Below are 144179 nucleotides of genomic sequence, written 5' to 3'. Positions count from 1 at the left end.
GTACCTTACTTTTAAGATGCCTTCTTACCACATTGTGCTTGCAACGATGCAGAATCCTCAATGCCTTATCAAACAGGGTCTTCAATTCTAGCAACATCTTTGAGCAACAGAGGAAAAGAACTATTTTCCATCAAAAAATTTAAACAAAAAATTTTCAGCAGATTTTTCCTACTTCTGAGGAAAAGGCCTGGCTGAATCTTCCAGCTTTAGAGAAAGATCTGACTGAGTTTAAAGCCAACTAATAAATTAGTTAATTAATGAATTGGCAGCTCCTGAAATGGTTGCCACACTTTCAGTTACCCACATCCAAACCCTGCCTTCTACCTCAGTTTTTCCCCTTTCAGTGAAATTTCGCATCACCTGTTCCTACAATATCACAGCATCAATCTCTGAATTTATCTCAAACAGTTCTCTTTTCTCAAAAACATATCCAGTCTCCCATATTACACAGGCTCTTGAATCTACACCTTATGCAGTTTTATTCTTCACCAACTCATCTTCACCTCTCCATCTTTCCTCCATCCCCAGACATCAGCAGTCATCTTTTCCCTGGTTATGCAACCCTCATTTCCCAATACAAATCACAGTGCTAAAATCACTGTTCTGCTTTGTTCTGTACCCACTTATCTTCCTTTACTACTCCCTTCCCTCACTTTATCATATCTGTCAAACAGCACAAGTTTCCCAACCTCTCCTCGCTTCCTTCCAAGCTATCTCTAAAATGCCCCATGTGAATCCTCCTCCCATTCTCATCCTTCTGCCCCCCTCTTTTAGGCTTTGCTGTTTCTTTTGTTGTTCACCAAGTTACTTTCCTCCTCATTTCTCATTCACTTGCAGTGCATTTCTCCCACAAAGCCTCTTAATCATAATGCTATAGAGAGATTTTTAAATCTCTGTTAATAAGAAATGTGAATATTCAATCCATGTATTTCACACAGCTCAACACCTATTGTCTCACTAAGCCAAGTCTATTGTAGGCTCCATGGGGCAGTAGCATTTTCTCCTTATATATCTGTATAGTACCAAGTACTCTCCTGGAGCTCAGCAAATAATAAAGCAGTTGTGTATCTTAAAGGAACGAGATAACAGATAACACAGTAATAATGACCATATACTTATGCAGTAACTTTTCTCCAGATGGATCCCAAAGCACTCTATACCATTTGCCAATTAACGGTGCAAAATGAAGTATTTACATAGGAATAATTTCACCCACGAACAGTGGCATAATGCCAGCCATGCCTTAATTGCATGGAGTTACACAATACAAATTTAAGACAGGAAGTGAGGACTCACGTCATATTTCCAGGGAGAATTCAGGCTGGTGTATTATAATTACCAGAACTGGTTGTAAAATGCAAATAAACTCTCAATTTTAAAAATTACATTTTTTGCCAGAATTTTGGAAACAACTGAAACCATTTTTATCTGGTCAATGAAGAGAACAGTTAAACATATCCCAAACTCTGAACACTTTCAAACATTGCTGCAACTTTTTAAAAAAATGCAAAAACTGTTGTACTCCCTTAATAATACTCAAAACTGGAAACTAGCCAGGACCTGAGCCCTATTCAACAATTGTCATAGGATTTTACTCATCATAAACTGGGACTTCAGATGACAGGAAATATCATGTTGTGGAAATCTAAAAGAAGCAATTTAACTGTGCATTCACATATCCAGATTCAAATTATAACTTAAACGAATTAGCTTAATAAAAGCTGAAGTAATTCCTGCTCATTTTTTTCTACACATCGACAAATTCGCAGGCAAGTTTACCACTAATATTTAAACCAAAGTTCCATAAGTAAAAGCAACACTTAGTTCTCAAAAGACTTTTAATTGGGTGAAGTCCTGGCATTGGTCGAATCATTCAGAATGTTTTCACTAACTTTAATACAGGTGGAGTTTCACCCACAGTCCATGGGAGGGAGGACTGAATAATGAAAAAAATATTTTGAATAAAATATTCACTGATTGCTCGAAATTTATGAATAATTTATTTGGAGAAGAGTATCCAACCATACATAAAGCTCATCAAAGAGGGGCAAATGTGTTTCTGAGTCATTTATTCAACAATTAACGGAAAAAAACTATTCACAGATGTCATTCAAATAGCTCTAGACTATAGTAACTTGGTTTCCAGTTGACTCAGTATGTCTTTTAGAAAAGTGCCAGGTTTTCATGCACACTAAGCTTTCTTTCATTATTTGAGATCCTCTTGTTTCTATTTTTCCCTTTACCCTAGCAAAATAACCTCTTTTTCCAGTACCACCGCCACTGTTGCAGGCCTGACTTGCTTTGACTGCAAGCCCAGTATGCAACCGCGGTACTGGGCTTGCAACGATCTCTCCCTTCGCCAAGAAGCCTGAGGCAAAGAAAAATGAGCATATATACGTTTGAATTTCCGAATATATACTAGGTGGGGAGCAGAGAGGAAATCCACCACAAAACAACAGCGTGAGTCAGAGGAAACGCAGAAGAGGTGAGACAAGAGTAGGTAGCTGCATTCCTCCAAAGCCCCTCTTCCACCCACCTCTGTGCTTGGACCCCCGTGCCTGGCGGGACCCAGGAGCACCAGCACACAGCCGGAGCGAATTTCCATTCTCAAGCCACAACATGATTCATTGCAATCACTGGCCAACTAGGTTGCTGTTGAAAAGAAATCCTGGCATTTGATGTAATTATGCTTTCTTAACTATAGCGATGTTAAAGGCAGGAAATTCATTTTGTTATCATTGTTTTTCCAATATGCATTTAAAATGTAGCATTGTAAACACTGGCTGGTGTTACTGCCTCAGTGGGATTTTCTCAGTGCCTTGAGCACAGCATAATGGAGTGCACTCATGTTTCAACAACTTGACACTTTTTTTTTTCAAATGCAACTTAAACAATAAAGGTCAGATTTAAAGACACAGCAACACAAACTCTTTATTTTTTTTTTAAGTTACTCACTATCGTTTAATGAGGATTTCCAGGGTACTGTAAACTATCAAAGTTAAACAGAAATGAACTGCTAAGTAGAATTTACCTGAAAAGGAGGGAGAGGTGGAAGAAGGGCTGTATGGTGCTCTGATAAATGTGGAATCAGTCCTCTTCATATGCAAGGTGTGCAGAAATCGATGACTTATTTCTTGTGTTCTGAGTAAGAACAAAGGCAAAGTGAAGTGAAAAAAGCAGAAAAGATCAGAGCCCAAGGCTGTATAAGAGCTATTTTGAAGCAAAAAAAAGCCAGTATTTTTCATCCAGATCTACTTTAAAATAATGGCACATAGAATTAGGTACAATATTTTCTTAATTTAGAATTTTATAATACAATCTGATTTGGCATCTAGAATATACAATCATCACCAGAATGTAAATGCTATAATCCTCGTGACAACATCTATTCTACCTACTATTTTTGCTGCTATTTTGGCTTGCTTCTAAGAAATCATACCACACCAAGTACTGCTTTTATTAATAAAGGTTAAGCATAGCAGAGTACCGCTTAGCAAAATTTTATTTACCTGAATAAATAACTCCCTAGAAATGACGAATACACGCAGTAATGTGCATGCTTTCATTTCCACATAATATATATCCATTAACACTCACTGTGCAATCGAAGTTAGCAAAGAGCTATGTGCCCTGTATCAATTGAAAGAGATTTATTTATCAGAGAATGATTTTAAAGGTAAGTACTTTTTGAATCCTTGGACTGTTTGTTGGCCTGTACCAGAGAAGTGAGGTCTCAAACTGGAAAGAAGCTAAAAAGTGGGTGGTGTGCAAGTCACTCCTTCAGTGGCATTCTTCCACCTGAGTCACACCTGAAGCCACACAGTGCCAAGGACAAGATACCGCTGGAGTTGCTACCTTTCAGAGAAGATGTACAGCCTGACGTTAACCTGTGTGAAACCAGCTGAAGGATGAGGTCGCAGATGTGAACAAAAAGTGGAAATTTGGGGAACCTGATGATCCCCCACCAAACAGCCCTGGGGCTTAGCTCAGGCTTGGCGGGATCTCCAGTTGTCTGACCTCGCAGATTATCAAGATGGGAGAAGAGAGGAGGTGGAACGGGTTTGTAAGGAAGATGAAAGAGCAACTGAATCCTGACAAAAACAACTTTCCTGAGACACCTGTGTCTAATGTCAGGAGTTAGTCTGTATTTTCATACGTAATTTGGACATTGCCGGACCAAAGTCTCCCAGGCACAACTTGTCACCAACGCTGATTTCAACAGTGTTAAAGAGAGATACATTTGTTCCATTGATTACATTTTAAATTGCCATCATCTCTTCTTTATGCTTGTAGCATTAGACTGAGATTTCTTCTCAGCATTTATTTCAAGCAGCAGCCTGGCCACACATTAGAGCATTCACGCTACTGACCATTTAATCACCCAACCCCCTGAAAGAAAAGAAGCCTCTTTCTTTTTCCATCCCCTCCCTAGCAGATCAATGTTCAGGTCCCATCTATTCTTTATGGAAATGACCCCTCTGTAAATATCCCATTACCTAATATTTACCATACTGGTGCGGAGTCCAAAAGGTAAATTTGAGAAGAGGTGATTTCAGCCCTCATAAACTACTGACCAAGAAATGCTTTTGGAACAGCAGGCACATAAGATTCCTTAGCTGTAGCAGGGCTACAAAAGCCTTCACAACACCCTTGTTGACACTACTTTACTTCTTCAGGACTCCACTTGCTAATAAAACAGCAAAAGGATTAACCAAGGAGTTTCCCAGAAATCACCACAAAATGCCTTAGCATTTATAACCCTACTCTTGCTGCCCTGACGCAGTCAAATTCCTATTCAAATCAGCAGCTATTTGGAGCATACAAAGTTTCTTCCTAAAAAAGAAGAAAGGGGCAGAAGGCAGAACAAATTCATGGCAAGAAACAAACTGATAACAAGGAACTGAATTAAAAACGTTCATAGAAAAATTACAAAGGAATAATGAAAATTAATATCCACATAACACATAATACCCACATAATTAATATAGATAAACAAAATAAATCTTCCCTCCCAGATCACAAATTCCTGATGCTACCTTGCTAAGCAGGGAGCAGGATAGCATAGCTGCCAATTGGTAGGTAAGGTACCGAAATGCTTCTGGAATAGCAGTTTTGATATCATGACAGCTGCTGCAGCCTTCTACATTCAAGTTGCAGAGTAAAACCAGCTCTCCTAGAATATAGTTTGTATTTATCCTTCCATCATAATGTTTTTAAACTAGATTTCTTCCAAAGGGGTAACAGCTCTAACAAGGGTACCTTGCTAAAACTGAACAGAGAAGAACCTCCACAATAGGTGGACGTGCCCTATAAACTACAAGTGCCAGGGATGAGCCTTGGCCCCCAAGTTTCAGAGGGTTCCCCCTTTTCAGACTAGGGGTTATTCAGCACCTTGTTGTAGTAATGCTAAGGCATTTTGTAAAAGTTGTCTACACGTGAAGTGTGAGTGAGGAGGCCAGGATTGGGCTCCTCTTTATATACTCTGTTCCTGCTTCAAGCAAGCATTTTAGTGCATGATCCTACTACATTACACACCTCGTTAAAAAAAAAAAAAAAAAAACACAACAAAAAAACCAACAAACTCTGTTTCATTTTGCTTTCATGAGCAATTTACATTTCATTTGTGATTTTTAAGCAGAAAACCCTTGGCACCGATTTTACAGATGACATACTGAAAAGGTTGGGGGTTTTTGTTGCTTTTTTTTTCTCTTAAAGAAAATAGGATTAGAGGTAGAGGCTTTTATATTCTACCACTTCTGAGACATATGTTCTGCTCTCCCACCAGTTATGAAGTGATTACTGGAGTGGCACAAACAGATTTTTTTTAACAAAGTGAAGGTGTGATTTTCTCAGGTTCTCTGAGAACATGCACGCTTATTTTTACCAACCCAATCTGTTTTCCAGTAGTTTAATGTCCGCAGGGTTTATAAGGCTATCTTAGGTGTCGGATTCAACGCAGTTTGCAGGGTGCTACCTGACTATGGAAGTTTAAAGAAAAAGACACAGAGAAAGCAGAAATGATACAAGACCCAAAGTAATTTGAAGACTGATTTAAATACACAGAAAGACTGACCTTCTTTGCTGCTTGCCCATATACGGTTCCCTAAAGCCTGAAGGCCCTCATATCATAAATACTTGCTTCATTTTAGAAACCTCACTGAAGATCTATCCCTAAATAATTTACATATACAGCCTGGCTTTCAAAAGTATTATTTTTACTCCACAAAAAGGAATTTGATCTTATAAACACTTACTGCCAGGAACAGCAATTCCCATGTGGGAAATGGGACTTGATTTCTTGCACCTTGCCTATTTAAGCTGGCCATAAAATGTTACCAAAGGAACAAGTGAAGAGATCTCATTTTATATCAATTCACACCCATTTTTTCAGGTATACAAAAACCGAGATAAGGAGATTTCCCTACAAGGCAGTGTAGGGAAAAGGTTCATACCTGTACTGGACCGCTCACCTATTTGAGATACTGAGACAAAAATCTATAAACACAGTGACAGAAGACAGTACTCCTCCAAGAGACGCTTAAAGCTAAATTTTGGTCTGTTACACTGGGACAAATTTAGAATAACCACTTCAAATGCAGTGAAGTTACTCAGGACCAGAGGAAGTGAGAACAAAATTTGGCAAGGATTGTACAGGGAAGTAGTCAGTTAACATTTAATACTTGATGAAAATCTTCAGGTCGAGTGTCTGTACAAGAATTTACACTGGCTTAAAAAACAGTTTATCTGAAAATCCTTTCATAAATATATTTCAGACCGCCATATATCAGCTTAACTCATAATTTAGCAACACAAGCTAAAGCGTAGATTTCCAGCCTGGTTGAAAGCTATGCATTTGAGCTTCTGCAAAGTTTTGAAGCAATTTTAAGCATAGTACTCCTGAAAAAAACTCCTTTTGTTACATCACTGAAACTTTACAGGTAGACAAAAGTCTTACATAGGACAATATGCTTTAAACATGTTTCTGCTCAATGACTTTACTTTGTCAGTGCTATTAAGACAAGGGGTTTTGTAGGGTGTTTTGTTGACAGAGGATAGTTTAGACCTCCTAATCAAGATTTTCCCCAAGAACAGTCTTCATCCTTACCTCTACGCTGAGGGATCGGACAGTGAGGTCAAAGTCATTAGTCCCTGACAAAAGCCTTAGCAGGTCCCACTAAGCACTCTCGGTAGGATTTTTTGTTGTTGTTGCTTGTTATTTTGGATGAACAGTACCCCCTCCTTGCAAACTGGGTTTTTCAGTGCAGCCTCATACCAGTTAATCTGGCCACACTCACAGAAGCAGCGAGGTTTTGTGTTCAGCAGCAGAGGTGGTGGAGACCCTTTGGTACAGGGAGTAGAGGCACTTCGGACCCCTTTGAAATGCAGCTTTCATGAAATCAGAAGTTTAACTGTAAAGTTAAAAGGAAAATGGGACTGGGAAAAATTCTACACATCGAAACTTAGAGAACAGATAATCCTTTTGTAGGAAGCGTCTAGAGATAGCCTTGGTCATTTCCTCTATAGACCTCTTACAATACCAAAGGCACTTCTGACTTCAAAGTTGTTCTTATAGCTTTGTTTTTCCCTGCTTGCCTGTTACAGTATTTCCTACTACTGAAACAGCTCCCCAGTGATGGAATCAGTGATGTTCCACTCGTTTTTCACGTAAGATCCCCATTCCCTCTTATCCCACGTCTTTCTTTCCTGTTGGCTTTACCAAAGTTGTATCAGACAAAGCTATGAACAAATAAACATTCTCCTTTTAAAATTTAAAATTTACTAGTATTACCCTGTAACTATATGATGGTCTTCTCAAACACCTTGAATTAATTATAATAAGTTATTTTTATTGATTTTTACTATCTGCTTATTACCATCATTAAAAAAAAAACCACACCACAATGGAAATTAAAGTGCAATAATCTATGGCAATGCAAAATGTTAAGTATCTCCTTTAGATCCACAGAGGCAAGGAAATTAAAAGAGGCTTAAACTCTGAGCTAATGCTTCATCCTTAATTCATTCTCTTGTGCCCATATATTGAAGTCTCAGCACAATGAATCTGTGAAAGGACACATTAATGTGTTGTGGAACTGGTGTACAATAAATTGATAGGGAATTTAATGTAACTCTGATCAGAGACTGGGCCAGAGATTTCAGTGATGAGTAATACCAGGCAAAGAATTTACATTTTAATTCAGGCTTTCCTTGAATTTTTGGCTTTAATTCATACTCCAAATACTTTTGGAGGATGCTGAGGCATCCTATACAAGGCAATGAATGTCTGACAGCACTTAGTACTTTGTGATTTAATTGCATTGGTATTTCTTAAAAATAAGAGGTCATATGTCACAAAGCAACATCAGGGTCTGAACCTCTTCTCTTAAAGACTACCAAAAATTATTAAATCCTGTTTATAACAGGAGAAGCATACTAGTCCTAATATCATAGAGTATGTTTGCACTCACAAAGGGCTCACAAGATCTCATAATCCCATATTCTAATGAAGCAAAAATATCTTACATGGTATTAACACCAAATCAAACAGAAACTCATGCTCCACGATAGATTTTTTCAAGAAGAAAAGCTTGCTTTTCAAAGTTCATTCTGCCCCAAGCTTGCTTTTTAGATTTGCTGTGAAATGAAACATGATTTTAAAGAGCAGAGATTCGGAAAAAATACAGAAATGGTGTAATCTTTCCACTGTAAATACCCATGCTGAAATGACAAAGGGAAGTAGAAGTTGTATACAAAATCACTGCAAATAAATTGCTACATGTGCCGTATCTCGTAGAACTGCTGAACAGTTTTTATTACATTTTTGTTCATTGGAGATTGCTATAGAGATCTCTGCATTGCAAGTAGCCACACCATTTCAGTGCTTTGCTGTTTCAGAAGAGCAGATTTTCTTGATTAATAACAAAAGGTTTTGTTGGGATCAGAGCTGTTTCCCACCATCTCTATGCAAACCCGGCAACACAAACTGTGTACATTAGCATTTCAAGGAGCCTCCTATTAATGATGGCAAGAAAAGCTCCTCTCGGTGGGTAAAATCCATTTTGTCCTCTCTTGTGACATCTGTTCTAACTTTTAAAGCCAGAAAGGAAACTAGATAATGCCAGAGAGTCTTTTGATTTACTGTATTGGCACTTGTGATGATGCTTCAGACTATAAAAGCATGTAACCCTAGTGGACATACATGACTGTGTAAATGTGAACATCTGCATATTCCCACAACATAGGGTGAATTGAAGGAGTAATTCCAAAGTTCTTTGTTAAACTTTTAACTAGCTTTTTTTTTCAGGATTTCATAATTATGCTTTCAATTACTTCTATACCATACAAAACTCAACATTTTAAATTGTATTTTTATGTAAATGTTTACTGCTACATATGTTTTTTGAATTAATTTCATTTCCCAAAAGCTTTTCCTTTTTTCACATTTTTTTGTGAGTAAAGACATTTAAGCAAATAGAATTGGAGAAACTGAAATATGGTTAAAAAAATAAAACCCAAAACAGTGTAGGATAAGAAAAAGTAAACTAAACCCTGCAGATTTCTTACCTCTTTACACCATCTGTGCAGTATTGCTCTTAGGCCTTTTACATTGGTCATCCTGGGAACAAAGCTGAAGGCAGATTCCAGCAGTTTTTCCATTCACTATTCATTCAGAGGTTCATCAGCTCCATATGGATCCAGCCAACTGCTGTGTTAAATCAGAGCCTTTTCCCAGAATTGACATGGTAATGAAGTCATGGTATTGCTCACAGAAAAGGCCTCCATAGGTATTTTCCTCTCTAACAAATCCAGCCTTTTCACCCCATTCACTCCCTAAAATTATCTCATAACGTTACAACATCTGTGAACTGGGTTTTTGCCTTTTAATGTCTAGCATGTTTTATTACATGACTATGCATTACATACTGGTTAACAAGACTCCTACACAACCAAGGAAATAAAATAAACTTGCACTCTTCTCTTTCCAGCTCAGACTGTTTCATCCCTTTTTCTTTTAATTTATATCTGCTCTATTTATTTTTCTCCAGATAGAGCTGTCCAAAGTAGTGATGTATAAGATGAACTTCAATTTTTCTGATTTCTATCAGAAAGAGGTATTAGAAATATTCCAGGACAAAAAATTGTTCAACCACAAAATGGTAAATCCATCAGTACAAAAAAATGCTAAAGAGAGACTGTGTTAATGGCAACTATGTTCTAACAGTTTCCTTCAGTTCATCAGATATATGGATCTGAACTTTAACGGCAATGGTTCAATATTTGTTAAAGAATAAATATGAGAAGGTTTATTTCTGTAATATACCATCTGCAATGAATATGTAGATACTGACTTGATATGACAACATGAGGTAGTTTTATTGAAAAACTATGTCTTTCTCACAGTAATACTGTACTTGGAAAAATATGATCCATAAAAACAGGTATCATTATAGATGCGCATGTCCAAGGTTAGCCATATACTGACTGAAGAGAATAGTTCATTACTCACAGTTAGTGTAGGTTTTTGAGATGTTTTGTCAGTACGTATTCCACTTCTGGACTGCATGTATCCCAATACTTTTTTTTGGTATGAGTTAACACTGTGTCCTGGTAAACTGGCATTTTGGATGGAAAGCAGAAAGATACGGCACACACAATCCCTCCCCTGCACCCCAGCATAACATCCATCCAACTCAGTAACTCAGAGGGAAGCGGTATGGCTTACAAATGGATAGCGGCTCAGGATCAGAGTCACAGTGGGTTTATGAGGCAAGTGACTAAAGACTCTTCTTAGAGAAACTGTCTGTGGTATCCCTCTCAAATCTTAAGTGCTCTTCACAGTGCTGGTCCCAGCATCTCAAGATGGATGTAGTAGTTACTGCATGTACAGAAAAGGGCAACTAAAGCAATCAAAGGGATAAAGCAGTTGCTCTAAGAAGGAACAAGCGACTAAAAAAGATCAGGGCTTCAATTTGAAGAGGAAGTAGCTGAGAGAGGGAATATAAGTAAGGTTTATAGAATCATGAAGGTAGTAGAAAAGCTGAAAGTAGAACTCTTCAACAACTTTTGCAATACTAAAACTTGGACTCACAAGGAAACCAGTAAGAGATCAATTTAAAAGAGGTAAAAGTACTTTTTTACACAGCACCTAGTGAACTTCTGGAACTTGCTGATGCAGAAGGAGACTGCATCTGTAGGATCATAAAAAAAAAAATGAGATAACTTGATGGACCAAGAGTCCATAAGCAGATACTGAAAGGGCTAAGCAGAGCTACACTCTAACATCACCTAGTACAACTGCTCTAGGTGCTAGGAGGTCAAGGGGAATGAACTGCAGAAGCTGGTTAGGCTATATGGTCTCCCTAAATAACATCTCCTGTATCTGCTTTTGGAGATAGAACACCTGGGCAGCTGGACATGGGTCTGACCCAGTTAGTGCCATTTCCAAGTTCTTTTTTACATCCTGTGAATGTCACTCAGCCATCACTCAGATCCTAGAGCTCAGCATTCATTCTACTTAAACAATGACTGCAGGACTGCTTTGCCGAAACTGGCATCAAACACAGACCTGCTATTGAAAAGTAAAGCCATCTAAAGGTAGACTGAGCATAAGACCAAGTCACAGAGAATCGGGAACAGCTTTGGAGCAGAAACTGAGAGATTTCTTATTCTCATCAACACAACTATTTCACAGTGTCTCCAGTAATAGAAGACACACTTTATTAGTGACCGACAATTAATGGTTGTCTTAATGGGGGAGCCCCCACTGGGTATGAGACAACTCCCTGGGAGATGTGAGACCACATATAGTCACTGATACCTCAACTAGATGCTGCATTATAGCTAAGTGACAGCATCTGTGCTGGATTAGTTCCTGGGATAAAGTATTCTTGTCTGTCCTTAGTGTAGCAAGGTGCACCATCATGATTCTTGAGATGTATTTGTTACTCATTTGGAAAAGGAGCAACAAAAAATACTGGTAGGACATGTGCTTCTCACGGGTGAATTAACTCAGAAGTATCCATTATTAGTGAGACTAGCCAAACATGTATTTAATCCTGACAGCTTTAAATCTGTCATATTTAAGGATACAAAGGTCCAAGTCTGAGGATATCCCTTCTATACTTTTAATTCCAGAGGGCTAGACAGCTGTAAGGCACAGTGACAGCTCCACAAGCAGTTACTCAGAAACATTACCCTGGGTTCATCCAAACCTGTCCTAGTCCCATGAAGAATAAAGAATCACTTGATCAGCATGTACAACATCCTTAAAATATTTAGGGCAATTTGGGAAAAAAAAAAATCTGTTTATATAGGAACAGAAAGAAATGCAAGAAGAAATAACATCTGCAGAGCAACATTGCACAGAAAAAACATATGGAACTTCTATAGTAGATTATGCAAAAGAATACCCTTCCTGCAATGATTTCGTTTTACCTATCCATGAAAAACAGCTTGCTGAGTCAGAGTCAGCCCACTCCATTTGTCCATGCTTTAGTTTTCAAGTTCACTAAAGTTTCTACCACCTAACACAATGTTAACTGTTTGAGCAGGACATACAGAGCAAAGACAAATACCACACTACCTACGGGTCTCTCTGGTCCCTCTGAATTTGTACAGGACCCCATCCTGTGAAGTGATACTGGGCCCTGACACAAGAACTGCTGCAGCAAAAATGTGGAAATGAGAGCAAAGCCCAGGCAAGTTTCAAGTCCTGGTTAGAAAGCCCTGCTGCAGCAGGCCGCTGTGGCAGCCTTGCACACCAAGTGGATGGTTTTTACCAAGGTTTTCTGCATGCCCTTTGGCATCAGACAGTTGCGAAGAAGAAATGTGATCAGCATCCTCAAGAAATCGCACATGCCATCTCCGTGGCACAGTATGTCTCCTTCTCTCCAGGCAGCTGTTTCCAAGTTGGTTAAAACCAAGCTCTCCTGCATAGCAAAGAGCTGAGATGTTGACTCGCCCCTCTGAGAGCAGTGGAGGGCCCGGGGAAGGGGAGACAAATACTCAGTGCTGGTGAGGAAGACGCACTTGCTCCAAGTTTCTGAGGACAGATGCTAAAGAAGTTGGGCATTCTCTGTGTCTGGGACACCTACTGACAACTGATCTCATCCTTTCTTGGAAAGAGCTTTTTAACTATTCAATGCACTTTAGACTTCTTTATTCCCAACTCCGGCAGAATAGCTGTTTAAATGCAGCCTGGGGCATGGATGTATGGCATTGTGTTGCAATTGCTTCCCCAATATTTGCAAAGGGATTGCTTATCTATTATCTAGGTATTATGCATCTCCCCTGCTTGCTTCTTCCTATAGGCTACTATGAAGAACAATGCAATCGTGCTTGAAAGTCTTTTAACCCAGTATACAAACATTCACCTCCATGAACAGCTCACACAATGTATTTACTAAATCACTGCACCTAATATTCTGAGATTGCGATGTAGTATCTCCCTGTCTGCCACCTAGCTATAAACCCTTGGAGATGTGTGTCAAAGGTAATGCTGATGGAGGGAAAAGACTGCTGGTTTGAAATGGGATGCTGGCACCTTGTCAGCCTGGTGTCTATTCCTTGGTCAGAGCTGTTCAGCCCTGCTCTAATCACAAGAGGGTGAGGAGGAATTAAAGGGGTAAATCTGTCTCCTCAGCCAACCAGACCTATACTTGCAGGTGGAAACCTGTATTCCAGCTCCTTCTTGCATTCCTGTAAGTAACAGTGCTTTCACTGCCACTTCTGTACTTGCGGTATGGGCTGTTTGATTTAGTGACACTACACAAGACAGGAAAAAAATTCCCTTCCCCTTCTCCCAGGAGTTAGAGACACTTTGCTCCTCTATTACACTTACTAGAGTTGTAATGAATGAAAACAAATGAAAACATCATTTTGGTTGGAATCAAACTCCCAGGAGTTTGTAAAGGAAGGCAGAATCCTTCACAGCTTTGCTCAGTGCATCTCACCCTGGGTGAAACAGTGTCTACTTCACATCTACTCAGGGATTTGGTGCAGCAAGTTAATCAGTTAATTCCAGTTGTACTAATGAGCTGGGAAAAAATCTCCAACATGAAGAACAGCTTTGCTAGCCCCTCAGAAGAGGACACAAGCTAACAGACATAGAGGCTAGCACATTTTCCCAGCTAGAAGTAGTAGCTGGGGTTTGAGGCACAAAAGCACAAAGTATGGGGGAGACTATGCTCTGTTACCAGTGAAGGAACAAGGAAAGACATTGCAGGGTCTTCAGTCCTGAAAATTTTCTTAAGTATAAACACTCAATTTACAGAACGTAAAACATCATATGAATCACATGTGTAAATTTAGGACCACAACAAGATAAAGACATTGAGGTTTTTTCCTCCATAGCTCACAGAGAGACCAGCAGAAATCTTTACCTTTGTCTTTCAAAGGGCAGACACATTCTTTTACTCTCCACTCAAAGAGTCCTCTGACTCTTCACCTCCCTTGCTTTTAGTCCAGCTTTCAACAACAGTTACTCAGTGATTCTTGGAACTCAGCAGTAAGTGCACAGCATTTCTATTTTTTATCTCACTTCTTTTAATCCTTCCTGCCTACTGCTGGTGGGGTTTGGGTTTTTTGCATTTCTAGCCAAGTGTTTTCAGCTTCCCCTCATCTGTTCCATTATGGAGTTGCTGTCCTTGCCACTTCTTTACATTCTTGCTTTCCAGTTGACATTTGTGTTTAGGTACACTTCATCCACATTTTAAATCAAACTACTACCTGCACCTTTTGTTTGCATTGACCAACAGCTCCCTAATATTTACTGCCTCTACATTTAATCTATCACCAGCCACAAAAGACCTATTTTTCCCATGGTTGTCTAGCCCTTGAAATGAAGATTTCAAATAATTTGTAGAATTATAATCAACTGATACATAAATCAGTAAAGAAATTTAGCTCAATTAATGACCACCCACACTTTCCAGACTAAAAAAAAATCAACAAAGTAGTAAAATATTTCACTGGTTACTTCAGCATTTATTTCCTAGATGTATTTTTGGCCCTCTATAAGAGCACAAACAGTTCAGATAAGCATTAGTGCACAGAACAAGAACACATCCATAAAATAAGGTACTCATTAACAGTAAATTTCAGCTTCCAGATTCCTTACCAATATGCCAAGAAAATAGAGATGAAGGACTGGCAGGAATTTCAGTCCTGCTGTATATATTCTTTTGTAATTTCTTTAAAGATGAGGTGGGAGAAAATATGCTTAGCTGTTTGTAAGACTCTTTAGAAAGAAGCAAAGTTTGCTTTGAAGTTCACAAACTTGCAAATATTTTAGCTTGGGGCTGTTATATTGAACTGCTTGTTAAGTGCAGCAGGAACAATCTGTTGCACTATTAATTTAAGAGATCTATATACCTGCACTACTAATGATGCTGTCATTAAAAGGAGTGGTTCCTTCGTAAGACCTGATCCTGCAGTGATCCTCATGTTCGCAGGTTACGCATCAGACTGGAACTGCGGCAGGTACCAAGCCCTCACTTTCTCTTCTTGACAGTTTGTTTACATCTTTTGCAACTTGCTTAATTTCGTGTCACCTTAGAAACCTTAGTTAGTCTCCAACTGATCATCCAGCTAACAGTCAAAGGTGTGTCAACGAGGAGATACTTGAGTTCATTCGGGTTTAGCTAATTTAGCCACGCTAGCTGTAACTACAGCAGAGCCCAACTACCTGTGCCAGGGCTGCTTACTAATGGCAGCAACACCAGAAGCAGATAAACAGACAAGAACTTCCAAAGAAGGAAAACATCTGAGAACCAGCAGGGTGCCACACAGCACAGGAGCGGGTGCACAGTTGGATATGCATTGGCCTGTCTGTAGACCAACATAACAGATCTTTGCTTCAGTTCAGCAGTTTCTCCCTGTGCTGGGTGCACAGGCCATTCCAGAAAGGTGTGATATAGCAAACAAATGACATGTAGGGTGGAAATTAGCTCCTGGAATAAGAGAACAATTTTACTGTCTATCTGTAGGTGTCAATTTGTGAGTTAGTGGTCAAAAGCTACAGAGCCATTCAACTGACTGAAAAGTAGACATGTACATTTGGGCAGCTGGTTACACGCTTCCTGGAGACTACTCCCAGTGTACTGATTAGATGTCCACTGACTACAGTTGGTGTCATTTGAGGTGCAACTGGGTGTCCAAGGAATCCATGCAGGGCTGACAAGGAGGGCACACCACATATGGGACTTCTTTACCAATTTGGAGCAGCAGCTGCAGTCCAGATGGGAGACTTGAACACTTCAAATAGTGCTGGACTCCTACATGTGGGCAACTAAATCAAGCCTCTGAACGTTGGCGTCTTAATCTGTGAGGTGAATCCCACACTTATTTACAATAAAGCTGCACAAAAATATGTAAGAAGATTTTAGGGTGCATCTCTGAATAAGTTTTATGGAACACAGTAGACCTCCGAGAGACAGCAGTTTTGGTGGGTTTGAGGGGGATGAATGTCCAATGCACAATTAACCCCTAGAATTGTTTTATATTTTCAAGGGTTACTTTATTAGAAAAATAAGTGGAAATACCTTTTTAAAAAAATCTGGAAAGCATAAACACTTTGAGAAGCACGCGCACACACACAAGGAGTCGACACACCTGTGTGAAGTGTCTCATCTGAACTCCAAAAACATCGCTTCTGAATAAGTAACTCTGGAAGACTCATAGTAATTTGGAGTTTGTTAGAGACTGAAACACAAAAACATACTTCCTACCAGTGACAATCACACACCCTGTGTGACTGCATTGCAAAGGATGTTGCTGCAGAAGGTCTTACAGATGTTTATGGAGAATGGGAAGGTGCATTCTGGAAAATCAGACGGAAGCTAAAACCAAATTTGCTGGGCTGTAGAGCCTACAACCCTGACAGAGATATTCAGAAGTAAAGGCAGCCTTTGAACTGTATGTTATATGCAGCAGGTTGTTGCTGATGAGCCTCAAATGGGAAAGCAATGACAGATGAGGCGGCTTCTCTTCTAGCTAGAAAGGTACCTCAGACTGCTTTTGGGCAAAAGAGATCCCCAGTTCTGTTTCTCATTGGAATTGATTCCTCACAATTAAGGCTAATCCTTCATTTGATGTTTACTCGGTTTATTGCCTTTCTGCATTCTGCACTGTCCACATCTGGCATTACACTTTGTATTTACTCTAGCCAACATACATTTATTCATCAGCTGTTTGTTCTAGCTATGGTTGAGATGGCAATTTAATTCTGTCTCCACATGCATAGATGGATACATTACCTTTCAGATGAACTTTCTCATGCTTGTTCTAAGGACATAACTTACATTTTTTTCTGGAAGTTAGAAGAAAATATTTAGTCCTTTTCAAACCTCTCAAATTTAGATGTGAGAACACGGCATTTTAACAAAAATACTTTTTGATATGAAGTGCTTTTTTATTTCTGTTTTTGAGTCCTTCATTTGAAAGCAACTCTGAAATACAGGCACAAGTATTTCTTCAAATGTTATCATAAATGTGAAAAAGGCACAAGACTGTGTTTAGGAAAGGTATGGTTTGTAAGGAGAAGGAACACCACCACCCCTGATTGTGCATGAACTCCAACAGGAGGGTAAAGTGTGTGACTGTAAGAATGTTTAATGAGTCACATTTGCATACAAATAGTTACAGAGCACTCAAATGAGTCATGAAAATTCACATAGTTTCTAAAAATGAGTGGATATGTTAATGCAATGGTAAGGTCGAGATTTTAATTGACGATAAGCAAAAATATTTACTGTTCTGATTTCAAAACAGACTTACTTCTGCCCATTATTCCTACCTACTACAACAGCCTATGTAACATGCATTCAATTCAAATCTTGCCAGTACTTATAGAGAGAGCTTTGAATATTTTTTTTGAAGGGAGGGTGATTTTTTTGGTGCAATCCAACATTATTTTTCTTGCATTAATGGTGAAGTGCACTATATCACTTTCTATTTTGTGGCCACAATATCTGCTGACTTTCTTAGCTTCCCTTCCAGAGACAACGCTTAAAAACAGCACTATACAACATCTTGAAAGTTATCAGAAGTAGGACACAGAGCAGTGCTAACCCACTGACTACAGAAGGCACTGCAGAGACAAGGCCCTTCTCCTGAAGCTTTACCTGCTACCTGCAGGAACCACTAAGGTGATAAACCTCTCCATTACAATCACATACAATCACAGAAACATAGAATGGTTTGGGTTGGAAGGGACCATAAAGATCATCTAGTTCCAGCCCCCCTGCCATGGGCAGGGACACCTTCCACTAGCCCAGGTTGCTCAAAGCCCCGTCCAGCCTGGCCTTGAACACTTCCAGGGAGGGGGCATCCACCACCTCTCTGGGCAACCTGTTCCAGTTCCTCACCACCCTCACAGTAAAGAATTTCTTCCTTATATCTAACCTAAATCTACCCTCTTTCAGTTTAAAACCATTACCCCTTGTTCTATCACTATACTGATACAGAGTCTCTCCCCATCTTTCCTATAGCCCCCTTTAAGTACTGGAAGGCTGCTATAAGGTCTCCCTGGAGCCTTCTCTTCTCCAGGCTGAACAACCCCAACTCTCTCAGCCTGTCCTCACAGGGGAGGTGTTCCAGCCCCCTGATCATCTTCATAAGCAGCCTGAAACTAGCATTCAGAGTGGGTAGTGTCAGCTGAAGGAGTAACTGGACAGGATTTCTCTAAGTAAAAAATCAGATGAGCAAAGAGAAAGCTGGAGCAGTCTGAGGCCCAGAGTAGACAAGATATATATTTATGACAGATATCCGGCAAAGGGGTAACAGCGATACCTTATCAACGAGTCATAAATAAACTTAAATTCTGTGTCCTGGTAAAAACAGGCACTTGGGTCTAATGTGGTGTTCAGGAAAGTAAGGAAGGTGTCAGAGAGCTGGGCTTTGTGAAAAGAGAAAGATGGTTAAGGGGAAAGAGCTATCAGTTTTTGGAAGAAAGCTTGGGTGCTTACTTGCAGAGCGGTGTCAGGCAGTATTAGAGGATGACTGAAAATTAGTTTGGATGAGTACAGTCTTCTGTTGCTATAAGGACAAAAATAAAAACAAACTTAAAAAAACGTAAGTGCTGTCCATGTCCAGGACCCAAGAGACAAAGCAGCAGGCTCACCACAGCTTGAAGAGGTCACTCTCCATTACAACAGTATATAACAGCTAAGGTAATGTAACAAACAGCAGAGAGAACAAAGGATTTTTCTCTCTTCAGTACTAAGTGCACAAGCTAAACAACTCTGAAAGATGACTCTCATTGATAACTCTGCTCCCATACCAGCTATCATAAGCATCTATCCATGCCACGGGTAACACTTTTATTGCTCTAGGAGAAGACATCACGTGAGGACTACAGGAACTAAGTACTGTCTGACTTTTGCATCTGTCATCCTCACAAGCTGCCTGATTTAAAAACATTAGCAAAAATGGCAAGGTAACAGCTTGTGTTTGTTCTGTCATCCCCCCACTTCAAGACCCCTGACGCACTGAGAGACAGACTGTGGGTCAGGTTCTGCTCTGCTCCGTTCTTTCTGTAGTTATTTACACCTGTACAAACTGAGTGGAAAACATGCAAAATGGTACCATTTTGTTTTGATAGTGTTTTACCCTCACTTCACAGGGGTGAGAATGAATAGACAGGGTGCAAGGCAGTGGAGAATCAGGGATTCTGTATATTAAAAAACAGTGCAGACAGCCGCAGAAAGTGTCAAACACCATACAAAAGGACTGTTCATGCATTCATGCTCAGCATCTGTGATCCGGACAGTATAAACAGAAGTCAGTATCTCTGTGCTATGTGGAGCTTATAGGGTTTTGTTTATATAATTTAAAAATCAGCAGACCTGCAAGGCTGAATGTTGCAGGGTGCTTTGCAAACAGCAATCTTACCCGTTCACAGCATTTCAGAAGCCTCCAGAGTATACGCTGAGGAATTCCCTTATTGTTGGTAGATGGTGAAGGCTATTGTCAGATGACTGATACTGGCTCTCTGCCATATGATGCTGGAGCCTACAGTTTTAATTAAAAACCCTAAAACAATTTGAAGAATTGCCTGTCTGAAGCTCTGATTAGCTAGGATGCCTGCCCCTTCCACACACAGGCAAGTAATAGCAACTAGGAAGGAAGCCTTTCTGCCACTCCAAAGGGTTAAGATCAGTGGCTCCATATTGCAAGAAAGACACCCCTCCAAAACTGACCTTTGATGCTTGAAGCCAAAATGTGTTAACATATTCTGAAAGGGTGGACTCTGTATCAATCTCTCAGTGAGACAAGGCAGCTAAATTCACAGATGTGCAAGAGTCATAAAGAATGAAAGAGGCATGGTGGCTAAAAGCAAACTGGTAGAGTTGTGACTGAAGGAGAGGGAAAGTAATAACCAGCGGAGCTGAGAGCTGCTCTTATCTGTGTCAGCTTCCAATGACAGCTGGTGGTTACTAAAATGGCATTATGGCCTCGTCCTCCCCAGCAGGAAAGGCGTTGGTAGTAAAACCATGATAGAAGTAACATGAGCATGTTTTCCCATAGGCTGCCTAGAAAACAATTTAACTTCCACTCTGCCTAGCTATTATCAGCAATGCCCCATAGGCATCAGGGTCGAAGTGCATCTTAAGGAGTGATTTGAAGGAAAACGGCTGGAGAGAATTTTCCAGACCTTTGTTCCATGCACGGAGGACAGGATGCAGGAAAGCATGAAGATATCTGGGTGGGAAAAGGACTAAGGTATGGTAAAGGCCAGCATCACTAGCAGAGCAAAGGTCATGTTCAGCAAAGCACTAAGTTAATAGAGCTGGAAAGAATGGATAAAGAGAGTCCAAAAAAAGGAGAAGGCTCTTTTTTGCCTGGAGCACAGAGGATATAATGTGAGGTTAGTGGCAGTAGGTGCAGGTTTTCCTCTTTAACAATCTGGTTTGTGAACTGATGGCATTTTTTGTTGTCTGGAAGAAAATCTCATGCATCCTGGGATTTTGTTTTGGTCTCCCTCATACTGTAAGCATGCTTTAGAGCTATTAAGTCGAACAGCCACTAGTTAAGCAGTTAAAGCTGGGCTCTGACAGGTTCCCCAAGCTGCTTCTGAATGTATCTGGCAAATAAATTCCTCCTCATCTGCTAATTTCAGACTTTTAAAATAATTTAGCTCTCAAGTACATAACATAAAGTGATTATCTTGTTCTTTACAGTCTGAGGGCAGAATCTATTTAGAACCTAAGCAGGCTGGCTACGTGCAAGTGGAAAGCTTCAGATAAAATTCACTTGCCAACTCAGAGCAGTGAAACCAATTCCCTCCCCGCTGTCACGGGCAACTGCTATACTAGCCAAATACCAGCTACATCCCTCATACACATTCACAAACACACCTGAAGCTGGATCCAAAGCTGTGAACTGACAGGGAGAGTCTTCCTGGGTTTCACTGGATTTGCATCAGGCCCCATGTGCGTAAAGCATCAAGACTACTGAGTCTCCACCAAAGGAGTTTCCACAGCCTGTTTCATATCTTACCCACAGCCACCCCCATAACAGCTGATCCACGCAGACAGCCTGCTTATTCTATGAAGGAATGTACATTTGCAGCTTATACACATGCGCTTAACTCCACAAAACACTACCAAAATAGCAGAAAAGAGAGCAACTGGCACATTGCAGATTGCTCCCTAAAACAATTCTGCAAGGTGTGTTGCAGCTGTCAGATACAGAGGAGTATCATCTCCCCAAATGGTAATGCCTTTATCAGGTTTAAAAAGGAACATCTGCATTACAGCAAAAAACACCCAGACAACAAAAAAAATTACCTAAAACTTTCCCATGACATTTGTTTTCCTTGACAGGATCTATACAAACACTATTGAAAACAAAGCAGAAGCTCACATAAAAAAAGACAAAACCATTGAAGAAGAATGTGGCCACTCTGTACTAAACAATTTCTGCAAACAGAGTTAAATACCCCCAAACATTCATCCAGATTTTAACATTAGATATGTCTTTAAACTGATGCTGGATCCTACAGAAAGACCCTTTACCCCAAATGATACTAAATGGATACAGGAAGAATGATTTTCCCCACCTTGTGAAACCGCAGGATTTCAGCAGTCTTACTATGATGTTTCAGAAGAAAACCAAGAATATTCTCCTGAGTATTTTCTCAGGAGATTTTCAAAGAAGTGGTCTGATGTTTAAAAGGCCTGTTGAAAATGAAGGCTTCATATCCCGTTCTTCCCAGTTCAAACTGCAACTCAGAATTTCCATTGCACCAGGTGAATGTCCCAGGTGACCACTTCTGGAGTGTCTCTTACGTGAGGGTTATAAGGACCTCACTGGATCAGTCTTGAAACTGTATCTCCCATAAGCTAGGAAATGTTTCTAGCTAGGGCTAAAATCACCACAGTTTGAAGCAGTTTACTTCACAAGCTGTCCTAACAGGAGACAGAAATACAGGAAACTTCTTCAGAAGCATTCACTTTCTGGATAGTGTTGCTTATTTCAGCTTGTCATTTCAAATGACAGAAACCTAAAGCAATGAATATAGATCTGAAACTTGAATTCTCCCTCTCCCCTGTTCCCCTTTAATCCTTAGACTTCCTTGTTCTAGCTCCAAGTCCTCATCCAGCTGTGACTGGTACTTTCTCTGGTCCTCCAGCCTATCATGCTCAAGCCAACCAACCCATCATCGTCTTTCTTCTCCCCCTCTCCATCAGTGTCACCTGGTCGCTGATGGTCACATTACTGGCTTTGCACCAGCTGGAGAGCAGGAGCTAGAAGCAATCTATGGGCCCTGAAAAGCTTACTGGAAAGGAGATTGGAATGTCCCTTATTAGAATGAACTTCTGCCGCCCCAGAATCATTTCCCATACTTACTATAATATAATATCCCCTCAAAAGGGATATTCCCTTTTCAAGGAAAAAAAAAAAAAAATTATAAGCTGTTAACTTTAAACCTAATGGTCATTTGTGAAGCAGCTGACCAGAAAATGTACTGGTTAATAACTCTAGTTCTGGCTGCCAAGCTTGTGATAGATGGGACCTGTTACTTCAGAGTGCTTGGCATTTTCATTACACTTTAGATACTTAAGAACAACTCCCATTGACTTATCATGTGGTAAACAGTCTCCTGACAAAAGTCTGCTTTAAATGACTTGTCCATCATCTCACAAAAAACTTTGTGGCAGAGGCATGGATTGAATTAAGTCCTCCACAGCAGAATTCAGCTGTTTCATGGGAGCGTCTTGCCTCTTGCACAACGCCTTGCATACCTTCTACAAAAACTGAGGCAAGGCTCCCACAGAAAGCAACCTCCCTCACTGTGTAAGTCACATCTACACTGCAAACGAATAAGCTGTCCTGCAATCAAAGATTACCACAGCTAACAACAGGCTGAACTATGGTGCAGAAATGCACAAATCTTACAACTATGAGCATCTAGCTTAGAGGTTACACACTGTAGCTTGTAAATCCCCAGTACTCCACAAGACCACAGCCAGAACAACTTCTTGGTGAAAGTATATTAGTCACTGTTCATTTTCAAGCTGCTGTCAAGTGTTTTAATTAAAACGTATCAAGTCACACAAACAAAAAATTTGGAGAATTGTCGAGAAAGTCTGAGAGCCAGTCAGTCTAGTTAAACTGTATGCTGGCTGGGCTAAGGACAGCTGGACTCAGAAGTCGAGGGGGTATCAGGGTAGTGACAGAGTCTTTTAGACTTCTGTATTAGGAAGAAATAAGTCACCAGAGAAGCAACGATTTTCTCAATTGTTTGTAAACTGAGTCTTGAAAGACAGGCTTAGACGTAGACATCAACCAGACACATGCCTTAAGTCAAGTGAGGTGAATCCCATCTCCAGAGCCCTTAAGAGACCTGTAGAGCTGTGAAATAGAATAAGGAACACAAAACTATTGCTACCAAAGTGAAAACAAAGCAGAGTGAGAAGGTAGGAAATTAAGGAACTGCAAAAAGTCCAAATTCTGACTGTTCAACGGAGGACAACTGAACTGAGATCCTCAGCTAGGTATAAACTAGCTGTTTCATTCTGGCCCAAAATATTCTAAGTCTGCACATCCTTTTAATGTTTTCAGACCTCTTGTCTCTGCTGAAAACAATAGCTTGAGGACTTAAGTAATTTAATTTTGAGTCCATTCCCAATTACTTTTACATTGCCAAATTTAAACATCTTGGGTGCACATACAGTTTAAGTATTTTGATAAAAGAAGTAGAAGGGTTTCTCAAGCATGTGTTTTGTAATAGTTGAAGGCATTCAGCCTTATGGAGCGATTGACATGAACAATGTGGTGGAATCATCTCCAACTGTATTTGTAGCTAAAAATCCATCAGGAGAACATATGACTTTAATTTCACCAATCTGGACATTTACTGTCCACCACCGCCTCTACACTCTAAATTTTGCAAAAATGACTGGATATAAACCTTTGATGACCTTTGACATCATTAAATTATAAAAACACATAGCTTGTCTTTTCCTGCAATCATCCATTTTCTAAGAATATATGTGGATCAGACTTAGACTAGCACAAAAACTCACTTGCACTCCTGTAATCTGGTAAGAAGGCTGGGTGACCTTTTTCTGATCTCTGATGAAACAATGAGGTACATATTTGGAATTTATCTTGTAGTACACCTCAGCATTACTCCACACTATCAAAAATGAAAAACTATAGCTTTTTGAAACTGAAAATTACATGCTCATCTCTTCAGGGCTAGGATTAAAGGTGACATTTTTAAAGGCATCCAACCTCCAGTTTTAGAAGTTAGAGACAGATTTTTCTGGGTATGCAAGTGCATAAAATGCAATATACGCTTAGCGATATTTTCCATAGTACTTAACTTCCTTTGATTTAAATAAGGAGCCTTTCATCTTTCTGAAAATCCCAGTTGTAGCCTCTTTATATCTTCAGACATTTTTTATGCATATTTTTATGCAACTGGCTCCTCTCTTAAAAATAGTAGGTAGTGCCTCTAGTCACTTAGACCGTCCAGAAAAGAAGTTTGCACGATGACATTAATAGCTCCATACTTAACTTTCAGACACCTAGTGTCAGGATTCACAAGTGCAAACTAGGGGCACACAGGCTCAGAGAAAGATGCACATCATCCCAGGACATTTCACTCCAGCCTCCCAATGGAAGGAATGACCATTGTACAGAGACAGAACTCAAATGACTAACTTTGATTACATACCCGATTTTTAAAGGCTAAAATAGGGTATGATGAATGAGAGAAATTAGTCATCTACAGTGGAATTCACCTCACTTGGCATCTGTAAGTCAGGCTTCTGGTCAAAACTGATTGTCTAACTTCTGCTGAGAACTGACAGGGAGTGACGGCCCCAAGTGAGGAGATTCGTTCCATCCGGACAGAGGTGTCGAACAGGCACAGAATGAATCACTCTCTGCAGGTGTCTCTTGTTCTCTCTTCCCACTGACTATAGACACCAAACCTCTAAATAGCTAAGATAAGGTGAGATCAACCTCACCCTCAAGAACGGGTGAGTCTGCCAGGCCAGGCTCAGCGTTCAGGCTTCTTGCCATCCAGGAGATGCCTTTACCCCTGAGCTACAGTGTCAGGCTCCCTCTTGTTTATAATCCCTCTGGCCCTTTGAAATTTGCATGTTTCTTTACCGTGGCAAGCTCGAACAGGATGGGTGGGTGTCCTCCACCTTAAGCCTTATCTCTACTCTGGTCGTTAGGGGTGCTTTGCAAGCAGGAGGGAGTTTATATCACCTCTGATGAGGAGAACATTGAATCTGAGCCTCTCGCTTCCAGGGCAAATGCTCTCACGAGAAAAATTGCTTATAAAAAAGCAGCAGTTCTTTTTCTTCTCTCTCCCTGAACTTTCCAGCAGCTACAGCTGCTGCTCTTTGTGCTAAGCTCCATGCTGTCAATGTGCATCTAAGCATGATCTGAGCACACCTCCTGGACCAGGCCTCTCAAGAGATTTAGACACATACCTATTTTGTGATTCCCGGGTGGGTTTACGCAGGCGACAGTCACTAAGAAAGCCAGCTTAACCTAGATAACGCTCATCCTGGGCCTATAAAGAAGCAAAGTTTTAACAGCCTAGGAAACTTCACTAGAACTCACGTGGTTCAGCAGGACTCGTGAGGGTGCGCTTGCATTTGGGGTGTGGTGCACACATTTTGCTAAACTGCACTTCCAGTATCCAAATCCTGAGTGGAATTAGGCTCTCCCAACCAAAATTTTGCTCTATACGTTAGTTAAAAAGGACTGAGAATGCTGTGGGTCCTGTCCTAACATAACCAACAATAGCTTTGGTAAGGTACTAAATTAGTACTTCCTGCTTAATACTGCAAGGCTTTCTATCACATAACTGAGGCATTCTGTCTGAAGTGAACAGGAAGGCAGGATTATAGATTCACCAACACCGAGATGACCGTTGCCATACAGACTCCACTTCTCCTCTGTGTCCATGAAACATTATTTCTGAGCAAGAACAAACACACAGAGCATACTATACAAACACATCTATATTTGAAATGATCATAATTTCACAATTTGAAGGGGGTGTGTTTAAAACCATACCTGGAACAGATTTTAAAAATCTACTCCCACCAATCCAATACCCAATCCCTTCTTTTTCCAGTGAAATTAAGCCAAGCATTTTGTGATCTTATTCCCACAGGCCTGTACCTAAAAATCAAAGTTAGGCCAAAGTGGGAGGCCAAGGGGAGCTGGACCAGCCAGCCAGATAATTAACAAAAGAAAGAATAAGCCCATTTGTTACTCCTTGGTTTATTCCTTACCGCATGCGAGGTACTGTCAGTAACCTCCTGCCTGGCCCCTCTCCCTTTTCTGTTCTAAATGAATTTTCCAGAGAATTGTTGGGAGTGCAAAATTTGCAACATTTTAGACCTATACTAATTTAAAGGCATCACTAGAAAAGCTACGGTACATGAAAACCATCTGCTATGGAAGCCACGCGCTAAGAAGTGAACTTGTTTGATCCCAGATTTTAGCACAACCACGTTAAGTTAGAGAGCCACCTAACTGGTTCGCTACAAGCACCTCTAGAAGACATGCTACGTAACTTAATTAAAACATAGACACTGCATTCATAAAATAGGTTCTAAAATTAAAATTTAGATATTTAGATATAAAAAATTTAAAGATTTTAGAAAATAAATATATTTGTTTTTGAGTAAAACCTTAAGAGTTAATACATGGATTTAATACACCTCACACCGGTGACACTTACTATGCCAGAGGGATGCTGCTTTCAGGAAGATTTCATGGCAGCATTCTTCAAGTAAGCATCAGGTAAGCAACAGCCCTTTGCAGGTGGCAGTTTATGTAGAAATGTCTTCAGGGCTCTGGTCCTACTTACAGAAATTAGAAATCCTACAAAACAGAAGACAATAGAACTGAAGTGTCTGAATTTGGACTTATATAAATGTCCCAGCAAAACCACACAATTCACGTAGAAACACCCCTCTTTGCAGGGAGGTGCTAGAAAATACACTTTGAGTAAAAGACATTCCCACGGAACAGTTTGGGAGTGTGATCACAAAATGATATGCATGTCAAAACTGAATCAGAACAAAGGCCTGTCCATCATATAGTTCAACCCTTCTGGCCAAAAAGCAGAAGTCTAGGAAAAATGAGAAAACACGTATGTTTCGTCACAATACTTCTCAAGGCTCCAACAACACGCAGCTTTCGGAATATAACAGCAGCAGCAGAGGGATGTTTAAAAGTGGGGATGAAGGGAATGGTACTGTACAAAAGCAACATTATTTAAAAGCATAGTGGGGGGAGAGGAAAAGAGATCTTACAGTTGGCAGATCAGTGACATTTGCAAATAAGGCCCAGAAACGAATGGAGTTTGGAAATGCAACTCAGAGAAGGTGCATCCATACATTGCTTGGAGAAGAACACAGAGGGGTTTGGAGTGGGGTGGGTGGAAGCGATGCGCTGCGCACCCCCAGGGCCAAGTGAGGTACCGGGAAGCGAGGGGGAGCGGTGATGCCAGCCCTCCTGCCCCGAGAGGTGCTGCCGGCGGGGCGTGAGGAGCCCTGCCTCGGATAGCACCGGGGTGCCGGGAAGCAGGACTCGTGCTCCCAGCAGCACGGTTGTTCACCGGCACCCCTGGGAGCTGGGGGACGTCGCCCCGCTGCTGCTCCAGGGCTGCCCATGCCGGTGGGGCGCACCAGGGCCCCGCTTCCCAGCCGGTGGTGCACGGCAGCGGTGTCCCACGGGCAGCTCCGCTACACCGGGACCGGGAGCGGGACCGGGGCAGGCACCGGCAGCGTTCACACACGGCAGCACGTGACGGGCGCATGGCAGAGGGCCTGTGGCCACAGCCGCGTCTCTGCGAGCCACCACTGCTGCGCTGGGGACGGGGGGGCGACATGGAGGATCTGAGGCTTGCATGGCTCGGAGCTGAGCACTGAAGCAGGGAAAAGTCGAAATAAAATTAAAAAAAAAAAAAAAAAATCCCTTCCCCCAGGGCAGCTGCAGAGTCCCCTGTAGGCACAATCTGCCCTGAGCATCTGGGCAAGGATGAGGTGGGTGCAAAGTGCACCGGGAGGAAATGTGTCAGCTGCAGCATCTGAGAGCAGCAGAGCAAACTCAGACGGGAAATGAGCTTGCAAAGTGCACCCAACAAGATGATCGCGGGGATAAGTTGCTTCTATGGAAACTGCAGCCCGATGAACCAAAAAACAGTTTGATGGCAAAGTTTTAGCAGGAGCCGGCTCATGCCTGGTTTCAGCTACATTCCCCACCCCCGAAAAAAAAAAAAAAAAAAAAAAAAAAGGAAAAAGCTGCACAATGTGTTTCTTGTTATGGACACACACAAAAAAAATAAAGAAATGGGGACACAGGTTTTTTCCTGTATGGGCTACATCATATTAAGCTGTAAGTTTAGTTCTGGACAAACAATCTCTTGTTGCATCTCTGGGATGGAGGTTAATGAATTCCCACAGATGATGTTGGCCAAACAGTGGTCGGCTTGTGACTTGATTTCCAGCATCATGATGTGAGGGGATCAGTATAGAAAAGCACTTTGAAGGGAAGAGGCTGCCTACAGCAGGATTGTTTCTACAAGCTAATTGTACTGAGTGCAGCTGCACAAAGCTGGATCAACAGTAATAGAAGGCGGCGCAGACTTCCTGACGCCAGCCCCGCAGAGCTCCCACCAACAGCCTGGCAATTCCAGATTGTTTTCCAGACCTTATCTCTCCCCCAAGTTTTTTTTTTTTTTTTCTTTCGCCTTTTTTTTTTTTTAATTTTGTGACCGGAACAAAAGTAACAGGAAAATCCTTTGTGAAAGTAGAAAATGCTGTTACAGATCGGTGCCTTTCGCAGAAGTTGTAACTAAATATTTTGCATGCATTACTCTCTCCCTCCCGCTCAAAAGAAAGAAAAAAAAAAAAAAGCCAACCCCTAAACTTCTAAAACTTCTTTGAATGAATTGGAAACGTGAGGCAAACAAAAGGGACCGGGTAGTTAAAAGCAGCCGGGTTTAGCGAGATATTTCACCTGGGACATTGAAAAGTCCTGTACCAAAACCTATTTGGACACCCCGCTTGGATAGGTTGGATGGTGTCAGTGACTTGGAAACGGGCCAATTTTAACAATTTTTTTTTTTTTGTCTGGTTTGATGGCTTAAATACACGGCAATTAAAACCATTTACATTATTACTAGATGTTTTAGCTAAATTTCATCAGAGGGCTGGGCCAGGGCGGGCGCGGGACCCCAGCGGTCCCTGAGGGGGGGCGGCGGCGCAGCCCCCCTCGTCTGCGGCGCTCAGCGGGAGCCCCGGCCCGCGGGGCCACTGCGTGACCGGGAGCTGCTCTTACAAGACCTTAAAACGCGGGAGGACAGGCAACCTTTACAAACAGCATGATTTTTCCTCACAGAAGATTTTTTTTTTTTTTAAAGGGACGGGGACAGGACAGAAATTCCCCCCTCTCCCCCCGCGCCGCAGCCGGGGCAGCCCGGCGCGCTCCCTCCCGCCCGGGTCGCGGCGGCCCGGCCCCGCGGGGCAGCCCGGCGGGGGGCCAGCGGCGCCGGGATCATTCCCGCGGACGCGGCCCCCACCCCCCCCGTGCGCGATTTTGCCCGTTTTACTCTTTTCTCTACCCTTTCTGCGGGCGCCCCCCCCCCCGTCACATTCCGCTCCCCCCCGCCCCCCCGGCATGGCGGGGCGTCCGGCGGCGGCCCCCGCTGCAGGTGCGCCCGGGAGGGGGAAGCGGGGCCGGGCCGCCGCCTGCCGCCGCCGCGGGCGCAGCCCCGGTCGCCATGGCAGCCGCCTGAGCGGCGCCGCCGGGCCCGGGCGGCGCGGGCGGGGGGGGCGGCGGCGAGGGGCTGATGTCACGGGGCTGGCGCCGCGCAGTCCGGGCCGGCCCCGGGCGCGGGGCGGCGGGGCGGGGCGGAGCGCGGCGCCCGGGGCGCGGGAGGGGGGGTGGGGGGGCGCCCCCGGGGGCGGCCGCGCACCCGCCGCCGCCGCCACCGCGCACCCCATCGCCAGCGCGGGCTGGCGCCGGGCGGCGGGGGCCCCCCACGGCGGGGCGGCCTGCATACCCCCGGAGCGGAGCGGAGCCCCGGGTTTGTGTCTCCCGGCGGCGGGGGGGGTGGGGGGCGGAGGAGAAAGCGGCGCTTTGTGCGTGGCGAGCGGCGGCGGTTTCCTACCAGATGTTTGCAGCGGCGATTCGGGGTTGGGAACCGGCCGTAAAAATCCCGGCTGAAAACAAGAGGCGGGCGCGGGTCCCCGAGGCACCCGCCGCCACACGGGGGGCCCGTCCCCTCCTGGGGCGAGCCCTGAGGTCCTGGGGAGAAGCCACCGAGGGGCGGCTGGCAGCCCCGGTGGTTTCGGCGAGTCCCGCCGGAGCCCCCCCGGCTCCCCGCGCGTCCCCCCGCCGGGGCACGGGCATCGGCGCTGCCGCAGCTGCCGGGATGGTCCGTGCGACATGTGTTGGAGGGCAGGGAGCTTTGGGAGGGGGCGAGCCGGTGCCGAGGCTGCCGGGGTTAAACGAGCGGGGCTGAGGGAATGAAACGTTACGAAAAGACACTCCAGGCGCTTGCCGGGGGGGCGCGGGGCTCGCCTGCTCCCGGGCTGTACTTTCCATGCAGAAAGCGCACAGGACAGGCTTTTGGTGACAGAGAAAATAACCAGGTCAGCCTCTCCTCGCACAACTTTGCTCAGTGTTCTAAAAAGCGAGCTAAGCCCTCAGTATGAAAAACCGAAAGCATTCGCAGAGGGCTCCTCTGCAGAGCCCAGACGGACGCTACTGCTGCGCTGTCCAAGAATGCAAATAACGATGGGAGAAGCATGAACATACTTGTTTACGTTGGCTATTATTACACCAAAAACAGTGTCAAAATTTCTTCCACCGGTGCATCCCTGAGACGGAAACACAAGCACGTCGAAGGACTAAAACCTCTGGCTGCAGATCAAGTACCAGATGCGCTTGAAATTGAGGTTTTAGTGTTGTAAAGGACTGAAGTCGCTCTAAGTGGTGGGTTGAATCGAGTCGTTAATTGACAGGGTGGTTTTTATTATTATTTACTCTCTTCAACTGCACTTGAACAATGTATTTGTCTTGCTATCAGACTGTCGAGATTCACTTTCACCCTTCGCGTTTCACAACGCGTTGAATTGTGTTCCTGTCAGCCTCAGCACCGCCTACAGTCCACCCCCAGAGAAAAGCCCCGGGGCCAACACCCCGGTGTGACAGTCACCAAAATGTCCTGCTAGAGGGGGGCCAACCACCACCGCAGGAATGCCACGTTAATTGGAAAAAACATTGATCCAGCTCTCTGCAGCTTCGTCTCCAAGTGTCCGTAATGTTCCTCCCCCACAGCCCCAACTCCTTTCGCGTAGCTATGCAACAACAGCGCAGATAAATCCAATATTTGTCTGCTTTTAATAGTTATGATTGACAGCACAATCCTCACGGATTTTAGGGATGTATGCCGTTACTACGTTTCTGTTTGCAATGAACACTAACGTATTTGAAACATCCGGGTGGTTATTACAGAATAGCTGCGTTTTGTGTAGAATTTCATTTATATTAATTGTATATACATGTCCACGCTTTCCTAAGTTTAACTTTTCTCAGGTAGTATGTGAAAAGACGGGTGGAAGCTATGTCGATATGTTTACACAGCCGTTAGTATAAGCAAAATACAGAAAAATACAATGGAGCTAAACTTGAAGAAAAAAAAAAAATCAAAGTCACTTCTCCAGCTAAACAAAAAACCCCCAACTTTTTCCTCTGGAATGTTTCTGGAAGATGTTTCATTGGCTGCAACCAAAAGCTGCAAAAAGTACAGCGTGTAGTAAGTATTTGCATTTGTCACCAGAAACAATCTATGCATAATTAATGACAGTTCTGTGTCACAAGCACAGAGAGGGTGCAGATGAGCAGCCTTTCAAGGGCAGTACATGTAAATGCACTTCCAATATGCACGTTGGCTTAATGATGGCCAATTAATAGCATCATCTAAAATAGCCCCGTCCTCTGAAGCAGGGAGCTGACGGTGACACCCGACTCTGTCAGGGCTCTGATGTCCTGTTCTCATCAGGGCAGAAAGTTGTAGTCGGTTTTACAGGTTTATCTTTATTCTTGATGCTTACACCTCTGCTTACAGCCGCAGCGCTCTGCTGCTGACCCGGCCGTTGATTTACGCCGCCGCGTTGTAAAGAGGGACGCGCACAAACCGCCTGCTGTACTGCATAGCCACTCTGAGGAAGGCCCAGCCTCCGCCAGCCCCTCGCTACAGCCACAGCTGGTTGTCCCACGCTCTGCGCCCCTGGCTCTGGCACCGCCAGCCCCCACAGCCGCGGCCCGCTCACCCCGGTCTTCTAACCCGCTGCGCTCCCGCGCCCTTACGGAGAGGGGACCAGCGGGCGGTGGGAGGGGTGCGAGGGGACACGCCGCCCGCCGCCCCAGCGGAGCGGTGGCGGGGCGAGCCCGGGAGCGCCGCCATGGCGCTCCGCTCTCCTCACGGCGCTGCCCGCCCCGGCGGGCCGCGGGCCCCACGCCTTTGTGGCGGGCCGGGCGCCAGCGGGCCGGCCGCCGGCCGCGCACTATTTACTCCCTCAGCTGTGCGGCGCGGCCACGCCCCCTCGCGCGATTGGCTCTCCGGGCGGAAGGCCCGCGCGGCCCCCGCGCTGCCCGCCCCACCAGTGAGGGCGCCCCGGGGTGATGGACGTGCCGGCGGCCGCCAATGGCAGCGAGCGCGGGCTGGGCTCGGCGGCGGCGGTATAAGAGGAGGCCGCGCAGCCCCGCGCCTCAGTGCGAGCTCCGGCAGCGCCCAGAGGGGAGCGCAGCGCCAGCGCCCCGCAGGCTTCCCGTCCCTCTGTCCGTCCGCTCCTTCCTCCGTCCGCTGGAACCGCGCTCTCCGCCCGCCTTCCAGCATGAAAGCCTTCAGCCCGGTGCGGTCCGTCAGGAAAAGCGGCCTCTCGGAGCACAACCTGGGCATCTCCCGGAGCAAAACCCCCGTGGATGACCCCATGAGCCTGCTGTACAACATGAACGACTGCTACTCCAAGCTGAAGGAGCTGGTGCCCAGCATCCCGCAGAACAAGAAAGTGAGCAAGATGGAAATCCTGCAGCACGTTATCGACTACATCCTGGACCTGCAGATCGCCTTGGACTCGCACCCCAGCATCGTCAGCCTCCACCACCAGAGACCCGGGCAAAACCCTTCCTCCAGAACTCCTCTGACCACCCTCAACACAGACATCAGCATCCTCTCGCTACAGGTAAATGCTTTCCCCGAGCCCCCCGGCTCTCCGCTGACCCAGAGAGGGGAGTTTCAGTCGGTGTTAGACAGGTGTCTTTCACGCAGGGCGCGGTGGTCGCCGAGGGGACCGCGGTAGCTGAACCGGCCACCCCTGCCCGCGGGCGGGTCTGCAGCCAGGCGTGCCACGCGTGAGCGCTTCGTGACCTAGGACAGGTTTTCCCCTGCTTCCCCGGGGGCTCGGGCACCTCACCCTTACCCTTGTGTTGTTTTCTCCTCGCAGGCGTCCGAGTTCCCCTCAGAGCTCATGTCAAGCGACAGCAAAGCACTTTGTGGCTGAATGAAACGGTGAGTGCAGTGCATCTTATTTCTAAACTTTTAAAAAAGTGCCTCCCCGGGGAAACAGGAGGCGTGATGGCTATTTCTAAAAATCGGTTCTAAAAGTTGATTAGGAGATGCCTTTATAATCAGTAAGAAATTAGATTAATAACTGACTCTTAAAGTCCAAAGTGTATTTTGTTGCTAAGGTTCATTAAGCAGCACAGGCTGCTCTGATACTACTCGCTGCTTAATGCAAATTCTCTCGCTATCTGTTCTTGGAGTCTTAACTTCCTGGGCCAAAGTGACTGATAAAGTTGGGAATCTTGGCACAATTCCTTAAATTCTGTGATGTGGGATTGTCTGCGCTATCAGTTAAATAAGTGACTGCTTTTAATCAAATAATTGCTGTAAGAAGCAGACTGGCGCCTCTGAGCATTGCACTTACAGAGATCTAAATAGCGATTGGACTGACAATCCTCTTTCTACCCTTTCCCTTGAGTGTATGTTATTTTAATGTTCAATTTGTGCTCTTGAGAGCTAGTGTGTGAGCGTGTATGTGTTGCATCTGGACGCCAGGGTTTGCCCAATCTCTGAGTGTTTGGTTAAATGTTCAAACTGTGGCTTCCTCTCTGGCGCCAGTCTGTCCGGATCTCTGCCCTGTTAGCATTCTCCTAAATATGCCTCTTTTCAATCTCTTGCAGGTGTTCCACTGATGAGATTTTTTTTTTGCACAAGAAAATGTCTACAAGGATTTTTTTTTTTGAGGTGCTGAATTTATTTTTCAGCTGTATCTGGAGGGGGAAAATCCACATTAACTAAAAGGACCTTTTAAAATTAATAAAGAAGAAAAAAAGTCAAGATTGATCTTTATCCCCACCCCATTCTTCAACTTGGACTGAACCTAGTTATTTATGAAGAGACTCTTAAATAACCCTTTCCCTAGTCGGAAGGCTTCCTTTATATACTATTCCCAACGTGGGGAGCGAAACAAAAATCTCACAAGGAGTTGCCCATTTTAAAGCAGACTTTGCCTTTTTTTTCCAAAGGTGGAGCGTGAGTACCAGAAGGATCCAGTGTTCAGTTTTTTAGGAAAGTCTGTGGTCAGAAATTACCTTTTTGACACAAACCTAGGACTGAATGCTGTGTATATATTTATATATAAATATATATATATGAGTGAAACCTTGTGAACTCTTTAATTAGAGTTTTCTTGTATAGTGGCAGAAATTTACATTTCTGCAAAAAGTGTAATGATGTACTTAATCATGCTAAACTTTTTATAAAAGTTTAGTTGTAAACTTAACCCTTTTTATACAAAATAAATCAAGTGTGTTTATTGAACTGATTGCTTGCTTTGTTCTTTGGGGACCAACTGTTTGCTGGCTTTGATTTGTGTTGTGGTTTTGTTTTTTTTTTAAATACTTATACATTCTGTTATGACTTTACCAAGTAAAAATTCAAATATGTAGAGAATATAAAGAATAAAATTACCTGAAGTGAATAATAATTCTTGTAACTTGGAAAATCTTATTTGAGTGTATATGATAAACTTCGAGTGATCTGCCTGTAAACAGTGTGAAAGGAACTAGAAAAGGAATTTATTACAGAGGGGATGCTATTGACAAAGTGTTTGGAAACATACAAAAGCAGTTAATCCTGAGACATTCCCATGGAGTATTGCCTTTTTTTTTCTCCCATCCCTATGGATGATTCAGTTCTCAGTAGTAATGGCCCAGATCTGTTAATTTGTGTTTAGAATAATCACTCAGAATTCAGGGTTGTGGGTGGGTGTTAGTCCCCCAACTATAACATTTCTCCAAAAAGGCTTTGAATGTGAGAGTTGGTGATGCGTTAACATGGGATCTAGAATGATGAAGTGACTGTTGCCTTTCCACACTGGAATTTTCATGCTTCCATGCAATATTTCAATGAAATGGGGTTTCTAATCAGTTGCAGCAGCTTCTCTGTATGACTAAGATACTGAGAATTGAGCTAAATCGCTCTTGTGTTACTGATTAAACTTTGGCTGCTCCTAAAGGGACTCTTTCTCCATAAGAATTAAATTAAGTTTGAAATGGGAGTCTAAATTCCTGAAAGCCAGTAACAGTTTGTCTTTTGCCCTCAGAAGCTATGCGCTATCCCCTACTTATCCAAGGGACACTCACTGTACCCTCTGAGTCCACTAGCTACCACTGTTCATTAGTTCTGGTTAGTTGTCGGAAGACAGTGGATGTGGGAACTGTGCCTTAGCAGATGACGTTCTAATTTAAGCTCACTTATAAACTTGCCTGAAATGGGAAATGAAGTTTTTGAGTCCTACATACGAATGGAAGAGAATCACTTGCACTGGGAATGAAGGAAACTTCCCCGATGCTTGGGGTAAGTCCAGCGCCCCGGCTTTGGGCCTGTGGGAGCGCGTTTAGGGGTTCTGTGCTCTGGGGGCTCCCGGAGTGAAAGGCAGGAACCTCACCTGGGGCCAGGAACACTTCACCAGCAACGGGGTGGTGCTCGGGGGCAGCGGCAGCTGCCTCGCCTTGCCCTTGACACCAAATCCCCTCCCGTAGGCTGGGAAAGAGCCAGTTCTGCTCTCTTAATGCAGAAGCAGCCCCTCCCTGAGGATCAGAGCCATCAGAAGGCGAGAAGCGTTAGCAGAAGCCGGGACGGGGAGGGGGGACACGCGGGACAGAGCTGATCTACCGTTTCTCACCATGCCCCCCCCCCCCAAGCCTGCGGAGATTAAGGAAATCTCTCCAAGCAGCACACGCTGGCTGTGCCTCCTGTGGCCAAACCTCGCTACTGTCTCAGCACCCAGAGCGCACGGATTGTTCCAACTTCGTGCAATGAACGTTTAACCCTGACAGCGAGCAGTAAAATATTTCATCACCGCAAATCAGCACGCCTCAGTCCCTAAAATACCCCTTCTCGTGTATATTTTACCTAACTCTGAACAGTAGCAGATCTGAGGTTTTAATCACAGTATTGAGCTCTTCGTCCTTCCAAACCAGTAACGATCGAGCATAATCACCACCCGCTTTCTCCCTCAAAACTAATTTTTCACCCTATTGTTCATTTTAGGGTGAGACCACAGTAACTTTAACCCCACAGCTCAGTTCATGAAATTAAAGAGCTGCAACAGTCAGATCATTGCAATTATTTTAAGATCGACCCCTTCAGAAACTAAGGCACTTGCACTTTGATATTTTTAAGCTACAGGATGATTAACACACTTGTAGAATGAAACGAATTTCCTTATCATGCATAGCCAAAAGAGAAATTCACAATTTACAAGGCGTGGGGAGCTGAGTAGAAAAACAAACAAACACGCTTTTAAAAATGTAAATTAAGAAAGGAAAATTTTTCTCCTCTTTCAGGATTAACTAATTCGTCTCAACAATGCATTCCTACGATCAGAACTAGGGGCTTAAGGTAGGTGCTCTATTTAGGGATTCACTCTTTGGTCTGGTTCTTAAGATTTTGTCATTCAAAGAGAAACAGCCAAGGTCAAAGCTGAGTGCCCAAAGCTTTAACACTCATTCTTGAAATTTCCTTGAAGATGTGGGATTTCTTTGTTCTATAGCATTGTCACTGTCTCTCCAGAATACAGCAGAAAAATCTGTGAAATTTTCACCACTTTCCCTGGCCCATTTACTCTGTCTCTGAACACAATTGTTACCAACAGTCCTGTTAACTGACTGGCTGAACACAGTAGATCGAGAGGACCCGTACTCAGCTGCATGATAGCAGAAGAGTTTTGGCAACAATCATACTTAAACACTGTAAAATCTTTTCGCGTAGGCCATGCATAAAAGTTGCAAATGCAAATGGACACTTCCCCACAAGGAAGAAAAAAAAAAAAAGGATCCAACAAGAGATTGAAGAGGATTCTCCCCTCTAGAAGAGAGGTTTCCAAACCTGGCTTTGCTTGTGTATTGCCCTTAACAACACGTGGACCAGCCCAAGCCATGAATGTGCCCTGAAACGTCTCATCGGGAATTTCAGGCAACATCTTGGTATTATAAAGGATGTAGCGGGCTGCTGGTGACAGGAGTCCAGAAATGATGCGTGTCACACACATGGCTGGTGGGAGCGCGTCCCTCCAGCCTCCCCGCAGGTAAGGGAAGCGCCGAGCGCAGACGGCTGGCTGTTCCTCGCCCTCCCCTGGGAGGACGGCGCCGTGTCTGCTCACCCCAAATATTCACGAGCCACTTACAGAACCAGTGCCAATATTCTGACAAAAGCGGGACCGGGAACGCTGACGCCCAGCGGAGGCCGGCGGTGTCCCGGGCGGGGCCGGCGGTGCGTGGAGGGCCACTGCCACCCGCCGGCCCCGGCGGAGATGGCAGCAGCCGCCGCTCCGCTGCCCGGCGCGCCCCGGCCGCGGGTAACGGCGCCCAGCGCTGCGCCTCCGCCCGTCCCGCAGCACGAGCGGAGCGCCGGGCTTCCGCGGATTGTCTAAAGTCACATTTTATAGGTGCACCTGGGAAATGATGTCTTAGCTAATTCAGCTCTGCTGGCTGGGAACTGCACTCCTAAGACGTAAAGTGGTTTGCAAAAATCTGAAGAAGAAGTTGCATTACAATAATAAAAATGTTGCTCCTACTGTTACAGGAAAAACACCACTTGATTAGCACTAGTCTGTAGTTGACTCTGGAAAGTAAAACACGTTCTCTAAACAATCTTGTATGTGTTAAGGATTCTCCTACACAACAGTTTGCAGTCTGGATCAATTCATGCAATGTGGGAAAGATAAAATAATTCACTAATGAGAATTAGTGTTTTTGTGAGTAAGCATCTCTTCCTGTTTACCACTGTCCTTGCTTACTTACACACAACAAGAAATTATTTACCCAGCTTTTACTGGAAGTTGTAAGAAAGAGGGATAACAGAACACAACGGTCGTGTGACAAAAGACTGAGTAAACTACATAAACGCTGGTATTGAATTTTGATCAGAATAAGGTTTTCACAAATGTACTCTTTAAAATGACTGGTTTGCAAAAGGATAGGTATTTTCTGATTCTACAGATAAATGGAAACGTTTGATCTTTGGGTTTATCCACATTACCATTTTCCTCTCTAGAACAGCCATCTAAGTTATCATAATTCTAAAGTGCAAGAGCCAAATGCAAACACTATTTCAATAAAACAAAGCTGACATTGCACAGCAGTAGTCACTGATGGTGTGAGCCCCTTGCTAAAGTACATCGAAGGAGGAAACAAAAGAGGAAACAAATTACTTTTGGAGTCAATCATAGTAACAGAGAGGAATTCATATTTCAGTTGGTTGCCTGCCTTGAAAAACATTAAAAATAAGGGGACACGGGGCAAAGACTGTATACAGGGCCAAACTGAGAAAAATGATTTGCACAAAGTGCTGCAGTGGACTCACTGCTGCTAGCCACCCTACAAGACAGCCCTTTACTTGCTATCTATCCTCACAAGGTTGTGATGAATGAATAGATAACATGATGTTATATGAAGTTACGGGACCTGTCCAGATTTGAAACAATTTAACTACATTACTTGCCAAAAAGAGTACGTCGTTATAATTTCCAGTAAATATCCCCACAAATTACACCATGTCTGTGGCGAACAGTTTTATGAATAGATCAGGTATTTCTACTTAAAACTAAGAGCTTGAGCCAGCTCTTAAGTTTTACTACTGATGGCAGAACTTCAAAAGTTCACACAAAGCTCTTTAATTTTTTTTTTTTTTCAAACAGAACTGGACTGTAAATCTGCTGAATTTCTCTTTCATTTGGAAGAGAACAAATTATTTTGATACTTACCATCTTGCATTTGAGCAGACACCGGCGCAGCAGTACTGCCTCACTGAAGCCCACCTTGTGCAGCTCTCTTGCTGACAGCTGCAGTAGCCAATGCCTAGGGAAGAGCGCAAGACCAGCGTTAGGTGGTACTTACTCCATGTACTCTCAGCATCTTGTGTTCCCTGAGAACAGCCTTCCTGATATTTTTGGCATGTAGATTCACTTTGTTGTACTGTTTGTCAACACAGAACTTGAATATCCTACCTGAGCTATACCTGTCATTTTATTTGTTTCTCATCCTGAGGTGTAGTGCTCTGAAGGGGAGAAAGAGGGCAGGAAGAAATGGGTGGGACAGAGATAATGTAAGACCAAGTATCTCCAGCGTATTAAACTGAACAAGGTGAAAGAAGAATATCTTGCCTTAAAAAAGCAATGAGGTTGAAGTTTGAGTTGTGTTGTCGGTCTTGTGCAAGTTTCTTTCACCTGGAGCAGAGAGCCCAGCCTCCTGCCCAGACCGACCATCTCACTCAAGCAGAAAGTTTCTTAGGCTCCATAGAGCTGACTTGGTTTAGCTGCGTCCAATACCAACACCTTAGGGAAATGCACTGTACCGGACAACCTCTGGAAGTATCCTTCAGCCATATTTTCCATAAACCTCATGCTCATTCACAAGTTCTGTGCGATCTTTTAGAAATTTGTGCAGTACTTGAAGAGAAGGAATGTGATCAGAGTCTATTGGAAACCACTGCAGACAGCAGAGAATACAGGAGAGCTTGTGCTCACAACAGATGCTGGTGCTGAGGTTTCTGCCATGTTCAGACCAGGAGCTTCATACCCACCTGTAACAATCTAGAAAAGACATAAACTTGTACAGCATCAGAACGGCACAGAGACTTACTGCATTGGAAATGGGAGAAAATTTTTCTCATGGACGTTGTTATGCAGGAGGTTAACTACAAAAGATGTGGAAGATGACAGAAGATACCTATCTTACATTTGTTAAGGGTAGGAGGGAGCTGCTCCCAGAGCAAGAGTATGCAAAACAAGACAAAGAATATGAACATTTAAATACCTTTTTTAAGTTCAGATTCAGTGTCAACATGAGTTAATACACAGGAATAAAGTGATGGGAAGATGATTTCAGAAAAACTGGTTAAGCTACATTTCACAACTTCTTGGAAAAGTATCTCACTTGTGCTTTTGTATTTCTGCTAATAAGTATATGAAAAACCCTTGCCACTGATAGGGGTTTGCTTTTTTTAATTAAAAGTTTGTGTAAAACACATTAAGTAAACCTACCATTAGTACTTTTCAAAAGATGTAACAGCTAGAAGGCTAAGTTACATGCCAAATCTATAAACTCAGTCTAGCTCTTGTTACAAAGCTGTTTTACTGCACATAGATGTTTCCACCCAACAGATAGGAAGTAAGGTGCTACACATGTGGACACATGCTGTTTACTAATCCTTACTGATTCCCATTTTGCTCAGACTATCCCACCGTTGCTCTTACCGCTCTTATAGAAAAAGCTGGAAGTGTTGGTTGGACCTCATCCTGTAAGTATTAAAACTTCACAGTACCTATAAAATGAAATTTCTAAATTCCACTGTAAATCTGCTGCTTCAGTCATTCAAAAATTTTAAGAGTTCCTTGGAGATTGAACTTCTTGACTGAATTCATTTGATTCATGCACCTACCTAAGGATCGTTATTCTTCCAATCTAAGTCCAATTTAGAAAAAAAGTCATGCCTAGAGGAAAAAAAAAGTTTAATTGTTCAGAAGTTTAGACCTTTGTAACAAATACATACATAAAAACTGTGTGTGTTATGTACATACCACATCCAATATGCAATTAGCAGTTTATTGACAGCATGATGAAAATGCTCGTAGTCTGAAAATCTGAAACAGATTGTCACTAATATTGAATGGTATGTTATAATTTGGCAGCTTTGGGGTCTCTCAGGTCAGCAATATTGTCCAAAAAGATAAAAGAAAGGTGGATGAACAGGACTTGCCAGGGGGAAGGAAGCACTTGTGGAGAGATATCCAAAGGCAGAAACATATGCCTGGACTATGACAGACCTGGAGGAAAGCAGATTTGTGAGTTATGAGCCTAAAAATAACTGAAATTTTTCAAATGGAAAAAGAAACTCAGAAGCCAGGCATCAGAGTGAGAAAATGAAGAAGGTACTTCAGGATTTATTGGAGTTCCACTGGAAAATGTGAAGTGGCAACAATTTGTCACAAAACAATGGAAATATGACTAAAAGTGGGAGGATGAGACAAGAAGGATACATGGGACAGAAAGAATGAGTGATATTGTATTCCCCCCCTCGAAGAAAATCACCATGATTCTGCCAGGGGAAGGGAAGAAAAGCAGGTTGTATGCAAAGAATCACAGGTAATGAAAAAGTGGAAATACAATGAATGAGAACTGTCCAGGTCAGAAAGAGGCAGAACAGAAGAAAGTATTTTTACAATGTCAAAAGCAAGTGCAGCTGCAAATTCTACAAGAAAAAAAAATAATCAGAGGTATTAGAACAAAGGTATGGAAAACTTGCTTGTCCTGTAAACTAAGGAAGGGGATGGACAAATTAATCCTCCAGCTTCACTGAAGAGTTCTAACAAAGAGCTAAAACACCTATTGTAATTCCACAGTATTTTACAAATATAAAACACTAGTTCCAGTTGGCCTTGAACCTCAATCAGAATGTAAATTTTTTTTTTTTTTTTTCCCCCAGTTTGTAGATGATTCACACTGCATAACCTATGGAAGATAAACTAGGATTTTAGCCCTTGATTCTTATGCCTGCCATAATTGATCAAATTTAACTTTTTTCCCCCCCCCCCCCCCCCAGGAAAAATAAGATAATAACCAATAAAAGTATTTCTTTAAAACTTTCTTTTGCAAGTTCAATTGCTAGGAAAATTATGAATGAATCATATTTGGTAACTCAATTCCTGCCAAGCATGCTGTAACAACAAAATATTATCATAGGAAGTATGTAATTCACTTAAAACAGGGAGAGGAAAAAAATAGGTCAACCCTGAGAACTTTTTTTAGATTCCATACTCAAATTCATTGAATAGTGTTACTGATGAAATCCTATGTATTTATAACATCCATGACCTCACATATGATTTCAGGGGTTTACCAATAAATGTGTAAATAAATAAGTAATCAGGAGGGTTTTTTATATTGTTTACATAAGAAATAAAAAGTGGATTTTTTTTCCTTCAGATCTATATGCAGCAAAGGATAAAAAGGACTATTATTATATCAAAAGCAATAGACATGATGAGCGGAGTTCAGTAAATGGCAGAGAGGAAAGGAGGGCTGACACTAAAACCAGGAGTTCTGTGATCTAAATTTCTCTATCGAGTTGCCAATGAAAGTCATTCACTAAGAAACAATAACAGCAGGTTCTTTTGATATACAATTTTCAGGTTTACAAAGGTGTGAGAGACCAAAATGTTAAATGATTGTCTCAGAGCTTGCTTGTGTGTGTGCTTTGAGTCACAGGGTGGTGTCAGTAACGCCTTGAACATTCATCAAGGACCAGCTGTGGCCTTTGTAATTAGTCTAAGGAATGTAGCCCAAGGAAGCGGGAGTGTATCGAAGGATGCACCCTCCTACTCCCTTGCAGTTGTATTGACAAACTCCTTAGATAAGCCTCAAAGAGAGGAAAACGTGGACTGAGTGAAACCAGGTGTTTCTCATCAAGCCCAAGGACCGCTGATCACTGGCTTCATTGTGTAAGCCCGATACTTTGTGGCTCTGTTGTGTACGCCAGATGCCATGTGTGCCTTGCAAATGACTTTGCCACTTCACCAGTGAGGAGGTGATAAGAACTGATAAGAGGTGATCATTTTTGTCCCAGAAGCCGGATGATTGCTCAAGAAGCATGAAGTCAGCAGATCTGTGGGAACTAAGGCAAAACCAAAGGTGGGCAGGGCGAGCATGACCACCGACTCAACTGGACAATGGGTGGTGCACCCCATTCCCCCTTAATGTATGCGCAGAACCCATGCTTCGTCTCTCATGGAAATGACTTTGTGCAACACCTGCCTCTCTTTGTCTAGTATGTAAATCAGCCGATGAGCTTAAAAGGCAACAGAGAACTTTGCTGTATGTGCACCCACTACCGACGAACTGAAGACTGAGGACCAATGGGACGCTGCTGGATCCATGGTGGTGACTATTCTTGCGACTGTATTCCAGATGATTGCTTGATTTCTGCCTTTTCATTCTGTCCTATTGCTACTACTCTTCACTTTTAATAATAAAAACTGTTCTGGGTGTACAGCATTTGACCTCGTTTGTGTCTTAATCTTGCTCTTGGGATCATATCGAAACCTCCCCTGACATTAGATCGGGACAAAAGGAAAGCCAACTCTGTAAATGCTACTTTTGCGGGCATTAATTCATGCAGCAACCCAAAGGTTAGGGAAGGAGTGGATGGGAAGATACAGTGTTTTTCCAAACCTGAAAAAGGATATATCTGTAGTACAATTGTGACTGCAGTATGTGAAGACGAGCCTAAGGAAGCTTTCATCCTTTTAGGTTGGGTACCAACACAAGAGAAGATTGTCTAGTACAGTCTTTAGTGTAGAAGACAGCCATGGAAAGTATACAAGGCTGTACTGACGTCTCAATCTTCGCAACCTGACTGCTTTTGATGCTTCGGATAGCTGGTTCAGTCACACTCATCGGCATGAGCTGACCTAACACCATCAAACTATGGTATTGACATACCCAAAAGCAAATGCTGGAGAACTTCAGTGGAGGTATACTTGGAACTATTACTTCACATAATCAAATTACTGGATATCTGTCCTTATCTCTGAGACACAGTCACATTGCAATGTAGGATCTACAGGTAAATGTAAGGTAAATGTGTGGCAATTTGGTGTGAGTTATAGCAGGAAAAGGTCTCAAAAAAGAACACTTGCAAAGAGACCTTCAGATAGAGACACCTCTTCAAGTAATTGAGTATTTCACCAAGCAGGCATTTATGGACATTTTTCAGTTTCCTGGAGAGAAAAAAAAGCTCTGTAAGTATAATCAATTTCAGTACTTTAAAAAGTACTATTTACTATCTCTTAGTCTCTGAACTATTGCTGAAATGTATTTTGAAGTTTTTTGATCAACTGATGGCTTCCACACATTTCTTAAGCACTTAATTACAAGTCAGGAAAGAAAGTCCATTTCATTTGATGCCTATAAAGTTGGTGAATGATTTAAGGTACCCATGAAAACACTTAAAAGCTACAAACACTTCTTACCTTTCCCTTCAAAGTTCTGTTTTTTAAGCAGCTCAAACAAGTAATTTATCAGCTGTTGAAGGTGATGAAACAGGGCTTCACTGATGTGGGGGAAAATAACGATCTCATGGTTAAGACTTTGAACTGGGAGTTATGAGACATAGTTCTTAGCCCCAGTTTCCCATAGACTTTGTATGTGACCTCTGCAAGTCATTTCACTCCATGCTTGGAAAAAATCTGTATTTTAAATTTATTTTATTTGCATCTGTAAAAATGAGAAATGTATTCTCTCTCTTGGGAATTCTTATGAACCAGCATGTCCAAAATGGTATGATGCTGGGCTACCTTTGTAATACTAAGCAATGGTAGTGACATTCTCGGGCATTAAAATTGGTCATCACGTCAAATTGTACCTGCCACATGCTCAAACAATTGCTAGTCATGACTTGGGAGTTACACAGCCTAGACGCCCTCTCAGAGTAGCCACTGCTTTTAGTACTATAAGAGAGAGTGTCAGTATCAATAGGAGATATTCCATCACAATAGGCCAAAGAAAGGTCCTTATCCTGTTGGAAATGTTAATGTAGAATCAAGTCCCAGTTTTGCTTATATTACTAAGTAAAAAAGAGACAGGGAGAAAGCATAAGCACTGGGCACCCACACACCTCTGTGTGAGCAAAAGGACGTTCTTTGGGCCTGAATGTAGATCAGGTAACATGATCGTATTGCATATATAGATTTTATTTTGCTTAAACAAGAACATTAGATACACATTCTCTCTCCTTTCTTATCATTGTATAATAGTATAAAGATGATTTAAATTTAGCAGACCCTTGAGGAATTGAACAACATAATGTAAACAGTGAAGAGAGAATTAAAAGAAGAGCCTGAATGATACTGTGACAAAGGAGAAACAGGGCACTGAGGTGCAAAATTCCTTAGAAAGTTAAAAAGTAAACAGCAAACCCTTTTACTTGGATTCTTCCAAGATGCATGCATTTATATATTAATAATGTTGTAACATGGGAGTAAAAACCCAACATGAAGATAGGCTGGGTGTAAGGTTACTGTGCAAAATAGAGGAAGCACACTTGTGACTGGAAGCCTGGCCATCAAGGGCATGAATAAGAAGCTATAAATCTGACATGCAAAATATACTGGTTTGCTCCTCTGAGCTGGCAACCACTGTATCCTGTAAAACTGGAATGGGGTTTCCCCTGTTACTGATGCTACTGCCTCTTTGCCTCCAACCAGCTTTGTGCCCCCTGACACTTTCTATTTCACAGTATAAAGTGTGACCTTTTGCATTTGAACTTCTATTTCTGATCCCCCGAAGAGGAATTTTGCAACTCTTGCTCTTTCACGGGTATTTACACCCAGGCCTACTCCATCAGTGAATTTCCCAGGAAAACACACTGTTTGGCACATGCTGTTTTTCCTTTGGGAGTCCCATCGGTGGTGAATGCAGCAACAGCTGCTGCTTGAAACAAACTTCTGTGCATTTTGCTACGTAAAACCAAAAAGTGCAAACCAGAGTGGCAGATCATCTTACGATTCTTCTCGTTCACTTACATTACTCTCAAGCACTCCCAGTGAATGGAATTTCACAACTTCCCTAGGTAACACTGCTTTACTTTATTAAAAAGCTTTTATTTTCAGAATATTGTTGTTTTCCACCACAAATTCAAAGCTGATTACTTTGTGCTCGACTTATAATAGCTTCTTATAATCCCTTTGTAACAATATTTTACGTATCAAGTAATTATGTCCATTCAGCCTTCCTTCTTTTCAACTCAACAAATCCAACTCTTTCAATATTACGTAACATTAGGTCACGTTTTCTAAGTGTTTTTTCTGTTCTCCTCCAGTTGCTTAATAAAGGTGCCCAGGTCTGGACACAGTACACCTTCAGCAGCAGGGCATACCTCTCCTGGATTGTATGATACTCCTGTTTATACACCCCTCAGAGATCTCTCTTTCTTCTCTCTACCTTCAACAGTATCACTTGTCTTGCTAGCTTAGTACTGGTTTACTAGCCACACTAAAACCCCATTGTCTTCTGCAGTATTTCAGTGAGTTATACTCCATTTTATATGTTTGCATTTGATTTCACTTTTGTAACTACAATACTTTATACTTGCTTTTACTAAATGACATCATATTAATTTAGAGTCCTCTATGTATCAAGTAATTCTGTCCTTTGGGATAAGGCAGGTTCGACAAGAGTAAACTTTGAAATTCCACCAATAAGGTTGCTAATAAAAATACTGAATCAAAATGGAGCAAACAGACCCCCATGTGACCCTACTTTGACATGAGATAATTGATAACCACTCCAAGTCTACCTTTTCAAGCAGTCTGATTTCACTTCATTGCATGATTTGCTCAAGCTTCGATGATGAAAGTCTTACTGAAGTCAAACATATCACATCTGCTGTATCCATCTTCTGCAGAAGTTACTCAGCCAAAGGAGGAAATTAGAGCAATTTGATAAGGGTCATTCCTGAAAACTCTATATTGACTTTCATACTTGAAGTTTAAACATCTGATGAATAATAAAAGCTTGATGAATAAAGTTCTTGCAGATATCAAAGTAAAGATGACTTGTAATTCACCAAGCACTCCCTTTTTCCCTTAAATATTGTTCCAGGTAGTCCTCTCCTATCTTCTAATAGCTGTATCTCCATACAGCTATCCTTTTCTCCAAGAAAACTGATGATGTTTATAGATTGTTTTGACTGGACCCTTAGCTTCAACAGGAAGCAGAGCTAGGTCATACTGACTTAAGCCAGTCATTGAAGGAAAAACAAGTATGTTTACATTACTATCTGAACGAAAAAGTGTTGGTATGCTGGACAGTTCTGAGTGTTCAGAACCTCCTGTTTCTGATCTTAAAAGTTTTATTTTTTTAAATAATTATTCATTTCTTCAGATTACATAATTCCCCTGCCTAATTTAGCTTTGTAAGATAATTGGAGAGAAGAAAAATACATTCAAAGGTAATCCCCCTGATGCTGTCCTTAAACAACGCAAAGAGTTATGTGGAGTCAACTTATCTTGAATTATTTTCTGTTTCTGCCTGGTTTTCTTCAGAGAGCATTAAACAGAAAACCTTACAATAGCTAAAAGTGAATGCATTTTTGATGGTGTTTTCTTAAGAGTATTTTCAAATCCAAATAATTCTAAGATAACTGAATTGAATAAATTTCCGTGCTACATAGTATGTTTGAAAGACTTTAATGACTACCTTCAGTAATTTTTTTTCTGAGATCTCTTCCTTTAGCAGTGATTTAATTTCTTAGAACTGTTGTTCATTTACATATTTATATTGTAATTGCACACGTTCCCAGGCAGTTAAGAATTTTCAACCTTTGCACTATCCATGGCATGTGTTCACACCACATCCTCAGCTCATACTTGAGATACAGGTGCTGTGTTATCTCAGTCCTGGCTCCACTACAGAATTCCAGAGTTCTCAGAAAGACATATTCTTCAGGGTAACTTATGAATAACTTTTTCTCCATTTCAGAATGTGTATTTAAATATCTCCATGCCTTACTCTCAGTGACCTGGAAAGAGTGTCCAAGTCCTCATACTAAGACTGACAGATCAATCTTACAAGCTTAGTGTTAACTCCTAGATACCTGTGTGATGGCATAACTTGTTGAATGTCAGCTCGAAGTCTACTGGCTCTGTTCTAAGCAGAGAAGAGCTTTACAACTATCTACAGTGGAGACACCCTCAAGAGTTGCCAGAGTTCTGATGAAGTGTGCCACTATGAGTAGGTTCCACCATAGACATGTCATATACCACTATCCTGTTTAGCAGCATTTTCAGATAGCTTTACTTGGCTATTAACATGATCCTGACTTGATCCTGTGAAGATAAAACCACTCCCTCTTAATCCTGTTCCTGGAAGAATGGCCTAGGTACGGGAGACTACATGAAAATTACACTCCCTAGTTAAAACAGAATCACTTGGGAAGAGGGAAAGCTATAGGACTTCACAGACACTTTATCCAAAAAAGTGGAAGTGGCAGAGAGAGTCCTGAGTGTGGATTTCACCTGCTTTCTTGACCAATGTTACAACCTGAAAAGAAATGTGATTGTGAATGGCAATGATGTAAATTCCACCAAGGTCCTGTCCTGCGGTCCTAGTCCTGATCATTACCCGTTTTGTTCCCACTGGTCTTCCACACTGCAAACAATTTAATTAAACCTAGAGAACCTTTGAGAATACTGAAAGAACACGTGTAGCTAGTGCACCAATGTAACTTTGCCAAGTGAACATGGAGCAAACTATGGGATGGCTGAGCTTCTTTAGCTCCAACAGAATGTCCAAAGACTGGACCTTCAGCCAAGAGAGAAAACAGACAGAAGGCTTTGTAGATAACTCTCTCACAGAGCCCTTTATGGTCTTGATAAGGATCTCTTCCATAGCACAGGAACATCAGTACTCCAACACTGATAGACATCCAGTATTCACACTGAAACAGGAAGGTTAAGTGGACTAGGATAGGTAAAGAATTTTTAATCACGTCAGAAAGACATGTTATTTCTAGAATTGTTACTGACAGAGCAAAAAAATTCTGACGATATGATGCAAGAAATGCCAGACTTGTGCATACTGATTTTCTGATAATAGACCCGGCAACATATTGAATAGGGATTAAGGTTAAGGACACCTTAGGAACAGAAAGCTCTGCTTCTACACTAATAGGGCCAGTAAAGCAGATCTTGCTGTGGGAGTCTACTATATACCTCCCAACCTAAGCAGTGAGGTGGATGAAACTTTCTATAAACAGCTGGGAGAAATCTCGCTGTCACTTGCTGTTGTTCTTGTGGGGGACTTTAACCTCCCGGGTATCTGCTGGGATCACAGCACAGCGGAGAGGGAACAATCCAGAACGTTCCTGGAATGTGTGGAGGATAACTTCCTCATACAGCTGGTGAGTGAGCCGACCAGGGAAGGTGCCCTCCTGGACCTGCTTCTGTGAACAGGGAAGAGCTTGTGGGGGAAGTAAAGGTTGGAGGCCGTCTAGGGTGCAGTGATCATGAGATGATTGAGTTTTCAATCCTTGGAGAAACAAAGAGAGGGGTTAGTGAAACTGCCACCTTAGACTTCCGCAGGGCAAACTCTGACCTGTTCAAAAGACTGATTAACAAAATCCCTTGGGAGGCTGCCCTGAAGGATATGGGAGTCCAGGAAGGCTGGACATACTTCAGGAGAGAAGTCTTAAAGGCACAGGAGCAGGCTGTTCCCGTGTGCCAAAAAACAAACAGGCGGGGAAGGAGACCAGCCTGACTAAACAGGGACCTTTGGATGAATCTCAAGAACAAAAGGAGAATCTATTGCCTTTGGAAGAGGGGGCAGGTCTCTCATGAAGACTATAAAGATGTAGTGAAGTTATGCAGGGAGAGCATTAGGAGAGTCAAAGCACAACTAGAGCTCAACTTGGCTACAGCTGTTAAGGATAATAAAAAATGTTTCTATAAATTCATTAACAGCAAAAGGAGGATTAGGGAAAATCTCCCTCCTTTACTGGATGCAGAGGGAAACATGGTAACTAAGGATGAGGAAGAGGCTGAGGTGCTCAACGCCTACTTTGCCTCAGTCTTTAGCAGTGGAACTGGCTGTTCCCTGCACACCCAGCCTCATGAGCTGGGAGATGGGGAGCGGAAGCAGAATGAGGTCAGCACAATTGAAGAGGAGGTGGACAGAGACCTGCTACACCACTTGGATGCACACAAGTCTGTGGGACTGGATGGGTTACACCCAAGGGTGCTGAAAGAGTTGGCAGATGTGCTCGCCAAGCCGCTTTCCATGATTTACCTGAAGTCATGGGTAACTGGGGAGGTCCCACTGGACTGGAGGGTGGCAAATGTAACACCCATCTACAAGAGAGGCAGAAAGGAGGATCCAGGAAACTACAGACCTGTCAGTCTGACCTCGGTGCCAGGGAAGGTCATGGAGCAGGTCATCTCGAGTGCCATTAGAAGTCATATAATGGACAACCAGGGGATCAAGCCTAGTCAGCATGGGTTTATGAAAGGCAGGTCCTGCCTGACAAACCAGATCTCCTTCTATGACAAGATGACCCAACTACTGAACGAGGGAAAAGCTGTGGATATTGTCTACCTGTATTTTCGAAAACATTTGACACAGTTGCCCACAGAATTCTCATAGAAAAACTGGCTGCCCATGGCCTGGATGAGCGAACGGTCTGCTGGGTCAAGCACTGGCTGGATGGACAGTCCCAGAGAGTGGTGGTCAATGGAGCTAAATCCAGCTGGCAGCCGGTCACAAGTGGTGTTCCTCAGGGCTCGGTGTTGGGACCATTTCTGTTTAACATCTTTATTGATGATCTTGGTAAGGACATAGAGTGTATTATCAGTAAATTTGCAGACGACACCAAGTTAAGCGGGAATGTCAATCTGCATGAAGATAGGGAGGCACTACAGTGAGACTTGGATAGATTGGATCGGTGGGACAATGTTAACAGGATGAGCTTCCACAAGGCCAAGTGCCAGGTGCTGCACTTGAGCCACAACAACCCCATGCATCGCTACAGGCTTGGGGAGGTGTGGCTGGAGAGCTGTGTGGAAGAGAAGGATCTGGGGGTTCTAATTGACAAGCAGCTGAACATGAGCCAGCAGTGTGCCCAGGTGGCCAAGAAAGCCAACAGCATCCTGGCTTGTATTAGAAATAGTGTGACCAGCAGAAGTAGGGAGGTGATAGTCCCCCTGTACTCTGCACTGGTGAGGCCACACCTGGAGTATTGTGTCCAGTTTTGGGCAGCTCAATACGAGAGGGATATCGAGGTGCTGGAATGAAACTGGTGAAGGGCCTGAAGAACAAATCCTATGAGGAGCGATTGAAGGAGCTGGGACTGTTTATTCTGAGGAAGAGAAGGCTGAGGGGAGACCTCGTCACTCTCTACATCTACCTGAAAGGACATTGTTCAGAGGTTGGTGCTGGTCTCTTCTCACAGGTGATTAATGACAGAACAAGAGGGAATGGCTTTAAACTGCAACAGGGGAAGTTTAGACTGGACATTAGGAAAAAATTTTTCACAGAAAGAGTGGTCAGACAGTGGAATAGGCTGCCCAGGGAGGGGGTGGAGTCATCATCCCTGGATGTGTTTAAGGGTCATTTAGACGAGATGTTGGGGGATATGGTGTAGTGGAGAACTTTGTAGAGTAGGGCTGATGGTTGGACTCAATGATCCCAAGGGTCTTTTCCAACCTGAATGATTCTGTAATTCTGTGATTCTGTAAAGATGAAAAACATGTATTGAAATACATCAGGATATCTATACACACGCACTTAATCAGAACATAGAAATTCGGATTCTGTTCCCAATCATGACCCAAGTCATCCACCAAGTATTTAAAGCATTCAGGAGAGGAATGGGCAGATGAATATGGTGCTTAACTTATCAAAACCAAGGACACACTCTACACTGATATAATACATCACTTTGGTGTTGTCAGTTGTCACTTGAACATGCCATCTCTGAATGAGAAAGATAAATGCCCAGCACATGTTTCAGACAGAAGTTCTGAGACAGTGATGAACGGAATTTCTTCCTCTTCAGTCTGAGCATGTCTCTGAGAAGTGGTATGTTATGGTCTTGTAATGAAAATATGTAGAAAGAGACATCTTCTTCCAAGAAGTGGCTGAGTTTCACTATCATAGTCAGGGATTTCTCAACTTCTAGAAGTATGACATGGGATTACACAGTTCAGAGCTAGACGTCCAAATAGGTGCTGATAGATATTAAAAAAAACCCCAAAACCAAAATAAAACCAAAAAAGCCCTAAGGTTGCTTTTCCAGGTATTACAGAAAGACTAGAAAAGAGCTCATCATAATAGGAGGATGAGTGTCCAACTACTTTATCCAACTTCTCACTGCCTAAAATAATCCTGAGGAGAAAAAAGCCAGTGGCTATTTAAATACAGGTGATTACTTTTTTGTCTACTGGCCCTTAAATTAAAAAAAAAAGAAATTGAAGAACCATGAAGTATTTTATAGAACCTGAGGAAACTGGTCTTATGTTTTTAGAAACTAGTCATTCAGGCAAAGGAGTCCTGGTCCATCTCAGATATCATCACTGTCAAAGTCTTTGCTAAAAGACAATTAATCCAAACAAAAGTAATTTGTACTTTTTTCTGAAAGTTCAAAGATTTTTGAGAAAAAAAACCCCAGTCCCCTTCCTATACTGGAAAATAACAGAAGTGTGACTACTTTCCTGAATTTGAATTTTAAGCATAAATGCCTTCTCTTGCAAATCTAGGATGAATCACCATTGTACTTTCTGCTTGGGAATAAAGTGTGTGCACTGTAAATGCAGAAAAATTATTTCTATGGCTTCCAGTATTGCAAAGAACTTACCAGGTGCTTAAAGAAATTACTGTACTGAGAGGCCTGAAAGTTGATGTGAAGACTGTAGGACATAAAAGAAAAATAATTATTGAACACTGTAGCCATGGACTACAAAATTAAAGAGTCCAGTCATATTAGCATATAAAAAGATCTGATAAAGCTGAGCTAGTCTGTCATCAGATGGAAGAGAGGCAGAAGGTAGCACAGATGGTGAAAACAGAGGAAATTATTCATGGTTCCTCATCGCACCTTGAAAGGAGCTACTGAAAAGACGATGTTGAAAATTAAGACCAGAAGGCATCTAGGAACAACAAAACCTCTAAGCCCCCTTTATATTCCAAAGGTGGAAATATGTCCTTAGGTTAAACAGGCTTATGGTTTGAGGATTTGTCTTTTATAGAAAATGAGAAAAAAAATCAAGATTTCTTTTTATCTTTCCGAGTAAAAATACCTGAACACCAAAGGTTGGCTCTTGAGTCTTTAAAGAAATATAGAACCTCATAAATCCTGGAATACTAGATCAACACTCATGAACATAAGTCTTCAAAGTTTGTCTTTCTTCAGATTACTTCAAAGCAAGAGCTAAAATGTCTTTACATTATTTGCAGTGCCACTCAGACCTGCAGCATCATGCATAACTTACAGAGGTCCATGAGGAAAATTAACCCTTCCTGAATGCAGCCCTGAATTCTAGAATCTTAACAGACTACTTACAAAGCAGATGAGCTGACAGCTGTGCTTATCTTATGAGCAAACACTGCCTCATTATTTATCAGGAATAGTTGTAAGGAAATCAAGAAACAGATTTTTCCCCCACTAAATAGTTTGAAGGCTTTTTCCATTGGCAGATAGAAACTAGTGTACTTTTTTTAGATGTGTCCATTACTGTCCACAACAAAGATATCAGATAAAATGTATTTTCAAACAGTTTTGTGAACTGTGGATACATATATCCTGTGAATTTCCCAAGACATGAGGAAGAGGATGAAGAGATGCAAGGAAAAAAATGATTGTAGAACTGTATCGGGTCTGGCTGAGCCAGAATTGGTTTTCCCCTGTAGCAGCCCTCATGGTGCTGTGTTTTATGCTGGGAGCTGGCAGGGTGTTGATAGCACCCTGATGTTGTGGCTACTGCTGAGTAGTGCTTACACAGCACCAAGGCTCTTTCTGACATTTCCCCCCCCACAGTGGGACGGGGTGGGCAAGATCTTGGGAGGGGACACAACCAGGACAGCTGACCCGAACTGACCAAAGGGATATTCCATACCATATGACGTCTGCTCAGTATAAAGCTGGGAGAAAGGAGGAAGGGGGTGGGGTCACCCTTGGTCCTCCGAGGCAACCACTACGCGTATTGGAGCCCTGCTTCCTGAGAAGGCCCGACATCGCCTGTTAATGGGAAGTAGAGAATAAATCTGATTTCTTTTTTTGCTTCCGCGCGCGGACCTTTGCTTCGCTTTGCTTATATTAAAACTGCTGTTGTTTTACCCACAAGGGTTGTTTTGTTTTCCTATCTTATTTTCTTTCCCTTCTTTGCCCTATTGAGAAAAAAAGGGGAGGGGGAAGTGATAGAGCGACTTGGTGGGTACCTGGCATTTAGCCAAGGTCAAACCACCACAAGAACCTAGACACTACATAGGTTGTAAAACCTTCCTAGGGTAAAAAAAAAAAAAAAAACACCAAACAAAAATCCCCATCCAAGCATGACAGACATCTTTAGTGAAAAAGTTATCTAGATGTAACATAGCTAAAATAATCTTAACACTGTTTGACAGGTCTCCATGTGCCAATTAGTCTTTAGAAAATTCTAGTTCTGTTAGAAACTTGGTTTGGTATTATTTATCCATTATTACAATTTTTGAGGACCCACTTTCCCTATTTTTTTTCTTCTTTTTGTTGAAATTCAGAAACCTGTGAGAACATGTCAAACTCATGAAACTGTTCTGTATTCCCATGGAGAAAGATTCTAAGTAAAATTATCCCCACCCTGCCCTTATACTGATGAAATAGGCCTTAATAAAGATAACTCAAATCTAGAAAATATAATGCACATGGCTAACAGAAAAGAGGGCGTAACGGTAGCACAGTCTTTCCGTTCTCTGCTTAACTGGAATTTGAATTTTGCTGCAAGCTCTCCCTACAGCTATTATTTGGTACAGAAAAGACCAACATCCTAACAGCAGGCTTTATCTTACACTGTATGTTGTACTTCTCTCACGTGTCTGAAAATTCACTACTAGGTGTATTAACACTTCTATTTTATCACAACTGTGGGTTTCAGTTAAGAGACTTCAAATATCCAGGTATTATTTTCTTTGGCAATTTCTTAGTAATGTATTTAGATGATAAAGCTATCTAGTATTAAGGCCACAGAGAGCAACATGCCGGACTATGGGTAACAGATGCTATTAGGATCCTCTGCCTGTGTGTCTTGTGGCCGTACAAAGAACTTCCCATATTCTTACTGTGAGGTCCAGAAAGCTTCCCACAAGAGTTGCAAAGGTAAGAAACAGACTTTGAGGATTCTGTGGACAAAACTGAACAGCTGAACCCCAGACCACAAGTGAAACCTCCCATTTGCAGCATACTGTATAAACTCATGCTAAGTGTACCTCTGGAAAGTTTCCCACAGATCATATGAAGAAAAAAGAAGAGAAAAAAACAAAAAAACCCTCCAGTATTTGAAAAGAAAACTTCAGAAAGCTAAGGACTGAAAACTTACTAATACCACAAATGTATTCTGATGCATGCGCAAAGTCATACAGCATTATCAGATATCCCAGACTGACCAGGACAGGCACAAAAGGGAAACCTTTTTCCAGAATCTCCAAGAATTTTACTAGATCATTACTTTGTTGCAAGTTTTACAAGTGGGATGTAAGAATTTCCCTCTTCCCCTTCCTCATAAACTGTAGCCCTGGAAAAAGCTGGCAAATAGCCATAAGAGTCTCACATAAATCCTGGAATGTTACTTGCATCCCATTTTTCCTTTCAAAAATTATTTATTTTCACCCTACCATGCAAACATATCCAGGCAGCAGAACACAAGGACAAGCCAAACCATGCTCTTCAGATTCTTTAACCAAGTAATGAGCGATAAGACAAGAAATAATGGCCTCAATTTGTGCCAGGGAAGGTTTAGACTAGATATTAGGAAGTATATCTTTACAGAACGGGTTGTTAGACGTTGGAATGGGCTGCCCAGGGAGGTGGTGGAGTCCCCATCCATGGAGGTGTTCAAGAGTAGGGTCAACATAGCGCTGAGGGATATGGTGTAGTTGGGAACTGTCAGTGCTAGGTTAATGGTTGGACTGGATGATCTTCAAGGTCCTTTCCAACCTAGACGATTCTGTGATTCTGTGATTCAGTGAGGCAAAGAAGTTATGATTTCAAGTTCCTGTAGTGTTCAGTCATCCAAAATTAGAGTGGATACATAAACTATCATTACAAGAGTTCTGGAAAGTGGTGAATACCAGAAATAAGTTTGCAGTTGTCTAACTGTTTTATATTCTTCATTCATTTCCATTTTCCGTGGAACTCTTGGGTTCCATGATTCCCACAAGTCACAGAGCTAACATTTAATATTTCAACACTGGAAATTGTTTATGGTTTCTTAACTCCAAGAATTGTGCAACAAACTAAGCAAGCTAGTAACCATAGCAACTGCGGTAGAGAAAAAACAAGTTTCAGCTATGAAACTGCAATGTATTTTTAATTCTTGCAAATGCTATTCTTTCACATTCTACATGTGAAAAAATTCATCAAACATGTACAGTAACTAACGTATCTATTTATTATGTACTAAAAGACACTTCTTACTGCTGTGCTGTATTAAGTACTCCATTTCTCTCTTTTCCTCTCTCCCTTTATCAGAGTACACTTTCTTCTGTTTGCTTATGAACACCTGTATAAAAAAATTAGAGATGCTTCAATGAAGAAGAAAAATGCATGCTGTCTAGCTATTTTTATGCAAGTAGATTCTAAGTGTCAGTTATATTTACTGTCCTGTTAAAAAACAGCTTTTGTAGCATACTATCCTTGAATTGGCTCTGAAGCACTCATATTTTGCTGATTCTAGGAACTTCGCTAGGAAGGCATTAAATCACAAGCCCATGAACACATCTGATTATATCAACTACAGAATGTATTACTATATAATGCAGTTAAAAGCAGTTAAAGGAAGCAGGGCTGAACCACCGTTTTCACCTATTCCATCCCAATTTTGGTATTTTATGAAGACCTGAGGGATAAAATTTTCAGGAAGAAAAAGATCTCAAAACTGTATGAAAATTTAAAATTCATCTATTTGGGTTATTTGAGGACTTTAGTAGACAAAATAATTTAAAATTGGTATCTTTCATCAATACTGTGAATATGTCTAAATGAAGAAGGTTACACTTTTTGTTGTCTCTTACAAATAATGCTTATAAGTATCTTTCTATAAAGCTTTTACATTCCAAAAATCTCAGAAAGATGAGTGATGTACCTTTTTACCTTTTTTTTTTTTTTTTTTTTTAAAACCAGGAAGAACCTAAACCCAAAACCTGTTCCCAAAGATTCAGCAAAGTATCATGAAGTTACACAGGCTTTGGGGGCTTATTTTGTTTTGGGAGGCTTTTTGGTTAAACTAATAATCTTTCTAATAGATAAAGATATGGGCACACAAGTTTCCAGTACTTCTGTAACACTCTGATGAGTAAATTTTAATTCAATCAAATAATGCACCAATTTAACAGAATCCAAAACCATACAGATCATGTCTGTAGTCCTGTAAGTACAAGACAACAATGGAATGAAAAAATAAAGAGCCTAGTAAAAGCCAGTTTTTCTCTGTTGACTCTGTCATAGAAAAGCATCCTCTTGATTTGGGTAACAAAGGCCACAACCACATGCTCCCACTGGAGGCATCTGGTTGGAGATGCACTAGGACAGAAACAAAGCTGTGCAGAACTACCAGCACATGTTAACTGCCACACACAGCAGGATTACTGCTTTGGACTAAGCAGGAGGTGGCCACATCTCTGCAGCTCACAGCACTTCCTTTAGAAACGTCTGCCTTGACAATTCCATTTATCAAATGTATTTTTATACATGATGCTTATTTAGTATTGTATTAATAAAAATATTGTTTTAGTGCATTCTTTTTAATAAAATCTGTGAAGTACTTTAACCAAAACAACATGGATGTAACATTTTTACCAGTGAAGAAACAAAATACTGCAATAAATAGAAATGTGGACACAAACCCAACATGCCAATTTATTTTTTATTCTCTTTGTACTACCAGAGTCTAGTTTGAACAATTTGTCCTCAAAAACATGCAGATTTCACTGGGCAGTACAAGTATTTGCTACAATTAACATTCAGGTGCATTACTTAGATGACATAAAAATCTTCAAACACTATACTTCAGAAATAAAGAAGTTGGCATACGGTTCTGACAAGATTCCAAAAAGTATGCATTATTTTTTAAATGGCAAACACTGCTTATTCTTCTTTCCATAACCAAATGATAAACACTGTACCAAGGAAAGATCACACACAGCAACAGATACTCCCTAAGTTCAGACATCACATTCATACCTTACCCTTACAATATTTTAATGTAGCTCAGGTGGTTGCATCTATTTAGACCACTGATTGTAAAATTATGTACCTATAATAAATAACGGATCCACTAAATCAGTGATAAGGTATTACCTTATAAATAACTGCCAATCCCAATGACACATCAAGACAATGTCCCTTACAAACCTTATCACCACTCTACTCAAAGTTCACAAAGTCAACACCAATTACCGAACGTACAGAGAATAAAAGTGTACATATAGCCAAACAGGTATCTTAACACTCAAATTTCAACATATGTAATATATGTTGCACACATTAATCCACTAATTAACACAAAGTTTAATAAGGGTGTTACAGGTTGTGATAATCTTCTGGCACCTCTTAGGTCAAATGGCGAAGATGCACAGTCTTTACCTGCAAGTACTCAGATTTAACTGGAATGTTCAGAAGGGATAAGTGATACATATCCCAACAGAAAAGTAAAATCATATCATAATTTTAATAATTAAACCATACTTACTTCTGCAACATCTGCCCCTGACCAAACCTTTGCACAGTGTCTTAACAAAGTTTTCCATGCTGACAAGTACCGCTTTTATTTGTGAGGAAGGTCTGAAGTAATCTTCTTGTAAAAATTACTTCTTCTCTCCAAGTAAATGACTGAAAATAATCTAGACCTTCTATTACAATATTGAAGGCTTAAACTACAGAGCTTAATGTAACCACACACTGACAATGAATTCCAAGCGAGCTACAATTCATGAGCATATTCTGTTTTAACCTGGCTGCTTTTTAGAGGATACTCTCTCTTTCTTCTCCAAAACCAGCCCCTTCTGAGGCTGTAACAGTGTGGAGCTCGGATGAATCTTTTGAAAGCCTGGTATAACTTGAACGCTGGCTCCGCTTGTGAGCAACACTCTTCAGGTTCTCATTCTGAACAGCAGTTGAATTGGAACCTGAGCCAGGGTGCAGGATAATTTGAGGTGAATCTCTGATACCTTGTATTTCTTCAAAATTTTGATTAGCTCGATTGTTTGGAGCACTGTTATTATTTAAGGTTACTGTACTAGGGGTTCTATTTAAATTATAGACTTTTGGGCAAGCTGGCCAGTTCTCTTCTGGGCTACTTGCTATCAAGCTGCTTTCAGAAGGGCTTTTTTTATCTTCTGAGCAAATAGACATGCGAACCACGGCTGGATCTTGAAGGCCACTAAGGCTGTGTGGAATTCCTCTCTTTCCACTGTGACTGTCATCTTCAAGCTCTATGAGATTTGCCTTTTCCAGCTGTGAATCATCTGCTCCTTCATTATGGAGAGAATGATTTGGAGAACTTTCGTTGGATCTTACACCAGAGTCAGATGAATCTTTTTTATCCAACAGGGCATCTGTCAAATATTCCTTTGCTTTGATAAAGGTTCTAATAGGTTCAGATCCATGTTCTGGAGATTTGGGCTGTTTGTCTATTTTGCCATCTGTTTTCTTATCTTTACCTTCCTTAAGAAGTGGCGTATTATCTGATTCCTCAGTTCCTGACTCATCTTCATCACTTGGAAGCTTCTGATACCGGAGAGTAACTCCCTTAAGCTTTAAATCCGCAGCCTGGAAAATACTTGTTCTTTCCGAAGACTTCTTTCCTGGGAGAAGCTTAGAACCAGACTGATCAGATTTTTCATCTTCTTCAGTAATGGGATCCAAAGGAGATGCATCATTAGTAGAAACACCTGAAGTACTGTAGTCAACAACATCATTCCTCTTCAGCAAGAAGGATTTTCTTCCATCATCCTGTTTCTGTTCACCATCTTTTCCTTTTTCCTGTTCTGCACTGGAATGCAAGGAACCCCCTGATGTACTCTGCCCCATATAGAAAGCACTTGAGCTATGAGGGGAGGACCTACCACTTACTGTAGTAGAACTGGCACCTCCTTCTAACTGTGACATTTGAGCAATATACTCTCTATATGCATCTCTGTATTCTGCCTGTACCTTGTCAGTAAGCTTTGATATTTCAATACTAGAATCTTGAGAGTTAAGACTTGAAAGACTTGGAGTTCTGCGAGTTTGTGACTGGAGGGGAAAAAAAAAAAAAAAAAAAGAGAACAGTTAAATGAATTTATTTTGACTTTTACTAATCTTTTTAAATTAAATAACTCAGAGCATCAAGTATGGGCTTAAATGCATTTTTTTGTTGCAAATAGATTATGCAAGTGAAATTGTCAACGCTATAACTAAAATATGCTTACTATAATCATATATATGCAATCACACACATTCACTAAACTTACAAAGTATTCCTATTGTTGGTCCCCATAGCATAAGTTTTCTACAAAACAAGGATTTTATCCAGTGCATTTGAGGCTAACTCTTTTTGAGTATACAATTGTGACAAATTTGTATGTCAAGACAGGCTTTTCTAATACATTTTTATACAAAATTAGCATATACAATTTTTACAATTTTATACAATTTTTATACAAAATTAGCATTTTATAGTAAAAAGACAGCAAGAGTTCACCTAAAGGCTGAACACCTCTCAAAAACATTTTTAAAAGACCCCCATCCTACATACTTCAGTGTACCCTGACAAAATCCCATTGCATACAGCCAATTTCAGAAAAAACAGTTCTCAGACAAACATATTCATCTTTGCCCCTACCTCTGCTTTCTTTTAGTGTTCACACAGAGAACTCCATAGGCATAGAATACTAGGCCATCTATGAAATGCTGGAACCAAGGTTTAGCACAGAGCGAACAAGGCAAGGAATGGATTGTGGCTGAACATACGGCCACGTGTCGTGCATGTAATGGGCCGCTCACTACCACCAAGCAAACAATGTATGGTGCCCAATGCATTGGAGCTGAGGCACTGACTTAAGCAGTACATACTTTAGGAAATGTATTCAACTTTGCAGTGCATGAGATCAGATTTTTAATGACTGTTGAGGTATTATGTCTTATTTGGCGCAACACTGAAAATGAACCACATGTCAAAAACCTATCTTCTACTAGAAAACACTATTAAATAAACAAACCTAAAAGGGCTTGTGTGATTTTAACAAGCTAAACGTAAGTAGGAAAATCAATGTATGGATTCAAACACTGTGAATGAATTTAAGATTTAGAACAGAATTGCTTAATCATATAGATATACCTTCTTGGTCCATCTTTCTCTTTCTCACCCTCTATCTCTTCTCACTTCCCTGCATATTTTTCCTGCTCTTATATGCATCCTTCTTATCTTTCTTGTTTCTGTTCATCATCTTTACTTTTTTCTTGTACTGCACTGGAATGCAATGCAAACCAACATGCTGCTTTTCTTTTCAGACGATGCTCATAATACCCCCCCAGCAAGCAACATACACAAGATCTGCAGGGTACCATTCCATTATTCCCTCTATATTACTAGGCAAGTATTACTGACAGATTTTTGTAAGATCAATAATGTTGTATATACACTAGAATATTGGGGAACAGCTAAACATGATTAATTAAAAGAAAATGGTGTTTAAGTGACTTCTATCTGCCATGACACCTAAGCAATTCAATGCCCAAAGCAAAATCTCAGAAATATTAAGACTTGATTATTTATGCATATTCACTATTTATCCACAGCAGTTATCACAGAATCACAGAATCGTCTAGGTTGGAAAAGACCTTGAAGATCATCCAGTCCAACCATTAACCTAACACTGACAGTTCCCAACTACACCATATCCCTCAGCGCTATGTTGACCCGACTCTTAAACACCTCCATGGATGGGGACTCAACCACTTCCCTGGGCAGCCCATTCCAACACCCAACAACCCGTTCTGTAAAGAAATACTTCCTAATACCCACTCTAAACCTTCCCTGGTGCAACTTGAGGCCATTCCCTCTTGTCCTGTCGCTTGTTACTTCGTTAAAGAGACTCATCCCCAGCTCTCTGCAACCTCCTTTCAGGTAGCTGTAGAGGGCGATGAGGTCTCCCCTCAGCCTCCTCTTCTCCAGACTAAACAACCCCAGTTCCCTCAGCCGCTCCTCGTACGACATGTGCTCCAGACCCTTCACCAGCTTCGTTGCCCTTCTCTGGACACGCTCGAGTCATTCAATGTCCTTTTTGTAGTGAGGGGCCCAAAACTGAACACAGTAATTGAGGTGCTGCCTCACCAGTGCCCAGTACAGGGGTAAGATCCCTTCCCTGTCCCTGCTGGCCACGCGATTTCTGATACAAGCCAGGATGCCATTGGCCTTCTTGGCCACCTGGGCACACTGCTGGCTCATGTTCAGCCGGCTGTCAATCAACACCCCCAGGTCCCTCTCTGACTGGCAGCTCTCCAGCCACTCCTCCCCAACCTTGTAGCACTGCTGGGGGTTGTTGTGGCCGAAGTGCAGCACCCGGCATTTGGCCTTATTGAAACTCCTACAGTTGGCCTTAGCCCATCGTTCCAGCCTGTCCAGATCTCTCTGCAGAGCCTCCCTACCCTCGAGCAGATCAACACTCCCACCCAACTTGGTGCCATCTGCAAACTTACTGAGGGTGCACTCGATCCCCTCATCTAGATCATCAATAAAGATGTTAAACAGGAGTGGCCCCAAAACCCTGAGGAACACCACTTGTGACCGGCTGCCAGCTGGATTTAGCTCCATTGACCACCACTCTCTGGGACCGTCCATCCAGCCAGTTTTTTACCCAGCGAAGCGTGTGCCCATCCAAGCTGCGAGCAGTCAGTTTCGCCAGGAGAATGTTGTGGGAAATGGTGTCAAAGGCCTTACTAAAGTCAAGGTAAACAACATCCACAGCCTTTCCCTCATCCAATAAGCAGGTCACCCTGTCGTAGAAGGAGACTGGGTTTGTCAGGCAGGACCTGCCTTTCATAAACCCATGCTGACTGGGCCTGATCATCTGGTTGTCCATTATATGACTTCTAATGGCACTCGAGATGACCTGCTCCATGACGTTCCCTGGCACCAAGGTCAGACTGACAGGTCTGTAGTTTCCTGGATCCTCCTTTCTGCCTCTCTTGTAGATGGGTGTTACATTTGCCACCCTCCAGTCCAGTGGGACCTCCCCAGTTACCCATGACTTCAGGTAAATCATAGAAAGCAGCTTGGCGAGCACATCTGCCAACTCTTTCAGCACCCTTGGGTGTAACCCATCCAGTCCCACAGACTTGTGTGCATCCAAGCGGTGTAGCAGGTCTCTGACCACTTCCTCTTTAATTGTGCTGACCTCGTTCTGCTTCCGCTCCCCATCTCCCAGCTCATGAGGCTGGGTGTGCAGGGAACAGCCAGTTCCACTGCTAAAGACTGAGGCAAAGTAGGCGTTGAGCACCTCAGCCTCTTCCTCATCCTTAGTTACCATGTTTCCCTCTGCATCCAGTAAAGGAGGGAGATTTTCCCTAATCCTCCTTTTGCTGTTAATGAATTTATAGAAACATTTTTTATTATCCTTAACAGCTGTAGCCAAGTTGAGCTCTAGTTGTGCTTTGACTCTCCTAATGCTCTCCCTGCATAACTTCACTACATCTTTATAGTCTTCATGAGAGACCTGCCCCCTCTTCCAGAGGTCATAGATTCTCCTTTTGTTCTTGAGATCCAGCCAAAGGTCCCTGTTTAGCCAGGCTGGTCTCCTTCCCCGCCTGTTTGTTTTTTGGTACACGGGAACAGCCTGCTCCTGTGCCTTTAAGACTTCTCTCCTGAAGTATGTCCAGCCTTCCTGGACTCCCATATCCTTCAGGGCAGCCTCCCAAGGGGTTTTGTTAATCAGTCTTTTGAACAGGTCAGAGTTTGCCCTGCGGAAGTCTAAGGTGGCAGTTTCACTAACCCCTCTCTTTGTTTCTCCAAGGATTGAAAACTCAATCATCTCATGATCACTGCACCCTAGACGGCCTCCAACCTTTACTTCCCCCACAAGCTCTTCCCTGTTCACAGAAGCAGGTCCAGGAGGGCACCTTCCCTGGTCGGCTCACTCACCAGCTGTGTGAGGAAGGTTCCTCAAAAAGAGAACTATTTGATTTTATTGTGCATTTCCAGGAGTACTCCTCCTTTTTACAGAGAAGTAGCAATACTCTCTTAAAATCAGTATCGACTTTAAAAATTCCAACAGGTAAATTCTAATTTTTTTTAAGGACAAACTTTCTCATTCTTTTGATTTAAGTTCAGATATCTATGTGGGCATCAGAAGCAATGTTTATTTAAACTTGTAGAGAGTGTTTTAAAAGATCTTGTACATCTTTCTGTGCTTCTGACAGAAAAACAACATAACAAATGTAAGTCATGCCACTTCCATTTTAAAAAACATACATTGATACTCCACTGCTTGAAACAGGCAATAAGAGTAATCAGGATCCTACACACACAAAGTGTACACCACCCCCCCCAGAGGTATCTGGGATAGAAATCAATCTCTGGGATACATATCGCAAACCTCTTTTCAGCAACAATTTTGATTATTAAAAATATCACCTATAGCTAGTAATTTGGGGTGTCTTCCTATTTTCATGCACTTCCAAGATTTCCTAATTTAGACTTCTAAAATCAGATGAAAGAGCTACTAAACATTTGGGTTTGTTTTGGGATTTTTGTTTTTTAATTCTAATCACTATTTAGGTATCAACCGATTTGTCTTACTTCTTAAAAAGGACAAAAGAAAAATCACACACTTTGGGTGGTTTCATAAGATACAAAAGAAAACTGACCATAACTTATCGCAGAAACCATAGAGAAGGATGTTGGCTCTGGAGTCTACAAATAGATTATGCATTGTCAGGACAAGGGTCTGATGACATGGAGCACTCTAGTTGTCTGTTTAAAAAAACCTAATAGATGTATCTGTATTCCTTTGAACAGCGTAACATCTGGCTAGCCACACAGCTAAAGTATTTCATACACAAAGTCTGAATACTACAATAAACAGAAAACTTGCAGGACGCCACCCAAAGCAGGACGAGAAAAGCATGATAGCTTTGATTTTTTTCTCTTGAAGAGTGATTACTCAAACAAAAGAATAGTTTTCAGATGGCAAAGACAAAGACTTTGACTCAGAGAGTGTGGCTAGGTTACATCTCTGCAGAACTGGTCTTTGCCAAGACTGAGAACTGAAAGTACTTGAACTGTCACAGCAGACTTATTGCTTGACCTCTCTGTATCCAGAAATGGAAAAAACCCTTTACCATACAGGTAAGCAAGCAGAATACATTTCTTTATTAAATACCTGCCAACTTAAGTTACTATGGCGTGGAGGAGCTTCATCAAGACCAATTGTGTTGAGTTCTTCAAAACTGAAGTTAAGTGTGTAGGGAGCTTGACCAGTAAGTCCTGTAAGCTCAGTGTGAGGCAACTCAGTGCTATGCCCAGGACGACGAGTAAGTTCACTGTGAGGAATCGCAGTGGTAACATGCTCAGTTGTTCCACGAGGATCTTCCTGAACAGCCTGATTTTCTGAATTTCTCATTTCAAGTATCTTAATACACAAAAAGAGACAATGGAAATGTAATTACATAAATAAAAAAGTTCTCAAAATTGTTGAAGAACTCTCTTAAAAATAGGAACAAGGAGTTCACAACTGTAGAAGTGTGCTTGCATATGTGGTTGTGATCATGTAAAAACATGAAGAAAAATCTGTTTACAGATCTAGTGCATGCATTGTCTTTACTGTAAATCACATTTTAATATTTCAGATTTTTTTGTATTTACAAATTGTTCTATTAGTGCTCAGACACTTAAATCATATGCCACAAAACACTTAAATTCTTGTAAAACTAGGTAACTGATGAATTACCAATTTAAAAGCAAAACCAAACACTTCCATTTTATAGTTTAATCAACCTGAATCTAACAATAAATCTCATCTTGTAATTCTCAGTGTTTTCAAGACTGATTTAGCAGTTCAGAGACATACTGTAATTTTCAGAAAGAAAACTGGCAATATACTAAAAATACTTAAGAGAAAACACAGTTCTCTGTGATGCATAACCCTCACTGTAAAACTGTCATTTACTCTCAAATCAAGAGGAGGGAAATGAGGGAAATATTGCTTCAATAATAGTATTAAATGCAGCATTCCTGCATTATACAAGTATGTGTCAATGAATATTGTACATCTATCTCACTGGCTTCATTTTTAGCTTAAGTATCTTTAAAAAATTATGCTTATGCAACTGTGTGCCATGCATCTCTAACAGCCTGGCTGTTCGCTTCCCCACACTAACATACTTTGAACTCCCTGACTAACTTTTAACAGAAGGACAGAGACTTCAAAGAGAATTAAGTTCTGACAATTTCATTAAAATAGGCAAATTTTAAAAGGGAAAAGGGAACCCATACAGGAAAAACAGATCTTACAAAAAGAGGAGGCAAAACTTCAGAGTTCACAATCAATTAAGATGCAAATCCATAGGCAACCATTCTTCATAAAGTGCTCAAGACAAAAAGACAAAGCAACAAAATAATAAATGCATGCATGTTTTAAGACAATACTTATCATCTTGAAGATGATGATAACAAGAAAGCAAGAGGAAAGAAAAAAAGATAAGGTTCATAATGAAAAAGACTAATTTATGATGACCTGACTACTGATGATAAAGCCTTACCATGCTCCTGAACAGGTGCCAGTCACCAAAATTCATATTCATTTCTTTTTTCAGTTCATCAATGTTGCACTGAGCCAAGACACGCCCATTTATATTTGCCTAAAACGGTAAAACTAAATAATGTAAATCACTGATACAAGACTTATGGCATGGCAGTAACAGATGAAAAAAAGGTAATTAAAATTGGATATAATGATGGGGACTAATGGTGAAATTCTCCAACATCACTCCTAAGTCCAAGCCTATACAACGAAAACATTTTTATAAAAGAATATTTATTTATGACTGCTGATGGACAGAACCACCTATGTGTTGTGAAAAAAATGAAAATATTAAACCCATCAAAAATGTGTATATGAAAGGTAATACAATTGTGTTTTATAAACAGACATAAGGAAATAACACATCAGTGGTAGAAAATTTCACAGACAATAAACCACACTCAGCTGCCTAGATTTCTCAGACTCAGAACACAGACTGCAGACAGACAAGTATCTGAAGATAATCAGACAATTAAGTCCCAGGCATCATCTGACCACTGGCTTGAGGCACTTAAGATGAAGTATTACCTCCATCGAGTTCCCTCCTTACATAAATACAGGCTTACCTTCCTCCCATAACCAGAAATATCCTGGGATAGAGGACTAGACTTCTAATTTTCATCATCATTCAGAGATCAACACAGAAGTGCCTAAATACCATTTATACCCCAGAAAGGGCGATTTCTTGTTAGGCATGTTTATATATTACTTAACTTCCAACAACACCAAATTCAATACAGAACCATTTTCATTACATAACAATGAGAAGTATTTCTCTTTGTACCATGTGTCAGTGGATGGACAGAGTGTAAAAGAGGAACCATGCCTTAGGAGAGCAGCTACAAAACAGAAGATCCAAGTTGAAAGCTCTACTCAGTCTGAGGGATCTCTGTGGTTTTGTTCCTATATCCCAGCGGATGGTCTTAATCAAACCAAAAAAAAGACCACGCTGAGCCATTTTCATTCTTCCTTTTCACATGGTATCATTTGTAGTAAGAAATGCAAGAATATAAATAAGAAGAATCTCAGTAGAGATAACTGATTAGCACACTCTTTTAGCACTTTAGAAACACTGAAGGAACTGGAATTCTTTGCAGCTACACTTAACAAGTTGCAATCTGACATCCTACTTCTTGCTTTAAGCAACACTGCTGAAGCTTCCTATGATAAACCTGTCTCTTAATCCCTGAATCAACAGTCTCCCTGTATCGTTTAAGATATAGTAGGTACTGGGACAAAGCGAGCTCAGCAAAAACATTCACTAATGACAACCTTCATATTTTTCCCTTCTTTCTTTATAGAAGGAGCACACAGAACAGTGAAGAAAAGTAATAAGGACAAAAATGATTCTGTGCTAATGTCTGAGAGAAAAGAGTAGTAACAGAAGAATGCACAGTCCCATTTTTCTGAAGCAAATAGATGTGGAATGTGATAAGAGAGAAATGGAACCGTCTTCACCAGTCATTTACAACAGAGGAGATGTGTCAATTTCTCAGGTGGGGGGAAAAAAAGATGTTGCTACCTGGATACAGAACACATTTGCAACCCTACTACCCACACATGGCAATTCTGAAAACTTTTTTTTTGCTTCTTTTCTCAAAATAACCAGTCTCATCAGCATTTATATTTCTGAGTCTGTTTTTCCTTTTTGAGAGACAGCATTTTCTCTGAAAAATATACACTTGTATTAAAGTGTCCTTCAAACTTAGCACACAGAGAAGTTAGGATGTTGTTTTGAATTTCATGTGCTTCAATAAACACTTTCAAAAATAAAGACAAATATTTTCTTCTCCTTGTGTATCTCCATGTTTAGGTACTAAATATATTAATGAAATTCAGCTGATACCTTTCTTATAGTTGCAGAGTACTGAGGTAGCATGCTCTGGTCCAGACCATCTATCTGCTTTAGCTTCTCACACACAGCTTCTACACTCATTGTGCTCAGAGACACATGTGATACTCCTGCAGTCGATCCTGTGCCTGCTCCTGCTCCCTGTAAGAAGCGAGAAAATGTGCACGTAAGATTTGTTCAAATACTCAGTACACCCAAATTTCACGATATACACTAACACAGATCAAGCTGTGCTCAACTACATTTTAAAATTAAGAGATGAGAATAAGAATGCACAGGCATTTTTAATTACTATCAGAATATCTATATATTGGGAAACATTTATTACAGGTATTTGTATGAGAAAAAACACAGCACCTTGAGTCCTGCCTATGTGAGAAAATAACTCTCTTAAATAATGTTATTTAAGAAAAGCAAAATAAAAATCAGAAATATTAAGTAAGGGTTAATCTATTTCAAATGCACCTTTACTCAGTTTCCCCCTGATTTTAGTAGTTAGTTTGTTTTTGGGTTTGTTTGGTTTGTGGGTTTTTTTTATAATGCAAACACAACTTAGATTTTCCTGTCTTAAAAACTCCTGATTTAGTATCAGACCTAAAATAGAACTCCTCAATTACTTGGAATCATTGGGTAATTTTAGCAATATCTGTCCATTTTCAGAGGTCCCTTCAGCTCCATTTACACAAGATCAGTCAAGGGGCCGTCTATCACAGTACAGAAACACAGAGCAGCACTGGCACTGCCCTTCAAGATACTATGAGGATGCTTCACATATCTTGAACTTTGGCAAGATTTAGGTAGAAAGTGTTCACAACTCAGATCTGTAACATAGAAGGTGTCCTGTTAATGTTGCCAGCTTCTGGGAATTTCAAAGAAAGCGTGGAAACACAAAACAAATGCACCTGCACGTAGTTAGTATACTAAGACAGTATGTTCTCAGAAAAACCTACATTCTCCCTGGATGGGGACCTGTGCATTAAGTAGGAGCAAAGTGCAAAGCTCTGAACAGTTATGTTAGTGATTCCAAATTCCTAAAAGTAAAATCAGAACTAGTTCTATCAGCTATGAAATACTTGCACGCCCTCCTGCTGGGAGGGAGGTTGCACCGTCCCCTTTTTCTGAATGTGAAGCATAGTGTAGACCATGCACCAAACGAAGCTCATTTTGGGAGAATGCAAAAGAGCTTCTAAAGCCTCAGAGCTCATCATCACATGCGTAAACCCTGGTATATAAAAGTGCATTTTGACTGTCCAGAGTTCAGCTAATCAAGTTTGACTATATTCCTCAAATCACCAATGAAGACTGGTTTTATAGTCACAGTATTTTTTCAATTTTTATTTAATTACTTCAAAGTTATTTACCTTTCAGAATTAATATAAATTAACAGATCCAAACATATTACTTATGAAAACCAAGGATTATCACACAGAATGGCATTAACCATATCTGAATTATCTAAACCAGGATATTTAAGAATTTATTCAACTATTAATTCCAAGGCAGCAAGCCAAAACCCCATTATCTACTACCATTTAACCTGAGAGTTATTTCTAACTTACTGTTATCGGAGATATCCTCATCTGGGGAGATAAGCACACTCCCCACCTAAGCTACTCTGAGTTTCAAAGTTTAGATGCTATTACATGTAATTCCCCTGAAATTCTCTGCCAGATGTACTTGAAATGGACTTAAAACTGGCAAACTATCAACTTCACTCAAGAACACTACAGGAGGTTGTGGGGGATCTAAGCCTAGCAGTTCACACACTTGCCTAAAAACAGAGCTGGGGCACTAATCTTTGTTCCTCTGATCATTTAGATTTTTTTAATGTGATGTCAACTGGACGCTAAACAAACAAAAGATATACCCCATTTTCTAGGTAGGTAGTCTACCAAAATTATTGCATGAAAATTAAGCATTATAATTCCACTACAGTTTAGGCACCTACTTAGGGGTGCCTACTTACCACACCTTAAGGGCTTGGTATGCCGTCTGAGGACAACAGTTACTTTTCAGATTCTGCAATGTCTCCCTAATTAGGTGCCTACAATACCTAATTAGTCATCATATTATGCATCTAAAGGAGGAAATTTAGGTCTTAATCTCATCTGATTTTTAGCACAGCTAAAATCTTTATCACGTTAAGGATATAAACCAACATTCAAACTGCTGATGATAACAGGAAGAATCTTCATCCATAAACTATTAATCATATACTTCTTTTATATATATCTCTACTTTTCCTCTTTAAAAAAATAACTTTTGAGTTTTTCTTCAGAATACCAGTTTTGTCTATTATTTCCCCATGAACACACTATGTACTATTGGTAAGAGTCCAATAATACATCAATAAAGAAAAGGTATTAAGTTAATTCAAATCTTAATCATTTTTTGAAAGAAAGATTATGAATTAAAATAAAAGAAACTGTTACAGCCAAAATTACATTGTGGAACTACTAAAATAAATGATCCCTAAGCAATGTGTGTAAGCAATCGCCTTTGTTCTCCGAATCTATTAAATACGTTGTCTATCATACATCTACAAGTAAATGAAGAAAAGTTTTAAACACTTCTAATTTAACAGTTCTCCTTCAGATCAAAATATTTTTTTAACAATCAAGAACAAGTCATTCCTTCTGCATGCATTAAGAGTTAGTTTAGAAACTCTTCTTTCTGTGTGTAAAAAAATATGGGAAAGCGCTAAAATATTTAGACTATTTTTGTTAAAGTGTGAACTGTTTGAAATAGATGCACATTAATCCAAATCGTTCTTTATAAAAAGCACTCTCCAAAGAATAAGTAATGTAATAGCTTTAGGGATACTGTCATCATGTAAGTGAATTAAAACTGTACTTAAACTGACACATTTTTCAGCCTTAGTGGTTTTGTTAGAGATGCTTAGAGAACATTAGTCTGAAAAGTATTTGCCATGCAAAAGCTAAAAGCAGCTTGTCAAAACAAACCTCAAGGCTAGTAATGAGCATTAGTTTACAGACAGCCCAGCATGAAGCACCAGTATGATAGCTTCTGAAATGACTCTGCAATAAGTGAATGATAATTCACAGAAAGTGGCTGTACCTGTCTGTTTTTGTTTAACCCAGACTTACACTGCTTCGAGAAAAGGACAAAACAGAATGAAAAGAAACAACAGCTTAAAGTGACATCAGAAAGGTTGAATATACAGATGACATGCTTTGAAGTAAACAGAGGAAATCAGTGTTAGGACAGAAATAGGATATTTCCGTAATGTGATGAAACTTAAGACAGACCTTCAGAATACACATTGAGTATATGCTATACAAATACTATTTTCCTATGAGCAGACTACTCTGTTTTGCACTTGTAAAAAACCAATACTTTCTGTATTTTGTCTGCATAAAACTTTTACATTATGTTTCTGATGGAAAATCCTGCTTTTAAACAAATAGCTTCCTGCCATTTCAAGATCACATTATACCACCAATATATCACTTTGAAAACTTCTATCTAAGCACAAATCCCCCCCCCTCCAAAACGAAAACCACTGCCGCCGCCCACAGAACTGAAAAGGTAGTTCTTTTAAGAACAAATATGCAAAGCACAAAAATGCTACATAAAAGCACCTGAAAAATCCATATAAGAACACTCCCATACCACACATTTTCATTCATGCTCAAACTTTTGAAAAGCACTTCCAGTTTCTTAAAGAGTACTGTATGTTTATCTATATGACATGCTCTGGGCCATGTTAGTTCTCATTTAAAGCCCACATACTACATCTTAAGGTATAATATATTCAATGCAATGTAAAAAATGTATTTAAACAAAGTAATTATATTGGAACAAGCTGCATCCTAACAAGTCATAATTAACAATGCAAAGTAAAAGCACATAATTAAATTTATAACAGATAACCATGCTAAAGCTAGTTTGATTTCTAACATAATACAGGATAGATACTATGAACAGATTTTGGTAACACTGCAATCCAGTGATAAACTCTTCAGAAGAGCACTTGAAGTTTTTGCAGTTCTGTCAGAACTGACCACTTGTATAGTAAAGCCAGCAGAAATGCATGTTTGCCTCCACCACAGATGTGCAAAGGCTGACATCTCAAGTCAAGTCTATCTTCATTAGTGATTTAAGCTGATACCCTAAAATTTGCATGCATTTTCATACTGATACAGGCAGATAAATGGTATTGCTAAACTTCCTGGTTTGACACCTATGTTTTGAACCATTTGGTAAAGAACAATAAACTACAGTCTGAGATAGGCAAGCTTTATGATCAGCAAGAGAATCCAAATACAGAAGGTGTCAGAAGTCAAATTCTTGATACAGGATGACTACTCTCAAAATCTTTCTGATTTCCACTAAGCTAACCTAGACTTACACTGATTTTACAAGACTAATGATCAGGATCTGAAGTTTCAGAACTCGGTCAAATCCAACGACAGACTGACAACAGCAGGGCCTTAACTATATCACATAACATCCTCAACACAGCTCTGTCAACTCACGTGATGAGTAGCAGTGATGATCTGTGTAAAAAATACTGATAGCCCTAACAAAACTGTTTTTTTCTGCCCCGTAAGACTTAAAACATTTAAAATAATGATTATTCTCTATTTTACACAGAATTAAAATTGCAACATTTCTGGCTCCTCGCCAGTTTTGCATGAATGACAATTTTGATTCTACATGCTCCTCTTTTTTTCCATCACCAATTACACATCTCAGCATTCAGTAACTACTTTGTGTAGTTTTTCAGTTTATTTCATCACTTTGCATGCACCAAATCCATTTAATAAGTAAAAGCTGTATCATTTATTCAGTAGCAATGACCCATCAATTAAGAGCTACCTAAACAGCTGGATGAAATTATTGTACACATCACCTATGGGTAACTGCAGTACCTAAAACAAGTATAATGCTTCCTTTCACAGAAATTTCAATGAAGTCTACAAAAGAAGTGTTTTTAGAATAGACAAAACCCCAATGAGGCATCCTGTCAGGCACACAAAATACCATACCCTGACTAAAAACATTCTTGTCAACTACCCAAGAGACTTTGAAAAATTCAAAATTTTAGATTTACACTGCAGGTTAAATATTGTTAAGTCTTAGAAAAGTGTACGATCTGATGTGCTGTACTACACAGATTCACAGTAGTATAAATTAAACTCAAAAATAGGTCTAATAAAATCCTCCATTATTATTTCAAATAAAGTTCCTTTTTAATGTTCTAGCTCCTGTATCTTCTTACCTATACCCAAGACTATATAACTTCCATGTCTTTTAAATTGCTGTTTGAAACTGCAGCCCACGTGTGCTTAAGATACACACTCAGAGCAGTAAGCAAAAGAGCAACCAAGGTCCAGGTCTGCTGCTGGAGCTCATTCACTACTTCGTCCTGAGACTAAATCCCACTTTTCCAGGCCTGTGGCCCTTCTCACACTCAGATACACATGTACTTCAGTCATCACTCTACTACTTTCTCAAAAGCCCTTACTTTTTCTCCTTGCACTGACAAGCTGCAAGGACTGGGAAGAAAACAGAATACTGAGATAGGGAATCAAACACAGGGAAGGCATCAGCATCTCCAAAAATACACTACAAGAGAAACTTAATTCAAAGTCATCCCTTCACACAAGGTAGCCAATGACCTGGGAGAGAGAACTTTAGGGTACATTTTCCATTGTATCACCTATACACGGGTGCTCAGTGAAGGTTATGTGCAGTTAAATACAGTTCTGGGATTTGTGTGTTTTGGTTTTTTTTTTTTTTTTTTTTTCCATTGCCCAACAATGGAAAGACATTTTTGTAATTATTTACTAGAAGAAAAAATAACTCAGATCAAACTATAACTGTTGCCAACAGCTATCAGCAGCAAGTATTAAGAGAATGATGACAACCATATTGACCTCTCTGTTTTGGTAATAAATTATGATTTTCCACAGATTCCCAAAATCAGAGTTAAAACAGACACCCATAAAGACTACATTACATCTTTGTGTGAATATTCAGGATAAAACAAAAACAAGTCAGGACAAAGGCAGATGTTAGCGTTCTGACTCAAGAATAAGCTTATGACTAGCATTTTTTTTTCTTAATTTATATCGAAAGTTGCTTTATACTGTATTAACTGCAATAGCTTTATGTCACCAACTAAGAAGTAGGGATCAGATGAGAGAGTTGACTAAAGCAGAAAACACACAGTTACTTCATCCTAAAATCTAAGCACTGAATGACCAGCTGTCATTCTTCACTCTGTTTAGCTACCACAACACTCTCTTTACTGAAAACTCACCACACCTACTGAGAAAGGTAAGGGAAAGCTACGAGGAAAAATATAATCCATCTTATAAGTGAAATATTAGCTCTTAAATTCATTCACGAACTACATTAGTTTTCAACTACTCTATTTGCCCACCAAAGCCACTGATGCAGTGTTAGTGAACTGCAGTTATGATTAATGCAGACTCATTACTGCTGAAAAAGCAAAAAGATGCTAAAATTTCCACACCACATGACTACTCATTTACCATTGAGGGGTCTGTGGGTGAAGGAAGCCCCTCATCAGCATCCTCCTTGATAACATCCTAACAACAACAAAATATTATGGTTTGGGTAAAACAATCAAGGGCTCAACAAAAAATATGAAGTAAACAGTGAATGAGAATGATCTCGTAATAATACATAATTCAACAGAAACATTAAGGGAGTAAAGATTTTACCACCTTTTAATAGCTTTGCTCATTGTATCAATAACCTAGAATTAAAGCGATTGACAAGTGAGGCTTTTACTTTTTTAGCTTTCCTTAGTTCTTAATTCCATTTGAACAGCCATCTGTCAGTAAATACTGTTAAACAGGAATTTTATTATTCTATAGGAAGCTTGAAAACTCTGCTCATTTTTCCTTTTCAATGGGTAAATAAAGTTGAATTATATGTACTTGCAAAACCAAGCTATAACTGATGCATATTTAAAATGTATTTTGTTTTACTTAAATATTTAAAACATTCCTTTTAACTTGTTACTTTGGCCTTCCAATTTCTAGTATTCTTTACAACATTAAAGGATGTCATTCTATCTTCTCCACTTATGTCACAGAATTTGTATTATTAAAAAAAATTGAACATAAATTTACAAGTAACAGTCTTTTTCTTACAGTATTACACTATATCAATTTCTTGATTACAGTACAGTTGGCATTTTCATTAAAATATTTTCCTGCCAGTATTAAAGGTCATACTCCTCTAATCTTGATACTTGAATGTTAGAATTGGTTTTCCTCTATAAGGAATTTCTAAAGGTAAAACAAAATACATTTTACATTACATGTTAATAACACCATTGCTTATAATATTTATAATATAGAGCTTGTACTTGTCTAATAGTGAATCATCATTAATAACCTTCATTTTCATTACTATATTGTCAAGGTTAGTATTTGAATTATCCTTCAAAATACTTACTAGGCCATTGTTCTGATCTCTGGACAAACTCGTTTTTAGTGGTGGACGTGAGATGAGATGAGAACTGCCAGGGTAATACCTTGGCATGTAAAGATATGGGGCAAAGAATGGCTATGGGAAAAAAAAAATGTAACAAAAAAGGGACAAACAATTACACAAATCAAAATGTAATAAGAAAATAAAAATTATTTCAACAAAACACATCCTTTAGTTGAGTTTAATAAAGTGAAAATAGCAATTACTAATAGCTTGCTTTACTTTTTGCATTGAACAGAATTCAATCAAAAGCTCTGGAGTTCTTCAAAATACCTCAGCAACTGACCCCCTTCTAGTCTCCTCAGAGCCAATGGATGCTCTGGTATGGTTTTCTGGAGGAACAGAGTTAGAGTGGTTTTGGTAGCTACACTCTAACATCTGTTTTGAATATGGCAAAAGGGTAATTCTGATAATTTCACTCTCTCTGGCCTGCTAAACTCAAAATCAGATGCTCAGTAAAACATATGATTCATAATACCCAAGACAATCGTACAAAAAAAAAAAGCGTGATACTTAATAGCATCACTAGAACTTCCCATATTTGTGGTAACCCATCTGAAGGCTTCCACAAATACTAGATTTTATAAATCTTTAAGTAGATTTTTATAGCAGACAGTATTTCAGCTTTGTTTTGCTGGAAATATGGTAATGCATGTTGTTCAATACAAATACCATTTTAAAGGACATTAATCATTATAAGACAAACATCAAAAACATTTTTAAAAACAGAAATACATTTTTTCCACAAATATAAGTTAACTCTAATCACGATTTTTATAACCAGGTTCATTTTTATCCCTTTTTACTAATAAATTTCAACAAACACTATTCAAGTTTCCAAAATTCTTATCAGCACATCAGTGTAAAGGGTCCAAATGAGAACTCAGGCTTTTAATAAAGTCACTTCTAGAAGATACAGAGATCTCAAAATCACAAATACACTTCTATTTGAACAGATGACTGCACATGCTCCAATCTTTCAAGTGCTAGAATAAAATGTATAAACACATTCCCTAAAATTCACGCTACCCACTGACACGCAACAAAACGTGTATGTGTGTGTGCGCATGAGCATGCATTTGAGAGTCATGAATCTTACAAGTGGTAATGCACTTAAGAAGTACAAACTGCTTTTCCAACGTTGTGAAGTTTTACTCTGACCTATCTGTGAATTTGAGTTGGGTTTTGAAGCAAAGATTTTCACTTCCTTATCAATTATCTTTTAAGGCAATGTATTGGAAAGCAATAGTCTTCAGACTTCAGGAAAAGCAGAATTATGGTGCTCATTGCTTTCAACTCATTAACCAGTTCTTAAAAAAACAAAACTACTAATCTCCAAACAATGGCTGTATTACAGATTTCTGATGTTTCTATACGTAGCATTTTCAAAATTGTATTATCCAGCTATTTAACAAAACAGAACATATTATTTGGTTTGTGTTTCTGCACATGACAAGATTCTGATTAGTCTACTGCACCAAATTCAGCACAGAGTAAATAATTTATGACTCAAGGGCCAATCTATGAGGGAGGAGTACAATTTGTTGAAATACTGCACTTTGGATTTGTCAATAGGACTAAAAATCCTCTGCATTCAGAAGCAGCTGTAAATGAACTGAGAAATTCAAGTTTAATTCCTGTGTACATCAATTACTTAGATGACATATGCTACAACTTTGAGTCATTTGTGGAAAATACAAGTGGTTCCACATTCTTAGCTGCTAGAGGTAGCCTCTGCGCACTCTTTCACACACCATAAAAATTTCATATGCTCTTCCAACGTATGAAGTTACAGGATATGCTTTGTAACCATTAGCCTAAATGGGGAAGTTTGGTTTGATTTGTTTTAAATAGGTAGGACAACCAATACCTAGCCTTTGCCTTACATTTATCAGTTAGTATAGGATGATTCAGAAAATTCACTGATTTTAAATTATTTCACACTGTCATAAAACACATATTCTATGGTATTTTCTGAAAATTAAACTCTCTTCAAAAAAAGTTCATGATATTTCTAGAATAACTAGATGCCTCAGTTTTCCACTAACAGCTTAAACCACGTGGAAAACCCCCAAGCACGGAATGTTTAATGATCATACCGCATTCAAGTGTCTACCTCTCACCACAAAGACTATCCTCTGAAACACATAGTGAGCACCTCTTTGTTGGTTGCGAGTCATCAAACTACAAAGCAATGAAAAAAATTTGTCCAATAAGGCAATTATCCCACAAATCTTTCATAATTCCTCATTACGCCTTGAGCCCACTTCAGTTACTCCACTGCTTCCCAACTGTGGGATTAATTCTCGATTATAGGCTTGAATGCTACAGACTCAATCTTCATTTGAAGTATGTAATACAGATATTGTGAAAACATGAGATCAATATAAATACATGTTGGGCATAAACAAGTATAGAACTGCTCTCCAAGCCTCCAGATATAAAGTGTGTGGTGTTCACTATTTTTCAAAGATATCAAAGAATTTGTTCCTTTTTTGCAAAAAAAGCCTTCACATACCCTAATTTCTAGTTCCCACCCAGGAAATCCTAATTAGACTTGCCTACTGCTCTAACCTTCCCCATGAGGAACATGATCTCCACAATGATCCATGATAGCAGCGATTTTGAGAAGCTGATCTTGAATCCAACTTGTAGCCAGGCCATCAGACAGTGGTAAAATGTACACGTCCAGCACAGTCCTATAGTGAGAGCCAAAGCACCAAGTTGCAGAGCTGCTAAATGGGACTATAATCTTTCTTTTGCAGCTATACAGAGGGATAACGGGGTTTTAAATCTAAAATGAATAGATCATGTCACTGGAAGTTCAAGGTCCATAACACAGGAGGATGTAAAGAACAAAGCAGAAACATAGATAATAAAAAAAATTGTATCTCCTAAAAATAAACAGATAAGAGTTTTTTACCCAATGGCTCAAAGAGGCTTTTTTCTTAAGCACAAATGAATGCTTAAAGAGAACAGGACAGGAACTATTTATTGGTCAGAATAAGGCATCTATCCCCAGAACTCAGGACATTTTTGCGTGAAATTCAGGCGTTTCCACAGAAGCGTTTGAATCCACTGTGTTGTGTCACACTCTCAGAAACTTCTACTGGGGAAAGCCTATTCTTCAGTTGCTGTTCTTTTTTTAAACACCATTCTTACAAGAATCTAAGTAGTGAAACATGATTGAAAATGCTGAAGGAAACAGCCTTTCAGTCTAAATGTTCTACTATTATAAGGTTCTCATCACTTATCTCAGTATGTGGTGTTCATGACAGCACCTTGATGACTCCAAAGGAATGAATGTAGCATTTTGTCAATATTTGAAAGTGTGAAACACTAAAACCAATTATACGTTAGAAGGGCAGTATAAAATTCCAGAGAGAAGTCTTCAGCAGGCAAAAAAGTAAGCATGCCTGTAAGTCTGTGTATGCACTTAATACAAATGAACAAATAAACTGATTGTAAGAACAGCTTATGGTTCACCAATAATTGCTTTTGTAATGCGTATTAGAGACAAAAAGCCATACAAGTTTCAACTGTATATCACCCCATACTTTAAACCTTGTCATGTACAGTAACACAGACACAAAAACAGGGTTTCCAATTAAACACCTCCTTTAACAAAGCTGAGCTGGTGTCAGCACAAAGATTCATGTGACAAGTGTTTATCAGTGTTGGACTACTTCAAAGTATATGTCATTTTAAGTTATTTTCAACAAAACAGTATATTGTCACAGTATTGAGGATATATAAGAATAATTTTAGACAGATAACTTTAAAAGTTCTGTGCTACATGTACCCTTTTCTGCCTTGGTTAGCAAACACTGACTTAGGAATAACTCAATTTTTTTTCCAGCTTATTGGCTTAAACATTAACCTATGGACAAAATCTACTTAAAGTTGAAGCCACTTCCGGTATACAGAAGTAAGCTATGACTTCTACCAGCTTTCTACTTTTTTATACAAGATAGTACTGCAGAGAAGGAAAAAAAAAAAAAGGTAAAAAATGAAGTTTAGGAATACTGAATACATCCCACAAAACCAGAAAGTTTAGACTTGATCCAACTATAGTATTTCATTCAATTTTCAAGTGAGCCATACCCAGGACTTTGTTTTCTGAGGCCCACAAATAGCTCAAAAAAATGTATGTTTTATGCAATTTATGTTAATTCCTTTAAAACAGTGCAACACCGGTTCAGGGAAAAGATCCCAGAATAACTTCTACAAGAGACAAAAGGGAAGACAGACATACATTCTTGTGATGTAGCTCCCCACTTGAGTTTCTGTATGTTTTAACCAAAGTCACCAAGAAAAAGCTGGGATCCCTTCCAATGTCTGTGATCAAGTATATGAACGACTGAGCACAGTTTACCCCACAAAAATAAAAAAAATCCCTGCAATATCCTACAACTGAGCAGTGTCTCAAAATTATTTGACCTTTTTTCCCCTTGTGTAATTCGTTTTTTTGATGTAATTTACCACATTTCTCCCCCAGACTACAGTGACTGAACATTATTGTGAAATCTACCAACTTTTGGACTTCTCTCCATTGCTAAATAAAACTTGTTTTTTCGTATTTCATAGATGACATCTGCAATATTGCCAGATTAAATCAGAAGAATGTTAATTGGATCTCGATTATTTACCCGATTGTAAAATGGATGCTGAGGTCCTGTCATACCACTATAGTAACTGCTATGAGGCTGCGGTGATAAAACTCCACTATTGAAAGGTCCATTGAAAGAGGTTGTAGAAGAGCAAGCTGATGAAGGCTGACTGAAGAGAGACGTTCCTCTAGCAGGTGCCTCATGTAAAGGCAACGTGGGATAAGGAAGACCTCCAATATTCATTTGATCTCTTGCAGCACGAACGTCTGAAAAATAAAAAGGTAAGAAAGAATGAGATGTTGCTTGAAATATTTGAAAAAGTTTTGATTTGACAATTCATTATAGTATATTTTGGTGTATTATGTTCTCCAATCAGAACTCATCAAGTAGAACATCAAATGTCACTTTCAACTGCATTCAGTTGATTTCTTTTGAGGATCACCTATACACAGGAGTCTTTAGGAGAGTTAGTACAACTTCTTGCATAAATTTATGTAGCATATTAAATGCCTCTAAACATTCTCTCAGAGAGAACCAAGTTACAAATCCCAACAATTCCCAAATGGGATGAAATGCAGGAATACATCACACCAAGTATGTCTCTGATGGTAAGTATGTCTGATGTGATAGACCTGTACTGTTTCTGAAGAGATTAATGAGACAGAGCTTGTGAACAAAGTTAGGCCATCTTACTGCAGCTATCTAGTGCAGAGAAGGAAGTTGGAAAAAAGTAAGAATGAAAAGGATTCCAGCTGAGGACTGAAGAAAAGCATCACAACAGAAAAGACAGGCAAGAAGAACTATTAATACCTGAATTCAGTTCCCACCTAGAATACCAACTGTCATACCAAAGACTCATAAGGATGCTATTTTAAATTTAAAGTTCTGCTTTTTTCAAAGCTTTAGCATCTCTTATCAGATGGAAATGTTAGGATGCCTTAGCCTTACTCCAGAGCCAACAGCAAACTCTGAGACTGGACAAGAAGTGCCATACCATGTGTTACAACAATCCACAGCAACAGTGAGCAATCAGAACACATAATGCTGAGCAGAGTGTTTTTGCAGAACAGAACATATCTGAACCTAACTGCGGTTTTTGAGACTAAAAGCAAGATAACTGCCTAACAACCACTGCACAATAAACAACACTTGCCCTAGGATGATTTCAAATATCATACTATAGCAGGCTAAAAAGTAATTCACTGATACCAACCGCACAGGTATCTAGTGGGGTGTACATCAAGTGCAGACATTCCACTTTGTTTCACTGACTTCAGTTCTACAGGATCTTACTGATGCTATTCAAAATTGTTAACAAAGAACTAGAATTCAACTTGCATCTCTACTACTAAAATATCATTGCGTGTATTGGTTTCCTCCATTCGCTAAAGCAGTCTTCAGATCAAGACCAGTGCATTCCTCCCCTCCAAAAGAAAAGCCACAGTCTAGTATGATCTGGCCTTTACAGCAAAGCTACTAAGATAAACTGAAGTCAAATCAGACAATCCGAAGGTCTGATTTGATGAACAAATCACAATTCTGCATAACATGCAAAGTGGCTCCACCTAAAATGAAAAGAAAGAATACAATGGTCATTTTCCATTTATTTGAAAGTATACTCACCTGCAATGATTTCTCGTAGCTTGGGATCTAAGTTTACTGTACATGGCAAAAAGGTTCTTACATCACGTGCAACAAGAACAGGGGTTCGCGAAGATAAAAATACTTCAAAGTTCCGTATGTCTCCATCAATTTCAAGCAGAGGTTCAACATCTTTAGTTGTAGGAATATTCTTTGAAATTCTGTGGGGGGGAATAATTAGATAAATCATAAACCATGTTTATTACAGTATGACTTACACTTGCATAGTGATATTCTAGGAAGAAACACTAGTACACTTGCATCGATCCTCCCTGTTCTCCAGAAAATGAAGAGAGCCCATAAGAGCTGCACTGTCTGCAGAAAGAACAAGTTAACATTTTCTAATACGCAAAAAATCTGAAACTGTTAAGTAACCTCATCTAGTTGTACACTTCAGAGCAATCTCAAAGAAGCCATACAGAAGACTAAAATCAGATCAGGAATTTACAGATCAGTAACATCAAAACCAAAGTAAGGGGAAGTTAACATTTGTCAACTTTAACCTCAAACATCCACTGAAATTATGATAGCCCAATCAGAAATTCCATGGTTAAAAAACTCATTTTTAAATGAACATTTCTTGTTACAGGAACACTGGGGCATTTTAGACATTGATCAAAACCCAACTGTACATGACTTCATGGTAAAAAGTGGAAGAACAACTGCCTGCTTTCAAGTAATTCACCTTCCAAGACAAGAAGCCACAAACAGACGTGAACAACAAAACAATGAGACATGATCAGTGTAAGGGACTGTTGATGCATTGTGACTATTGTCAAGCAACAGTGGGGTTTTTTTGTAAGCACTAGTATAAAGGACAATTTTAGGAAGGAACAAGGAGAAGGATTAAATTGTAGCCTTGCGGAAGTTTATGAAAAGCTCCTACCAAATGCAAGCAAGTGATGGAGGCTGACATGATGCATCAGATGGACCTATCTTATTTGACATCTCATCTCATAGTATCATGACTGATACCTCATTTGATACCAAATGAGAAAGTATAATCTAAATTAAAGATTACTAAAATTAAAAAATGTTTCTCACACCCAGTAAAATAAAAATGGAAACAGTGAAAGAATGCACTGAGAATGGTTGATATGGTTATAGTAATGACTGTAAAGTGACTGTGACAGCACTCTGTATGGATACAAGTGAAGTTACCATCCTGTATTTAAAAGTAAAAAATATAAAAAAGTTATGGAAAAAAATGCATATGAAAATAAAAATCTTTATGTAAATATAAAATGAATGATGCACCTCACTAGTTAATGGCTTTTCCCAAAGGCAATTAGGATCGCAGTTCCATGAAAAGGGATGACTGAGCATAGACATGTTGACTGCTCTATAAGCTTCTGTAACTTGCTAAAAAGAAAAACTTAGCATAGCACAAAGAAAGCATAAGAGTCTCCTCTGATTACTGGACAATTAAAGCAGCTAAAGCAACTGCCAGTACTGTCATCGGGGAAAGGAGTGCACCGATGCATGGGTGGAAAGGGAGGAAGGAGCCCTCATGTACACTCAGTAATCTATCGAAGCGCAACCAAGAATCTCTTACATTAAATAAATACACACTCGTGTCTATGAAAAGAACACTTCAAAAAAAATCTGTTTGTAATTGAATTGTATTTTTAATACAATGAATAAACTAAATCTATCATTAGCTGAATGATCTTACCTTATTTCACAATGTTAGCTTTTTCAAAGCAATGATCTTTTATCTTTATTTTTAGATTCTTCATAAAAAGTAGAGTTTTATGTACCATGGGATTATTCCAGAGACAGCAGTGGCAGATTTATGCAGAATATTTAGCGTTCAACGTTAAGATAAATAAAAGAATCAAGGATCAATGCTAGATACCTGAAGTGCAACTGACATCAAAAACGTATATTAACCATGTGTTAATCTTTCAATCTCATCTTTTAGGACATTCTTGCCCTATACTAAAAGTAGAATTAACAAATTCCTATAAATTTTACCAGAAAACATCTGAATGGACCGTGTACCTAACAGATGGAGGATACTGCCACACCATGCTGTCATAAGCAGTATCTACAAATAACTTTATTCACAGTGGGCTGTTACTTCTACAGCATAGGAAAATGTAACAAATATAAAGCATAAAAGCAAGTGTAGCTTATTGTCACAAAGGTTCTGATCTTGTAAATCATTATGAGCAGTCATCCAGACGGCAGTGGGATTATCCACTTAGGGAAGTTCAATGTATGTAAGGCTTCACAGGCTCCAGCCTTAAGAGAATAAAAGGTGGTGCTTCTGTAAGAAGACGAACTTCACACCCAGAGTAGCTTACAGTTTCAAAGAATGGATTGGTTCTCCAACAGTGTTTAAAGAAATCTAATAGGAGCTAAAAGTGGTCCCTCACCTCAACGAGTCAATGGGTCAAAGAAAAAAAAAGAAATTAACATCAGCAGTATCAAAGTATAACTTGTATACCCAACAGAATCTGAGAAGTATTTTACGTTAATATTTAGCTACTACCTTAGGTTCTTCTATTTTGACTTATATAAAACTATGACTAAATTGACTGTAAATGTATATGTTTTTATTCAAACATCAGAAATGTAAAAAAAACCCAAACCACTAATGCACAGTTTTATATATATATTTACTGTAGTATTCTAGACAAGAGTTCAACACTGGCAAAATGAAAATTAAGTCACTTTTTAAGTCAGGGACTGAAGAGTTAAAGAGTGGCCTACTTCAACACTTAAATCTACAAAATAAAAAGCCAAAAGAGAATGTGACATAGATTTAAATAAAACACACAGCTGATGAATCACATGAAAGAAATTAGCTGAATTTTAATGCCAGCTCTACTTAAGTCTGAATGTGAACAGTGTTCTGAATACGATGAACAAAGCTACTGTTCAGAAGCCAATAGCCCACTGCTGGTGTGCAGATTGAAGTCTCTATTCTAACCTCCTGAGCTCAATGTCTTAAACTACGCCTCTGAAAGAAATATTTATGTAAATGATAATCTTTTGGCAAAGAGCCACAAAAATCGCATGTGCCTGTACTTCTCAGATAAAAAAAAAAAAAGGTTAGCATGTAAAGCACTTTAGGAGTTACTTTTCTAAAACACAAGCACACAGATCTAAAAATAAAGCACTGTGAACACCCTATTCTCCTTTTGGGGGTAGATTTTCCTGAGGCAGAAGAATTATTCTTTAAATCAAAAACATCAAAAACTGTCAGTTATAGAGTGTCTGTTTCCACAAGAAACTACTTGAATTTAAAAGGAATGAACCCAAAACAGAACATTACATTGACAGAAGACAACCTTAAAAATTCATTCCACTATTCTGCACGTGTCCTTTCCATGCACAGCTAAAATCAAAAACTGCTTTCAGTGTGGATTAGGTTATATTCCAACAATGATGGATTATTTTTGGATTTTTTGTCAAATAAAAATAATTTACTACAAGTACACATAGGTACGTCATTTTATCTTCCATTCAAGAGACTGAATTTGCTCCAAATTTTTTCCTAGTTTACGTTCACCTTGCACTTCCACGACTGACTTGGAGAACAACCACCATGGTCCAACAGTGGGTCCAGCACTGAATGTAGCCAGCACAGCTTAGATGCCAGGCTGTTGGGCTATACATGACACAGCCCATCTATTCACCACCTACTGCAGGAGATGGTCACCACCACAGGATGTGATCCTTCATCACCCAACCAGGTGGTAGTAAAATGGCAGCAGCATCAACTACCTTCATCCACACTGAAGGCTGTGCTGTGCCCCCATTCCCCGTTTGGTTGGTTACATCAGGTCCTGGAGTATGCCAACAGGCTCTATCACCTCCTTCTCCAGTCTCCGGCCAGGGGTTTCGCTGCCTGTGCTCAAGGCCAGCTCTGACGCAGTGCACCTGAGTAATCTGGGATCGGACTGCTGTGATAAGAGCTGCAAGAAGCCTCATTAGAGGTGTCTCTTACTTGATTCAAGAACTCGGGCCTTTCCCCTTGGTCCTTGCCTGAGCTGCATCTATATCCCTTACTGGTCATGACCTTGACTCACTGACTTGACTTCCTGGCTTGACCTAAAATGTGCCTTGTGGCTACAGACCACTGGGCTGTTTGCTGTCCCTGGTTACTGTCACTGAACCTGCTCTGATCTTCTGTTTGGCTACTGTGGTACTGCACTCCTTGCGCATGAGGACAACACCCTGTCTGTCTTGCTGTTCTCCCCAGCTCCCAGCTTGCCCTCTCTCATGGAGCAGCCTGCCCTGCTGCTGCTGGACGGGTGGAAAGTTGACTCCTCTGCAAGTTCTCATACCCAGAAGGGCCATTTTCCCCTGCTCTTTCCAAACCTCTCTCCCTGAAGGTGAAAACAAATAAGTTCTACAAGTAACTCTTTGCACACCTATTTTTTTTTCCCTCGTGTTTTACAGAAGCAAGTAACTACGTGGACAAGACTCATTTAACTTTTGCACTCCATAAAAAGCATCAGACCTAATTAATTGTTATTAAATAATAAATAGAGCAACAGAAGTCATGAGCATGAAGGCATGTCATGTTTTATCTTTCACATGCCTTTTGAATTTTCCTTTCAATACAGTTTAAGCAGCAAGTGTTGCTTAAAACAGTGAAAAAAACTTCTCATTAGAAGTGACACATACTTTTTTCTAAATGTTTGATACTGAAAAACAGAAAACTAGAAAATCGGGGCCACTTTGGAATGCAATATGAAATTCTGATGCTTAACAGTCTGCTGATTAGACATCTGATCACTAATCCCTAATAATCTAATACTAATAATATAATGCTTTGCTCTGAAGTTATTTAACCTATTCTTCACATGTGTGGTCAGTATAGTGACAATGTATCTTTATGCCTAAGGGTGCATTTTTTCTGGATTAAAAACTCTCATGCAAAATGCTCCAGATAATTTGCAGTACCATCAACATCTCAAGAATAGTGCTGCAAATATTGTTTCAAACTGAAATTTGCAACAGGTTATTTGAACATTGAAAACCAGCATTTGCTCACATACACATACTCTGCCTTGTATAAAGGCAGAGATAAAAAGTCATCACACACTCAATACTAAAATATAAAGGAATCAATGTTTTATCTTAATAAAGACCAAAAAAAAGAAAGCTATAGTTTGATATATCTATCTAGACAAAAATTATAAACCCCTTAGTGCATATTAAGCAGTACAGAGACTTCACTGAACAGATGCAATAGCTATTTAAAAGCTCCTATTACCGTAGGTATTCAGGAAAGCTTGCTTTGCAAAACTGATTCTAACTATCCAATTCAAGTAACAGTAGATAAAGCACCTCTTCTGAGTGTTGCTGCCTTTGATCATTTCAGAAAGAAAAACTATTTTGATCCTTAAGATTGATATTTTAGTAAGCTAATCTCCCACACCCAGTATCATGCACTGTCACTGAGCCATATTCAATAGGTCTAATTTTAATACAACTTTCCAGAATACACTCTAGACCAGCATTCTTTAAAAAAAAGAGTTAATACAGTTACAAATGCCTGGATTCATCCACAGCTTTGCAGTGCTATTTGAATTAGAGATGGCAAAGGAATTTTAAAAAAATCAATATATTTATTACACAGATGGAAAAGCAGCAAAACAGAGTAGCGCAGAAGAACCTAAGACTGCTCAAAGCTACTCTGTAAACAAAAAAGTAATTATGTCTTACTAACTGACAAGTCCAACAAGATCACTCACACACATGAAATACAAGAATACTGTATTAATCTGGTTTTGGTATTTTGATTATTGAATTTCAGTTACAAAGCTACTTTATGGTTTTACGCAGGGATTCTTTCATCCAATACCTCCAACCTGTGGGACCTCAGAAATTCAGCAAGTATTTGCAGGTCCTCTAACATTAGAAACGACCATGGTTCATCCTAGTCTCCAGCACAAGATTCTTTACTGAGGCTATGTTATGGCACACAGGACCAGGCAAAAGGACACTCCTACTCCAAAAGTCCATGGCAAACATTTCACTCTCAGAAGCATGAGTTCCACTTCTCAGAGTAAGTCAAAGACTTAATCCGTCTGTTGCAAATGCTACCCAGAAACAGAAGGCAAAACTGCAATTGCCATACTACATTAATAGGTTAATAACCAAAATTCAAGTCAACCAGGCCCAAAGACATACTAGTTCCTTTATACAACATTCGGATTACCTGATCTGTTCCTTATCTTACCCTTTTGAAGAAGCTTCTTATAAAAGAGTTGATCTAATGAGGCAAATTTATTGTATGGGCATATGAGCAATCTGTTGCAAGGAATACTGGAGCATCAGCTTCCAAAGAATTTGATATTCCATGCTACTGCTCAGTAGTAGGCTTTTACAGCAATATGAGACACAAGTCTTTTCTGAATATGAAGTATTTTATCTCCTGCTTTTTCCTGAGAGACAGATTACATCACATTTATTGTGGGGTAAGAGCCAGGACATGGGCCACTAGCAGTATATAGCCAAGAGATGCATTTCCAGCTTACCATCTACCTCACAACGTTTTCCCAGGTTCTCAGGTTTTGAATAAGTATTCTATTTTTGACAAAAACATTCAGCAGACACAAAAAGCCATCATCTCCAATTTTATTAATTCCCCACAAAGTACAGAAGTGTCATGAATTGACTTACACAGGCTGAAAATAAAAGTTTTCTTTCCTGAAATTGTTTATAGTGTTGCTAAAACTAAGGCTTCTTTCTGTGTTCTACCCTAAACTAGTATCAATCGGTGCTTGGAGGGATCTGAAATATGCTCAGGAGCATTTTTGAGAGATGTCATTAATGCACATTAACTATACTGTAAGCATTTTAAAATTATCTAGAAAGTATTTTAGAAATATGACTTACTACTCTATATTATAAAGGTAACTAAAATAAGCTAAAAAGACTCCTCTCTCTTGTTTTGATCAGCTTTTGCTTCAATCCTTTTTCTCTCCCTGTTACCTTTTCATCTGAACTTGATTCTTACTTGTCATGTCCTCTGGTACTCTCTTTACTTCCCTTTTATGTCTTGCCTCATGTAGGTCTATTTAGTGGACAGTTTGGGCAATAACCACCTACTACTCAACCGGAATGTTGCCTTTTAACTTTGAGATCACATTATTAGCACAGTAAGAAACATAGTAACCTTGTGTCCTGCGTTTTAAGTAGGAGGCAATAAAAGGAAACTGAAAAACCAAAAGCGGGTTAAATGTTTAGAAGTAATGCCTCACTGTGAGGTCTACGAGAATATTAAATTGTCTGCTTAAAGGAAGTGATTTATTTAAACCTGGCCTGGGCAAAAGATGATTCCAGAGAACATTATAACCAGAGTGATGAATGTGGCACCTTCCATAGCTTTTTCATTTTTAATTTCTATAATCACTAAAAAGCTACACTTCTTAAATTAATACATCAATAGATTTTATAAAACTCGCAAATCCCTTAAAAGTTAATTTTACCCTTTCTATTAAAAAGTATTCAAACAGTGTCAAAACTGGAATTAACATAATAACCTTCCAGAAAAGTTACATTTCAAATGTTCTTGCTCAATTTTAACATTGCTAGAGATTTGCTGAAAACATGCAACGCACTTTTAAAAAAGAATAATTTAATAGATACTTGTCTAAAGCACTGTAATGAAAAAGTAGACAGATAATGCTTATCTTCAGTTTTTATTTTACTTCTTTTCTTCTTACTTATGTATATTAACAAAAAACCCTCAAATGATTTAGACAAAAGCTTTTAGCTCAACACATAATTGCAACAAAATTACAATAATTGTACCAATTAAAATAATCCTGAATGAACAGTTTGTCATCTTAATGTTCCAATGGTTTATAGAAGGATCTACTTAATTAGCTGAAATTGCTTTCCAATGTTAGTATCAAATGTCATTTGTTAAAAGTTGAACGATTTCGAAAATAATTTAACAAAGCAATTTTACAAAACACCAAGAACCAACATTTTCTTTTCAGCTGAATAAAGCAAGCAGATGTGTCATCAAATTGCTATAAAAATAAATGAGCCTTTATATGGGGAAAAATAAATTTTACTACTAGTGCTACAGAATACTATTTTCTGATTTTTTTATGAAATCAATTTCTTTAATAAAATAATTTCATATCATTTATATCTTGGCGGTATTTTTAGTATGCTATAAATACAGGTTCATAAATTGAAGTAGTAAACAATGAAGTAGAAATATTCAACTGTACGTGAAACAGAAAAATGTTTTAACCTGCCTAAGTGATTTCCTAATTTGATTCACATGGGCATATCACACAAAAGATCTGAACTTATCAGTAAAGCATAGCACCAATTAAACTACGCTATAGAACTCCAACAGTAATCAACTGCTGTTCCACTTCCAACTAAGTTAGTTTTTACCAGTTTAATCTGGAAAAAAAAAAAAAAAAGGAGAGAGAAACACAGGATGAGTTGTCTAGTAACCTGAAATGAAGTATTTCTCTGGTTAACATTACTAGAGATAACTATTTCTGTGGTTGCTTCCAAAAAGGGGTAGTATCAGTACAAAGACTGGAAAAAAAGCAAGCAAAATCATGTACCAGTGCTGAAACTGGAACGATAACGTCTAGAACTGAAGAAACGAAGAACCACAGACACTTTCCATTACTGATAAATCAGATAGGGCAGATAGATGTCTTCCACAAATTATTCCTCAGAATGGTGTAAGAGTTGCAAAAGCATTAAAAAAAGTAGTAAGCTATGGCTGTCTTAGATCCTTTAGTCACACACACACAAAAGAATCCCGAATAAAAGAAAGCTATTATGTTATTCTTCTAAATTTGGTGTGTTCTGCTTTGGCACATCATTTTGCCATCCAATTTGACATCCATCATAGGTAGGCATGCATATATATGTGCACAAATACTTTATTTCAGAGGTTAAATTAAACCCAAGTGATGGATTATATGTTGTTAAATTTTAAATAATGGTTACTTACAACACTAAGGAAAGCACAACCATTTTCTCATCCTGGAAGATATGTATCTTTTTTCAAAATCAAATATTTAAGATTCCCAATTTCCATAGTTTCCTTCAGCTTTCCAAAGAGCATGTTTTCAAGGAGATCAAGCAAGGGTGGAGATCCTAATCTGAACAGATGGCTCATGAGAGTTTCTTCTATCCTGAGCCAAGCTTTCATGTTCTAATATTTTGAATGAATATATAAGAACAGCCACCCCACAGAAATTCAGAAACCAGCAACTATTTCTGATACCCTCATAAAAAAATTGATAAGCCCTGTCTTAATATCCCAGTTTGAGCAAAGCCTGGGCAAAGAATGACAGGTAGGACTTTCCCTCATGACATCAAGCACGACAAGCAGAATAACATCAAAACCAGCCAGTAGGAAGCGCTTGAATAGAAGGTTGTGTGAATACCTGAATTTTGTATCATTAAACAAATTGTAAATTCAGTTCTGGGGCGAGCACTCTCCTCTCCCCAGTGAGTATCTTTAAGCACCGAAACAGTGAGTCATGGTCTCTCTTACAACTATCTCCCCAGATACACCAGCCTTACAATTCTCAAAGTTTCACCAGGTAATAGCAAGAATTATATTCAGAAAAATATGAAATCTAGATCCTAACTCCATGAGAGAGAGGATAGTACTTACCACGGCTCTACCAAATTCCTGGGTGAATGCTCTACCCCAATGGTATGCAGACATGACCATGAAGAAATCAACTTTGTACTGACTTTTTTTCCAAGGGGCCCTCCATAACAGGTAGGTCATTAAATTGTCCTGGTAGCCTGCAGTGTTCCCTGCCATTTTCATTTCAAAGGCCAACTGGAACTTTACTACAATGCCCATACCTCCCTGGACAACTCGTGCTTACCAGGACCAGAAGGTTCCTGCAACTTATGACAGAGCCTGCCCCAGCACTTGGTATAATGGATTTAAACACATCTATCTTCAAATTAATGTAGGCTTTGCTGCTATGTTTTGTGCTAAACCTCATCTGCTGCGAACATGCTCAAACCACATTTATTTGTTCAGGCTTTTTAAGGGCTTCAACTACTGACTCTCAAGGATACTGAATAGGCTCTAGATGCAAGGTAAGCACCACGAGACTCAGGCCTTGCATTAGCAATCCTGGGCATTCCCACTAGTCAAACTGTAGATGTTGCAGGAATTTCTGGGGTAAAAATTCAGACATCCATAGTTTTTCAAGTGTTTACAAGTTTAGTCAGTTATTTTCTGAATTGCGTTCTTGAACTCAAGGGGCATATACATGCCTGAAGCTTCACTTTCAACTCTATAAACCTTAACACATGGAACAGACTTTAGCAGCAAAGACAGTCCAGCTACTAACAGCTTTAGGAAGTGACAGGCTGGTAATCTGCCACATCTACAAGAGAACTGGTTAGCTCACAGATGCACAAACTCTCCCTAACACCTACAGATTTCTGAAGGACAAAGGCCCACAGGCAAGAGGGTTACAAAATTACTTTAGTGACTCTAGGAGCATCTCCCAGTAGACAAAGTACTGAAGACTTTGGTTTCTGCTGTGATAAGAAGGATATAAACAGATAAAATGTGTTCAGCAGACTATCTCATTTAGTGAGCAAACCTAATGAGGAAAGGGACTGAGAAGACATTCTCTCCCACACAATCAGCTTTAATAGCACGATTTTTAATCAACAAGGTGACAATATCAAATCACTGTGATCTACAGCCTTAAGCAGTAGAAAATATCAAGGAACAAAGTAAGATGACTACAACTCTGAGCCTCAAACTGAAATGAAAAACTAAGGCCTTGGGGGAAAAGAAATAAATTACTCAAATGTCTTACACTGAGGAAGACTTGAGAATCCAAAAACAGAGGAAAAAGTATTCAAGCAAAAGTGGGACTCCTCACTACATGGAAAATTGGACAGTGACGATATTCACAGCAAAATTTGAAGTGAGATTAGGGCTCTCCCCATCCTCTTTAATATCTTCTCTACTTTGGTACAACTCTTTTGAAATGTGATGACTAGAATCTCATAGTGTTTAGAATTTAGATACATTAAAATTTGTGTAATACAAGACCTTCCTTCTTTCCATTGCTTTGATAATAACTCCTAAAGACACTGTTTCATTTTCTGACTGTTGCTGAACACTGAACGTATTTTTTCAGAGAAATCAGCAATGATTTGTGAATTTCTTTCCTCAATGCAGATCTACATCCCGTTACTATGCTAGCAGGATTATAGATGAGATTATTCTCCCCAGTATGCTATGACATCTATATCCACCATGACTTTGATCAGCAATTTACTCATAGCTACTTCCACAACGCTCTGTGAAACAGCTGTCCTGGTTATACCCCCACATTACATCATCTCCCTCTGCCAGACCATTTACAGGTATGTCAAAGAGCACAAGTACTGTCTCTGGAAATTTTACCTGCAAGTTTCTCATGAGACTATTATTCCTATCTTTCACTTCCTTCTTTTGTTTTCCTGAGGCAATCTTGCCTGTTATTTACCTTAAATTTTAATACATTTACATGTTCTTAGATCAAGATCTTGCTTAAACTTTCTTAAATTTCAAAATATTACATTGCCTTCTTCACATGTTCATTAACTGTTGAGAACTCAGTTTCTTGAAACATATCTTCTCTCTACAAAAGTCATGGTAGCTTTTTGCAGTATATCATTTATTTAGATCTGGCACTGACATTTATTCTGGTGTCATGGATGTTTCATTTAGTTTTCACAAGACAGTACTTCCCATGGCTGGCTAATTTACAAATCTGAGAAGTATCAGTTGCAAACATTCAACAGAAACTTGCTTTAATCTGACAACTTAATTCTCTTATAACTTCATTTAACACAAAGCCCATGTATTTTATTCCACTTCAGGGCTTTAAAAATTTGCTTTTTGCAACTTCTGCAAACCATTTTGCCATTACACAAAACTGACATTAGAAAGACTCTTTGCAGCAACATGGAGAACACAGCACAACAAATGTGGAGGAGTATTAACAGTATGTCACAATTATAAATAAAATTGCAAAAATAATTAAAGTAGACCAGGATGGAGAGGTCGGTAATGACAATAGTGGGCTTGACCACAGAACAACCTAAACGGAAAAGAGGAAGGAGAACACAACAGATTAGAAACCAGAATTAGGAGCTTAACCTGCAAGGAGAGATGAAAATTCTGATGATGAGAGATGACTTAAAAAGGCAACACAAACCCAAAGGAGTAAATACTGGTAACTAATAAGTATACCAACTGAAAGCTAAACCAAGCAAAGACCCAGACCAGCAAAGAGAGAGGCTGGAAGTGAGAGAATAGAAGTGAGATGATAGAGCAAGTCAATTTAAGGATCTAAAAGGAGTAAAGACATTTTTCTCCGGAATCTGAAACGAAAGCCAACAATGTAGACTCAGCATTTTTCTATTTTCAAAGTCTGACACAATTACAAAGCATGGACTTGTTCCTCTCTATGAAAGAATTACAACAGAGTGTCTCTACCTGTTACTAAGAGAGAAGTCTAAATGATTCCAACCCATAAAGATTGTTCACAGAGGTGTGCCTGTGCCACAAACTGAAGTCTAATTTTGGTGGTGTTTTGGTTTTTTTTTTTAAGACCCTGGGAAAACATTGCCAATGTAACATTCAATAGGTTTTCCCATCTCTGCATAGTCTGATACAGTAAGACACACTACTCCTGACAGAACTGGTTTCATAATCATCAATATTGTGCTTCCATATGCATCATACTATCTATAGGAAAGTACTCATAAATTTACTTTCCCCAACAATCCTTCACAGTAAGAATGTATTGGTTAGCTTTTTTTTAAAAAATAACAAATTGAAGCACAGAGATACAGGTATATTTATTTAGTAACCAAGTTGAGATATCCAGGTTTTTTTCAGAGTATTCCACCTACTGAAAGCAGAGCTCCCACTAGGTTCGGATACAGCTCTGAACAGAGAGCTTACAAGCATCAGCCTACAGAGCCATGAGCTGGATACCTCCTCCCAAGGGAGGCAAAATTACTGCCCAAGCGAAACGTATGATAGTCCAGCATCACACAAACTCTGACAAATAGTTCTAGAGCAGCTTTCAGCTGTCTTAGTTCAATCTTCCTACTGCATTCTTTTCAAATACAACAGATAGCACTGAGACATGACAGAGAGTAGCCCTCCCCTTTACTACATAGCCTCTCTATACATTTTGCAAAATAATTTCTGGATGTTACAAGACAGGAATCTTACGGAGGCAAAATAGCATATGATCATATAAATTATATATCATAATGCATGCATAGAGGGGAATTAGCTGCAGATTATTTTGATTCTTTAATTTCTTAATGCTTGACTACTTGTTTCCATTTTACTATACTTTTTATATGTTGTGAAAGTATTGTTTATTCTTTGAAATACTGAAAAACAAAGCATCTAGTGAAAAAGATATCACTAATGTTAAACATGAGTACAGAATATGTTAAAACAACCAGGCGATCAGAAGCTGTGGGAGCCAGGCTGGCCAGGCAGCCATTCTGCGAGTGCCATCTGCCGGCACCGTGCCGCCCCACACAGCGGCACTGCGGCTCGCTCCTGCGCCGAACCCCACTCCCCACAGCATCAGCGAGACCGACAGTCAGAGCTGCTTATAATGTGCTTCCAAACATACAGCACTAAAACAACACAGGTTTTATTACCACTTACCATACCCTCAGCGCACACACAAATTGACTACTGTAACTCTTCAGTTGAAGGTACCTGTAACAGATTGATCCATCGCGTTAACCCTCTGCCCCACACAGGCAGCAGCTAAGACGAAGGCAATGGAGGGTTCTCACTGGTGATTCACAAGCTTTTTTACACGATATTTTAAAAGTTGAAGAGTAACTATAGTATTAAAGCATTCTCCTGATACAGAGAATGCGATCGAACTCCTACACTTAACACAGAACCCACAAGATTCCTTTCATCCAAGGGAGATGTCCAAGCAGATCCCTCTCCCCACACACTTAAGAGTTAAGAAATGCAGCAAAAAAACCAAAGAAGAATTTGCACTGTCACAGTAAAAAACAGATTGACACAAACTATTCAATACTAGGAAAATTATATTCTTGCTCCTGTCCTAAAGTACCAAAATATTTAAAAAAATAATAAAAATCCTTGCAGAATAAAAGGCAGGGAAGACAACAAACTCAGTACAGCAACAGAGGCTATAAAAGTATCAAAATCTGGTATCTATTAATGGGATTCCAAATTGGAAAGCTCCTTTATAGACTAGAAAACTTTAGAAAACAGAAACTGTAGTTTTAGATAAGGAACTAAAGTAAATACTCTACTTTGAACTGATACAGAAACAGATATTCAAGCCAAATAACTTCAAACAGTTGTAGATAAAAAGAATAACAATGACACAGAAGAGATTATTTTGGATAAAACAGAATTTTTAGAGCATTAGATAATCCCAGAGAAGAGTTCACAGAGCTTTTCATATTCAGCATACGGTAAAGATGATCACCCAAATCACAAGACAGATGAGATCTCAGCTTTGTCACTACATCAGTAGAGTTATATATTTAGTTCCTTACAAAGGTTCAGCAGAAGTGGCTGAGAAAGACAACTCTCTGAGCATGTGGCAATTTTACTACTATGAACCCTTTTCTTAATGATTAAGAAGTCAAAAGAAACTCAGTCTTGTAACTTTACCATTTTCATATCAAATAATCCTGTTGGTATTTTTTGCTAAAGACAGAATCCTGAATGTTGTTTCTCATTTCCTTTTCCTTTTTTTCCTGGTATTGCAGGTAGAAGACAAACAGATTTACTTTAAAGATCACCTTTCCTTGTCTAATATATGGTATAGGGTTCCTTACTGTTTCTTCACATTACAGATCCATTTTATACACTATATTTATACATTTATAACTGTCAATTATGAATTGGCACTCTACTCAAGTGGCTGTATTACTCCCAAACACAACCTGCATAGCAAGAGGCAAAACAGCACCGCAGGACTCATGAATCTTCTCCACACCTGAACTAACAAACCCCAACACACTCCAGTTGGCACTGAATTATTAACAGCTCAAGTGTCTGTACTAACAACAAATAATCCAGAACCCAAGTCAGTCATTCACATTCAGTTGTGACTGTCCTTTCCTTCTCCTCATGTTGATTTATTACAGATTTAATGTTGGCTTTATACTGGAATTATTAGTACTCATTTGTGAGAACAATTCAGGTCTCTAATACCTCTGGTTTATCAGAAAACATAAACATTGTTATGTCTTGAAGATAGCTTTGGACTTTGATCACTCCAAAGTGATTTATTACTATTGATGCTAATAATCAAAAGATTGTAATAAGTTTGTTGTATAAATGCTGAAAATATTAAATTATTAAACATGACATACAGCAAATCTAAATAAAGATAAGTTAGAAATATCTACAGCAGGAGTACTGGAAAGCATGACAGGAGAGGGAATCCCTGATGATTCTGAACTATTGTACTTAGCTGATCATATAAATATGTGACACCAGCCATGTGAACTCACAATGGAGAGGTGAGTTCCCATTACTTTATCTACGATTTCACAGGTATCTTACACTCAAGGAGGAAATGTAAAACCCAGAAACTGGATCCATTTTCTAAAGAAAAGTGTTTTCTAATCACGCACTTATTTACCTCTCAAGTTTGATACTTCAGCAACAACCGCCCAACTTGAAGCCACTCCAGTCTACTATTTGCCCTCTTTGTTTATCTTCAGTTCTCAGCCTCATCATGCCCAGTGCACCCTTGTCCCTCTACTTTCTGGGTTCTCTGTGTTCAGATATTAACCCCACTTCGACTTTCCCTTCCTAATATGACCCACTCCTGTAGTCTTTCCCAATCAATCCTAATTCCATTCTCAACACTTCAACCACTTCTAGCCCATCCCAGACCCTCATCCAGTTCATCTTCTCCCACTCCTTGACTCTTAGTGCAGGGCACCTTCCCAAAATTTTCTGTCCGAGTTAATTCTCCTCTCTATTCTCTCCCTGGACCCTGCGAAGTCTCTAGATTTTCTGGCAACTTGTTCAATCAATCCCATTCTTCCCCTTTTACTTCAGCTGTTCTTTTCACCTGATCTCAGTTATTTCTTACACAAGTCAAACCCCTCTTTCCTCTCACTGACTTTCATTCTCAGATTCTGCTTTTTTCCTATAGGCCCAACTCCCAGTGACATTCTTTCTGTTCCATTTCTCCCACTGTCATCAGGTCACTTGTCACAATTCACAAGTCCTTTCTTACAAGCAGTCAGGTTCTGGAGAGGCATGTTCACTGACAACACAGGGCCCATTTGTTCTCAGTTGCAATACCTAGACAGCTCTGTTGGACAGCGGCTTGTACCAGCAATGGAGAAAGTCATGCTTCACTTTTGTATTCCTTAACTGCAGCACAAGGCACTGCCATAGCCTCAAGCACTCTTGCTAAGCACCAAACCTTCAGAGATCTTCACCAATAAAGGCAGTTCTTGCAGAGCTTAGTTTAGATTTCTAACTAAGGAAAAAAACAAACAACTTATAGCTTGGCCAAGGTAAAGATGATAATTATATCAAGAGACAGAAGCACAGCTAGCTATCTGTGAAAGAATTCCAGTATAATTCTCTTGGTTTTTAATACAAAGCACTCATTCGTACATGATGCATTAAATAGCAACAAAAGTAATTTGAAAGTTTCCAGAAGTAAACAGAAGAAAGTAAGATTGTGAGAATTTTAAATCACAACTTGGTAGCTCTTTGAAAGCCATGTTATTCTAATAATCATTAATCATGACCCCTACAGGAATCATTCAAAGTGCATACCATTACCAGAATAACACCTACCTCTCATAGATGGTTTTTAAAGTCAGCTGATCTGGAACACCTTCAGTCTCTTCAAGATGCAGTATGAGCCACGATGTTCTATATGGCCACTGCTCTGTGAGATTGATCCAACTAGCCAGTCTATCCCAATTGAAGGTGATCTGATTAGCTCTCAATAAACGACCTAATATAACAGGGAAGGAGGGAACAAACACAGGGGATTTTCTTCTCTTTTGAAAGATATTTTTTTTCCCCTCAAAGTAACAGCTATGTAAGTTCTTTAACCTGATCTGTGAACTTTTTTACTTAAGAATTAAATGTTATTGCAGAAAGACATAGGTCGTATTTCTAAAAACGACAAAGGTCATTTAGCATAATCTTTTATTGCTAGTATTATTGGTAGAATTGTACTGCAGTCTTCCTAGCAATCAAATTTTACTAGGCTTACTGAAATCAGTAGTTTTAAAGATTCTACTTTCATTAACATAACCCAGAGCTTGTGATAACCTGATTAATGTTGAAATAACTAAAAAACAAGAGCAGAACTCTTTTCCTTCAAAACCCAGTAATATTCACTTTGTTCTCCATTTGCGCAGTGTAGTACTGCTTGCCATTTACTGAGATCCTTTATCATAAAACCAGGAACTCGGATTAAAACAGTTAAAGTGGCATAAAAACAAGTAACCTGTTTTATTCAGGAAAGAGTTCTACAGCACGGGAGCTGCAGAGAATAGGACTAATGTCATCTTCCAAGACCCTCCTCAAACTGTAATGTAGGGAGCTGTAATTAGGATCAATTTGTTAGGGAAGAGCTCAAAGGCACACTGCTTCTTAAAGGCACCACTGATATCTAATGGGTCAATGGAAAAGCTACAATTGCATGCAAGACTAGATATAAAAAAAGAAACAAAAGAAAACAAAAGCAGAAATATCTGTATAGTAAATGCAATGTTTTTTCAACTAGCTATATTTCAAATTTGAAAAGCACTATTTGTCCTTTTCTAAACTCAGCCATAGGTAGAGGAACAACTGTTCACTGTCTCTTCAATCATTATGCTACTCATTATTTTATGAGCCAATAACCTTGCCTGGCAAAAAGTTCTCCTGAATTAACCTTCCTGTTTGCATCCTATCTTGTCTAATGAACCTAACTTAATATGCTAAATATGCATGCTAGAGTATTAAATATTCTTAAGTATTAAAGACAATATATTTGACATATCTGTGAATCCCTTACATTTTCCAGTTAGTCCTAGAAACTGTTAATATTGTTTGTTTCACAGAATCACGGAACAGTTGAGGTTGGGAGGGCCCTCAGGAGGTCATATGGTCCAACCCCCGTGCTCAAGCAGGGCCACCCAGAGCCAGCTGGCTGGGACTGTGTCCAGATGGCTTCTGAATATGCCCAAGGATGGAGACCCCATAAACTCCCTGGACAATCTGCTTCAGTGCTTAGTCACCCTCACAGTAAAAAAATGTGTTTCACTAGCACCTGGTGAATAACGGCAGTTTTCTAAAAGGGTCCACATACTAATCATAAACATTCAGAATACAAAGTCTGGAACAGAGAAAACACGAAAATTGATCCTTTTGTAAAAGCTGGTATTGGCTTTCACATCAACACAAAAATGAGTTAAGGATACTGAAATTAAGCTCAAGTTTTTGCCAGGATATTTTTTTCTGGTTAAAGACCAAGCCAATTCTGAGTAAAAGTCCAAGTTGCCCAGAAGCCTCATACTGCACAATTGCAAATGCTTATGTAAAAGCTTCAGAACCCGGGGAAAAAATAATATTCTCTTTTGTTGTTCCAGCCCCTGGTGATTTGTGGTTCATTGCTTGCTTTGTATTAGCACTTGATGAATTTTACTTTTCAGGTATTTAATTATTTCTGAATCCATATAAGCTTCCCGCATCCATATCATACTGTTGCAGAGTCATGCACTTAACTACATACAGTGTGAAAAGTCACTCAATTTGTTTGTTCTGAACCAGTTAGCTGTAAGGCTATTCAGTGCCTTTTAGTGTCTGTAACAGAAAAGACAGTAAATAATAATTTTCCTTTCACTTACTTCATGAAACATGATTTTATTAGACTTCCGTAAGTCCTTTTCCAGTTGTTTCCAATTTTTAGACCTCAAAAATACCAATGGCCTGATTGCATTTTTTTGAAGGAACACAGGTCATAAAATGCTTTCAGTCCCAGACAACCATTTAGGGAAAAAGGACTCCAAATATCCATAGCAAAAATGTAAAGGATACACACCTAGTTTAGCCTCGCAGTCTACCTTTCAAGATACTAGCACTACAAGCTTTGTTCACATTAGAGTATTATGAAATTGAAACATGTATTTTATTATTCCCACTTCAAAATTAAAAAATATAAAACTTTCTAAAAATGTAGACTACAATCATTTGCCTCCCAACAAAAGTTAATGAAACAACAATCACAATTTTATTTTTTTTAATTCTACATAGAATACTCTATAATCTTTGCTTGTACCCTAGAAGAGTTTGCTTCAAAAGGATTTTCAAAATCAACACATGGACTGATTTGTAAATTTAGTTTATCCACCAAAAAGTCTGAACTTAACTACAAGCAACCAAAACACAACACTGTTTACTGTACACAAAGGTGCCACACTTACCTGTCACTGAAACAATATTTAGCAATCTTCTCATGGTCTGAGGACTGATATCACTGAACCAATCTTCTGTAACCAACAGCTTGGTCAAATCAAAAGACATTTGGCGTGTAATGGTACGTTGCATCTGGCGTCTTCGGTAAGTATCCTGATAATGATACAAGAAAACAAGGAATACTGATCAGTATCAAAACCTTTTATGTATTTGAAATAGTTCAGTTTTACTTGATTATAAAGTTAGAACCTTTGTGAATCATGTGTCTGTGAGCTTGTGTGTTGGGTCTGTGTATGTGGTGGGGTTTTTGGTAGTGGAGGAGGGGGCTACAGAGGTGGCCCCTTGTGAGAAGCTTCTCAAAGCTCCCCTGGCACCAAGTCAGACCCAACTCTGGCCAAGGCTGAGCCAATTAGCAATGGTGGCTGCACCTCTGTGATAACGTATTTAAGAAGGGGAACCTGGGAGGGGGAGTTGGAGTTGTGAAGGAGACACCTATGCAAACAACGAGGTCAGTGAAAGAAGCCAGAGGGGGGAAGGGGCGGTGTAGGTGCATTGGAGTGGAGACCCCTGCAGCCCGTGGTGAGCGGGCAGGCTGTCCCCCCCGCAGCCCATTGAGGTCACCGGTAGAGCAGATGCCCACCTGCAGCCCATGGAGGACCCCACGCCGGAGCAGGTGGCTGCACCTGAAGAAGGCCAGGACTCTGGGGGAAGCCTGTGCTGGGGCAGTTTGTCACTGGGAGGACTGTGACCTGTGGCAGAGACCCAGACTGGAGCAGTTCATGAAGAGCTGCAGCCCTTGGGAGGGACTCATGTTGAGGAAAGTTTGTGGAAGACTGTCTCCCATGAGAGGGACCCCACACTGGAACAGGGCAAGTGTGTGAGGAGTCCTCCCCCTGAGGAGGAAGGAGCAGCAGAGACAATGGGTGATGCACTGACCGCAACCCCCCTCTCCCCTGCCCCCCTGCGCCACTGGCAGGGAGGAGGGAGAGAAATCCAGAACAAAGCTGAGCCCAGGAGGAAGGGAGGGGTGAGGGAAAGGTGTTTTTAACATGTGTTTGTATTTCTCACTGTCCTACTCTGATTGGAAAATTAAGTGGTGGTGCTGTTTAAATTAAATTGATGTTCTTTTTCTTCCCCTACCGAGTCTGTCTTTTGCCTGTGATCATAACTGGTGAGTCATCCCTTCCTGTCCTTGTCTTTTGTCTTATTTTCTTCTCCCCATACCTGAAGGGAAAGGAGTAAGCAAGCGGCTGCGTGGTGCTTAGTTGCCCCCTTGGCTCAAACCACAACAGATTGACATGAAATACCATAAAAATATTTACCAGAATTTAATTCTGATTTAGTTGTGTAACAGTTGAACATTATTTACATATAAGCCAAGAACTGGTAAGTTACACATTCCACTTCCATGCTAATTCTGAGAGGGCAAAATAGAGTGACACAGTGAGACATTTTGTAAAAAAAGCTACTGATTTCAGCATTGCCATCCTCATTTCCTACTGTCTCTACAGAAAGTTAATGCCATCCATTAACTAACTACATTTGATAATTAAAGTGAACATCAGGTTCCTCTGCTACAAAACTTCCCAAATCTCTACCTGTGGCAGCTCAGATACCTCGGAATCCTTAGACTGCATTGATTTTCACTACTTTCTAGATACCTTTTATCCAACCACTTTCTGATTTTACATAAAGACGGGAAAACACAACAGAAAGCAGGAAAGAAAGTGTGGTGGACACGTGGCAGTAAAAGCCTGCTACTGTAATATTCTAAATTCCTTGATTTGCTCAATTACTGCCCCTTGTTGCAACATCCTGTAATCAAGTGATAACGGGCTTATACACAAAAATCCAAAATATACATACATAGATCATAACTACTACTAGTATGCTGTATCATCTCAGCATTCACAGAGAGCTGAATTTAAGTATTTGCGGAAAAGAACACTTTGGTGAGCAAGCAAACTTTCCCCTGTTTGATAGTGTATCAGTCCACTGCTTTAAGAATGTACTTTTCCTACATGGGTCATTTATATTAATTTCAAGAGTGGTTTGATAAGTCTTCCAAGTTGACACAATTAAAAATGTGAAAGAAAAAAGAAAAGAAAAGAAGAAAGGTATTACTAGTATCTCCATTTAGTCTAAAAATCCTTCTCACCCGCCTGTTGAGAGCAGTTTTGCTACCAAGCTTGGTAACGTCTCCAAGACTGTTCTGAGAAACTCTCCTGTCAACCTCTTCATGCAATCCTACAGAAAGGAAAACAAAAGGCAGGCATTTTCTCCATTCATATACATCTGACTGATCTATAAAGTAACATTAATGATCTGCCAATTATTTAAATAGTTTGTTCCAAAAGCCAGATTTTCGGAACACTGTTTTTGTAACTTTCATATCATCCTCCTGCATAACCTTACCTGCATTATCTGTATAGGGAATATCCCCATTAGTTGTCGAAGATACCATCAGTTTTTTGGCGTTACTAAGCCCTCGGCTATTCAGAAAAACAGGCAAATGGACTATATTTCGCATGTAATCATGTCCATTTATGTTTGAATCACGCAGAACACTGTTGAGATTCTGGTTAATAGCCTTTATAATAATGTGTGGGTCACTTGCAAAAATAGCAATAAACGGGCCTTTTGAAAACAAGACTCTCACCTGTAAAAAAGCAGACAGTACACCTTGTCAATAATAGGAAGTAGTAACTGTGGACCTTTTGAATGTCTCACTAAACATTTTATATTCATTCTATTCGAGTTACAAACTTGGGAGGACAAGAGATGTATAGAGATGTCAGTTTCTTCAATACAAGATATCTAATATTAGGAACTTATCCACAATTGGAAATAAGCATACTTGACAAATCAGCAGTAGTAGTTACAGTGGAAGTCATCACCAAGAAGGTATCATGCAGCAACATCCTACCACGCCCCCCCCCCCCAATTATTTAGCATTTAAGTATTTCTCATCTAAAGTGCTTCAAAAGTAAGTAGGAAAACTCTTCAAACATTGTAAGTTTGTTTCAACAGGATATTAATTTTCAATAATTTACATCTGATCAGTTCAAAAATTTTCAGAAGTATTAACATGCACAGTCGTACTGGATTTAATTTTCAACTTTAAAAACCCATCACTCTTAGTATTACAGTTATGCCAATGTACACAAACGTTAAAAGATTACAACACACAGACTCTGTATAGATGCCTTCTTTCTAGAGAAAATATACAATAACTGTATGGATCTGAGCTCATCTATGGAAGAGATCATCCAGACGATCCAGAGATCATCTTTATAAAATGATCCAACTCACAGTATCAAGCATCTGTAAAACTTTGTCCTGTTCACAAGCATCCAATCCATCAATAATTACAACAAGTCTTGTCTGGTTCTGAGTGAAGCTGTCAATGGTTTTTGCCATTTTGGCCATCAGTTCCACTTCACATTTCAAAACCTATAAAAATGAAAAGCAAAGAAGGAAAAGACATCTCTTTCTAATACTTAAAACTCACAAAAATGTATATAATTCCTTTTGTAGATTGCTACTTGCCCCAAAAATACTTCAATAAGTAACAAAAATAAACTCTTATAAATACCCAAAGCTAAAGTCCTAAATTGTCACTTCCAAAATTTTAATTTCTTATTTGCACAAAAATGTACAGCAGAATCGCATATTCCACTTTAATGTAACAAAGTATCCTTCGTCAAATTCCATTACAATGTTATTTAAAAAGAAAGTAATATTTATGCACTGTAAAGCAGTATTTCAAGAGTAAACAAAAGAGTTTTTGTCATTTCAGCTAATACTCAAAAATTTCTTTGCATAAAATGTACACTAAAATTTTCTATCTGCCTTCCAGCCAAGCAAATCATGCTATTGCTCTAATGCTCAGTCATTCCTATTCAGGACATGCAATCTGAAGATTTTTTTTAAGTTATTCAACGTTAAGTTACACATTTTACAACTTAATATAGAAACAAAGGTGGAATTCACCTGCCCTAATTTCAGCAGCTAACAGGTAGACATTAAAATCTGATCTATTCACTAGATTCATCTTGAATGTGCACATTTAAGATGACCTAAGTCATAACTCTCCAGAAATACCTACTTCTCTCCTTTGATTGCAAAGGGTGAACCTAACTCCTAATGGCTGAAGTCATGCCAGATAAATACCGCTCAAAAAACAATTGTCAAGAAATACAGTAGCAAGACAGAGTTAAGGTCTTCTGTGCTACAAAAATATTTGCGCAGCATACTGTTATACAATGTATTAGCTGTAATCTATGAAGGTAGCCATCATGATGCTGAAGTTTATTTTCAAATAGGAGCGTACAGAATATTTGGTAAGAGCTTGATGGGTACATTTTTTATCAGTTTAGATACAACCCAGCAAAACAAGAGTATTTTCTATCATTTTTCATGAAATATGTGGACTGTTTTGGAATGTTCTCTCAGTGCTGTCATTCCTTTCTTAGTAAAGAGGTCTTGCAGACAGGCAAAGTTACACTTAGTTTTTCAACTTCAGAATATTTTAAAATTTAATTCATTCTTGCCCTGATTAAATAAATGGTGCCCCATCTTAAGAAGGCTACAGGTTTGGGGTTTTGTTTCACTTTTTTTTAATGGCCAATTCATATAAATGCTTACCTTCATGAACCCCTCACTTTTCAACTTGTGAAGCTTGGAGGCAGCACTGTGAAGACGTTTTCTTTGAGAATTCAAAACTGAATCCATCACTTGCCACCACGTGCGACAATTCAAGAAAAAGGCCAAGCCAACAACACAGGTAACTGATATGAGAATAACATTCACTGTCATGTTGGCTGGTTCTACATTAAAAATCGCCAACAGCGCAATTGCAGAAACAACGCAAGACAGTATGAAAAGGAAAATCACGAAGGATGGGAGACAGCAAGTTTTCTTCCATTTCTTTTTACCTAGGAAACAAGTATTTGCTGTTAAAATGAATGTAAAATGTAATTACAGGTGAGTGCAAAATCTGTTAACTTGCTACTTCTCCTAAAACACTAACTTGTACAAATGGTTACTGCAATGTTACCATCCAGTCACAAACGTGAAAAAAATCACCAAGATTTGCCAAAATTCTTGGAAATTATGAAGTGGAGATACTCCTTTAACATGCAGTTTATTTCCATTGTTTTAAGAAATCCACACTGGATGGAAATTATTAAATAGATTTCATATCAGTGGTATCATCCCTTTTGTGGCGTGTCTCAGTAAAGTATATTTATGCAAGTAAATCCTAGGAAAACAGTATGGTAACTACTCGGTTTTAAACAGAAACATGACACATAATCTAACAGTAATGATGCCACTGGAGAACTAAATCAAAACTGCAAGCTACAACCTAAGACTATTCTTTCTTGCATGCTAAAACACACACTAACAAGGGAAGACTGCAGCACGTAAGGTTTGGACAGATCACAAGAGCCTGAGAGAGAATATAGACCTGTGACTTCAAATGGATTGATAAGGAAGAGACAAAGAATACTGCAGTTGGAGGTTAGCACAGCTAAAGGACTGATCAAAGAAATAGCTTTTTTCCAAAGTAGCAGCCTCTGCCTTTAGGATCTGTACATATCTAGTGGTGTACAAGTCTAGAAGATCCACATCTTCCATAGACATTTGTTGATAACAAAGAACAGAACACAGCAATAATCTGATGCAAAATGATGACAGCTAAAAATCAGTATTTGAACCACAACGGAAAAATCAAATTTTAAATATGCAACATCAAAAGAATACCCAAGGTTTATACATGGCCCATGTATGATATTTGCCAGTCAGAGAGGGACCTGGGGGTGTTGATTGACAGCCAGCTGAACATGAGCCAGCAGTGTGCCCAGGTGGCCAAGAAGGCCAATGGCATCCTGGCTTGCATCGGAAATAGCGTGGCCCAGCAGGGACAGGGAAATGATCTTAACCCTGTACTCGGCACTGGTGAGGCCGCACCTTGATTACCGTGTTCAGTTTTGGGCCCCTCACTACAAAAAGGACATTGAATTACTCGAGCGTGTCCAAAGAAGGGCAACGAAGCTGGTGAAGGGTCTGGAGCACATGTCGTACGAGGAGCGGCTGAGGGAACTGGGGTTGTTTAGTCTGGAGAAGAGGAGGCTGAGGGGAGACCTCATCGCCCTCTACAACTACCTGAAAGGAGGTTGCAGAGAGCTGGGGATGAGTCTCTTTAACGAAGTAACAAGCGACAGGACAAGAGGGAATGGCCTCAAGTTGTGCCAGGGAAGGTTTAGATTGGATATTAGGAAGTATTTCTTTACAGAACGGGTTGTTAGGCGTTGGAATGGGCTGCCCAGGGAGGTGGTGGAGTCCCCATCCCTGGAGGTGTTTAAGAGTAGAGTTGACATAGCACTGAGGGATATGGTGTAGTTGGAATCTGTCAGTGTTAGGTTAACGGTTGGACTAGATGATCTTCAAGGTCCTTTCCAACCTAGATGATTCTGTGATTCTGTGATATTCTAGAGCCAGGTATGAGCTGAAAAGGTCTTTCACGTAACTGACATACGTGACAGATAGGATTGTGATGCAGAACAAGCAACAGAAATGCATAATGACAGGAGTGAGGGGCAAGAAGAGAAGAATGACAGCTCAGTTATAATTACATTCAGTTTTAGACATTCTGAAGTAGGGATGTAAACCTCCTCTTGCTAGGAAGAAACAGAACTGGATTAAAGAGAGGCTTTGGAATCATCAACAATGAAATCACAATTAAACAGGCTTGTCTGTGAGTTTAAAGATGTAACAAAAATTAAAGATACAGGAAACTAAGAAGAAACCTATATGGAATTTCTATGAACATCGAGAGACAAAAAACCTATGACCCTTGACCTACAAACATCTGGAGACAAGGAGAAGATGTGCAAGATCATCAAATAGATAATTTTTTTTTAAAATATCCATTAGATAGGTAGGAAGAGCACATAAAGGCAAAGCCAAGGAATACAAGAGAAATGCAAGATTACAAATGAAAGGGAAAAGATGATTACTGCAAATAATCCCAAGAAGCCAGCACTACACTGTCATTCTCAAATCAGTGTTGGGAGAAATTACAACATCATGAAAGCTGTTTCACTGAGGTCAAGGAGAACTGCAGAATGTCTAATATGGAAATAAGGTGAAAAACACCACATACCACTTTCATAAAGAACATTCAGTGAATTTGAGAAAGAACAATGAAGAGTGAGTTGTGTTCAGCACATAGCATGGTTTTTTCCACCCTCTGCAAGACAGGAGAGTCTGAACATTTCACTTTGTGAGAGGAGACAGCATCTAACAGATTCCTCAATTTGTGGTCAAGGTCAAAACGAAATGAGAAGTAACTGACTGAAATTCAGAAGAACTCAAAGCAGAAGTCCTCTATGAACTGAAAGTTACCCTCAAGAACTGCATTTCTTCACAATATCATACTCTGTTCTGCGTATTTTTTTCAGAAATCTACAGATGGGACAGAAGAAAAAAGTTTGTTCCATTTGGATCAAGCAGGAATATTTCATCACCTCTTACCAGCACTGATCACAGCAATTTATGGCTTCGGACCAACATGTTCTATACATTTATTATTTCAAAGAATAAGTAATGGTCACTCATGAAAGCTCTGAATAAAAATCTAATAAACTAAACAGAAGCTTCTCTTAGCAATACTCAAAAGTATACTTTACCTGACTGAGACACAATAACTTAATTGCTATGGAAAAATACCATGCTGCATCTAAAAGTATTTAATATAAATATACATTTCTATTGACACTTCTGAAAACTATACTTCACAGAAGATATTCCTTTATGATATTAATAAAATCAAGATAAGAAAAGAAAACAGGGTATTTTTCTCTCTGAAACAATATCAAGAGTTTTCCCTTCTGTATGAATTTCTGCATGGCTGTAATAGTTTCTAAAAAGAGCCTATGATGTGAAAAACAGAACCCCTGATAACAGTGCATTGAAATAGAATAATCGGAAATGTCATTCAGGTAATAAAAACCTTGTGTATCTTCTGTCTTGAAAACTCGAAATAGCCTTGTTGCTAAGAAACCAAATTCCCTTTCACATGCATCAGAGAGGGTAGCAATCATCTCAGCCAATGAAGTTTCTCCACCTACACTGGACAGTCTATTGTAGTCCGTAAACAAAAATCTGAAAGAGAAAAAAACCATATATTTTATGTACTTTAGAAAGCTTTAAATATTTTTTGGCAACCAAAACAAAAATCCTCCTGCATCTCTGCAGCTGAAAGTTTTTTCAACTGGTATAAAATGGAAAATACTTAAATACTTAATCTTTTTTAAACTCTACATGGAATTTAAGTATTTATTTCTTCTCCTGTTATCAACCTATTCTTTGCCCCACTTCCTATTTTAAAACTCGATTTCTGAAAAAGGTAAAAATGATCACATCACTAACGGCACCTCAGACGGCAGTAAAAACATAAAAATATCTTTATGATGCCAAAACGTAATATTGACAAGTATTTTTAAAATTGCATTCTGAGCTATTTTCAAATATTTATGGAGGATTAAAAAAAATACAGAAGAACAAGATCACATAAAAGCACTATGAGACTAAAATACAAGTCTCTAAACAACAGGAGTAAACAAAACTATAAAATACATGTCATAAATTTTCTTGCTTTCAGGTAAGCTAGAAGCTTTGAGCAGTCTGGATGCCCTACTTAAAGTGGGGGCGGGAAGACAAGACAACGGAAAAGACGACATTTACAAAAGTAGTGAAAAAAACACTAAACATTATACACAGTAAGCTATACCAGAAAAGTAAATTCTTATTTTGTCTGTTACAAATTTTTGTTAGTATGATAGTCAAAACCCCTAATACTAAAAAGCAGTACCTTTCATCAACTTTGGCACAGAATTTTTCTTGAAAACACTCCTATTTTCTTCACACTGAAAAATTTAACTACAATAACCTTCTGGGGCTACTGTTTTTCAAACAGGAATCTCAACAGCTTTTCACAGGGAGATAAACATGCACATTAATATGCACAGTTTGAAAAGTATCAGAGTGAACCTGAATTATTCATTCAAGAATAAATAAATTACATAACTAACCTGACAGGTAAAGCTTTAGTGGTTTGCTCTGGTAATTCTGGTGGATTCACAAACATGAGTTTGAGAAGCAACTCTAAGTATCCAATATGTCTTGCCAACCTTGCACTTAATACCCAGGCCCAGTTCCAGCTCTCACCTTCTCTTCGGCCACCAAAGTAAATTACAGCTAAAAAATTAAAAACAAAAATAGATGTTATGGCTATATTTCAGTCAATGCTCACAACTGAAAGAACCATGAAATTTGAACAGATAAGGCCTGGAGTTCCATAAAAGGAGTGGAATGAGAATTTTTAACAGTTATGGCTAAAAATCAGCATGGTAAGAGTAACATAATGAAGGTAATATACAAAATTATTCTTTGTTTTCAAGAATGCCGTCACAAATTACATGCAAACCACAAGGAAAGGGTCCAAAGGGATCCTATTTTCTACAAGAACATTTAGTATTTTTAATGAATCACAAAGCACGTCTACAAAACAACACTGAATTCCAAAAATAGATAAAAACCTTCACAAACTTCATATAAAATAAGACTTACTAAAGAAAATGTAGAGTACTGCTAATAAGCTGAGTGACACCGCTATTCCAAGCTTTGCATCCACTGTGAAAGCAAGTAATAAACCCAAACCTCCGCATAGCATAAGTGTGAGGAATACAATAAGCCAGGAGAACTGAAACAGAGGCTCAATCTGCTGTCCTGCAAAAGTCTTCATTTCATCTAAAAAAAAAAAAAAAAAAAAGACCAGTTAACATGTTAAATCATCCTAGAACAGAAATCAAAAAAGGTATTATAATGAACTTCATCTTTGAAAAGAAACTTTTTCACTAGACTGTATAACTTTTCCCTATTATTGATACAAAAAAAGACAATGACGCTTGAATTCTTCTTCAAACATTAAGGCAAACCCCTAAGTTTTCACCCATGCAATGAATGAAACCATTTAAATACATAACACTTGCACTGTTTGCTGCAGATTTTCTACTTTTAAAGGCATATTAAAAGCCATGACATTCCCTATCCTCCTTCAAAAGTTTAAAACACTTTTTGACACCAAGAAAAATAAATCTGTCGTATGTCAAAAAAATCCCAGCACCCAAAACCTCCATCATTGAAATCTGGACCATGTTCCTCAAATAGTCAGACACACCAGTACAATGTAAAGTCGTCAGTATTTATTTCTGTTTGTTGCTTCTTATTTACTAAAACAGGACATCCCAAAGAAGCTTATTTAGGATCTATTGAATAAGAAACATTAAATACACAATCCAGAACAAAAGAATGAAGAACAGGAGGAAAATACTGAAAAAGCATTTTAAAAACATGAGTTCATCAACAATAAATATCACAGTTAAAAATGCACACCACTTTTTGTTTATGACATGAGGTGTGACGTGAGCAAAATGAATGCAGAGATCCCATTTTGACTAATACAGCTTTTAAAAACATAGAAATCACAGAAAGTAAGAAACACCAAGATTAGTAAGTGTATTTTGAATTACACTGAAACATCCTAGAAAAACATCCTTTGTTAGAAAGTTGTAATTGTAAATAAGATGCTATTTCCACTGTGGAAAATATTGACTCTTCATATACTTCATTTGGTTTCCTATGTCATTTCAGAAAGTTAAAAAGCTCAAAGTAAATAAGGGGAAAGGGGAAGAAAACTAGGCGCAGAGAGAATGCAGTACAGAGAAAAAATATTAATAGCCTCGAATTTGTTTTTAAACTTAAAAAAAAAAATTAAGATGACACATGGGAGGTGCAATTATACTGCAGCAAAAGAGGGCTGAACCTGGTCTGACACAAGACCACCCCCAGCAAGGTGTAGTTCAGCAGTCCTGTTTGCAGCAGGACCTAAAAGGTAGATTCACTGCTGCAGTAAACCCACAGGACAACAGACAGCACACTTAAAGATTGTCTTGACATTGTATACATGAACAAAACAACCTACAGATAGCTGACCATGATAAAGTTTAAATCCTTTCATTACAGAAACAGAGATAGGATACACTACATGGACCAACAGATGTTGCAGAAAGTAGTAATTCCCACATGATGCTTTTCATTGGTGGATTTGAACCTACAGAAAAAGCTAAATCAAATTTTACCTTCCAGTTTCTTGAGCAGGAAAGATTTTCCACTTCCCCACTGTGCATATAAGCCTACACAGATAGGTGGCTGCATGGTTGGTTCACTCAGAATATCAGCCAAAGCACTGCTGTATAGGTCATAACCCAGCATGTCACCATCAGACTCCGTGGGAGACAAATGTCCTGTAATATGAATACCATGTTACGGGACTTTGCTTTAAGAAATCTTTTCAATATGACAATTTGCATACATAAAATCAGATAGGTTCACCTATATTTGTATACATATTCCTCCCATATAATAGTTGTTATTACTGGCACATTCTTGTTCAAAGGTAAATCATCCACAGAAATGTTAGGTAATTATCAAAACTATTAGAGCTTACCACAAAAGACTCAAAATCCAAAATCAGAGCAAGTCAGAGAAAATAAGTCCTACATAAGCAAGATCTAAGTAAAAACAAATGGTCAACAAAAGTTGCATAGTATCCAATGTCAAAGTGTAAAGGTAAAAGGTATGTTTAACCTTTACCAGTATTTTAGAATGATGAATTTTTTAAAGTTTTTCCATTAGTCGCAACATTAAAACAACTGAACAGTTACCACTTTTTCACTGCAGAATTGAATAAAATGGATTCTCAATATACAACTGATGATAAAACATAGAAGATTGTTCAATTAAACATTCATCTCAAAAAAAGCTCAGTTTTCATCAGTCTATGTTTAGATTTGAGGAAAATATAATTACTTATACTTACTTGCTCCAAATATCTGTGTTAAAATACTCTTCTGGTGGCTGCAGTCAATATTGTAAGGCGTTTCTCCTGTTTTGTTTGGTCTATAAAGCAATCTACCATCTTTTGGATTTCTTAAGAGTAACTCAGCAAGTTTACGGCTTCTTCCACGGATGGCAATATGAAGAGGAGTATCTCCTTTCTGCAATTAAGTGAAAAAACTAGTAATATCTAACATGAATTCTGAAGATTATTAACAGACCATATGTTCCACATTGTTTCAGATGCACTATTTACTTGAAATACACCTTAAGGTATTCTCAACAGCATTAACACCTTACAGCAAGTGTTTTTTCCCCAAGAAAATCATTACAAAAGTTTCACAAAAGACATGTGAAAAGGCAGGTCTTACAATGCTAAATCTGAGGCACTATCTTCTTTCTTAAACATTTAGATTAAGGTTCATGAAAACTGTAGTCGCTATTTAGAAACAAGTGTCTACTAGCAAATTCAGGGACTTGTTTGGAACAAGAGATACTCCTTGCTAGAATTATTTCAATATCTGCTCCTACTTCTCTAGCTTTCCGGTAAGTTTCCTTATTATGTCAATTTAGCATTATTACTTATTTGCACTACATATGATACTAAAAGGTTAAAAAAAGTATCAAATAAATATTCCTGTATTTAAAGGGCTTACTATCAAAATAGCTAATGCATACAAGAACAGCAACAAACCATTGTGCTTGTCCTTGGCACTACTTACATTTAATGGCTATTAATCAAAAACAAACATCAATGACAAATAACAACCATTCTCTATACTCTTTTTAAAGTGTATTAAGAATCAGTATTCTTATCTGTGAAATTCTTATTTCTGACCTGGAAATTTTTATTTTCGTATTACTGAAAGCACTCTAATACAAACAAAAAAATGAAATATTAATGGTGGGAATAAGATTACATTTAAATATTCTGATCTACTTAATTATTAAGCATATGGAAAATTAAGCACTGAAGTATTCTGGTCTATTTAATTATTTAGCATATGGAAAGCTCTCTCCCTGTTTTAGCCTTGACAGGGCTCTACAAAATTCTGCTGCAAAACTAAAATGATTAAATATACTAAAGAAAACAAACAAATACTCTTTACCTTGTCTACAGCAGAGACCTTAGCTCCTTTGTCCAGAAGAAGCTCTACTATTTCAATATTTCTCATCTTGGTTGCCTTGATAAGTGGTGTTTCTCCATCCTAACAGGGAAAAGTAGGCATAATAAAAAAATCTTCCCAGTATACTCAAAACCAAGCAAAAACTAGTGATAGTGTAACAAATTAAATCCCAAACTTACAAGAGAATTTTAATTTCTGTGCAAGTAACAATACTTCAGTGCATAGGTTCTCTAACAAGCATCACTGACCCTTTATTCTAGATTGATTAGTATCACAGAACAAAATACAAGTGCAAAATACATTTCTGTTAACAGTGTGAGAGAAAGAAAAGGCTCAGATATAAACCAAGGTATTTGAAAAGAGACTCAGGAAGGAGGTAATTCACTGCTTTTTAAGCTCAGCAGTATGAGAAGACTCTTCCCTCACTTCCCAGCACATGCTCTCTACTCCTTATGGCTGCTCGAGTCAATGTTGCACATTCCCTACTAAATTTCAGTAGCAGGTGATGCTTATCAACAAAGGGGACATTATAATTTCTGAAAATAAATTCTGTATTTCAGAAAAAAAAAAAGTTTGAGGGGTCTTTTAGTGGGTTTTCTGGTGGGGTTTGTTGTTTTGCTGTGTTTGTTGTTGGATTTTGGGGTGGGGGGTTTTGTTTCTACGGAAAAACTGAATTTGGTATTCTGATCTTAATGTCACATACAGATGTTAAATAAAGCAAATTATGTCCTCAACTAAAATTCTAATACAGTTACCTTTGTACACGTTTCTGTATCAGGGTTGCACTGCAAGATATCCCTCACCATTGTAGCATTTCCTTTCTCAACTGCCCAGTATAAAGCAGTTTTATTATCCTGGAAAAAAAAGTATTAAATGTTAACAGTACTTTCATTCAGTTGGATTAATTTGAAAAACTGTACATAAAATACAACTGCAATATTGAAAAGAACACATAACACAGCAAATTTTAGCACCATTCAGGGCAAAAGGAAGTGCTACCAAATTTAATCTGCACAACAATAGAACTTGAGAGGGGTGGAAATCTGGCCATATAATACAAATCTATTTTAAAAACCTGTGCAAAATACATTAATAGCTGTAACAATACAAGCAGATTCAACCTGTCTTGGAACAGTTTCCAAAACTATATAAGGGTATTCAGTTATAACTCAAATATATATTTTTTTTCTAATGAAATAAAACAACTGTTGCCTTTTTAACCCCTATTATGCAATAGTCATGTTTCTCTGACGCTTTAAAAAAAAATTTAAAAATTCTCTCCTATTAGAACATGGAGGTACTAAACACTTCCAGGCCTTTAAAAAGACTTCCATTTTCTTCTCAACTTTACAGCGTAGCCTAATAAAAATGTACTAGGGACCTGGTTGGCTGCTTTAAAAACAGGCCATGCAAGCTGGAAAGCTGTAAAAGTAGATGGACATGGAAGTCAACACTAAATACTAGAATGCAGACCAGCCATACGTTCTGTCACTGAACCAGGGGGAATGGTTGATAGCTGCAGATATGCTTGTGTCACCTTTCATTTTTTCCACAATGTGTGCTAACCCAGGAAGTCTCCATGCCTGCAATCTTTTTGTAACCTTCTGACTGTACCACAACTCTTTCTGTTTGATGCGCACTTGTGTAGAGACATTTAAGAAAAGCCTCTGAACACACATTTGCTTCTAAGCAGGAATGTCAAAAGTACTCCTTGCAACCTTCTCCCTTGCTTGCTTCTTTCATTTGTAGCTCTTTCTCTCCCACTCGTGGGCTTCACAGCAAACTCAGTTTAAAGCCTTTCTCGACAGTTTAACAATCCTGGTCACTAAGATTTCTTTCCTCTCTGGTCACCTGGGCTTCATGTCCTCTGTCCTTCAGTCAGGTGGCTTCCAATAAGACACCAGCCTGAGGAAGCTGACTCCTCGCTAGCAACATCAGCTGCACAGGCAGGCACTGGTCTGCTGGATGATCCCAGCTGGGCCCTTCCCCCTTACCAGAAGGGCTGAGGAAAACACCACTTGGAGCCCTTTAGTCACGTTTCATCTGCTCAAGGTCTCCCCTGACTAGTGTCCTTACGAATGAATGAGCAGCAAGGAACGCAGTTACTGGAAGGCTGGACAAGGCTCTGCAATCTTTCTGGAACATCACAGATCTGGGCAGACAGCAAATCTCTGTAGAACACGTCGGTCTGGCAGACAGGTACTGCAGTGCTGAGCAGCAGGGGAATTGCTAAACACTAGTGTTCATCATCGATTTTGATACCACTGGTCCTAACCTGAAGATCTGAATCACACAGCCAGAATCTTCCTCTGATGGTCTCACTCCTGCTGTGTCAACAAGGCCACAAATTATTCTCTAGATTAACCACTGCAAATGGCTAAACAGACACCTTCACACTGCCAGAAGTCACAAGCTTCCCCACTCCCAAGGAGGTTAGGTCCTCTTGCTGTTTATGTATTGCCTTGGTCATATCAAGACATTGAAAAGTTCCAGATTTTTAGACTCATGTCAGCAAGAAGCTGGCACATTAGAGGAAGAGATCCAACCACTACTTTTTTTCCAAACTAAAAGTTTCTTGGCTTCTCAAAGAGGCTCTGTATCAATAGCAGGCACTGAATCTTTGCAGCTCTCAGTGACTAGTTCTGTGTTCAAACTTGGCAGAACATATGTGCCTGTGAGCAGAGCGATTTGAACAGCTCCAAGCAAAAGAAAGTAAATTGAATGTAACAAAAACAAGTACCATGTTGAGCAAGAGTGCTTTCAGTAGAAGAATAAAAACAATACCTTAATCAAAGGAAAAAAAAAAAGGGGTAGGTAGAAAACATGGAAGTCCCCAACAACACTGCTTAATGTGAGAAAGGAAGTTAGTGAAGCAGACAAGAACCAACCAAAAGCATAGTGACAGAACTGCACTGACAACAGATGATCTAAGGTGTATCGTATTTTAATACATTGATATTAAATTTAAAATATTAAATATTAAAATACAAATATTAAGGGTTTTTTAAAGTATTTCATTAATCTGTTCAGTAGTGCAGATGAAATAAGTTCAATTTATGTATTTAGCTTTTCAATCGTTATACAAATTTAACTGAAACAATGTCACTTAACAAGTCATTACAATTACGTATGTCTTGTATCTTAAAAACTTCACAGCAATATGATGTATTTTTAATGTTTGATGGGAATCTTGAGTTTCCTACAGAGTAAACTGAGAAAGTTTTTAAAGCCTTGTTTTTAGAAACACAGTGTAATTCTTTGGTATTCAAATTCACATCCTATTTAAGAATTACTCTTAACATTTAGACTGTTGTACTTACCTGACCTCTGATATCTATATCAGCATATTTATGGAGCAGGGCCCTCACAATTTCAACATGACCTCCTCTAACAGCCCCAATCAGCACTGTATCTCCACTCTAAAAAAATTATGAAAGAATACTGAAGATGAATTAATACTATTTAGCAAAAAGAAATGCAACACAGAATAAATTGTAGCCTCAAAATATACATTATGCTTATTTACATCAAGAAATCTGCACTCATTTTAAAGATACAAAAAATAGCTCTATCTCTGCAAAAAACAGGTATATAGAAGAAAAAAACTGCAGGCTCCATTTTTTATATTTTTTGCAAAGATATGAAATATTATATATTTATGACAAAACAAACACCCCAAAAATAGGTCCAGCTTAAACCACTATCCTAAAAAATAACAGCACAAATTAGTAATGAATATGAAAAAATCCAGCTGTTCTCTATGTTCGTAGGAAGACCAATCACTCACAGTAATAACCTCTTTACAATCAGACAAGTAATTACTCACAGTAATAACCTCTTTACAATCAGACAAGAATGTTGGCTGTCTCCTTTAGATGTTACACAGCTGACAAAAGCTCTTCAAGAATTTTAACCCATTTTTTTGTGCAGATTTGACTGCTATTCTGTTTACATACACTATGCTGTTATAAAGAAAAGAAGCAAAAGACTGATTTTATAGCAAATTGATCAAAAGAAAAAATATTTTGCTGGGTAAATGGACTTGTATACATTTAAAACGAAGTTACAATTCTGAGGGATTTATTTGATTATTTATATAAGTGCCTTGGATTGTCTGCAGTGTCCTCTTGATAGTCAGGTTTTGGTGTCAGAGACAGGCCAAGCACCGCACCCCTGAGGCTATAGGTGGTTAGGTACCTAAACTTAGGTGCCTCTGTCAAGATTGGTGTTTTAGTTCAGAACAGTAATAGAGTTTTGAGGCTGAATTCCCAATCCTTAAATTGAATTGCTTGGGGTTGCAGAGAAGAGAGGAAAACCTCCTATTATTTGCCTCATAATTTTAAAAGGATTTTTGGATGCACTTTCCTATATTTCAAGTGTCAGCTTAGTGCATCTCTTAGATGATTACGTACTGAGCTGCGGTGTCACATGAGACAACAAATGATCTCAGGCACATATCAAAGCAAAACTTTAAATATTTAAGAAAATACTTTGCAATCTCCCTTCCTACCTCTTCTGCCACAAAATTCTACAACTGTCTGCATTCCTGTGCTTTTAGGACGGACAAATTACAGCTTTCAGTATCACTGACTGTATTCCAAAAATACATCAAACAACGAGCAGTCAGTTTCAAACACTAGAGCAGGTTCTGATATGGAAAATTTCTTGGTTTGCAGCCAGCTATGCAATGACTGTGACTGATAAGGGCTCTACTACTACTGAGCTTTCTAACTGAATTCCCAACCTGTGATTTAGCTATACTTTTATTATTTATACTTTTAGCTACACTTATATTTATTTTTCCTGTTTCATCATTAAAAAAAAAAAAAAATCACACTCTGGGCACTGCCCACACTGCATGCTTCTACTGAACAATGCAATCACTGCTCAAGTACACAGCGCACCTTTCAACAGTTACATTTACATGTCTTAACCCAGAGCTGACATCTTCCTCTAATATATGTAAGTTTCCTAGTAAAAAAGCTTCACTGTAAAAGATAAAGGTAGACACTGAATGAACTGTATTCTTTTTCATCATCTCCGTTGTTACACAATTTTAACAGCACTACCATGTGTATTAATACACAAAAACCCCACCCCAAATGTGCAAGTTAGTTCAGTATTAGTCTTATGTTACAGATATGACAAATATACAACTATAAATCATTTCCACGCCCTATGAAAACTCACACTTCAAGAATGTCAAAAAAAAGAGTAGTTTCTGTAGTTTACCCTTTACCTTCACACAGCAACATTTGCCACAACATACTTGTAAAATAGCAATACATAAAAATACCCCTAGGTGGCAGAAAAATTAGAAAGCCAGAAGAATCATGTACCCACAAATTTGCGTACACTGGTATTTAAATATATATTATTACTATCACATATATATAAAACCACAATTATGATGAAAATTTACTCACTCTATCAGGAATGTTCACATAAGTTCCAGCATCAAGAAGATCCTGCACAATTTCAGTATGTCCCTCCTTTGATGCAATCATCAAAGCCGTATTTCCATCTTTATCTGTTAAGTTTACATTTGGGTTCCTTTTCAGTATTTCTTTTACTGAGTCAGTATAGCCACCCTTCACTGCTACAATAAGTGCAGTCATAGAATTCTATAAACAAAACCAACAGATTTTATTGTACAGTGGATATAGGAATCATCATTATATCAGCAGTTTAAATCGGCGAGAACACTCACTGACATTTACTTTCTTAACCATCCAGATTTTACTTCAGTTTTATGTTTTAAAGTGCACTTGCTATGCTATTTTTAAAAGAGAAATAAACTAAGTACTATAGTAGAGAACACTTCAAATGCAAACAGTAAAGCTCAGACCAGTTTATTCTGACTCCTGAATGTCACACGCTCGGTAAAACAATTTTCTTGTCATATGGGAACACAGTATTATCAGAGCACCCAGGCCTGCCAATACCACTCACTAAGAGGTTTTCTGATGAACTTCAGAAATAATCATATGAATACCAGAAGCTGTCCTAATTTTCCACTTCACTTCTACTGATTTTTTTAATTTTGACAAGCATTTTAAGTATCTTATACAACAAAAAATTAAAATCTGTTTTATTTAAAAACAATATGCAGCTGAAAACTTCTAAAAAATTTCCAACTTCTGAAAAGGCACAACAGCCATTATGATTTTCAAAAGATGCTTTGTGTTTGATTTACTTTTCAAATAGCACTACAGAATAAGTTGTTTGACATATCAGGCTTGGGTACAGAATGAATTTTAATAGTGTTAAATAGTGTCGTCCTTCAGAGGACAATAACCTAAATTAATTTACGTTCATTAAAATTTACACTTTACATAACAGCGTGTCAACTGTCAATACGACTTCCTAGTTACGTAGTATTTTTATTAAAAGGCACAAAGAACTTGAAATAACCCTCACAAGTAGTTTGCAAATATCTGGAATATACTTCAACATCAACATTTCATCTTGTTTCATGTATTCCTTGGTATTTGTATTATAAAATAAAACAGGACACGCAGGTGCAGGTACCCATACCCTACCACCAGAAAACGAAGAGTTACTTACAGCTCCTTCTTGATCAACATCAGCTCCCATCTGCAGCAAGTATTTCACACACTCCAAATGACCTTTTCTCGCTGCCCAAACCAGTGGGGTGGTTCCATACTGAAAAAATATTTATAACATTTTATCATATTTAGTATCCTCTATAATGGCATATTCATCCTATACTTTATTGTGTTAGCTTTTACAAAGATATAATTTGGTGTTGTGAATTATCACAAGCATTTGAAAAGCCACTTTAACTTTTTCGTTGTAGGTGATAGCCGTAAGAATTATTTTTCTATTCAATCTGGGATAGCAAGGTTTCCAATAGCTTAGAGATATGCTCCACTGAAATATATGTTCACAAACATTTTCAGCATACTATGGAAAAACCTCCTGCAAATATGAAGACTTACTCTAGCACACTAATTCTAATCTCATGGGCAAAATATAACAGTGGGTGTTTTTCCAATCAAAAACTTACAGATTTTTATTTTTTTAATAAAACTTATTTTTACAAGAAATTTATCAAGCATTAAAGAAATTAAATATTACATAAATAAAACTTACCTTGTCAGAGCAGTTCACTTTAGCTCCATGTTGCAGTAAGAGATGTACTATATCTGAGTGGCCCCGTCCCGCTGCCCAAATAATTGGATAAACACTGTATTGCTTAAAATTTAAAAAAAGAACAAAAACCAACACCGTATGAAATAAAACCATAGTCTTAATTATTTTTCATTAACAGTATTGATCACAACACTCCAAGAGACTATAAACCCATAGAAGGAATATACAGAAATAAACCTACCTACATATCAATAACTGTTGCCTAGTACATTGTCTAGATGATTTCTAGGAATATGTCTACTGTTTTGCATCAATTCTGTTTTATAACTCCTTAACCAAGGTTTAAAAATTCACATCCTCATCTTAATATAAACATTTGTAATGTAAGAGAGAAGCAACAGACAGCTATGCAATATCCTGAAGTGCTCAGGACTGTGGATCAGTCATACTATGCACGCAGAAGCTGCAGATGCAAACCAGATGAAACGAACAATCAGAAAGGTAAGTCACTACTGTTCTTCCTTGATTGTTCACTGTTGCCTCAAACACCAGAGAGCTGATGGTATAAACAAATTGTGCATTCAAGTTTCAACATGCCTTCTCTTTTATAGAAAATGCTTATAAAATTAAATCTCAAAAATCTTAGTTTTTTAATTCTCTCACACATGTATGGTACCTATTTATAGGATCTAACTCATTTGGTAAATATAATGAAACAATTAAAACAAATTATTGCTTCTAAATTGCACATTAGTTACTCCATTAACTTCTACAGATGCAGAGAAATTACAATTGTTATACAAGCAGCATTAGATACACTACTTTTCTATTATCTCCTCTCTTGCTAATTTGAATCTTATTAAGAGCTATACACCCATTTAACACAAAAATTTAAAATCAATCAAAAACCAGCAGCTGCCATACAGATTATTAATAAAGTATAGAGATTAATGTTATATTGCAAAAAAATGCAAAACGTTTAATCAAGATGACTGTACAATTCAGGACTTTAAACATTTGGGAGGAGGGGGGTTTAAGACTAAAACTTACCATTCCTGTGATGTTTGGATTTGCTCCTTTCTCAAGCAGCAGTTTAGCTACTTCGGTTCGGCCTTTATATGATGCCCACATCAGAGCAGTCCATCCTCCCTGGCAAGCAGAATTCAAAGAACTGTAAAAACTGAAAAATACTCTTTAGAAACCTAATTAGTGATTTTATTTCATTTTGTATTTGTCCTAAGACAGTTTTGAAAGTCCAAAACATAGTAAGGATTGACTACACAACCTCATAATCCTACTTATATAGGATAAATAAGCACATGTATGAAAGTACTAATTTCCTCCTGTATGCAAAACTTGGGAGAATATAGTGTCCTCAATGTTCCCAAATTTGCTGTAAACACTCAGACTTCAAGTACATACAAAGCTGATCACAGAATAAACAAACAAAAAAGAAAGTACTATCCTAAAACAAAAGTCTAGAATCCAAATAAATTAACATGGAGGGCTTACTTTTCATTTGTGTAACAGACATGTAAAAATAACAAGTGTCCTCTTAAGGGAGTAATATGAGCAATAAATTTCAAATGGCACTGATGAGCAATAAATTTCAAACGGCACTGGTGCGTTCATTTAAGTTTGTAAACTAGAAGACAATGAGGTTTCACTACCTAAGGCATTTGACAGGTCAGGTAACCAAAATTAATTTTAAAATAACAGTGTGCGTCTGATAACTGTAAGGTCAATTTTTATTTGTTTCTTTATAATATACTTTAGGAGAGGTAAAAGATCCCTCTCAGACTGACACAGACCTAGAAATCAACCACTGGCAACATGGATGTGCTTAACACTACACTTATGAAAAAGCTAGATTAACAGGACACGGCAAGATGCCTCAGCCTTCAGACAGAGTGGAACTTCAATTAAAGGAAGCACTTAAACTCTCCCCTAGTGGTTTCCCATACACTAACTTAAGCAGAACAAAATAAAGTCCTTGCAGGTACCCAATTCCCTCTTCAGTCAATGGAGACAAGTCTATAGGTCTTCCGAGGCATCTGATCTTCTAATCATGGAAGCAGCTTCAGCAATTCTTTAGGTGGACTGGACTACAGTGCCCACTTTGCCATACAAAAAATTTGGCAAGATGAATAAAAACAAATTACAGGATATCAAGGACAAGGACTGCTATATGAATAATCATGGTTGTCCAGAGAAAAAGTAAACATGGACAGGTATCTTATGGGAAAATATAATATTTATTTTACCAGAATATTTTTAAAAGCCACCAACACCAAAAAATCCCAACAAATCAACCTTCTCCCCAAAAAAACCCCACCCACACAAAACACACCCAAAAATCAAACTATTCTTCAGTTTAGCTTTTTTCCAAAGCAAATTAAGAGGGAAAAAAACAGCCCTATAAAATAAGTTGCATTTATTAACACTAAAGCAACTATTTCACAGCTGTAAAAACAGTATTTAAACATATGTTCTTTTCCATTTTAACAACACTTACAATTTAAGAATAAAAGATCTTTGAGTTGTTTTACAGAACTGAAAATCTCCAACTTCAGAGTTACTGTTCCTCTTACTAGAAACTATTTTATTTTTACACTAGGACAACACATACCAAATCCCGATGCTCCAAACTGACATTATAATTGAGTAGTTCTGCTACAATAGCTGCATGTCCTTCTTTGGCTGCTGAAATAAGAGCTGTCCAGTTATCCTAAAAAAAAATATTTGAAAGTAATATTCAATATTTCAATACAATTACCTTGTTTTTTAAGTGTTTCACCAACAGGAAATCCACAACCTCTTAAAAAAGCTGTCCTTAAAAAAAAAGTAATAAACTCATACACTACCTGACAGTTATACACATGAAAATACAGACCAACAACTACTCCAAATCTCCCCTCCAATTATCTCCTCTCCTACCCAATATCCATCACTCTCCACTTCTCAGTTCACTGCAGGTCAACTTCTTAAGCATTTTATTGAAGAAGCAACACCTACAAATGATTAGAAAATGAGGTCAAGACATTAAGAACTGCTAGGTGGGAACAAGATTGCAACCAAGACCACAGAAAATGGTGGTGGTCCATCTCCACATACAGTGGGTGACAGCACCCAAGGGGCTAACGTGCAGTGGAATTTGGACCACAGCTTCTTAGATTTATGATCATTTCAGAAGATACATTTCCTCTTGCATTACACTTATCTTCCATCCACTGCTCAAACCACATCAAGGTGTGGATTACTCTTTTATGTGCTACACACATAGAAATATAGCAACAGTTTATATGGTAACTGTTCTTCCTATAAGTACAGGGACTTTTAACATTTACAGCAAATGTAATTAAATGTCTCCAAAAAACCACTTTTTTTTCTTTTTAAATGACAGGTTTCATAACAGACCTTTCCTGGGTATCTACACTGCTACAATTAAGATAAGTGCAGACAAAAAAAAACCCACAAGCAACATCCTTTTCCTCTTTATCGGAACATCACAGAATAACAGAACAGTTTGGGTTGGAAGGGACCTTAAAGATCATCTAGTTCCAACCCGCCTCCCATGGGCAGGAACACCTTCCACTAGATCAGGTTGCTCAAAGCCCCGTCCAACCTGGCCTTGAACACTTCCAGGGAGGGGGCAGCCACAACTTCTCTGGGCAACCTGTTCCAAAGCCTCACCACCCTCACAGTAAAGAATTTCATCCTTATAGCTAATCTAAATCTGGCCTCTTTCAGTTTAAAGCCATACCCATCATCCTATCACTACATTCCCCATCTTCCCATCATCCTATCACTACACTCCCCATCTTTCCTGTAGCCTCCTTTAAGTACTGGAAGGCTGCTATAAGGTCTCCCTGGAGCCTTCCCTTCTCCCGGATGAACAACCCCAACTCTCAGCCTGTCCTCATAAGGGAGGTGCTCCAGCCCCCTGATCATCTTCGTGGCCTGCTCTGAACCCACTCAAGCAGGTCCATGTCCTTCTTATGTTGGGGGCCCCAGAGCTGAACACAGTACTCCAGGTGGGGTCTCACAAGAGCAGAGGGGGAGAATCCCCTCCCTCGACCTGGTCACACTTCTCTTGATGAAGCCCAGGATATGGTTGGCTTTCTGGGCTGTGAGCACATATTGCTGGCTCATACTCAGTTTTCCACCCACCAATGCCCCAAGTCCTTCTCCGCAGGGCTGCTCTTAATCCACTCCTTACCCAGTCTGTATTTGTGCTTGGGATTGTCCCAGCCCATGTGCAGGACCTTGCACTTGGCCTTGTTGAACTTCATGAGGTTTGCACAGCCCCACCTCTCCAGCCTGTCCAGGTCCCTCTGGATGGCACATTCCTTCCCTCCAGCATGTCAACCACACCACACAGCTTGGTGTCCTTGGCAAACTTGCTGAGGGTGCACTCAATCCCACTGTCCATGTCACCAAAGAAGATATTAAACAGCACCGGTCCCAACACCAACCCCTGAGGAACGGCACTCATCAGTGCTCTCCACTTGGACATTGAACCATTGACCACAACTCTTTGAATGCGACCATCCAGCCAATTCCTTATCCACCGAGTGGTCAATCCATCAAATCCATGTCTCTCCAAATTAGAGACAAGGATGTCATGTGGGACAGTGTCAGATGCTTTGCCCAAGTCCAGGCAGATGACGTTAGTTGCTCCTCCCTTATCCACCAACGCTGTAACCCCGTTGCAGATGGTCACCAAATTTGTCAGGCACAAGCTGCCCTCAGGGAAGCCATGTTGGCTGTCACCAATCACCTCCTTATTTTCCATGTGCCCTAGCATTGTTTCCAGGAGGATACACCCCAATAAGGTCACTTATTGGGCACAGAGGTGAGACTGACTGGCCTGTAGTTCCCTGAGTCTTCCTTTTTTCCCTTTTTAAAAATGGGGGTTATGTTTCCCCTCTTCCAATCAGCAGGAACTTCAGCAGACTGCCACAACTTCTAAAATATAATTGATAGTGGCTTAGCAACTTCATCTGCCAGTTCTGGTAGGATCCACGGATGCATCTCATCAGGTCCCATGGACTTGTGCACCTTCAGGTTCCTTAGATGGTCTTGAACCTGATCTTCTCCTACAGTGGGCAGTTCTTCATTCTCCCAGTCCTGCCTTTGCCTTCTGAGACCTGGGCATGTGGCTTGAGCCCCTCCTGGTGAAGACTGAGGCAAAAAAGTCATTGAGTACCTCAGCCTTCTCCATGTCCTGGGTAACCAGGTCTCCCATTTTCTTCCAGAGAGGGCCCACATTTTCCCTAGTCTTCCTTTTATCACCAATGTACCTATAGAAGCTTTTCTTCTTGTCTTTGACATCCCTGGCCAGATTTAATTCTATCAGGGCTTTGGCTTTCCTAACCTGATCCCTGGCTGCTCAGACAATTTCTCTGTATTCCTCTCAGGCTCCTTGTCCTTGCTTCCAACCCTTGCAGGCTTCCTTTTTGTGATTGAGCTTGTCCAGGAGCTTCTTGTTCATCCACACAGGCCTCCTGGCACTTTTGCCTGACCTCCTCTTTGTCGGGAGGCATCGGTCCTGAGCTTGGAGGAGGTGATCCTTAAATATTAACCAGCTTTCTTGGGCCCCTCTTCCCTCCAGGGCTTTAGCCCATGATACTCTACCACGCAGATCCCTGAAGAGGCCAAAGTCTGCTCTCCTGAAGTCCAGGGTAGCGAGCTTGCTGTGCACCCTCTTCACTGCCCTAAGGATCCTGAACTCCACCATTTCATAGTCACTGCAGCCAAGGCTGCCCTTGAGCTTCACAATCCCCATCAGCCCCTCCTTGCTTGTGAGAACAAGGTCCAGCATAACACCTCTCCTCGTTGGCTCCTCTATCACTTGGAGAAGGAAGTTATCATCAATGTATTCCAGGAACCTCCTGGATTACTTGTGCCTTATTGTGTTGTCCCTCCAACAGATATCGGGGTGGTTGAAGTCCCCCATGAGGACCAGGGCTTGTGAACATGAGGCTGCTTCTCTCTTGTCTATAGAGGGCCTCATCTGCTCAGTCTTCCTGGTTGGGTGGCCTGTAGCAGACCCCCATTATAACATCACCTGTCCCTGCCCTCCCTTTAATCCTGACCCATAAGCTTTCGATGGGCTCCTCATCCATCCCCAGGCAGAGCTCCATGCACCCCAGCTGGTCATTGACATAGAGGGTGACACCCCCTCCTCGTCTCCCTTGCCTGTCCATCCTAAAGAGACTGTATCCTTCCATTCCAACACTCCAGCCACAGGAGCCATCCCACCACATTTCTGTGACACCAATAAGATCGTAGCCCTGCAGGCGTGTGCACGTCTCTAACCCCTCTTGTTTATTCCCCATGCTACGTGTGTTTGCATAGAGGCATTTAAGTTGGGCCCCCGATGAAGCCAACTGACTGGCTGGAATTCCTTTGTGCTGCTCTTCAGGTGCTCTCCTGCTGACCTGTGACCCCTCAACAGGCTCTGGGCATCTATTGCTGGCACTGGCATCAAGCTGGTAGGAGTAGGATGGAGTCAGGTTCCTCTCCCGCTGCCAATGTACAGAGCTTTCAAAACTTTTTTAACACCACCTCTGTCCTATTCACCCTTTCTGGGCATCTTTCACCTAGAATTAACCTCTTCTGCAAAGGCAGGAAGACAATTCATAAATCGAAACCCTTCTCTGTCACTGTTCTGGCTTTCACCTGAAATAATCCTTTAACCTAAACTCTCCCTCACTATTTATTGAAAAACACCAAAATGAAGCAAAAAAAAAAATATTCCAACATACCACACATCACTGAGATGAGCAAAATCACTTGGACCTCATTTCTGATGCTGTATTTCCCTGTTCCACCTATCTTTTTACGTCAGCTACTGCCAATATTATTATTATAGCTTCCTAGTACTAATTTCCCAGAAGAAACAGCAGCAGCACTCAACAGAGACCCTCAGACATTTAAAACATGTTAAATATCCCTATTTTTTATGAGGAATCGAATAAGAGGAATACAGAGCCAAGCAGTTTTGGATAAAATTTCTCATATGTCATAATCTTCCATTTTTTTATTTCCCCTCCCTTCAACACTGACCTAAATTCCTTTTGCATGCCTGCCTCTTGAAATTTCTTCTTCCTCTACTGTTAGGTACCATCACACAAAGCACTAATACTTACTGCATCTTCCAAGTTGCAATTAGCTCCCTTCTTGAGAAGCTCCTGGACAATTTCTAAATTGCCTTGCTCAGCAGCCAACATGAGCGGAGTCTGACCATTCTGAAATCAAAATTATAAGAAAAGTGATGCATTGGAAAGTGATGCAAATGATGCACATATATCAATAATTTAAGGCCAAAAACTACAGAGTAACGTTAAGTCATTTCCAGTTTTTAACTGCCAATGAGCAGCAGTGACTGGTTTTCAAACCATCAGCAAACTTGCAATAAAAATGGAGAACATGATATTAAACCCCACCCCATGAGAGAAAACCCAAACCAAATAAAAAAAAAATCAGACGTTAAAAATGGCTAAAAAGAGTTACATTGTTAAATTTCTTTCTAAATAATTTGCCCACTGAAGATACCTCTAATACAGCCTGTTAAATCTTTACATCTTGAAATAATTTCTAAACAATGTGACTGAGTTAACAAATAAATACATCTAGCCTAGGAACCACAACGGTCATTAACACATGCACACTGATTCAGAGCAGCAGTAAGATTTCTTGCTGAAGTCTTGGAAAAAAGTAGTCAAGTTATAGGCCACACTTTCATCTGACAGTATACCAAATACAGACATCACTCCTGTCCTGTACAACACAGGTTCTTAACAGACAGCCTTATCTCAAGGAAGTTGAAAGATAGAACAGCTTGTTTATTTGCCTTCAAAGAGTTTTAAAAGTCAGTTACAATCAGTCACCCTTCCATCAGCCTACTTCTGTGTCAGCAAACTTCTGAGATACAAGGGCTCTGCATGATGAAAAGTAAAACTTACTGAATTTGACAGTAAATTTGTTAATTTCAACAAGCTTAATAAATGAAGAGAATTTTTCCTGACCTCTCTTCTGTCTTGTCCCTGTACCACATAGAAAACTCAAAATTATCGAGTCTCTAAATAATGCAAAAGCTACATGTTAGGAGTTATATACCCACAATTTCCCTGAAAAGAATAAAAATCTATGCAGCATCAGAATACAGTAAGATCATTAATCTCCATTAGTAAAGCAGTTCAGAGTAAGATTAATAAAGATATTTTATGAGTTCTTTTTGCTCTTTATGTATTAAAAAAAATAATCACAGAAATGCACCGATTCTTTCAAAAGAGCTTTCTGGTCACCAACTATTCCTTAAGTAGTGTTCACAGAATCTTCCCCATGACATTATGGCTATCCAACAGTATTACCTGTCACAGGATATAACATAGTATCTAGCAGTGCAATTTTTTACAGGGAGAAATTATGCTCTTGTATAGTTATAACAATACAAACTTAGACATTGTATACATTCAAAATGACACTTTTGCTTTTAGGTCCTAAAGTATATTTTGTATCAACAAGCAGTAGTATTTAGGTCTGGTCATAAAAAGAATGCTCAAAGAAATCAAGAGGAAAGAAAATACTACTTTCTAGAAGAGAACAGCTCTTTTTGGAGGAGAAAATAGCCTTTTGCTCTTTAAGATGAATTCTTTATATGCGAGTTAATTATTTTGGGAATAGACATGCCAAGTGATTTGAGAAATCATGACCTAGCAAGGATTTAGACATTCCCACAACATCCACACAAACTAATGAACTACGGACTTGATAAATGGACAGTGAGGTGGACTGAAACTGGTTGAACTGCTGGGCTCAGAGGGTTGTGATGGGCAGCACAACATCCAGCTGGAGGCACGTCCCTAGCGCAGTACCATAGGGGTCAATACTAGGGTCCTGTTTAACCCCTTCATTAAGGACCTGGGCACCCTCAGCACCTTCACAGCTGATACAAAACTGGGTGGAGTGGCTGATGCACCAGATGCTTGTGCTGCCACCCAGAGGGACCTTGACAGGCTGGAGAAATGGGCAGACAGGAACCTCACTGTACTGCGTGTCAGTGTCCTGGTTTTGGTATGGAGGGAGCTGCACAGGGTCTCCGTGAAGAGAGGCTGGGACTGCCCGGTGCCAGATTCCAGCTGGCTCCAACCAACCCACCTCAGGACACAGGGTTAGTCAGTCTCCAGAGGTGCCTCCCAAGCAGTGCTTTAGCAATACATACAAAAATCCCTATCTTACCATGAGCATTCTTCTTACCTCCTTCTGAACGGTTACTATTGTTATCACTGTGATCGTCTTCCACAAGCAGGTAACACAAAAGGATAACACAAACCGAGCAAAACTATCTCCGGGCAAGAGGAGGCTGTGGATGGGAAAATGATCTCCTCCTGTAAGACGTGTCATACAGTTGTAGACTGGCTCTGGTATTCTTAGACAGATGTAAAACTTTTTTATAGGGGTACTGAAAACATCCTTCCCTTTTTGCTAGGAGATTCTCAAATATAGGTTCAATGTTTTAGCAAATCATTAACATTTCACCAACACAGAAACAAAAGATAATTATTACACCTGTGACATCCAGATTAATTCTCAAAAGTTGCCCAAGAGTCTAGACACTCCACAACAACTAAATGCTCCTATTTGTCACAAGCACATCAAGTACTGTATATCTGTACATCACAGCTAAGTCTAAGTACTGGTATATCCACATTATAAAGGAGCACACCTGCATCTTTTTAGGGAAATCATTCAGTGGTGTTACCTTACAGATTAGCATTCTCTCACAGTCTGTGAGAGAACAGAAGATTCAGAATTGAAGATGCAGAAGGTACTTGAGTAACAAGAGCAGAAGAGCAGAAAGAAAAGCACATCAAAGGAAGCTGAGGCTGTTAGGATCAAAGTGCATCACACAAGGCAAGCATCTATCATTAGCTGTTAAGTAATCAGTGTATCTGGTATGAGAGAGAATGCATACGGGGTAAAGGACGCACAGAGAAAAGGCAGCAAGACTGAGACTTACTCCACTTAACTGAAACTGCTGGTGTTAATCCAACAAAACCATCCATACACAAACTGACTGGAACATCCCAGTTTTTCTGGGAACTGATCACATTGAGATATAAAGGGTTGGTAACAATGGGGGTGATCCTACCATTGGACAATACACTGCAGCCTGCGAGGTCCTGGCACTAACAAACCTTGGCTTGCCAGCAATCTTTTTAGGCCTACTCCACTGGCACTCTTGGTTTGGTATTTTGTTTTTACCCAAAAAGAAAAGATGTCTTGGCATATTGAAAACTAGAAACAGAATTTCACTCAATGCCAGTGAATTCCAGTTAAGAGCTGTCCTGGTTTAGCCAGGATAGGGTTAAGTTTCCCCAGCAGTGGGGGGAAGCTCTAGCCAGGTTATTCAGATACCATGCTGACATCACGTCTGGGCCCCGAAGCGAGATGGTCGGTTAACACGTGTGTCATGCCATCTCTGTTCTCACTGCTGTACTGGTAGGTATTTTGCTCTGTTCATTGTTATTACTGTTATTGTTGTTGTTTGTTTTGTTGCTGTTGCACTGTTGTATTAAACCTCCCCTTATCTCAGCCCCGGGGCTTTGTATTTCACTCCCTTTGTGGGGGAGGGGCAGCAGCCGCGTGGTCTCAGACCCCGGCAGGGACTAAACCACCACAAAAGCTCACACTTTAACAAAACTATCATTGAACAGCCCCCCCCATGAGTTCAAAACTGATGCAAACCATACATGTCTCCAGAAATTACCCTCCCCAATGCAACATATCAGAAGACTGAAAAAAATCAGGTATCGGAAATGACCTCTGCAAAAAAGGCAGTTACTGAAACCCAGAAGTGCACTTAGTCCCATCAAGAAGAGAAGAAAAATTTAGAAAAGAAGGTGAAGACAGTGACACTATTGATAAAGTCAACACAGACTACCTGTCTGATTTCGGCCATGTTGTTGAGAGGAATTACCAGCAGAGGGAACAGACTATTCCCCTTCTCAGATACACAGCATGCCAGGTGGTGAGGTTCATGTGTATGCTCTGAAACTTAAAAATTCTCCCATCTCAAATACCTCAGCATACGTGCATACACAGCATGAAATGAATGTGCCAACAATGAAAGAAAACTGTCTTAAATTGAAAACAGATCTAATAACTACTGTAAGGCTAAATTCTGTACATTGTTTTCACATTTGCATGATGCTTTCTGGTTTTGAGTAATATACACCACTCAACTTCTTTCCAAAAATATTCTTTCCATCTTAAGCAGGTTTAAAAAAAAAAATGCAACAAAACATACATTTCCAAGACTGACTTTTAAAAAAAAAAAAAAGCAAAGAGATATGAAATGGAAAGCTAGTCTTTGACACTACAAGGTGAGTGAAAAAACTGCCTGGACTGTCAGACTCAATGGGTAACGGTCAACTGTTCACAGTAACGGGTGCCCAGTTGGGAGGGTCTGATTTGGGGCTAACATTGTAGCATCTCCATCAACACCCAGAACCATGAAAGAGAAAGAGCTCTCAGAAAGTTTACGGACTGCCCCAAGCTATGAAGAGCAGCTGACACACCAGAGGGCTGGGATGCCGTTTAGAGGAAATTCAACAGGCTGGAGAAATGGGCTGACAACCCCTGCAGTTCAACAAAGGCAAAGGCAGAGACTGGAACAGACCGACGCCATGCAACAGTAGTGGGTAGGGACTGCCTCCCGGGAAGCCACGCTGCAGAAACGGGCGTTCGGCCCCGATGGACAAGAGGGCCACGAGTCAGCAATGCGCCCCTGCAGCGACAAAGGCAAATCAAATCCTGGGCTGCATTAACAAGAGCATAGCTAGCCCTCTACTCAACACTGGTGAGGTTGAATCCAGAACACAACGCCCCATTTTGGGCTCCCAATAGAGAGAATCCCAACAACAGAGAGATCAACAAACTGCAGAGTCCAGCAATGGGGTCACTCAGATGGTTATGAGACTGGAGCACAAAACATGCAAGCAGAAACAGAGCTGGATTTGTTCAATCTGGGAAACAGAAGAATAAGGGGAATTATTATCAGTCTTACACTACCTAGATGGAAGGGGAATCTTAGAAGATAAAGGCAGATTCTTCTCAGACACACACAACAAGACAAGCAGCAACAGTCACAAGATGCAGCAAAGGATATTCCAATAAAACGTAAGAAAAATGTTTTTAAACAGAGAATGGTTAAGCACTGGAACATTGTCCAGAGAGGCTGCAGGTTCTCCATCCTTTAGAGGACTTACAAATTTTACTTGTTACATCCCTGAGCAACCTGATGTAACAATGAAGTTAGTCCTTCAATTAGGAGGCTGAATCCAATGACCCCTCCCAGAGGTCCCTTCTATCCTGATTTTTTCTATTAATCCAATGAATTAATATACTACATAAGTCAACAAGGTTCCAGTTCCACAACACTATTTAGGAAATCAGAACTAAAATAAAAATTGATGATATAAACTGTACCTCCAGATGAAAGAAAAGTGCAGATGCTTACAAACCAGAAAATCTACCACAGAAGATGAAACAAACTAGTCAAATCATCTAAAACTTATTTGTAAAATACACAGAAAACTTAATAGTGCATCAAGATAATGTGAATTTTAAGCATCGTGCAAAACTATGAAAACAGTCACTAGCAACAGACATTTGCATGAGCCAAATCTCCCAAGAACTCTCAGGAATCTTTAGCACAATATAATGAAACCACAGCACACTCACTTAAAATTGCTGGTGGTGATATGTTCAAATCAGACTAAATCAGATGACAAAGCAGAAGTTAACAATTATTGCACTATTGCAGGATTCCAAATAATCCACATTTAAACTCCCTTCTGTGTATCAAGACTTCCTGTGTAATCCTGGTAAAGTCATTTAATCCTCCCGGTTACATCTAGACTTACTTTTTGAATACCTATCTTTTCATCCAGATGAGTATCCACTCAGAGTAAATTGCAAAATATGCTTCTATTTGGATCGTATAACAAAGTTTCTCTTGCCTGGGAACCAGGATGTGGGGGAAGAATTGTTATCATCCCAGTTTTCACCCCAAAATGGACAGGGCAAGAATGTACATGCAGCTGGATCTGTGAACTATGAAACAATTCCCAGCTGCAGAAATACAGATATAGTCTCCATTCACAAAGTAAGGATGGAACTGCAGTTTCCAGCTTGGAAGAACACTCAGAAAAATACAATGAAAGATGCTGAGGTGCTGACAGAGACAGAATACTGTGTTTTCACTCTGCAGAGGTAAACAATCACTTGAAAATAAAACTGAAATTTGCATATGAAATAACCAGTGTGATCTCACTAATTATTCATTCTGTAACTAACAAGCTGCAATATGAAACCGACCTTTCAAAAACTCATCTTACCTCATTTCTCTCATCTACATCCCTGCATTTCTCAAGAAGCGCTTTCAGAGCAGGAACGTTTCCTTCTTCTACGTAGGTCAACAGACTCTGACTCATCAGACTTGCCATCTTTGTACAGTATTTAAAATTCTTCTATAACAAAGCTTATCTGTATTTCAGGAAAGGAAAAAAAAAGCAAAGCATAAGTAAAGGCTGTAAGAGTTAACTCTGATATTACAAAGCATGAATTGTACATGCCAATAAGTTATTGGTTGGGTACAAATACCTGCCATTCTCCCCAACAAGAGCCTGTGGAGATGTGCATGGAAATGCAGTACATTTCAATGAAGAGTCAGTTGTTTAATCTTTCTAGTTCTTAGAGAATTACACAAGTTATTCCAATTTTTAGGCACTGTCTAAATATGTATTTTGAATGGAATGCATAGTAGTCTTTCATTTGCATAAATTTTTCTGCATATATAACATTATAGGAACACCCATATTACGTTACGTACTTTATATACCTAGTTATTTACAATATAACCCTTACCCTTTATATACATAGCAGAACATTGAGACTACTCAGCATTATGAAATACAGTGATAATATCTAAGTTGCAGCCATATGGAACTCTGAGAAACACCATTTATTAAATCAGTTATCACCAACTTTATCCAGACATGCCTGCATGTGATGGCATGTTGTTAACTTGCTAGTCAAACTTAACATAGCTTCTGTTGACTGACTATATGTTTTTAACCTCTAATATGTAAGACAGGAAAGGTTCTTCTTGGTTAAGGCAGACCATTAAGAACCATTTATGAGTTCCTAAAAAATTGCGGGTTAATAAGTTCAGAGAGCCAGTAGTATTACTGCACCAAATTTATACGCATACAGCTCCAGAAACCAAATTATTCATTGCACCTAAATCAAGTTTCACTGGATGCAGAACAAATCGTGGGGCTAAACACAAGACTCCACCCATGCCCTACCACCCTTCTCACCAGTGGATGACATGATTGCTCTCTCTCTGGCTTTTTCTTGCATGACCACTGTGTAACAGCAGAGGAAAAACTCCAGTTTAGTGTTAGCTAAACCCTACTGGTTAGGCTATTCTCTACCAAGCAGAAGCCAAAGACCAGCGGCTTTCCCAGGCAAATGTTCTAACTTTTATTCTCACATAAAAGCAGCCAGTGAATTTTTCTGCACTCCCAACTGAAGTGGAACATTAGCTAAAAAGACACAAGAGGAAGCCAGCAGGAACTTCACTACACTTAACACGGAGAAGTTAGTTTAGATTTAGAGATTTAAACCAAACAATCTAGCTCTGCTTTAAATTGCTTACATAGACTGTAACACTACGCACCATCCTTTCTCCTTTAGCAAGTAAGCATATATAGACAAACACGCTGCTGTCAGGATATGTCAAGACACAACCTGAGCTCACCTGCAGCACCACAGCCATCAGATGACCCACACATACAAATGCCTTCTTCATAAAAATGTCGTCAAAGAAGCCAACACGCTCAGTTCGGTTAAGATGACAGCAACTCTGGGTACATGCATAAGAACTTTAGGCACACATGAATGTCTAGTGACAAAAAAACCATAAACCACGTACGTGTTAATATGCAAGCAGAAGAACATGAGAGGGTGAAGAGAGGAAAACGAAGGACTGTGACTCCCACTGTTAAATTTGGGCTTAAAATCCAGGTTGGGTTGCAGTTTAAGGGACAAATTCCAAAGAACTCTCCATATTCCAAATTTCCACATACCATGGAAAAATATACAAATCAGATCACATCATTCAGACATTATTTAAAACCCAAACCTAAAATCAGTTTAAAAAAAATCTAGATTTGACATACAAAGCCCAGCAACAATTTTACTAGGCACTGCACAAATTGCCAGTCTCTCCCACAAGAACATTATAAATAAACTAAGAAAACAAAAGGTCTGTCACGTTTACTGTACAGTGACAGTACCATCATGCAAAGGGCGGTGAGCAGTACAACAGCGGTGTCATGTAATTGTCTATATTTTTTTCAGTAGGAGGAAGAGCTAATGGAAAGGTTGCAAACTTAAAAAACCTAAACCACACCAAAAATGAAAGACTGAAAAGAAACAGTGATTGTAGTGACTCAGTGCCCACACACAAGGTCCTACTGCCATTTCAGACACAAAAATACCAGAAAAGTCAGCATCTTGCCTGGCACCCAGCTCCCAGTCCAGAACGGTCCGCCTCCCTTACAGCCTGCGCCAGTACCTTACAGCCCTAAGCAGATGTCTGGGATATTCTCAGGCACCTAAAATTACTTTAGATATTCACATGCAGGCACCTGAATTCCTCCCGTCATTTTTTATGTATTTTAACACAAGTTCAGGAAATGTGACTCTCTGCTAGCTCCACTGCTACCACTGACATTTTCAGATTTCCCTGTGCAGTGTCCCAGCTTCTCTCCTGTAGCTGCACCTTAAAGCCCCATGCTATTTTCCATACCAAATACCAAACTGAAAACTATATTAAAAATCATCAGCAAAACACGACTACAAGGTCTAACCAAGTGAATTATACTCTGCAGTTGCTATCAAAATTTCACCAATTAATTCTTAGCTAGCATGAAAAGGGAAAAAAGTATTCAGTACTGCTTCCTCCTCAAAGTAAGGTTCTTCCCTTGATGTTCCCTACTGTCATATTTCAAAAAGGCAAAGGCAGCCCTGCTGCACTGCAGATAAGTATCCTGCTTCAGAAATCATTACTTGAACTCCCAGTTATTGAGACAGTGCAGCTTCTGCCTTGATGTAGAGCTGAATCTTTAGAGGCAACCTAAACTTCCGACTAACAGCAAAATACCTGATACGAAATAACACATCTAGAGCTGCATTTACAAACCACATGTTAATACTACTTTTTTAAAATGATAAAAGCTTTGCAGGGGTGAAACATCTCCAAGTATATTAATATTCTTTGCCACCCAGACTTCACTGTCACATAATATCTTCTTAGAATGAATAATGGTCTATTTTATAAAAACAAAACCAACAAAATCAAATACTCTAAGTATGAATTTTATATTCTCATGCTTTCACTTGCCACTTTTCAGGCAAGCTTCTTAAAGCATCCAAAAGGCTGAGATCAGTGGAAGGCTTTAGGAAAGCACTGTTTAAGGAGTCAGTAGCAGAAATTTCCATTTAAAATGCAACTGGAATTCACCAGGTTAATCTACGAGTTAGTATTCTTCTCATCCTTAAATAAACACAGCAAAATAAAGCACAAAAAAACCCCAAAACCCCAACACCTTACCAACAAAATGAAAAAAAAGTTGGTGTTAAGATTTTTTTAAGTTTTACACACCACCCCACCCCACCCCCCGAACAATAAACATGCCTGAAGTTAGGCTGAAGTTCATTTATGATATTTTCACTCATGACAGCAACTCAGTATAAACTGAGCACAGCCACAGGCATTTTTTCATTAAATAAGATCTGTTACAAGGTTTTGAAAATTAAGCACTGTACTCAAAGCCCGTGTGGGTACTGGACACTAAGGTGTGATTTCTTCCAGTGCTTAAGATTTCTTTTAAATTGTCATAAACCAAGACTCTGAGGTATAGTCTCTAGCTAGATAAGTAACTATTTTGGCTCCTTGAATGGAAAAAACTCCTGAAATATATGCTCATACACTTTTCAAAACAAACAACCCTAGAATAAAAAAAAACTCAATAGTTCATCCTTTACCAAAATAAAAGACAGTAACTTAATCCCTGCCAAATTTCACACATCTAGTGAAAACCAGTACCATTCAAGAGCATCCAATACATATACAGTCCTTAATTGCTCAATTAACAGTATTTACTTTGTGTTCTGACACAGCAGAACTCTTTTCACAACCTATAACAAAACCAGGAACCCATCTGGAGGTTGATATCCTTTCCAATAAGTATTAATGCTGTTATTTTTTTCTCCCACCAAAGCAAGTCAATTCCCAGGCCACCAACCATCTCTTCATTCACAATCCAAACTTCAAAGCTTAGAAATCTCACAATGCCCTTGGGCAGCAAATCCTGGTATTTTATAAGACTAACAACACACCAAGAACTATGAAAAGATATATTAAGAGCACAAATGCTTAGGTGAAGGTAAATGTTTGCACAAGGATTGACCTGTTTTTGTAAGGCTCTCACATCCTAGCTGAAGCAGATTTTATCGCTGTTTTGGAAAGACAGCAAAAATTTGCTGATTTACAAAAATTTAGTTTCAGCTGCACCAATGCTGTCTGTAGAGAACCTGGTAACTCAAATCTGCAGATATTTAATGTACTCTCAGAATCTTGTACAGTTTCTAACTACATTAAAAAATATTACACACTAAATTTTCCAAACATCACCATCTTTTTCATAGTTCTCCCCATTTTTTTTATTGTGTGAGCTGTGATCGTTCATGAATAAATATCAAAATCAAATACTAGTGTTATTGAGAATTTATTTTCTTGTTTTGTTTCCAATAGGTAAAATCATAGTGACTTACATAAAATTCATACTTTTCATCATATGATGAAAAAAAATTGTCGCCTTCTTTTTAACACGTTTCCTTCTATTTCCAGACACAAAAGCTACCTTCCCAACATGCAATACGGTGGCAGATCTTTCAGTTAACTGTAAAAGGAAATAATTATAGTGCTGCTGAAATCTGAGCACGTATAAGTCAGATACAGAAACATGCAGTATTGTGCCCTTAAGAACTGGAAATGCCCTCCTTCCAAATTAGAATTTAAAGAAACGTGGAAGACAGAGGAATTGTATATATAAAATTTATTACAAAAGACAAATATAAATCTGTTTCATATTCTCACATATTTTTATACTTTATGATGGCAGGAGAAATGAAAAACAAGTTGGAACATCACTTTTACTCATGCTGCACAGAATCTTGCTAATACAAGCATTAGCCATCCTTTATGACACCTCACTGTAATTACTTGCTAAATGGACACACTTCATAAACATTAAGAGATCACAAGTCAGGCATCACATGAAGCAGTAAATATTTTTAACTATTCTTTCTATAAGGACTGAGTCAAGCAGGGTTCTGTTTAAAGAACAAGTTTTCAAAACAGTTGAAATAAGTCTCTAAAATATTAATTTCTGGTATTCAGAGGCAGAAGGAAATAACAAATCTAAGTTTTCATAAGAAGTCTACACCCACACCTCTTTTCCAGCGCCTGAAGTTCCAGTATGACTAAAGACTTTATGCTGATTTACAGCTTTTCCCTATTTATGTGGGAACATTTATTCTACTTCTTAGTCATACTCCTGTTATCCACATGAGAAACATTTTAATAATTACCTTATTTTTTGTTACTTTAGATCAAAGAACAAATAGTGTAACTAGAAAATATTGAGAGACACAAGAAGATAACTAAAGCTAGACATACATTCTTATTTTGAAACCTGTAACAAACAGAACTAAAAGAAGTTTGCACAAAAGGAGGTCCCTATGTTTGTAACCATTATTACAGTACACTGTAAGAAATACAGAAAACAGGAGATACACAAGTCATTCTTTTCCATATTAGGCACACAAGGCAATAGTCATTTCCAAATATTGAGAAGATTTTTATTTTTTTTAAATAAAACAATCAAGACTAGAGATTACATCCAAAATACTGGGAAGCTGCAACATACATTTAAACAAAAAGTCACCATTGTTATCTGATAGCAACTATCAGGTATGTTCTATCCTGGTTAAAAAGATCAGTTAAAAGAAAGGTTTTGTGAAGTATCTGGTAATGGGATTTAAACCTTATCAGACAAACTAGTCTACCTGAAGTATGGCCAATGGACAATAAAGTAGTGCTAAGCACATCTGAACTCCAAGGAACAAGTCAACTCCTGTACAAAATACTCAGTCCTACAAAATACTATTTCAGGTTTCAAATACTGCAAATACGAGAAAGTAAACAGAAACAGGTGTCAACATTAAGTGTTTTTTAAAAAAATATTAACCAACATAAATCAATTCTGTCAAAGCCTGTACAAAGCACATACAAGTTCAGCAAGAAAGTCTACAATATTATCTTATACTGTCTCACAAAGGCAACGCATTTCTCTTTATCGTAAGATTTCTCTGCATCATAAGGTTTGCTAGTCACAGCCACAATAGACCTTGACAAAATCTAACAATTGGAGTTCTTTTACTTAAGGAAAAAGTCGGTTGTGATGAAGATTTTTTTGTTTAAAAGATTTTTAAATTAATACGGCCACAGTTCAGAAGCTGTGGTCACACAGGATTTCAAGCAGATTTGAATTTCTTGATAACCGAGTTACTTTAAATAACCACCACTGCAGAACAAAGAACATACATCTATTCAATAGACAAATACGTGGGGTTTCTTATGTATTCTGATCTGATAAAAAAACCCTTTTAATCTTTCAATTTCTTTACTATTTGACAAGGGGAGGATGTAAAATAATTACTCCCATAGTTCAAACACTTTTCCAGCAAAAAACATGTTATATTACTACAGCATCAATCTTTCATCAAAAATTACAGACGGGAAAGCACTTTCCCCAACGAATTTTTAAGCATAACGTAAGAAGTAGCAAAGCCCTGTCCTTCAGGGGTTTTGCTATTCAAACTCAACTTCTTCAGTAGTGCCAGGACCAGAGAAAACGGGCACAAACTGAAACACGGGAGGTGCCGTCTGAGCAGCAGGAAACGCTCCGTTACTTTGAGGGTGACCCAGCTCTGGCACAGGCTGCCCAGGGAGGTTGGGTTGTGGAGTCTCGATCCTCGGAGGTAAACAAAACCCATCTGGACACGGTCCTGGGCAGCCCACTCTTGGTGTCCTCGCCTGAGCCAGATGACCCGCGGAGGTCCCTCCCAACCTCAACCATTCTGTGATTCTTTACCTTGGAAATTAGATGCCAAACTTTCCTGTCGAGCTCGTATCTATCTTCCCCAATGAACAAAAGGAGAAAAAAAACGGTACAAGAGACTCCCTCACTCCCGGGGGCGGAGCCGGCAGCGATACCTGGCCGTGCTGCTGCACCCCACGGGCCCTTTTATCCCCGGTAAGATGTCCCCGTCACCCACACAAGAGGGCCCTGCCCGCCGGTCGCGCACAGCGCTGCCGGAGTCCCAGGGGCTGGCCAGGGCGCAGCGGGCCGGTGCCCCCACCCGGTCCGAGGCGGGTGGGGGCCAAGCCCACGGGCACACCGCGAGCGTCCCCCTCCCCGCCCCCGGCGAGTCCCCTGCGGCCGCGCCGCTGCGAGGGGGCGGCGGGCGCGGCGGCGAGGAGGGGCCCCGCGGCGCCCTTTGTTTGTCAGCCGGGAGCGCCCCCTCCCCCGTGCCCTTCCCCCGTCCTTCCGCGCCTGGCCCGCGCCGGCCCCGCTCCCCGCCTTCCTCTCGCCACTCACCCCACAGCCGGAGGGACTCGGCCCTTGCGGGCGGCTCCCCTGGCCCAGCCCGAGACTGACAAGGCGGCAGCGGCCCCGAGCGCTCCTCACTTCCCCCCGGCAGCGGCGGCCATCTTACCTCCCTCTGCCCTCCTCCCCGCACCGGGCCCGTCACCTGACTGGGGGGCGGCGCCGCCCGCCGCCATGAGGGAGGGCGGCAGCGGCGGGGCCGCCCTCGGCGCCGCGCCCGGGGAAAAGCCCGGGGAGGGGACACAGCGACACAGCCCGGGGACAGGCGCTGCGCCCGGGGGAGAGCCCGGGGACGGGCGCTGCACAGGCGGCAGGAGCCTCGCGTGGAGCCGCCCACAGGGCTGGCGCGCCAGGAGCCGTGTATAAGCCGCTAATAACGGGGATCAAAAAAACCCTGCCCGGAGCACCGAGGGCAGTGAGTCACGACGCGCCGCCGCCGCCGCACGGGCGGGAGGCGGCGCTGAC

At 39.7% G+C, this 144179-nt stretch overlaps 2 protein-coding genes across 7 annotated transcripts; one reads left to right on the top strand and one right to left on the bottom strand.

Annotated features, from left to right (window-relative positions):
• The first annotated feature begins 33195 nt into the window (after positions 1-33195).
• Positions 33196-35377, top strand: ID2 (inhibitor of DNA binding 2). Its single transcript, XM_074861610.1, has 3 exons — positions 33196-33737; positions 33999-34063; positions 34738-35377. Exons 1-2 carry the CDS (start codon positions 33390-33392, stop codon positions 34053-34055), a joined length of 405 nt encoding a protein of 134 aa, XP_074717711.1. The 5' UTR covers positions 33196-33389; the 3' UTR covers positions 34056-34063; positions 34738-35377.
• Positions 35378-58702: 23325 nt separating this feature from the next.
• On the bottom strand, positions 58703-143965 carry KIDINS220 (kinase D interacting substrate 220). Of its 6 annotated transcripts, XM_074861604.1 has the most exons (31): positions 143706-143839; positions 140815-140942; positions 136308-136455; positions 130053-130151; positions 125528-125626; positions 123949-124047; positions 122899-123000; positions 122350-122448; positions 121209-121406; positions 119103-119201; positions 116538-116636; positions 115765-115863; positions 114639-114816; positions 113899-114063; positions 112328-112507; positions 111790-111955; positions 110709-110860; positions 107339-107628; positions 106004-106144; positions 105107-105350; positions 104850-104938; positions 102700-102844; positions 100076-100238; positions 83215-83393; positions 81631-81857; positions 76946-77056; positions 76012-76068; positions 69482-69628; positions 67595-67693; positions 66217-66465; positions 58703-61090 (listed from the first exon to the last, which is right to left on the bottom strand). In XM_074861604.1, exons 3-31 carry the CDS (start codon positions 136413-136415, stop codon positions 59819-59821), a joined length of 5355 nt encoding a protein of 1784 aa, XP_074717705.1. In that variant the 5' UTR covers positions 136416-136455; positions 140815-140942; positions 143706-143839; the 3' UTR covers positions 58703-59818. The 6 variants fall into 6 exon arrangements, with proteins under 6 accessions (XP_074717705.1, XP_074717706.1, XP_074717704.1 ...); XM_074861605.1 differs by lacking the exon at positions 140815-140942 and having other exon boundaries at positions 143824-143965; XM_074861603.1 differs by lacking the exon at positions 140815-140942 and having other exon boundaries at positions 143706-143842.
• Positions 143966-144179: the final 214 nt, after the last annotated feature.

The sequence above is a fragment of the Strix uralensis genome, chromosome 3, assembly GCF_047716275.1.
Source record: "Strix uralensis isolate ZFMK-TIS-50842 chromosome 3, bStrUra1, whole genome shotgun sequence".
Lineage (NCBI taxonomy): Eukaryota > Metazoa > Chordata > Aves > Strigiformes > Strigidae > Strix > Strix uralensis.
Note: the sequence above shows the minus strand (reverse complement) of the source record. Positions and strands in the feature narration are given on the sequence as shown.

Excerpts from the sequence above, each read along its gene's own strand:
- ID2 (XM_074861610.1), top strand. The coding sequence starts at position 33,390 with ATGAAAGCCTTCAGCCCGGTGCGGTCCGTCAGGAAAAGCGGCCTCTCG. Across the intron at positions 33,738-33,998 it reads TCAGCATCCTCTCGCTACAG|GCGTCCGAGTTCCCCTCAGA; the intron begins GTAAATGCTTTC and ends TTCTCCTCGCAG.
- KIDINS220 (XM_074861605.1), bottom strand. The coding sequence starts at position 136,415 with ATGGCAAGTCTGATGAGTCAGAGTCTGTTGACCTACGTAGAAGAAGGA. Across the intron at positions 114,817-115,764 it reads AGGTCTCTGCTGTAGACAAG|AAAGGAGATACTCCTCTTCA; the intron begins GTAAAGAGTATT and ends ACTTAATTGCAG. Across the intron at positions 112,508-113,898 it reads CCTGCTCAAGAAACTGGAAG|ATGAAATGAAGACTTTTGCA; the intron begins GTAAAATTTGAT and ends TTTTTTTTTTAG.